The 143,595-nt window shown below is 39.4% G+C and overlaps 9 protein-coding genes across 16 annotated transcripts in view; 6 read left to right on the top strand and 3 right to left on the bottom strand.

Annotated features, from left to right (window-relative positions):
• Positions 1-17,489, top strand: part of rapgef5a (Rap guanine nucleotide exchange factor (GEF) 5a) — an 81,913-nt gene extending 64,424 nt beyond the window's left edge. For both annotated transcript variants that reach the window (XM_056232732.1, XM_056232731.1), the window contains exons 17-26: positions 1-116; positions 1,207-1,304; positions 1,974-2,096; positions 3,462-3,640; positions 14,024-14,114; positions 14,699-14,749; positions 14,845-14,932; positions 15,013-15,077; positions 15,151-15,205; positions 17,335-17,489. The exon at positions 1-116 is cut by the window's left edge and continues 34 nt beyond it. In XM_056232732.1, coding sequence (XP_056088707.1) covers positions 1-116; positions 1,207-1,304; positions 1,974-2,096; positions 3,462-3,640; positions 14,024-14,114; positions 14,699-14,749; positions 14,845-14,932; positions 15,013-15,077; positions 15,151-15,205; positions 17,335-17,453 — 985 coding nt within the window. In that variant the 3' untranslated portion in view covers positions 17,454-17,489. The remainder of the gene's footprint in view (positions 117-1,206; positions 1,305-1,973; positions 2,097-3,461; positions 3,641-14,023; positions 14,115-14,698; positions 14,750-14,844; positions 14,933-15,012; positions 15,078-15,150; positions 15,206-17,334) is intronic.
• An 11,202-nt stretch (positions 17,490-28,691) lies between these two features.
• Positions 28,692-29,669, top strand: LOC130069082 (gastrula zinc finger protein XlCGF8.2DB-like). The gene is made up of 2 exons (XM_056232771.1): positions 28,692-29,135; positions 29,220-29,669. Exons 1-2 carry the CDS (start codon positions 28,692-28,694, stop codon positions 29,667-29,669), a joined length of 894 nt encoding a protein of 297 aa, XP_056088746.1.
• Positions 29,670-37,867: 8,198 nt separating this feature from the next.
• Positions 37,868-42,711, top strand: LOC130069081 (zinc-alpha-2-glycoprotein-like). The gene is made up of 7 exons (XM_056232770.1): positions 37,868-38,021; positions 39,925-40,218; positions 40,330-40,584; positions 40,805-41,083; positions 41,638-41,772; positions 42,178-42,280; positions 42,419-42,711. Exons 1-7 carry the CDS (start codon positions 37,868-37,870, stop codon positions 42,552-42,554), a joined length of 1,356 nt encoding a protein of 451 aa, XP_056088745.1. The 3' UTR covers positions 42,555-42,711.
• A 3,625-nt stretch (positions 42,712-46,336) lies between these two features.
• On the top strand, positions 46,337-71,731 carry LOC130069033 (zinc transporter ZIP4-like). 2 transcript variants are annotated; one of them, XM_056232724.1, is made up of 12 exons: positions 46,337-46,719; positions 49,393-49,689; positions 50,093-50,282; positions 51,373-51,485; positions 62,248-62,419; positions 64,791-64,963; positions 65,031-65,189; positions 68,569-68,661; positions 69,201-69,255; positions 70,048-70,200; positions 71,144-71,331; positions 71,577-71,731. In XM_056232724.1, exons 1-12 carry the CDS (start codon positions 46,519-46,521, stop codon positions 71,703-71,705), a joined length of 1,923 nt encoding a protein of 640 aa, XP_056088699.1. In that variant the 5' UTR covers positions 46,337-46,518; the 3' UTR covers positions 71,706-71,731. The 2 variants fall into 2 exon arrangements, with proteins under 2 accessions (XP_056088699.1, XP_056088700.1); XM_056232725.1 differs by having other exon boundaries at positions 46,578-46,774; positions 71,577-71,728.
• A 2,603-nt stretch (positions 71,732-74,334) lies between these two features.
• On the bottom strand, positions 74,335-85,756 carry LOC130069035 (zinc-binding protein A33-like). 3 transcript variants are annotated; one of them, XM_056232726.1, is made up of 8 exons: positions 85,639-85,740; positions 83,369-83,452; positions 76,943-77,514; positions 76,733-76,828; positions 76,072-76,305; positions 75,842-75,980; positions 75,038-75,073; positions 74,335-74,886 (listed from the first exon to the last, which is right to left on the bottom strand). In XM_056232726.1, the coding sequence occupies exons 2-8, from the start codon at positions 83,439-83,441 to the stop codon at positions 74,339-74,341; spliced, it is 1,698 nt and encodes a 565-aa protein (XP_056088701.1). In that variant the 5' UTR covers positions 83,442-83,452; positions 85,639-85,740; the 3' UTR covers positions 74,335-74,338. The 3 variants fall into 3 exon arrangements, with proteins under 3 accessions (XP_056088701.1, XP_056088702.1, XP_056088703.1); XM_056232727.1 differs by having other exon boundaries at positions 75,038-75,064; XM_056232728.1 differs by lacking the exon at positions 83,369-83,452 and having other exon boundaries at positions 85,639-85,756.
• A 14,925-nt stretch (positions 85,757-100,681) lies between these two features.
• On the bottom strand, positions 100,682-107,341 carry LOC130069044 (ATP-dependent DNA helicase Q4-like). Its single transcript, XM_056232740.1, has 5 exons — positions 107,156-107,341; positions 106,115-106,304; positions 101,517-101,682; positions 101,322-101,430; positions 100,682-100,917 (listed from the first exon to the last, which is right to left on the bottom strand). The coding sequence occupies exons 1-5, from the start codon at positions 107,277-107,279 to the stop codon at positions 100,796-100,798; spliced, it is 711 nt and encodes a 236-aa protein (XP_056088715.1). The 5' UTR covers positions 107,280-107,341; the 3' UTR covers positions 100,682-100,795.
• Positions 107,342-114,298: 6,957 nt separating this feature from the next.
• On the top strand, positions 114,299-118,222 carry LOC130069080 (zinc-alpha-2-glycoprotein-like). Its single transcript, XM_056232769.1, has 7 exons — positions 114,299-114,401; positions 115,977-116,225; positions 116,349-116,603; positions 116,837-117,115; positions 117,286-117,420; positions 117,826-117,928; positions 118,068-118,222. The coding sequence occupies exons 1-7, from the start codon at positions 114,299-114,301 to the stop codon at positions 118,201-118,203; spliced, it is 1,260 nt and encodes a 419-aa protein (XP_056088744.1). The 3' UTR covers positions 118,204-118,222.
• Positions 118,223-121,848: 3,626 nt separating this feature from the next.
• LOC130069020 (zinc transporter ZIP4-like) lies at positions 121,849-134,402 on the top strand. Of its 2 annotated transcripts, none has more exons than XM_056232701.1 (12): positions 121,849-122,116; positions 124,788-125,084; positions 125,488-125,677; positions 126,747-126,859; positions 127,309-127,480; positions 128,845-129,017; positions 129,085-129,243; positions 131,015-131,107; positions 131,643-131,697; positions 132,499-132,651; positions 133,585-133,772; positions 134,033-134,402. In XM_056232701.1, the coding sequence occupies exons 1-12, from the start codon at positions 121,916-121,918 to the stop codon at positions 134,159-134,161; spliced, it is 1,923 nt and encodes a 640-aa protein (XP_056088676.1). In that variant the 5' UTR covers positions 121,849-121,915; the 3' UTR covers positions 134,162-134,402. The 2 variants fall into 2 exon arrangements, with proteins under 2 accessions (XP_056088676.1, XP_056088677.1); XM_056232702.1 differs by having other exon boundaries at positions 121,975-122,171.
• A 2,618-nt stretch (positions 134,403-137,020) lies between these two features.
• On the bottom strand, positions 137,021-143,247 carry LOC130069023 (E3 ubiquitin-protein ligase TRIM39-like). Of its 3 annotated transcripts, XM_056232712.1 has the most exons (9): positions 143,148-143,247; positions 142,665-142,687; positions 142,377-142,460; positions 140,997-141,550; positions 140,787-140,882; positions 138,802-139,035; positions 138,572-138,710; positions 137,774-137,809; positions 137,021-137,622 (listed from the first exon to the last, which is right to left on the bottom strand). In XM_056232712.1, the coding sequence occupies exons 3-9, from the start codon at positions 142,447-142,449 to the stop codon at positions 137,075-137,077; spliced, it is 1,680 nt and encodes a 559-aa protein (XP_056088687.1). In that variant the 5' UTR covers positions 142,450-142,460; positions 142,665-142,687; positions 143,148-143,247; the 3' UTR covers positions 137,021-137,074. The 3 variants fall into 3 exon arrangements, with proteins under 3 accessions (XP_056088687.1, XP_056088686.1, XP_056088688.1); XM_056232711.1 differs by lacking the exon at positions 142,665-142,687; XM_056232713.1 differs by lacking the exon at positions 142,665-142,687 and having other exon boundaries at positions 137,774-137,800.
• Between the last annotated feature and the right edge of the window lie 348 nt (positions 143,248-143,595).

The raw sequence follows: 143,595 nt of genomic DNA, 5'->3' as shown, positions 1-143,595 counted from the left end.
TCTCAGTATGCGTGTGAAGCCTTCAGTCGTGGCTCAGGAGCTTCTGCACATCGTGTCTCAGCGGATGGACAGATCTGAAGACGACATGATGCTGACGGTCCAGACGTACAGCGGAGGTTCATACACACACACACACACACACACTCTCGACAGAACCACACACCCTGCAGTTTCTACACACACACACACACACACACACACACACACACACACACACACACACACACACACACACACACACACACACACTCGACAGAACCACACACCCTGCAGTTTCTACACACACACACACACACACACACACATTCACTCTCGACAGAACCACAAACCCTGCTGTTTCTACACACACACACACACACACACACACATTCACTCTCGACAGAACCACAAACCCTGCAGTTTCTACACACACACACACACACACACACAAACACACACACATTCACTCTCGACAGAACCACATACCCTGCTGTTTCTACACACACACACATTCACTCTCGACAGAACCACAAACCTAGCTGTTTCTACACACACACACACACACACACACACACATTCACTCTCGACAGAACCACAAACCTTGCTGTTTCTACACACACACACACACACACACACATTCACTCTCGACAGAACCACAAACCCTGCAGTTTCTACACACACACACACACACACACACACACACACACACACACACACACACACACACACATTCACTCTCGACAGAACCACAAACCTTGCTGTTTCTACACACACACACACACACAAACACACACATTCACTCTCGACAGAACCACAAACCCTGCTGTTTCTACACACACACATTCACTCTCGACAGAACCACAAATCCTGCTGTTTCTACACACACACACACACACACACACACACACACACACACACACACACACACATTCACTCTAGACAGAACCACAACCCTGCTGTTTCTACACACACACACATTCACTCTCGACAGAACCACAAACCCTGCAGTTTCTACACACACACACATTCACTCTCGACAGAACCACAAACCCTGCAGTTTCTACACACACACACACAAACACACACACATTCACTCTCGACAGAACCACAAACCCTGCTGTTTCTACACACACACACACACACATTCACTCTCGACAGAACCACAAACCCTGCTGTTTCTACACACACACACACACACACTCACTCTCTCTCTCTCTCCTGTCACAGAGCAGCGTGTCCTCCAGCCGCACGACAGTATTTATCCGGAGTCTCTGGTGGCGCCGGGCCGACTGATCGCCTGTCGAAGAGACCTCAGCGAGATCCTGGTAGCAGCAACTGACAACTTTACCTTCTATTTGTGTTCGCCATGTTTTTATTTTTAATTATTTTAATTCACAAGATTAACAATGAAAGTAAAACCAATATTAACAGAAGGGAGGGGGAAAATTATGCATATATACATATCAAATATATGCTATAGGGTACACAGCTGTATACTCATACATATCAGCGCATATTCTTACATATCAATGAACATACACATATATACCTATAAATATATGCACTGACCCCCCAATTAAAACAAAAAAAAAGAACAACAAAGCCAAACAGGCGAGGTTAACCATTCCTATAACAATTACTGTTTACTTAGCGGAGGATATCTTTACAGTTTTCATATATCAACCACTTTTCCCAGTCCATTTTGAAAGCACGTCTTTAGAGCAAGTTCTTCCATAACCAGGATTTCTTCAATGACTCCAAACCATTGTTTACACTCCAAAGCAGTATTTCCAAGACAATTCCTAGTCAAGCCACAAGAAGAATCTTACATAAATATTAGGAACTTTAATATTTCTTCATAAGTAAAAACAAAGAGTTTCTAGAGCTGTGGGGTTTAAAGCCTGAACCCGTGTGTGTGTGTGTGTGTGTGTGTGTGTGTGTGTGTGTGTGTGTGTGTGTGTGTGTGTGTGTGTGTGTGTGTGTGTGTGTCTCAGCCGCCCCTGACTGAGTGTCCTGAGCTGGGACAGAAGCCGGTCAGACTGCTGGGCATCAACACGTGGGACGTCGCCGTGGCTCTCACCAACTTCGAGTGGAGTCTCTTCAACTCCATCCATGAGGTGAAGCTTCTGACTGATAACAATAATAATACATTCTATTTGTAATAATAAATGAGACTCAAGACTCTCAGACTCAAAGCGCTACAGCATGTACAGAACAAGATAATCAAACATGGAAGTAAAAATATATATAAAGTATCAAAAATTACAGAAAAATAATACAATTATAAATTAAAACTTTGGGGTCGATGGGATTTTTTTATGTTTTTGAAAGAGTCTCCTCTGCTCACCAAAGCTGCGTTTATTTGATCAAAAATACAGGAAAAACAGTCAAATTGAGAAATATTATTACAATTTCAAAATGACTGTTTTCTATTTGAATATATGTTAAAATGTAATTTATTCCTGTGATCAAAGCTGAATTTTCAGCATCATTACTCCAGTCTTCAGTGTCACATGATCCTTCATAAATCATTCTAATATGCTTACAATTATTATTATCAATGGTGAAAACTGGTCAATGGTGGTCGACACATTTTTAAATCAATGGTTGTGCAGCTTCATATTTTTTTGAAAACCATGATAAACATTTTTCAGGATTCTTTGATGAATAAAAAGTTCAAAAGCACAGCATTTACTTAAAATAGAAATCTTTTGTGACATTATAAAAGTCTTTACTGTCACTTTTGATCAATGTAATGCATCCTTGCTGAATAAACGTATTCATTTCTTTAAAAAAAATCGTACTGACCCCAAACTTTTGAAAGATATTACAATTATAAATTAAAACTTTTTTTGGGGTCGATGGGAATTTTTTATGTTTTTGAAAGAGTCTCCTCTGCTCACCAAAGCTACATTTATTTGATCAAAAATACAGGAAAAACAGTCAATTTGAGAAATATTATTACAATTTCAAAATGAATGTTAAAATGTAATTTATTCCTGTGATGTTAAAGCTGTATTTTCAGCATCATTACTCCAGTCTTCAGTGTCACATGATCCTTCATAAATCATTCTAATATGCTTACATTTATTATTATCAATGGTGAAAATTGGTCAATGGTGGTCGACACATTTTTAAATCAATGGTTGTGCAGCTTCATATTTTTTTTGAAAACCATGATAAACATTTTTCAGGATTCTTTAATGAATAAAAAGTTCAAAAGCACAGCATTTACTTAAAATAGAAATCTTTTGTAACATTATAAAAGTCTTTACTGTCACTTTTGATCAATGTAATGCATCCTTGCTGAATAAACGTATTCATTTCTTTAAAAAAAATCGTACTGACCCCAAACTTTTGAAAGATATTGCACATTTGCTCTTTTAAAACACATATGGAAACACATGAAAAGCCTGTGTGATGATGTCTCTCTCTCTCTCTCTCTCTCTCTCTCTCTCTCTCTCTCTCTCTCTCTCTCTCAGCAAGAGCTGATCTTCTACACGTTCAGTCGCCAGGCCAGCACTGGCCACACGGTGGCGCTAGAGTTCCTGCTGCAGCGCTGTAATGAGGTCCAGCAGTGGGTGATGTCAGAGGTGCTGCTGTGCCCGTCGCCCGGGAAACGAGTCCAGCTGCTCAAGAAGTTCATCAAGATCGCCGCTCAGTGAGTCTCCATGCTCAACACAGCGTTCACATCTGAGTGTTGAACATCTCACATCTGACTCGCATCTGAGTGTTGAACATCTCGCATCTGACTCACATCTGAGTGTTGAACATCTCACATCTGACTCGCATCTGAGTGTTGAACATCTCACATCTGACTCACATCTGAGTGTTGAACATCTCACATCTGACTCACATCTGAGTGTTGAACATCTCACATCTGACTCGCATCTGAGTGTTGAACATCTCACATCTGACTCGCATCTGAGTGTTGAACATCTCACATCTGACTCGCATCTGAGTGTTGAACATCTCACATCTGACTCGCATCTGAGTGTTGAACATCTCACATCGACTCACATCTGAGTGTTGAACATCTCACATCTGACTCGCATCTGAGTGTTGAACATCTCACATCTGACTCACATCTGAGTGTTGAACATCTCACATCTGACTCGCATCTGAGTGTTGAACATCTCACATCTGACTCGCATCTGAGTGTTGAACATCTCACATCTGACTCGCATCTGAGTGTTGAACATCTCACATCTGACTCACATCTGAGTGTTGAACATCTCACATCTGACTCGCATCTGAGTGTTGAACATCTCACATCTGACTCGCATCTGAGTGTTGAACATCTCACATCTGACTCGCATCTGAGTGTTGAACATCTCGCATCTGAGTGTTGAACATCTCACATCTGACTCGCATCTGAGTGTTGAACATCTCACATCTGACTCGCATCTGAGTGTTGAACATCTCACATCTGACTCGCATCTGAGTGTTGAACATCTCACATCTGACTCACATCTGAGTGTTGAACATCTCACATCTGACTCACATCTGAGTGTTGAACATCTCACATCTGACTCGCATCTGAGTGTTGAACATCTCACATCTGACTCACATCTGAGTGTTGAACATCTCACATCTGACTCGCATCTGAGTGTTGAACATCTCACATCTGACTCACATCTGAGTGTTGAACATCTCACATCTGACTCGCATCTGAGTGTTGAACATCTCACATCTGACTCGCATCTGAGTGTTGAACATCTCACATCTGACTCGCATCTGAGTGTTGAACATCTCACATCTGACTCACATCTGAGTGTTGAACATCTCACATCTGACTCACATCTGAGTGTTGAACATCTCACATCTGACTCACATCTGAGTGTTGAACATCTCACATCTGACTCGCATCTGAGTGTTGAACATCTCACATCTGACTCACATCTGAGTGTTGAACATCTCACATCTGACTCACATCTGAGTGTTGAACATCTCACATCTGACTCACATCTGAGTGTTGAACATCTCACATCTGACTCACATCTGAGTGTTGAACATCTCACATCTGACTCGCATCTGAGTGTTGAACATCTCACATCTGACTCGCATCTGAGTGTTGAACATCTCACATCTGACTCGCATCTGAGTGTTGAACATCTCACATCTGACTCGCATCTGAGTGTTGAACATCTCACATCTGACTCGCATCTGAGTGTTGAACATCTCACATCTGACTCGCATCTGAGTGTTGAACATCTCACATCTGACTCACATCTGAGTGTTGAACATCTCACATCTGACTCGCATCTGAGTGTTGAACATCTCACATCTGACTCACATCTGAGTGTTGAACATCTCACATCTGACTCGCATCTGAGTGTTGAACATCTCACATCTGACTCGCATCTGAGTGTTGAACATCTCACATCTGACTCGCATCTGAGTGTTGAACATCTCACATCTGACTCGCATCTGAGTGTTGAACATCTCACATCTGACTCGCATCTGAGTGTTGAACATCTCGCATCTGACTCACATCTGAGTGTTGAACATCTCACATCTGACTCGCATCTGAGTGTTGAACATCTCACATCTGACTCACATCTGAGTGTTGAACATCTCACATCTGACTCGCATCTGAGTGTTGAACATCTCATATCTGACTCGCATCTGAGTGTTGAACATCTCACATCTGACTCACATCTGAGTGTTGAACATCTCACATCTGACTCACATCTGAGTGTTGAACATCTCACATCTGACTCGCATCTGAGTGTTGAACATCTCACATCTGACTCACATCTGAGTGTTGAACATCTCACATCTGACTCGCATCTGAGTGTTGAACATCTCACATCTGACTCGCATCTGAGTGTTGAACATCTCACATCTGACTCGCATCTGAGTGTTGAACATCTCACATCTGACTCGCATCTGAGTGTTGAACATCTCACATCTGACTCGCATCTGAGTGTTGAACATCTCACATCTGACTCACATCTGAGTGTTGAACATCTCACATCTGACTCGCATCTGAGTGTTGAACATCTCACATCTGACTCACATCTGAGTGTTGAACATCTCACATCTGACTCGCATCTGAGTGTTGAACATCTCACATCTGACTCGCATCTGAGTGTTGAACATCTCACATCTGACTCGCATCTGAGTGTTGAACATCTCACATCTGACTCACATCTGAGTGTTGAACATCTCACATCTGACTCACATCTGAGTGTTGAACATCTCACATCTGACTCGCATCTGAGTGTTGAACATCTCACATCTGACTCGCATCTGAGTGTTGAACATCTCACATCTGACTTACATCTGAGTGTTGAACATCTCACATCTGACTCACATCTGAGTGTTGAACATCTCACATCTGACTCGCATCTGAGTGTTGAACATCTCACATCTGACTCGCATCTGAGTGTTGAACATCTCACATCTGACTCACATCTGAGTGTTGAACATCTCACATCTGACTCACATCTGAGTGTTGAACATCTCACATCTGACTCACATCTGAGTGTTGAACATCTCACATCTGACTCCCATCTGAGTGTTGAACATCTCACATCTGACTCGCATCTGAGTGTTGAACATCTCACATCTGACTCACATCTGAGTGTTGAACACAGGTTATTCCTCAGACATAAACCAGAACGCAAACTGGAAATTGCAGCTTTGCTTTGATCAACCAGTCCTGCTTTTTATGACTGATACTGATTATTTCTATCTTTATTAAAAATAATATATTAAAAATGTAAAACATTGGATTAGTTTAGTTATATTTTAAAATTAAAACAATATAATACTGTTTTATGACATATAGTGATTGTTTTTAAATTTAATAAAATAATATTAAAATATTAAAGATTATTTTAGTTCCCTATCGGTCAGTCACTACAACGTAGGTCAGACTGACCAATAGGAATCTCGCTAGAGAGGCCAATCTACTTCGAGTGAAACTAAAACAAGCCAATGCACATTGGCATGCAATCATTTGCATCAGCTGCGCGTCCTCGTCAGCGCGGGTATTTAACAGCAGCTGTTATGATTGCACACTAGCTTTTTGCTTCGGAGCCAAACGCTTCATGGTAATCCTACAGAGTGTGAAACTTGGCAAGCCTTCGTTGGATCTCTCCTTGTTCGGTGCGGGCGTTACAGCACGGCAGCGCGAGCAGTCTTGTGTCCTCTCTCTTCTGTCTGTCTTTTTTGTTTTGTTTTTTTGAGCAAATTCAAAAAAGCTGTTTTAACAGCTGGTAAGGTGCGCAGTTCAGCGCTCAAAGGCTGTTCTCACAGCCGGTAAGACCTGCCAGCGAGAGAGAGAGACAGCGCGCAGACGGGTGCACATTCCCGTCTGTGTTCGCAGTGGCTGTTCCCCTGCGTGCTTCAGCACCAGTGAGAGTAGTCCCTAAAAGAGCTTACACAGATAGACAGCGTCTTTAAAAAAAAAAAAAAAAAGATGACTTTCTATCTGTGTGTTTCTGGATGCGGTCGTTACCTGGGCTCACAGGATGGTCACAAGCGCTGCCTCGTGTGTCTGGGCATTGAACACGCTGAGGCAGCGTTTGTGGATGAGTCATGTACCCATTGTGGGAAGATGACCATCGCGGAGCTACGGTCGAGACTCCTGTTCCTGCAAAGGGGCGGAGTCCCCGTGCCTCTGCCTCGTTCCAATCCTCCTCGGAGGGTTGCTTCGGGCGGGGGCACGGGTGACCTGAGGATCACGGTGAGCGCGTCTCCTTCGGGGAACCAACCCCCTAGGAGCCCTCACCCCTCTCATGCTCCGCAGCCAGTTGAGCTTCCATTGGAGAAAGCTGGACCATCCTCGAGGTGTGTACCGGTTGTCTCCTTTGGGGCTCCCAGTGACCAGATGTCGATCGCTGCATCGGAGGGTGGGTCAGACTTCTCTGCGGACGACGACTCGGCACCGCTGCCTCCTTCGGGGGTGCCAGCGGTGCCTGAGACGGACCCGGAGATGATGGCCATGCTCTCCCGGGCCGCCAACGGGGTCGGGCTCGTGTGGAATCCTCCACCGTGTCCCGAACCCTCGAGGTTGGATGATTGGTATCTCGGGGTGGCGCGTGCTGGTTCTCAGCAACCCACCCCAGTGCCTTTCTTCCCGGAAGTGCATGAGGAGCTTACGGGAATGTGGACGGCACCTTTTACTGCCAGAAACCGTTCCGGTGGCTCCTCCTCCCTCACCACCCTTGATGGCGGGGCAGCTAAGGGATACACGCGCATCCCGCCAGTGGAGCGGGCCGCTGCAATGCAGCTGTGCCCTAACTCCACTCGGCGCGGAGAACCGTGTCTTCCTTCCCGGGCCTGTAGGTACTCGTCGGACCTATTCGACGAGGCTTACAAGGCCTGTGGGGAAGCTGCCTCTGCCATGCACGCCATGGCGTTGCTGCAGGTCCATCAGGCCAAGGCACTGAAGGACCTGCACGAGGGTGGTCATCATCCACAAGTTCTCCAGGAACTTCGTGCCGCAACGGACCTCGCGCTTCGTGCGACGAAGGTCACCGCGCGGTCAGTGGGTCATGCGATGTCCACCTTGGTGGTCCAGGAGCGCCATCTCTGGCTGTGTCTGGCAGACATGAGTGAGGCTGAGAAGCTCCGGTTCCTCAACTCCCCCGTGTCCCAGACCGGCCTCTTCGGCGACGCGGTCGAGAACTTCGCCCAGCAGTTCTCGGCTGTACAAAAGCAGACTGAGGCCATCAAGCATATCCTGCCGCGGCGGTCAGCTGCTGCCTCCAACCCACCGCCTGCGGCTCCTCAGTCTGCTCGTCGCCGGGGGCGTCCTCCTGCGTCTGCCCCTGCTCCCGCGCTGCAGCAGCAGCCTCCACCTAAACGGCGCCGTGGAGCCAGTCGCAGGCAGGCCGCCCCGCCCGTCCAGGCCCCCGCCAAGAAGGGTGGCAAAGCCAGAGGTAAGCGGCCCCAGGACGGGCGACCCGGAGATGGAAGGGACTGCTCTCCAGGAGACTTTCCCCCGGAAGAGGGCCGGGTGGAAAATCCTGTGTTTCGTTTTGTTCCGCCGCTGGCCTTAAAACCAGCGGTCCCCAAATTTTCAATAAAAGAGCAGTTTCTACCATCTCTGGGTCCGAAGAGGACCCGGAGAGCAGTGGGGGGACAGAATCCTCACCACTCTCATCCGCCTCCTCTGTCGCCAGTGAGCAGCAGTGTGCAGTTCGAGAACGCCACCGAGCCGCCTCCTGCACCTCCTGCCCCGTGGAACCAGGTAAGTGCTGCACAGCACACACAGACCCTGCTACGGGCCGCCTCCCAGAGAGAGCCTCCCGAGCCACGTCCCTGTGTTCCACCTCGCTGCCCCACTCCGGGTACGCCTACAGTCCCTTTGGTCCCGCTTGCACGGTCTCTGAGAGCCTGGTTAGCGCTCCCCAGTCCGTCTCGCTGGCTCATTCGGACCATCAGGCTCGGCTATGCGATTCAGTTCGCCCGGCGTCCCCCCAAGTTTCGGGCCATCCACTCCACTACAGTGAGAGCAGCCGATGCCCATGTCTTGCGTGCGGAGATCGCAGTCCTACTGGCGAAGGACGCGATAGAGCCGGTCCCTCCAGCCGATATGAGGTCAGGGCACTACAGTCCCTACTTCATTGTACCCAAGAAAGGTGGTGGGTTACGACCGATCTTGGATCTGCGAGTTTTGAATCGGAGCCTCCACAAGCTACCGTTCAAAATGCTCACGCAGAGACGCATTTTCGGATGCATCCGTCCCCAAGATTGGTTTGCAGCGATCGACCTGAAGGACGCGTACTTTCATGTCTCGATTCTTCCTCGACACAGGCCGTTTCTGCGCTTTGCGTTCGAGGGTCGAGCATATCAGTACAAGGTCCTGCCCTTCGGGCTGTCCCTGTCTCCCCGTGTCTTCACGAAAGTCACGGAGGGGGCCCTTGTTCCCATGAGAGAACAGGGCGTTCGCCTCCTCAACTATCTCGACGACTGGCTTATACTAGCACACTCTCGAGATCAGTTATGCGAACACAGGGACCTCGTGCTCACGCACCTCAGCCAGTTGGGCCTTCAGGTCAACTGGGAAAAGAGCAAACTCGCCCCTGTGCAGAGGATCTCTTTTCTCGGTATGGAGTTGGATTCGGTCGCACAGACAGCGCGCCTCACAGAGCAGCGCGCTCAGTCGGTGCTGAACTGCTTGAACACGTTCAAAGGCAGGACAGCGGTCCCACTGAAATTTTTTCAGAGGCTCCTGGGGCATATGGCAGCGGCAGCAGCGGTAACTCCGCTCGGCTTGCTTCATATGAGACCGCTTCAGCACTGGCTTCACGGCCGAGTCCCGAGATGGGCGTGGCATCATGGCACTCACCGGGTGGCAATCACACCGGCCTGCCGCCAGACCTTCAGCCCGTGGTCAGACCTCTCGTTCCTTCGGGCAGGAGTCCCCTTGGAACAGGTCTCCAGGCATGCTGTGGTTTTCACAGATGCCTCTGCCACCGGCTGGGGTGCCACGTACAACGGGCATGCAGTGTCAGGGGTGTGGACGGCTCCCCAACTGCATTGGCACATCAATTGCCTCGAGTTGCTAGCAGTACATCTCGCTCTGAGCCGCCTGAAAAGGCCGCTACGGGGCAGGGACGTGCTGGTCCGTACGGACAACACTGCGACCGTGGCGTACATCAACCGACAAGGTGGTCTACGCTCCCGTCGCATGTCGCAACTCGCCCGCCATCTCCTCCTCTGGAGTCAGAAGCATCTGAGGTCGCTTCGAGCCATGTATGTCCCTGGCGTGCTCAACCGTGTGGCCGACGAGCTATCACGAGCTGTGCTTCCGGGAGAATGGCGACTCCACCCCCAGGTGGTTCAGCTGATCTGGAGAGAGTTCGGAGAGGCTCAGGTAGACCTGTTTGCCTCTTCAGAGACCTCCCATTGCCAGCTGTTTTACTCCCTGACCGAGGGAACACTCGGCTCGGACGCACTGGCACACAGCTGGCCCCGGGGCCTCCGCAAATATGCGTTTCCCCCAGTGAGCCTACTTGCACAGACACTGTGCAAAGTCAGGGAGGACGAGGAGCAGGTCCTTCTGGTGGCTCCCTATTGGCCCACCCGGACTTGGTTCCCAGAACTCATGCTCCTTGGGACAGTCCCTCCCTGGCCCATTCCTCTGAGGAAGGATCTTCTGACTCAGAGACGGGGCACCCTATGGCACCCGCGTCCAGACCTCTGGAAACTCCATGTCTGGTCCCTGGACGGGACGCGGAGGTTCTAGGTGACTTACCCCCTGAGGTACTTAACACCATCACTTCAGCACGGGCGCCGTCCACGAGACGTGTTTACGCCCTGAAGTGGAACCTGTTCGTCGAGTGGTGTTCTTCTCGCCGAGAAGACCCCCGGAGATGTTCGATAGGGTCTGTGCTTTCCTTCTTGCAGCAAGGGTTGGAGCGAAGGCTGTCTCCCTCCACCCTCAAAGTACATGCTGCCGCTATTTCAGCTTATCACGACCACATAGATGGCAAAACAGTGGGGAAGCACGACCTGGTCGTCAGGTTTCTTAGGGGGGCGAGACGATTAAATCCTCCTCGACCCCCCTCCATACCCTCTTGGGATCTTTCCCTGGTGCTTCGAGCACTTCAGGATGTTCCCTTTGAGCCTCTGCAGTCAGTAGACTTAAAGCTTCTTTCCATGAAGACTTTGCTACTGGTTGCACTGGCCTCTGTCAAGAGGGTAGGAGACCTGCACGCATTTTCGGTCGACGAATCGTGCCTAGAGTTCGGGCCGGGTGACAACCATGTGGTACTAAGACCCCGGCCTGGCTATGTGCCCAAGGTTCCTACCACTCCCTTCAAAGACCAGGTAGTGAACCTGCAAGCGCTGCCTTTGGAGGAGGCAGACCCAGCCCTGGCTTTGCTCTGTCCCGTTCGCGCTCTGCGTATGTACGTGGACAGAACTCAAAGCATCAGGACCTCAGACCAGCTCTTTGTCTGTTACGGAGGCCAGCAGAGGGGAAAGGCTGTCTCCAAGCAGAGGATGGCCCACTGGATAGTGGATGCCATCGCCTTGGCTTACCAAGCTCAAGGCGTGCCCTGCCCGCTCAGGTTGCATGCACACTCCACGAGAGGCGTTGCATCCTCCTGGGCGCTGGCACGTGGCTCCTCGCTAACAGATATCTGTAGAGCTGCGGGCTGGGCGACACCTAACACGTTCGCTAGATATTATAGCCTACGTGTAGAGCCGGTCTCCTCCCGTGTTCTCACCCTAAACGGGTAGAAGCACCGAGAGGCCCGGCTCTGTCGGCTTGCTGCACCCTACTGTGCACCCTTATTGCTCCAGAGTGAAAAACCTGTTGAGTCCTCCAAAAACCCCTCGGCCCGGACATGGCGGAGCGTCCAGGTGCCAGGCCTTTATCCGCTGAATCCTTGAGAACCGGATCTGGGCTGGGTTCCATATGTGTGACCCTACGGGGATCCCATATGTGTATATTTTCCACGGCTGCTCCTAACGGAAGCCCGTGTCTTTCCCTTGGGCTAAGTCACCCACTATCTCATATGTAGTACAGCCTTCGGGCTAGTCCATATGTATTCCCCACATAACTCCTTGAAGTAAGTGGCTTCCGCAGCGTCCTCCTTCCTAACTGAAGGGCACGCTTTCCCAGTGTTATCCAATAATCTCACTGTATGGGTTATTACGGAACAACAGTGACAGATACACTCTGTGTGTAGCCTCCTCCTATCGTCCTTCTAGGCAAGAAGGTGTAGAGGCTTGCATGGGGCGCTGGATGGGGTGCAGCAGCTGTGGCGCTTTGGTAGGGATTCCTATTGGTCAGTCTGACCTACGTTGTAGTGACTGACCGATAGGGAACGTCTCGGTTACATATGGTAACCCTCGTTCCCTGAGGGAGGGAACGGAGACGTAGGTCCCGTCGCCACATCTGCTGCCGCCCGCTGGGGCGGCCAGCTTTTTCAGGTTTGGCTCCTCAGCAAAAAACTAGTGTGCAATCATAACAGCTGCTGTTAAATACCCGCGCTGACGAGGACGCGCAGCTGATGCAAATGATTGCATGCCAATGTGCATTGGCTTGTTTTAGTTTCACTCGAAGTAGATTGGCCTCTCTAGCGAGATTCCTATTGGTCAGTCTGACCTACGTCTCCGTTCCCTCCCTCAGGGAACGAGGGTTACCATATGTAACCGAGACGTTTCTATTTTATTATTAAAAATAATATATTATTTTATGACAGATAGTTAGATACTGATTGTTTTTGTTTAATAAAATAATATTAATATATTTAGTATATTATATCTTTTATTATTTTAGTTTATGTTATCATTACAACAATAATTCTACCTTTTCTGACAGAAACTGATTAATCATATGTTTAATAAAAAAATTGTGAGATATTAAAATATACATTTTTATTTTAATATTTATTTTTTTAATATACAATACTGCTTTTTGAGGCATATATGGGTTATTGTTGTGTATAGTAAAATGATATATTACAAATATATAATATTTTATTTAGTTTTTTTTTATTAAAATATAATAATGCTGCTTTTTATGATAGACAGATTATTATTGTTTAATAAACTAATATTAAATATAAATATATATATCATTTTTTCATATTTTAGTTTATGCTGTTTTTTAACTACAAGAATACAATATTTATTATTATCATTTCCAATATTTTTTGTTGTTGTAATTGCCGTTTGCTGTTATTTTTGCATATTTATTTGTTTGCAAATTTATATAGTATATATAGTTTTCTAATTGTTTCTGACTTGAGAATGAATTAATGGTATTTAAGTTATAAAGAGCAATTATCAAACCAATATATCATAACCAAAAATACTTTACCTGCTGTTTGTCAGACTCAATTTTTATTTTATTTTTATTAATAATTTTTGATTCTATAAAGCAAAATTTGTCAGTGTAAGTTTTCCCCGTCAGTGTTTGTGTGTCGCATGTGTGAACAGATCATGAGCGGTTCATATCTTTATTAGTGTCAGAGAGGTTCTGGTGTGATGTTTTATTCTGTGTGGGTGTTTAAACTCTGTGTCTGGAAGGCAGCGACTGACGTGTGTGTGTGTGTGTGTGTGTGTGTTTCAGCTGTAAAGCGCACAGGAACCTGAACTCCTCGTTTGCCATCATCATGGGTTTGAACACCGCCGCCGTCAGCCGGCTCAACCAGACATGGGAGGTAAAACACTGACTCACACACATGCTCACCCTGTACTCTACTAATAATGTGTTTCTCCATGCTGAAGGTGAACAAAGGCAAAATCACACAATATACAATGATGTTTAATATACAGTTTGAACCAACCAGCACATAGTGAGAAAAATAGAAACCAATTGAGGCTTTATTGCTTGTTGCTCGCTTGTTGAGTTAACGATACAAAAGTCAGCATGAAACCGAAGCTGTGAAAGTGTTTTCTTCCCTATTGGAACAAGAACAAATGTGGGCGGGGCTTGATTTTGTCCGTGAGGAATTGATTGGATGGTTGTGGTTTGCTATTGGTGGATCTCATGTGAGTGACAGGTGGCCCCGCCCACATCATCAGAGAAGAGATGGGAAGTGATTCTGATTAAAAATCACGAGGCACATTCATTTTAAAAAAAAAGAGATGTGCACGGATGAATAATTTATAATAGGGCCTACATATTGCAATACTCCATTAAAAAATAAGAATTACCAATTTTGATTTCATGGTGACTTTAAACGAGGACTTTAAACTTTATTCAGTTCCTGTTCACCAGTTTCTGTCGCTCTCTGTCCTGCAGAAAGTTCCTGGAAAATTCAAGAAGCTTTTCTCTGAACTCGAGCTGTTGACGGTAAGTCAAACCCAGATACATAAACATAAAACAAACATAAATATGGTTGATTTTGATTTGATGTCAACTTTATGATCATCTGCCTTCCTCCTCAGGATCCATCCATGAATCACAAAGCCTACAGAGACGCTTTCAAGAAAATGAAGCCGCCCAAAATCCCCTTCATGCCTCTGCTGCTGAAAGGTGAAGCACAGGAAGTGATGTCACCAATACTCAAATGTGTTTCTCGGTCTCGTAATGTCGTGATCTCTGTTGGTTTTCAGATATCACCTTCATCCATGAGGGAAACAAAACATTTCATGATAATCTGGTGAATTTTGAGAAGCTGGTGAGTGTCAGTGATAGACAGATGTGTTATCTTCATTGAGACGTGTTGTTGATGTGTGTGTGTGTGTTTTCAGCACATGATAGCCGACACCGTCCGACTCATTCGCCACTGTCAGACGGATCAGACAGGTCAGTCCCTCCTGTTGAGATCATTTACATATGGCATGGCTTTTTACAAATCAAAACGAAAGCATCACATGGTCGATATTCCATAAGGTGTGATTAATATAAACACACATTATGCCATAATATCAAGTGAATTTTTTAATTTCAGAAACTGTATTTTTATACAGATGTTTTGCTCTAAGTGTTGTAATTCTGAGTAATTGTGGGAAAAAAACTTGTGTATTTGGTTTAGTGAAACATTATTATCAAAATAACATTATTAACCAGTTACCAGCATTTAAAAATAACGTTTTAATGTTTTCACTCTGAAACAATTTTAAAGCATTTTGGCTGCTGGTTTTGTTTCTTGAACTATTTCTAATCTCTGGTTATAAACTATAATACCGATACTGGACTGCAATAGTATCCGCCAATCTTAGTGTTTTATATCATTATTATTTTATTATGATTATTAAAACAGTACAAATTTATCAGCTATCATATTAGTGATCAGCCATAAAATACACATTTACATTTTATATTAAATAAAAGGTATAAATAAAAATAAATAATTATTATAAATATAATAATACATGTATTTATTATCATAAGCTGCTAATTATCAGCTATCTGTATATCTGTAATTATTTAGTTACTTTAGTTTGATTTTATTTTTAAAATATAATAATGCTGTTTTTATGACAGACGCAGGTTATTTTTGTTTAATAAAGTAATATTAAATATATTATAAATATATATCATATTTTTTGCATATTTTCGTTTATATGCTGTTATTTAACTACAAGAATGCAATATTTAATATTTTTATTATTTCCAAATAATAAAAGTTTTAGAAAGTTTTCTCATTGTTTCTGACTTCTGAGAATAAATTTATGTTATTTAAAAGTTATAAAGAGCAATTATCAAACATCAACCAAATCATAACCAAAAATACTTTACATTTCTAATCTCTAGTTATAAACTATATTAATAAATATATACAATATTCATCAGCTATCATATTAGTGTTCAGCCGTAAAAATATGCATTTGCATTTGAAATTAAATAAAAGGTAATAAATAAAAATGATTATAAATATATAAATAATAATAAATAAAAATTATTATAAATATAAATATATAAATAATAATAAATAAAAATGATTATAAATATAAATATACCATTATTATTCTGATTATTAAAACAGTACAAATTCATCAGCTATCATATTAGTGATCAGCCATAAAATATACATTTACATTTTAAATTAAATAAAAGGTAATAAATAAAAATAAATAATTATTAAAAATATAATAATACATGTATTTATTATCATAAGCTGCTAATTATCAGCTATGTGTATATCTGTAATTATTTAGTTATTTTAGTTTTTTTATTTTTAAAATATAATAATGCTGTTTTTATGACAGACGCAGGTTATTTTTGTTTTATAAAGTAATATTAAATATATTATAAATATATATATATATATAATATTTTTTGCATTTTTTCGTTTATATGCTGTTATTTAACTACAAGAATGCAATATTTCATATTTTTATTATTTCCAATATTCTTTGTTTTTGTAATTGCTATGTCTGCGGTGTTTTTAAATTTAAATCTAATCAAAATTTATTTTCAAATTCGTTTTAGAAAGTTTTCTCATTGTTTCTGACTTCTGAGAATAAATTTATGTTCTTTAAAAGTGCAATTATCAAACCAAAATATCAACCAAATAGAAACAAAAAATACTTTACATTTCTAATCTCTAGTTATAAACTGTATGTTAATAAATATATAAAATATTTCAGTTATCATAATAGTATCGGCCAATCTTAGTGTTTTATATGATTATTATTCTGATTATTAAAACAGTACAAATTCATCAGCTATCATATTAGTGTTCAGCCATAAAAATATGAATTTACATTTTAAAATAAATAAAAGGTTTTATTATATATATATATATAAATAATGAGCAGACACTACTAATTATCCGTATCAGGAAAAATGTCTGTATTGATGCATTGATAATTAAGTTCTAGTTAATATCTCAGGTCTAGCTCTATGAAACGCAGCAGTGTAGCATCTCTGTCTTCATTAGAGCGGAGGAGAATAACTCTATTAACTCCATTGATTTCTCCACTTCCCAGGAAACGAGCTTTCCCCGTGTGACAGTGCCGAGGTGCGCTCGAGCGTCCATTACCTGCACATCATTGACAATCAGCAGACTCTGTTTGAGCTGTCCCACAGACTGGAGCCGCGAGTCTGAGAGAGAGAGCGCCGCCTGCTGGACGGTCACACACTCCTCGCGTACAGGTGGAGTCTTCAGCGGACACACACACACACACACACCGATTCCAGCTCCCAGCACTGACTGAACGGACACTATAGTGGACAGAGTGTGTTTACTCCACCGTCACAGTACATCAGTCTGACTGAGCACACGGGTTGTGTTCTCTTGATGTGAATAAATGTTTATTTCTTAATGTCAAAAATAGATCATCGAAAAGTCGATAAAAGCTTTTTTTTTTCTGTGCACAGGAAAAGTGTCAACCTTTCAGCAATGTTTTGTTGTACTGGACCATATTTATAGGCTATGTGAATTTATTACTTAGTCAAGTTAGGGCTGGGCGATATTATAATTCATATTTTAATTAAAAAATATATATATTTAAAAAAAAATCATATTTATATATTTGCTCTGAAATAGATTTGAAGGCTGATTTCTTTTTAGTAATTCCAACCAAATAGAAATTGTTGCCAGTTAGATTGCCAATTATATGAGACATGATGCAAACGAATCAGAGATGTGAATCACTTCAATTGATTCGTGGAAAAGAATCAAACTTTTCACTGCTACTGAAGTCAAGATCAGAAACTCAATGGCCAAATAAAATCATCACAATGTTGCTTCATTTTATAAATTTGTGATATTTTATAAACAAAAACCATATCGCCCGGCCCTACAGTGCAAACTCAGACTGAACGAACAAACACAACTGGTGTCAAAGGTCATGATGATGTCATGTAGAGCCAAGTACTCACTTTATACTGAATCTTGTTATGATGTTGAGTTTTTTCATTGAATTGTTTCATATTATTTAATGTTTCCAGTGTGAGCTGGATCCAGATGTGTCTTTCCCACGACACGCCAGTGACTGAAGCTTCTCGTAAGAGTCGTTTTTACCGTGACCTGACAGTATTATTTCACAGTCATTATGGAGGCTCTTGAAGATGTTCGTTCTGTGCAGTTTTTGCCCTTCACTCGCTCTCTGCCGTTGCGTTTGGATACCGTTGTTTATATCCGCACTTCTCAAGCTCTTGTGTGAAACTCATTTCCGTTTTAAAGAGGTTTTAAAGTGACATGCATGCATATTGTATTTGCACTTACATCTTTGTTTGTACATTATCGTGTAAGAATGTATATACGTTTGTAAATGTAAAGAAAAATAAGTTGAGTCGTTTGCAAACACACGTTTCTGTGCCAAGCACTATTATGGGAGAGCAATGCAATATGAGGAGATTTTAATATTGTGAAATGTTTTATAAAAGCCTTGAACCCCCGATCTGTTCTGACGGTGCGATCCAGCGCACATAACTAAACTTCTTCAATGTGATTCGATGTAAAAATCTACGGAAGCGTATTGCATTCACTTGAGGGAAATAAATCTACTCTGTTTTTCTGAATTAACGAGTTAATATCTCAGAATTACGAGATAATCTTTCATGGAAAAAGTTTTTGCTCTGTTGTTCTGAATTAACGAGTTAATATCTCAGAATTACGAGATAATTTTTCATGGAAAAAAGTTTTTGCGCTGTTTTTCTGAATTAACAAGTTAATTATCTCAGAATTACGAGATATTTTTCATGGAAAAAAGTTTTTGCTCTGTTTTTCTGAATTAACGAGTTAATTATCTCAGAATTACGAGATATTTTTTCATGGAAAAAAGTTTTTGCTCTGTTTTTCTGAATTAACGAGTTAATTATCTCAGAATTATGAGATAATTTTTTATGGAAAAAAGTTTTTGCGCTGTTTTTCTGAATTAACGAGTTAATATCTCAGAATTACGAGATAATTTTTCATGGAAAAAAGTTTTTGCGCTGTTTTTCTGAATTAACGAGTTAATATATCAGAATTACGAGATAATTTTTTATGGAAAAAAGTTTTTGCGCTGTTTTTCTGAATTAACGAGTTAATTATCTCAGAATTACGAGATCATTTTTCATGGAAAAAAGTTTTTGCGCTGTTTTTCTGAATTAACGAGTTAATAATCTCAGAATTACGAGATAATTTTTCATGGAAAAAAGTTTTTGCTCTGTTTTTCTGAATTAACGAGTTAATATCTCAGAATTACGAGATAATTTTTCATGGAAAAAAGTTTTTGCGCTGTTTTTCTGAATTAACGAGTTAATAATCTCAGAATTACGAGATATTTTTTCATGGAAAAAAGTTTTTGCTCTGTTTTTCTGAATTAACGAGTTAATATCTCAGAATTACGAGATAATTTTTCATGGAAAAAAGTTTTTGCGCTGTTTTTCTGAATTAACGAGTGAATTCAGTAAAATTATCTCGTAATTCTGAGATAATTAACTTGTTAATTCAGAAAAACAGAGTCGATTTTTTTCCTCAAGTGAATGCAATACGCCTCCGTAAAAATCTGAGTGGATTACATCGCTTGATTTCCTTTGATTTCTCGATTTGTTCAATTAAAGGGAATTCTAGATTTGTAAATGAGCAGCTCAGGAAAGAGTCCGAGTTTTTCGGCCACAGACGTCTGATTTTCTACAGTGTTTGTAGAATCTGAACCTCATGTTTCCACACTGCCACACAGACACAGAAGAGCGAACATCTCACCTGAATGTCCTGTGATAGACCACACTGAGCTTTTGTTCATATATATCTCTATAGCACTTGTGTTCTTCTGTGTTTGAAGGGATGTTTCCAGCAGAACAGAGAGAGTCGATGATAAAACACTGGCTGTCCCATGATTCGGTGAATCTCACAAAAAATGTCTTGGGTTTCGCATTTCACCCCGAGGAGTAATACATAACAAATGAAAAACATCCATTATTTTATTTATTGTTTACATTTTATTTATTTTATCCAATTAAATTCAGTACAACAAATACTACCATGATGTATGCTTCAAAATTTTAATACGTTTTAGTTATTATTTTTATTATTTGCAGTAAGCGAACTGCACGGTGTGTTTAAATGTGCTTAATTGGCATGAAAATAATGTCACTATGCGAGGAAAAAGTTTAATTAGGTACTTAAAAACCTATTTAATATTTATGTGATTATAAAATAGTATGAATCATATTTATTCAGTTTTGATTTTTTTTATAAAAAAAGTTTTTCTGAATTAACGAGTTAATTAGCTCAGAATTACGAGATAATTTTTCATGGAAAAAAAGTTTTTGCTCTGTTTTTCTGAATTAACGAGTGAATTATCTCAGAATTACGAGATTTTTCATGAAAAAAAAGTTTTTGCTCTGTTTTTCTGAATTAACGAGTTAATTATCTCAAAATTATGAGAGCAAAAACTTTTTTTCCATGAAAAATTATCTTGTAATTCTGAGATAATTAACTTGTTAATTCAGAAAAACAGAGTATATTTTTTTTCCTCAAGTGAATGCAATACGCTTCCGTATATATATATATTTTTTTATTATTATTGGGGGGTGAAATATGACCCACAAGTTTATCATCTCATTTTTTTACCTAAGACTGGTCATAACTTTAAGGAAGATAAGAAAGTAGATTGGACTAGCCCTAACTAATTGCTATTTGGTCAGACTAGATCTTAAGATAGAGTCTTAACTTGGTCCCTTATGACAGTTTTTGTGAGATTCTCTCGGCTAAATGAATTATTTCGAGGTTTGCTGTTCTCCTAAAGCTTGTGGATAGTGGCTGATCTTGTGTTGAAACTGGACTGTCCTGCCGTTGCCAAAAGCAGGACAGAAAGCCACTGAGATTATGGACATTTATGGGGTGTTGTTGTAATCTGCAAATGTAAATATAGATATGCTCTGAATATAAGACTTAATGTTAAAAAAACACAGAGATTCAAAGCAATATATTTACAGTCTGTTGCTATAGAAACCACACACGTCTTTTCTATAACCTGCATTTTTACAATAATGTTTAAAGGCAAATGTCAATAAAAGATTTATGTAACATTACATGCTGTCTTAAATGAATTATTGTAATTATTTTTTTCTATTTTGTGAATTCTGTCATTAATTCCTCTCTCTTTTGTTTGCATAATCCAGCTTTATTTATGTTTAAGAATAATGCTTCTGGGTCCTTTATTAATCACTAGTTCGTAAAAGGGGTAAAGGACGGAGCATGTTTTAGTCTGAAAACAGCAATGAACACTTTAAGTATTGAGCAAAAATGTTTTATCCTTATCACAGCACAACCTTCAGAGCTCCATCCATCTATACACACACACACACACACACAGTACATTAAACACTTAAACACAGATCATCAACTTTGTTTTCTTGAGATTAGGAATAACTATGGAGCACATGCCCATGAAAGTGTGACATCAGTAGCGAACAGCCAATCACATGCTGTGAAACAGGGAAAGTGCAAATCACTTCTCTCTTCTGCAGAATATTATAGGATTGAAAAATATTACGAATTTAAATGCATTTACACGGCAAGAAGAAAAGAGTCGTCTTTTAAAGAGGATATCTTGTTATATCAGTGCAAGTAAAAGTGGTGAAGTTAGTTTATATAGTTGGTAATTGATGAGATAGAAAAAGTTTTTTATTTCTCTTGTTTGTTTCATCATCTAAAAAAAAAAAATCACACCGTTTTGTGTCTGTTCCTTTAAATGCAAATGAGCTGCTGCTCCCGGCACTGGGGGCGGAGCTTCAAGAGCTTGTGTCCTTTTATCCTTTTATGTTCAAACCGGAGTTGGACAATGGTGGAAAGACCATAGACAGTATAAGAAGTGGACAGAGCCATCTCATTGGAACTCAGTTGAGACAGTTGAAGCCCATTTTTAGCGATTTTTGAGCACTTCCGTCCCTGACGCGCAGACTCAAACCGACTCAAACTAAGCTTGATGACGTGAGCAACCTGTCTGACAGACGTGAATCTTCTAGTGACTGTGCCAAGAGGAATCTGAATCATTCCCTTCCGAAACGTGCAGAGCCGGAGATCGTGAGTATTAGCTGTCCATGAGCTCGCAGCAGGAGCAACTTTACAACTCTCTATGGGCTTCTCCCTTGACTTTATGTCTCCACGTCCCCCCGATTGCGCGCGAGCTTCTACTTCTGTCTATACGGTAATTTTCTCTAGTGTGCGCCAGAGAGTCGCGTGTTATGACGCAATCGTTAGCCTATTTAAAAAAAAAACGGCTTCTACGGGGCCATAACGTAAGATACAAAGTAATGGAGCCTTTTATACATTGTCGTGTTTCTTTAGAAATAAATAATGGACAAATGGAGTCTTTAAACGCCTCAGATGTAAAGTTATTCGCTGTCAAAGTGACGCCAAAATGAATGGGAGTCAATGGAAATGCTAACGCAAGTGAAGTTCTGCTACAAGATGGCGGCACCCGGCCGGCTTCAACTTCCGGTCGATGGATTACCCAATTGGTTCAAACCGGAGTCGGACAATGGTGGAGAGACTCAAGAAGAAGTGACAACATGTAGAAGCAACAGGACATTTCTGTATGGTTAGTTGATGAATTTATGTAGCTTATGTGTAGTTATCTTCTAGTCGTAGTTATCTACCAGCCGTTTGTTGTAGTCCTTAAAAAGGAATTTCTTTAAAAGCAAATATCTTCCTTTGAACTTTGAGCGTTGTAACTTTGCAGATGTTGTTTATGCTCAAACAGCAACATTACACACTAACTAAAGTTAGAAAAGTGAAATCATAATCAACCACCCTTTAAGATGAATGTATAGGAGTTGACTTCATCTGGGAGGAGCCATATGGACAACAACTGTAGAAAAGAATGTGCAGGATCTAATTCAGCAGTTGCTCTGCGGACCAACTGGCTTTGTTACTCTATTCCAAGACCCTCAGAGTATTTTTAAACACAAGTGGGAGGCTCTACGACATCTGTTATACACTTTGTAGAATGTAACTGCTCAGACGGAGTTTGTACATACAGTAGTAAGGAGGACACAGCTTTTATTCATTAAAGCTGCACTGATTTTAAATCAAATACAATGTTTGTGAATCTCTGATTGGAGAATAGAGTGAATCAAAACTGACTGATGGAGTGATCTTTGGCATAAGCTGGATCGAACACTTCCTGGTGATAAAGACGGACAAGCATGAAAACAACCAGACGACAAAGACACCAGATGTGAAGACGAATCCTGCCAGTCTTCACCTAGACAAGATCGGATGAATAAAAGACTGCGTAAGTTGGTTACCTACACTTACAAAGAATCAAATAAGTTTAAAGAATCACTTTTGTTAATTGATTACCATGACTAATGAAAAGCCACGTGCATGAAATTATTTATTCATAAAACAGAGAGGTGGTTAAGGAGACTTTTCCTTCCATTGACTTCCATTCATACACATGTGAATGCTGGAGACCAAAAGCACAAGCTCATGTGAATAAATTTAGATTGGTGAACTCTGACCTGTGAATTCGTGTGACGTGAAGACGTGCGGCCAATACAAGATCGATACGGCATGATCTCTTAGCTGAATTAAAAGAACACTGCATTGAGGGAAAGTGGAGTAGATTGTATTTCTTTACATTTTGAATTTATTGCTACATGTTATGTGTTTAATTTATGTTTTAAAAAAAGATGGCGCCAAGCATTATGTCATATCTTGTCCGTTGCAATGTCGATAGAAATTTTGCGTGCTCAACATCAAGTTTGATCGCAGATGTTCAAATGTCTGCAATAGTTGGGGATTTGTCAGACCTGCTATACTTTAAATCTAACTAGAGTTCCGTTCCCTTGGAAAAGGTGATTTTTAGATTATTTCCTAACTGAAATAATTCATTATTTTTGTTAAAGCTGCTGTCCGTAACTTTTTAACAAGTTAAAAATAATCCAAAATAATTATTTAAAAAAAAACATATTCAGCCAGTGTTCAAAACTATCTGCTTGCCGTAGCTCGATTCAAAACGGTTAGCTTGTAATAATGATTTTATTTCCAGTGGTACTGGTGGATTTCCGCGGGAAATTCGAGCATGTCTTTGCGTCATTACGTCACATCTGTACACATAAAGAAGGAGTTTCGGCTATCCGGCTATACTGCGCGTGACGATGTTGACGGTGGGGAGAGTAGAGATGCCTTTTCTCGCAGCACTTTACATAATTGAACTTATGGCGGATCCAGAAAGATCCAAACGACAATCCTCAGTGTCAACTGGAGATTCACCAGTTATAAAACCCAAAAGACTTCGTACTTTGGATTTAAAGTGGCTAGAGAAAGACAGCAACCGTCTCATGTGAACACAAGGAACATAGGCAGGGCGTTTGGTGCGTGAACTCCGTGTTTTGAAGGGGTTCAAAACGGAAGAAGAGACGCTTTTTTCTGCTGGACAAGTAAGACATTTCAATAGTTCAATCGTGTAACAGTACCACAATTGTTTGCTTAATTCACACAGTTATGGAGTTTCCTTTGTTGTGCCTTTCTCGTTTAGCTATTATGGAGAATATGAATTCTGAACTACAGGTAACCATAAAACACATTAAATGTAGTCACGCAAAGCTGATGTTGTTAACATTAACAATTTGAGCACAAAGTATAATTTGCACGGTTCGACATAAGCGATCGTTAGATTTAATCAGCGCGATTTACTGCAGTGCAATCAATGCATTTTCCCCGTAGTTGATCTGAACAAAAGTGAATGTTACTTACTTGTTCAGAGTACATTTTCCAGTGAAAATTCTTATGTTGGTCATCCTGTACTTCCAAAAAGTAGAATGTGTGATTCTGAATGCCAGTATCCACACCGGCGCTGTGACCGACAGCCGCGACGCGCACTCTCCTCACAACATTGTGTTCATCCGCGCTGTTTCATGCCGATGTACAACTCACGTAAAATTAATAATTCCGCGAATGACTGCAATTGTAGACTTCAAACAGAGATGGCGACAAAGAGGAAAAGCTACGGACTGCAGCTTTAAAATGAATAATTTACTGAAATTGGATTGAACTCAAGTAAATTGGGCCCCTTTTTGACAAATCAACAAGGTGTTCTCATTGGAAAAAGTGCTCCCAAAAATAGGTATTAAAGTCTTGGTTTTGATGGCAGAATATAGACTTTATTAACAAAAGTTAATAAACCTTGTTGGTCTGCAATTTCTGCACCTTCTTTTATACAGTGTTCCACGTGGATTTTCCCCATACATTAACTCTATGACCTGAGTCCAGCCTGGTGGAGTCCCACCATTTAGGACACTACCACCATGTTGTACACAAATACCTTACCATCCACGCCCGCACTTAGCCATCAAATCTAGTCCCCACACCGCACACTGTTGCAGTGCAGGTCTCTAACCTGGGGTTTCAGCCAGTACTGGAGGGGGCGCATGTGTATCAGGCCCAACGTACGTACTGGCGATGCAGAAGCCATGAGGCCTAGCATCCTCTGAAAAGTTAAAAAGACGTGGCGAGCCGCTGAACTGTCTAAGCTCACTCGTGGGTTAGCATTTGGGCTGAGTCTAGAACTGCTCCCAGGAAAAGAGATTTTCTGGCTGGGAGTAGAGGTCTTCTCGGGTCCTAAAAACTGTACCCGACCCGAATCACTACTTACCCGAACCCGACGTGCATAAATTATTTTTTTTTAAAGAAAAACCCGACCCGAGACAGACCCGATAAAATTAGACCCGACCTGACGCCATTTCCTTTAGAACCCGACTGGACCCGAACGTAAACGGCATTTACATTGTGCACAGCCTGCAGCCCTGCGTTTCTCAAAAATGCACTTAACATAGACGCGCAAGTGTAAGCGCGCTGAAGTGCTAAAATGTCAATCACACATCACTGTAACCCATTACGTCCTATAAAATTGGGCATAATGTTATTTACCGGACCATACGATGATTAGAACCACCATTCGTTTTCCCTCACATTTTTCGCAATGTCTGTTATCACCTCCATGCTTTTCTGACAGTGTCGCGTATTTTTAAAATTGATTGACAGGCCTGGCTTAACGACAATTCAAATACTTGCATTTTGTCAAACATCCATCCACATGATGGCGCACTAGTTCTTCTTGGCAAAGGGAGGGGTTGGTTTATGTGGAGCGAGCAACTGAGTAAATAAATGCATGCGGAGGCAACCGTGCTTATGCTTATAGCCCATTTGCACGTAGAAGCGCGGATTCGCTTTCTCACTTAGAAAAAGTGAGAGAACGATGTCATAGAGTTGTTTTAAATACTGCAATTTTGTTAAATGCCCAACATAGTTTAAAAGAATTCGGGTCTTCTCGGGTCCATTTGGAAAAGGCATATTTATTTTAAATTACCCGAGACCCGAGGCCACTAATACCGAACCCGACCCGTGTCCGAGACACTCGTCGGAGTTTTGGACCCGAACCTGCTCGGGTCTCGGGTCGGACCTCGGGTTTTCGGATCCAAGTGGACCCGTGAAGACCTCTAGCTGGGAGCTCTTGGCTGAATTTAATCTGAGTCATAGTATTTCAAATGGCTGAGAAGCACAGATCTGTGTGAAATTAATTCTTCCTCCAACTGGGCCAAGAGGAGCCAGACGTTGAGGTACAGTAGTTCAGGAGACCCATCCCCTTCTGTCTCAGGGGGAAAGTGCTGCATACATGCACTTCGTAAAAGTGCGTTGGGCCAGGAACAGTCCGAACGGCAGGACCGTATACTGGTAGGCCACCCCTTCGAACACAAACCTTAAGAACGGTCTGTGATGGGGGGCTATCTGCATATGAAAGTATGCATCTTTCAGATCCACTGAGAACAACCAAACCAGTTCAGATGTCTGAGATCTAGGATGGACCTTAGGCCACCATCCTTCTTGGGAACGTGGAAGTAACGGCTGTAGAAGCCTGACTCGCTGTGGGGTGGAGGAACTGTGCCTTGTTGCTCTTCACTGGAGTATTGACTTTGACCGCGAAGCGGGACAGTCAGCGAGCGAATTGGAGCGAGTAACCTTGTGTCACCGTGCTTAGTACCCATTTTAAAACACCCGGGATGGCTTTCCAAGCCTCGGTCTGGGTGGCTGGGGGCTGAATCATTTCGGGAGACAGCTCGCTGCATTTGGGCCACTGCTCCTAGCCTTTTCCCACGGCGCCGTCAATGGTAGTGAGAGCGGTGAATGTAGAAATGCGTAGGCGGGACGAGTAGGGGGCGTGCCGCGACATGGTGAGTTTGTTGTGAACCTCAGGGAAGAACGGTGCTGCTCGCTGGCGAAGGGCCTGTTGGGGTCCCGGTCCCCAACCCAACTTTATTTTGTTTTTTGTTAAATCAAGTCTTCAAAATTCTGAGAAAAGGAGTTTTCTCCATAGCGTCTAGCAACGCAAGTAAACGTTTCGCATTACATAGTTGAAATTACAGAATTTACATTAACAGTTTGTTCAGTTCGGTGCTGTTTTTTTATTGTCAAAACCAGAAATAAAACAATAAATAAATATCGGTTCTGTATATCGGGTATTGGGGACATAAACATGTAAATAATCGGTATTGGTTATGAAAATCAATATCAGTCGATCTCTAATTGTTTTTTATGGGAATGACGTTGCGTTAGGCGTCCGCGAACAACAACAACAGCAACTTAGAGGGGGTTGCAATACAAATGTTGTCTTATTTAAAACACTGCTTTATTCCATGCTGTCGTCTCCGCTGGTCTCAAAACATGTATATATTATGTTGTAATTTTCTGCTCCTCCGGAACTTTGCAACAACACAACTTTGTTTCTTCAGCAGCATTCAGCAAGTTTCCTATACTATACGTCGTCTTACATATTTACATTGTGTGTGTGTGAGAAAGTGACATAAACCATGCGAGTACGATCGGAGCGAGCAGTCAGACTGAAACGGATATGCAGAAATGCGATCTGAATAGGATTTCAAACCACATATAATTGTAGCTCAAAACAGATTCGTAAGAATTCGTTTTTTGTTTGTTTTTTGACGTTCACACTTGTTAAATATGATCGGATATACACAAAAAGGGGCCTGTAAGTTTGAACGAGGCTTAAAAGGTATACCAGATTTGATGGCAGTAACATGAGAATGTTACTATATTGAGATTTAATATAGTATTAATCTAGATTTAATTTAGTATGGCAAAGATTGCAGTCTGTCATTGGGGTGCATAAACAAATTTGGCTATCTCACCTTTATTGTCTTTGAATTGATTTTTGACATTGGTCTTTTGATGTTCATTTTAGATGGGAAGGAACTGAAAGAAGATTGTCACTTGCCATCAACGGGGGATGTTTAATTGAACAAGCTAACCTTAAGCAGCACATGAGAATTAACTCTGAAGAAAAGCCTTTCACCTGCTCTAAAAGTAATTCAAAAAAAGAGTTTCACAATGAAACAAAACCTTAAGAAACACATGACAATTCACACTGGAGAGAAGCCTTTTGCTTGCTCTCAGTGTGTAAAGAGTTTTACGGAGAAAAAAGGACTGAAGAGGCACATGAAAATGCACACTGGAGAGAAGCCTTTCACCTGTTCTCAGTGTGGAAACGGTTTCGTTGAGAAAAGAAACCTTAAGATTCACATGAAAATGCACACTGGAGAGAAGCCTTTCACCTGTTCTCAGTGTGGAAACAGTTTCAGAGACAAAGCAAGCCTTGAGAGCCACATGAGAATTCACACTGGAGAGAAACCTTTCGCCTGCTCTCAGTGTGGAAAGAGTTTCAGACACCAAGCAAACCTTAAGAGACACATGAGAATTCACACTGGAGAGAAGCCTTTCACCTGCTCTCAGTGTGGAAAGAGTTTCACACAACAAGGACAGCTTAAAACTCACATGAGAATTCACACTGGAGAGAAGCCTTTTTACTGCTTTCACTGTGGAATGAGTTTTACACAGAAAATAACCCTTGAGAATCACATGAGAATTCACACTGGAGAGAAGCCTTTCACCTGCTCTGAGTGTGAGAAGTGTTTTACCCAACAAGAAAACCTTAAAAATCACATGAGAACTCACTCTGGAGAGAAGCCTTTCACCTGCTCTGAGTGTGAGAAGGGTTTTACAAAACAAGAAAACTTTAAAAATCACATGAGAACTCACTCTGGAGAGAAGCCTTTCTTCTGCCTTCATTGTGTAAAGAGTTTCACAACGAAAAAAGGCCTTGAGAGTCACATGAGAATTCACACTGGAGAGAAGCCTTTCACCTGCTCTGAGTGTGAGAAGGGTTTTACACAAAAACAAAACCTTAAATATCACATGAGAACTCACTCTGGAGAGAAGCCTTTCTTCTGCCTTCATTGTATAAAGAGTTTCACAACGAAAAAAGGCCTTGAGAGTCACATGAGAATTCACACTGGAGGGAAGCCTTAAACCTGCTCTGAGTGTGGGAAAAATTTCACAACAAACAAAAGCTTAAACTTCACATGAGAATTCACACTGGAGAGAAGGATGTCCTCAGTTTCGGATTAGTTTTTCCCAGCCATACTGTTTAAAATGGCACCATAAAACAGTGTGCAAGACATAGATTTTATTGTCCTAGTGGTCCCGTCCAGTTCCATGGCCCCTTTCCTTTGCTGGTTCTGTCCAGCCTAAAGTCCTTACTGGTTTCATCCAGTTCTCTGGATATACCTCCTCTGCTGGTTTCAATCAATTATTTTTTGGATATGTCCGGTTCCCTGGATCTGACCAGTTCCCTGGATCCTCCTCTTCCACTGGTTTTGCCCAATATCAACTTTTTTCTAGATTCCATCCAGTGTCCTGGTCCCTCCTCCTCAAATGACTAGTCCAGGGTCTTCCTCAGTTTTCCTGACGTTTCCTCATACTTATGCTCCTCGTGCTTTTCTCAGCCCTTCAGCTCCACTGGCATGACCACATTCTCCTGCCCAATCAGTTCTACAGTGTTCTTCGGAGATAGCGCTTCAATGGTCCGACCCTACCTCAGCCTTCCGACCCCATGACTCTGCCTCGGTTCCACCGTGGACTTCCGGGCCTTCAGCTTCGCCTCGGCCCTTCACCCCTGTGTTTCCCTCTTGCTCCACCATCAACCTCAGTCCTACCGGCTCCACCTCAGTCACAAGATCCCCCAGCTCCACCTTGGAGTAACGTCGCGGTTTTTCTGTGTTTTCTGTTCTAAGAACTCTTATTTTAAAGTTTCCATTGTTTCTGTCTTCACCTCCTGAGCTTACTTCCTGTGTTTTGAGTTAGTTTCCATGGTTTTTGATGTCCCTCACCTGTGTATTTATAGCCCTCTTTTCAGTCTGATGATGTATACTGTAGATCAGGGATAGGCAACGTCGATCCTGGAGTGCCGCTGTCCTGCAGAGTTTAGCCCCAACCCTAATCAAACACACCTGAGCAAGCTAATCAATGTCTTCAGGACTACTAATGCTAAAGGCAGGCGAGTTTATATCAGGGTTGGAGCTAAACTCTGCAGGACAGCGGCACTCCAGGATCAACGTTGCCTATTCCTGCTGTAGATCATTGTCTAAGCTCAGTGGCGTAACAAGCCAACACCGGGCCCTTATGCAGGATTATCAAGGCGGGCCCCCCTACTACTGCACGTGATGACGCATATTAGAGATGAGATGACTGACAAAGGGCCTGTTCACATATCGCGTCTTTTGCGCACTCAAGTTTGTTATTTCAAATGTAGGCGTGCGGTATGCGCGCTCATAATGGAAGAGACGCGGTCGCGGTGCGACGTGCTCGTTTTTTCCAAGCGCGTCCGCGCCGCATCGAGATAAAAACATCTCAACTTTTCAGAATGCCGCAAGTGCACCGTAGGTCACGTAGCTGATGTTTGCTTAGCGACGACAGACGCCTCCGGAGCGCAACCGCCCTAGCGCTTTGGAAAAAGGAGAATGAGGCGCGCCTAGCGTTTTCTACGCGTTTTTAGGCGCTATATGTGAATGGCGCCAATATCAGGAGTAGCCTACGCGATGACTGACAAAATCAGGAGTAGCCTACGCGATGACTGACAAAATCAGGAGTAGCCTACGCGATGACTGACAAAATCAGGAGTAGCCTACGCGATGACTGACAAAATCAGGAGTAGCCTACGCGATGACTGACAAAATCAGGAGTAGCCTACGCGCACCACAACAAAATAAAAAACACTGGTGACGGCACACCATAACACATTACTCACTGCTATGACTACACACACATAGGCTTAGGTCCAAAGACATAACAAAGATGCTCACTTGCATTGCTTACCTCTGTGCAAAGTTGTCGATTAAATCCTTAAGATCCAGATGGTGCGCACGGGCATTCTCAATTGACAGTATGGCAAATTGAGTGACGCAATACGCATGTTCACCCGGGGATTCCCCAGTCTCAATTCGAAACAAATTACACCAAAATCCATCATTGTTCGTTGTATTTAATGACCAGTAAAATACGTTTTTGTCATTATTTATTCAAATAATTTCGAGATAAAGTAAAATGCGATCAGAATAAAAGTAGTAAAATGCGATAGGGGGCCCCGGCTGTCAATCAATATCTTCCAGTCACGCGGGCCCCTGATTGGTCCGGGCCCATAAGCAACCGCGTACCCTGCTTACCGATAGTTACGCCACTGTCTAAGCTCACCTTTGTGTTTTATGCTTAGCTGTCTTTGTGAATATTTTAATTTGATTTATTTAGCCGAGGCCACACCCCACTGCAATACCTCTGCGGCTCACCAGTACCGCTTTGGGAAGCACTGTTCTAGATTAATTGTTGCTTGATACTCTAACCCCCCCGTTTCACATACAAGGCTTAAACCTAGTCCCAGATCTTTGAGCTGTTTTAATTGAAGAATTATGGCTTTTTTTATTGCATTTAAATTTTACTTCCTAAATCCTCTAGGCCTCTATGATTTCCTCAAGGATTTTTAGGCCCCCATACGCTACAGATAAGAATCAGCTGTGAGGTGAATGCAGTGATGAATGTGAAGGCATTTGATGAGTACTGATATGATGGAGAGGATTTCATTGCTTTTAATTTCAGCAAAGTGCAGTGGTTGGAAAAAATTTAAAGGCAAAAGAAACCAAAAAAAAAAGTGGAACAATCAAGTTTTCGCAGACTGATCCTCCAGTCATACCTCAAGAAGTCCATGAACTGGATCTCCATGTTTAATGTATCGATAAACAGTATGTTGTTCTAATAAATTCAGTGTTTTGAAATCAATGTTTTATGTTTTTAATGTGTTCGAAATCAAGTGTCTTTGAGTTGTAGCTATATTCTTTACTCTCTGTGGTTCTTATTGCACTCTCAGAAAAAAAAGGTGCATAGCTTTCACTGGGGCAGTACCCTAAGGTACAAAAGCGAAAAGGTACACCATTGTACCTTACTTAGATCAAGCAACCATCGAAACGATGTTAAATCTGTGACTACGTTTACATGCAGCCAATTTTCGGGTTATGGTCGGGTTAAGGTCACTGTTCGGGTTTCTGAAACATTAGGAATAACCCGTTTACATGCGTGAGCAGAGAGAGTTACTCCTGTATACATGGAATTGCAATATCCTGATGTAAACGGCGACGCACGGACAACCTTATGCGTCATTTCCAATTCTTCTTCCTGTATCCAAAGACAACAACAACAGCAGCACGCGGATAATGAATAGTTCGGGGTAGATAGTGATCGCCTTTGTTTGCGCTTTGATGCTGGTAACGTTACTGACCTCGCTCCAAAAGTGCTGCGTAGACAGAGAATGTAGACGGGCTCTGGTCTCGCCATGTTTTGAAGTTTCTCTACTCAAAAGACCAATGCTGCGTCCCAATTCGCCTACTTATACTACGCCCTAAAAGTATGTACTCTTTTTGTGAAGAAAAAGTACATACTTTTGAGTGTGTAGCAAAAGAGTAGGCAAGCTTTGGGACATACTAGGCTACTTCGTCATCTTTAATGGACAGATCTGTCGCGTGCATCCTATCACCGTAAACTGCCCTGTCAATCATCTCGTCACAGTTAAAATCCTCCATTCAATCTAATATAACTTCTTACCATTTCGGAGAGAATTGTTGTCGCACATTCATCTGCCAGTCATGGGTCTTTCATGCGGAGACTCTCCTCATGTGTTTGGAATTTGAATATAATAATGCATTTAAAAGTTAATGGCTAAACGTATCTTTGCAAAAGTTCACAATGCTGCTGCAGATGCAATATAATGTGGACAACATTGAATAAATACATTTTCGTCAGGTTAGATACTGATAATTAATCACTCAAACCCCTTTATCTAAACCTCTCTACATAACCGTCGGACTCGCGCGTCCTCCATGTCTGTAGTTTTTGAACACTTTTCATTCGTGTTTGTAGTTCTAACCGAATCCTCGTCCAACGCGCGATGGGTTGTGGGCAATATCAGCCGTTAGAGTGCGCATCGATCTGCACTTCGGATTCTGACCGGATATAGTAGACCATCCGGGTCTCTTTGTCTTTGGGACACTCATTTCAACATACTATACGATTTGGGATTCCTTGCGAATAGAACATGCGCAGTTCCACAAATCACTATGGGGATATGCCGATACGCGTTTACATGACCAAAAATTCGGGTTAGAAAAGGGTACCCCAGGTATAATATCCCGGTTTTTAAAATCCGGGATATGAGCATATTCTGGTTTTTGCCGGTGTTTACATGGTCGTTCGCGACCGGGTTATTGCTAATATCCCGGTTTTGAACGGGTTATTGGCTGCATGTATATGGAGGGATTATTGGGTCAGATGGAAAACTAAAAGTCTAAAACTAAAAGTCTTAAACGAAAACCAAAAGTCTAAGTTTGAAACTAAAAGTCTAAGTCGAAAACTAAAAGTCTAAGTCAAAGATGAATTTGGTATTTAGGATTGGGCATTTTGTATTTAGGATTGGGCATTTTGTATTTAGGATTGGGCATTTGGTATTTAGGATAGGGCATTTGGTATTTAGGATTGGGCATTTGGTCATTTAGCCATTTAGGATTTAGGATTGGGCATTTAGGGATTTAGGATTGGGCATTTAATAATTTAGCCATTTAGGATTGGGCATTTGAGGATTGAGGATTGAGGAGTGTATGCAAATAAGGAGGCGTGGCCCAAATACTGGAGGCTGGGTTTGAAATGGCTGGTGCAGATGCACCTTATGGACAGCAGAGGGAGCTCCAGTGCTAAGGAGCACACTGTAATGAAACCAAACAGAGCGAGTGAGCAGGTCTGGAGCGAGGACTGTACTTTATAATGTGATAACTTCAACTTAATGACAGCGTTGTATAGGGGTACTGGAACGGTACATGTATTCCTATTGAACCGAAACGTTAGCCTACGGGCGTCACGGTTCGGTGCACGAATTTACACGGAGAATACACGGTATAAAAATAAATAAAACTCTAAATAGCGTTACATTTCGCTCTACTCGCGTTTGGTGTGAACGCAGCATAATAAACAGGCTGCGATATCAAGATTGCAATGCTGGAGTGTGTGTGTGCGCGCGAGAGAGAGAGGGGGAGGCGTGGGCGCGAACGAACTAGGTGTGTGTGTGTGTGTGTGTGTGAGAGAGAGAGAGAGAGTGTGTGTGTGTGTGTGTGTGTGTGTGTGTGTGATTTTGGTTGGGTGACAGTTGTAGGTTACAGTTTGACAAGATTTTAGAGTGTGACAAAAGCACAATGTTGTATTTTATTGCGAGTGTACACAAATATACACACTTTGCAGTTTGAACTTTGCAGCACACACTCCAACATTGCAACCTTGACGTCGCAGCCTGTTTATTATGCTGCGTTCACACCAAACGCGAATAGAGCGAAATGTATCGCTATTTAGAGTTTTATTTATTTTTATACCGTGTATTCTCCGTGTAAATTCGTGCACCGAACCGTGACGCCCGTAGGCTACCGTTTCGGTTCAATAGGAATACATGTACCGTTCCAGTACCCCTATACAACGCTGTCATTAAGTTGAAGTTATCACATTATAAAGTACAGTCCTCGCTCCATACCTGCTCACTCGCTTTGTTTGGTTTCATTACAGTGTGCTCCTTAGCACTGGACTGACTGGAGCTCCCTCTGCTGTCCATAAGGTGCATCTGCACCAGCCATTTCAAACCCAGCCTCCAGTATTTGGGCCACGCCTCCTTATTTGCATACACTCCTCAATCCTCAATCCTCAAATGCCCAATCCTAAATGGCTAAATGATTAAATGCCCAATCCTAAATCCCTAAATGCCCAATCCTAAATCCTAAATGGCTAAATGACCAAATCCCCAATCCTAAATACCAAATGCCCTATCCTAAATACCAAATGCCCAATCCTAAATACCAAATTCATTTTCGACTTAGACTTTTAGTTTCAAACTTAGACTTTTGGTTTTCGTTTAAGACTTTTAGTTTTAGACTTTTAGTTTTCAATCTGACCCAATAATCCCTCCATACATGTAAACGTGTTAACCACATTGAATCAATCACTTGTGCACCTGCAATTAATGTTGAATTTTGACTTAAAGCCACACAGCCTGAAATCAAAATAAAAGACAATAACTCTTTCAAGATCTCAGCAGAAGTTCTTTTTGAGAATTAACAGAGGTTTAGATGTTGACGTTTTATTGAAAATGATTGTGTCTCTGATAATTGTTACTTTGTTAAATTGAAGTTAAAATGTTGCAGCTCTCTAGCTTTTGGATGTTCTTCTACATGTCTTTGTGATGGCAGCTCAGTCAGATTGTCAGTTCTGTTGCATGTTACTATGTATGAATGTATAAAATGGTTAAAAATATTTGTTATTTGTAATGGTTAGGTTTATTGGTTCATTGTGCTTCTACAGATGGAAAATGCACTATTTGTAGTACAGAAACTAAGTTTCAGGTGCTTTTGCAGTTACAGTTGAAGTTCTATCCATCATGTTTTTAGTCTACAAATGGAGAAAGTTAAATGGTGAGTTTAAAGGAATAATCCACCCAAAATTTAAAAAAGTCATGTACTCACCCTCATGTTGTTCCAAACATGTTTGATGCTCCATTGAAAACACAAAGAAAGACATTTCTGTTTAGTTATTTTTCATTTAACAATAGTTCATTGTTGCCACATCTGTCAAGCTTCAAACAGGACAAAAAAAGCTCTTCAAATGTGGTGCATCAAGATGCATGCATCACTCCAGTTTGATGTGGTGTAAATGATGCTAACCAAACCAAACGATGCTTCTCCTAACCAAACCTGTTGTGTTTAAATGTGTAATGAGATTTGAGAGCTGTAATAGGCAGAACGAGAAGTCGCATAGTGGACTACAGGTACATAATGATACAACCAATCCATGTGTCAACGTCATATATGTATTGTCAACAAAAGCAGAATCCTGAATTGGTATTTTTCAAAGTTCATCTCAAGAGTCATTGTCATACAGTAGAAACAGATTTGTTAGCTCGTTGATGACTCGCCGCCATCTAATCGCTGCATTACATCTAGACTCTGTTACAGTTATCTCAGATTACTTAATCCACACTTTTCCTTGTAACAAAAATGATATCATTGGGTTCAATAACAACCAATTGCATGCTAATTAGTAATAAATAGTCAAATCTTCAACCCAATCAAAAGCCAGAATGTGTTAACCCAACGTATCAAGACATTAAACAATATAAAGACTCCCTCTTTTATCATCTTGCACAAAACCACTTAAAATAAAACTTAATTTCTGCATTTACAACATCAATCTAATGGAAAAAAATAATAATGCAAAATTGCATAACTTTTTTAGTGTAAAAGGTCAGCTTGTAACCTCTGAGTCTTCTTTTTTTGTGTGTGTTAAATCAGAAATCATGTAAAAGCAACATCCCAAAGTTGATAAACCTGAGAGTCGTGTTGTGAATGAGCTTTCCTCTTCAAGCCTTGAATTTGCATTTGGTGTCATTTTACGTGTGCGTTCAAATCAAATCATTTAAAATTATTTTGTTTAGTGTGACAAAGTGCAAGTTGACAAAGGTGACATGTCTTTTGGTTTTTCTTCCAAAAAGGCATATGCAAACAAATCTGATAATTTGATTAAATGGTGGCCCCAAAAGAATGCACACATAGTTATTCCCTGATATGTATATGATTACTCTCAGTACTGTCAGAACAATTAACCTTCATCACAACAGACTTTAATGTCTACTATTAATGCTTACCATTCTGCATTTGGATATCAGATTCCCAATGTTTATTTTTATGGATAAACATTGGGAATATGAAACGTATCATTAAAAATACAATAAAAATTATTTTAATTTCATTCCATCTTAATTCTATTTCGAGTTGTAATTCTGCCACTATTTTGTCATCTCAACTCACTGTCAGATACTTCCACAGCCTACAGTGGGCGACATTTACATGTACATTAGATGTTGAACGGTGAGCGAAAGGTTTTGAAAGGACTATTCAAATATTAGGATGAATTTTTGCTAAAGTGGGACAGATGAAGTGAGAAAAATATGTTTAATGCTCATCTGCCCTTTATATGCTATCGTACACTTTTACTGATGATCTGTTCTACTAAAACATAGGCCTACATAAACAAACAAAAAGCATCAGATCATTATCGCATAAAAATACATTTAAAAAAAAGGTTGTTTTGGTATATTTATGGCAGGAAAGCACTGTCTGACTCTGAAGCCCTTTGTGCAGGTGAAGGGAAGAGTTTCTCTTGACCAATCAGCGTTCAGTGTGGAGGACAACAGGAGCTTCTACCTGAGCAGGGACATGATCACGTGTGCGAGGGTTGGCCAAGATCACGTGTGTGAGTAACAGCTGATGCTGAAACATCCACAGTCCAGTCCTCTGTCTGGACACTCCAGTCCAGTTAGTGGCGGTAATAATGCATTATTAAACTGGCAAAATCCCAGAAGAAGAATGAGATTCTGGCTCTGCGTTTCAAACGAAAGGAACTCACTGATGATCCTGTCATCGCTGTGTCTGAGCTCGCGAGGCAGCGGCGCGACGGGCGCGTTCACAGGTGCTTTATGGCTCTAGAACATGATGCTGATGCTTTTACTTTTCCTGGGGAAACAAAATGGAATCAATACGACTTTTTGTCTCTGTTACATTTCTTTGCGCATAACCAATGTTCAGTGCGGTAAGCAAAGTAAATATTTATTTTAATATATATATTAATGTAGGCCTAGGCCTATATTGTATATTTTGTAATTTTTGTTTTTGGCGGTTGAATTTGTATTAAAGTTCGTGTTAAATTAAGTTACGTTTTAAAGTGATGCGACAGGGAGAGTTATTTTAGATTAAAGGGAGATGTGAGAGAATATTTTAGCCTAATCCTGAGTTCAGCGAGGTTTTTTGTTTGTTTGTTTTTTGCATAATAGTTAAGTTTTGTGCATTTGCAGCTTTCCTTCTCTCTTGTCTGCACGTGATGCCAAAATAATGTGTCTCCTCATCAATGTCTGAAACTCTAGCACGAGCGCTAAAAGCTGATGTCATAATGGCATTAAAACATGGACATCATCAGCACAGAATTAACATGAGGTCAGAGGTGTTATTAGATTGATATCCTGCCTTCAAAATAAGATTGCAAAGATTCCTTCTTCTATCGGGGTCACTGCCCTTGCCGCCCACACTTTGAAGAACTTGAAGTTAGGCGTGTGTGTGTGTGTGTGTGTGTGTGCTTCTCCCGTTATTTCAATTGGGTGGTTATTTAAAGCTGCATGTAATTCCGGTTGTCCTGGCGCAGTTACTGCTGGTCCCCCTCCTGCGGAATGCGATCGTAACAGAGGGGATCCCATGGCCTTCTCGGTGTATCAGTGGATCGACTGTCCCGGGACAAATATGCGGCGACATTATATGGGCGACGTGGGAATTCTAAAAACTCGATGGCATTTGCATCAATGCATCATGTTTCCGCGACCTATGCGTGGGACAGTTCAGCTTGTGGAAGCGGGCACCCACAAACCATTGACAAAACTGTGAATCTAAAGTTTCACAGAAATGCTATTGCATTTTCCACGATTTGTGCAGTTTTGTATTAAGAAATGTGGAAGTTTATATAGTTGATTTATATAGTTATTCAGAACCATCTCGTGTATTTTTCATTAATAACATTAGACAGGTTGACTAGGGGTTTTCAAACTGGGGGCCACAAGAGAGCGCTAGGAGATCTGTGGAAAAGCAATGAGAAAAACTGTGTAAAAAATGAAAAAATAAATATTAATAAAAACAAGATAAACTACAAAAAACTACATTTGAAAAAAAGATTAAAAATAAACAAATTGAATTAAATAATTAGCAGATTTGATTAAAATAAAATATAGGCTATTAAAATAAACAAATACACTTTGATTTAAATAACTAATAAATACATTTGATTAAAATAGATAAATACATCTAAAAAATAAAAATGGATTTAAATACATAGATTAAAATAGGCCTACATAAATTTGATTTAAATAAATATAATATATATATTTCAATAAATCTTACAGTACAGTAGGCTACTATAGTGAGTAGGGAAAAAAACCACAATGATCTAACAATAGAAACTAAATATTTTCCAAACAACATTTTACAACATATAATATTATTTGGGTCTTATTACATGAAATGATATAGCTGCATTGTAGATTTTAGGATGGGGGTTTGGGGATAATCAGATTTGGGGGTCCGTGGTGTGTGAAAGACTGCACTGTGATCACTTTGCTGTGTTTCCACAGTATTCTTGTCTTGCATTTATTTTCCTTCAGAGAGACATGTTCTCCAGTACGTTTACAGCGCTCTCTCCAAACCTGCGGGATTCTCCGGGCCTCAGTTCAGTGCCGTGGGTCTGTATGATGACCGACGCATCTCTCACTACAGTAATGAAGAACAAACCTGGAAAAGAGACCGTCAGAAGTCAGAGATCTGGAGAGACACTGAAGAACCAGATGATCCTAAAGACTGGTTTATGCATGTAGTTTATACTCTGTCAAACTGCACAAGATCCAAATGTGACGGTGAGTCTGCTGAGTTCAGTAAAAACATATACACATTCATTTTCGAAGAGTTATTTATTAAAATAAATATTGATTGTTTCGTTTATCACCAATGTTATCATATATTTGTAGGCCTCCATACACTGCAGAGGAGAGTCGGCTGTGAGGTGGACGCAGGGATGAATGTAAAAGCGTTTGATGAGTACAGATATGATGGAGAGGATTTTATTGCCTTTAATTCTGACACAATGCAGTGGATGGAGAAAAATCCAAAGGCAATAGAAACCAAAAGGAAGTGGGACTCTAACAAATTACATAATCAGTATCTCCAGTCATTCCTCAAGACCTGCATGGACTGGATCTCCACATTTAATGATTCGATAAGCAGTATGTGTTGTTCTCATGACTTCAGTGTTTTTCTTTTTCATTTTCAAACATTTAAAATGTCTCTTGATTAGACAGCAAATGGAATTAGTGAATTAAAAATATAACTTTCTCACATAAAGTGCATGAGTTATATGGACTACTTTTATAGTGGTTTGTGTTTGATTTTTCTTGTGTGTAGAAATAATATGGATTATTTTATTCCTGGTGTTTGTTATTGCAGATGCACCAGATGTTCACATGTTTGCCTCTGAAGCTCCTCATGACCGAAGCAAGCTGAATCTGAGCTGTCTGGCCACTGGCTTCTACCCCAAACACATCGAGATGAAGATCACACTGAACGACAGAAACCTCGAGGCCTTCAGCTCTACTGGAGTCCGACCGAATGATGACGAGAGCTTCCAGATGAGAATCAGTGTGGAGATTCACAGAGATGAAGAAGAGAGTTATGAGTGTTACGTCTCTCACAGCAGTCAGACACAGACACTTATAATACAATGGGGTAAATATGTGTCACATGTCTGTCCGGTCTTGTGTTGCACATGGGTGTTTGTTGTGTTGAGCCATGTGCTCTCGTCATTGTTGACCCCTCCCTCTTGTTATCTGATTATTGGTTTATTTGCTCCACCTGTCTGTCTCGTTACCCTCCTTGTTTGACTCCCTATTTAGTCTTCCTGTGTTTGCTGTCCTGTGCTCGTTCGTTGTTTATTGTTTTGGTGTTAGTTGGGTGGAGTTCTGTACCGGTCCTGTTTTGCCATGTCTGTGTTGGATTTAGTTCGGAAATCATTGGATTCTTTTGTTGGTTTGTTTATTTCATGTTTTCTTTATTAAAACCTCATCATTCACTCTGCGCTTGAATCCTCTCTTCCATTCTCCACAACCCACCGTGACAATATGATAGTGTATAACTTGCAGATGTATCATTTTGACCTCTTCTCCTGTATTTGTGATTGTAGCTCAGTCAGATTTTCTCAAATTAAATTTGGAGATTTGTTTTGTCATTGCATGTTGTTATGAATTCATAAAAACTGTAAAAAGACTGATGTTTTCCTACAGATGAAAAAGGCGCTAATAGCAGTGACGAATCTAGACGGCATGATTTGGCAGTAACTGCAGCTGTATTTGCGCTGATAGTTTTTAATGTGTTTCTATGGTGTATCTGCTCAGGAACGGCACACAAAGAGTTAAATGGTAAGTTAAAAATGTTTAAAACTACTGTATTTTCACCTAAAAATTACAATTCTATCATCGTTTACTCACCCTCATGTTGTTTCAAAACTTTCCTTTTTTCTACAGAACTGAATTATTAGTTTGTCCCTGCAATGAAGTCAATGGGCTGCAAAATAAAATTGGACCCCATTGACTTTCATTGTGTGGACTAAGTAAAAACACATTCTTCAAAATAACACATTTTCCTTTAATAAACGTTTTAATACATTTTTGAAGCTACATTTGTAATGCAGATAAACTGCTTTAAAATTCAGTGCCATAAAAGCTTATGAATTGTGAAACATAAAACGGTGAATAATCACGAAGTCAGCACGAGCTCAGCTTAATGCTAAAGGTTTCTAAAGTCTTGTATTTTATAATCTCTAGGTCAGATGAACTATAATGGCTCTAGCAGAAGAGAGAACGTCATCTCAGGGTCACCGGAACTACCGGAGCCTGTTGAACCAAACCGGTTTCAGTGGCTCCTCGGGTAAGCTTGGGCTTCGTTTGAGTAAACTCAGTTTTTTCAGGCTCAATAAAGTGGATCACCTTTTAGTGGTGTTCATCAAAATTTGATCCAGGAGTTTAAGTCCGAGAAGATATTAATGCAGGTTTTTTTTTTCTGCAGGCCGAAGATTGTGTGCTCATGTACAGCAGTGAAGCCAGAAGAGGATCTTCCGACATTCATGAGGTTCTTTCATGAAAACACATCTCAGGGTTTCAAAATTAGAATTTCGTTTCACCGCTCTGATCAGGACAAATAATTTGTAAGCTTTAGTGGTCAATATAGATGACAATTAGTTTTCTGTTGTTTTATATGGAGCCGGTTGCACCAGTGCCATTGAAATATTTACAAAAGCCTCCGACCAGGACCATGTATGATATTTCTGTTTGCATGCATTTACATTTTAAGAAAGAACATGTGAATAACTGGCTCTTCAGCACAAAAGCGATCCTTACGTATGCATGCCAAATTTCAACACTAAAAACGATAGTGTTGTTCCAGGTACAGCAGGAATACCACTTTAATGGTGCAGCCAATTCAGTACAAACCTAGTTACAAACGTACCAGATCTGTTCTGTTCTATGCACTTTAAGCCGTGTTTCCCAACTCTGGTCCTGTTTGATCCTTGCTGCAAATTTGGAGTTGGTAAACACTGATTTAATCGTCACGAAGAGCTATCTACTGGTGAAACTCGAAAAATTAATATCATGCAAAAGTTCATTTATTTCAGTAATTCAACTTAAAAGGTGAAACTAATATAGACTCATTACATGCAAAGTGAGATATTTCAAGCCTAATGTGTTATAATTGTGATGATTATGGCTTACAGCTTATGAAAACCCTAAAAGAAAAGGTTTTCATAAGCTATAAGCCATAATCATCAAAATTATAACAAATAAAGGCTTGAAATATCTCACTTTGCATGTAATGAGTCTATATTAGTTTCGCCTTTTAAGTTGAATTACTGAAATAAATGAACTTTTGCACGATATTCAAATTTTTCGAGTTTCCCCTGTATCTGTCTACTTTGAGACTTAGTGTTTTTGCTCTAATTCATCTTTTGACATATGTATGAGTTAAGATGTATAAAGAGTTACATAAATTACTATATCCTTCTTTACACTGAATAATACATGTGATTCACTCGGACTGATAAATAATATTATGGATGAATGGTGTTTAAATTGCCCCTATTATGCTATTTTTAAGGTTCCTAATTTAGTTTTAGAGGTGTCCTCCTACAATAGGTTTACAGGCATCAAAGGTAAAAAAAATGCATCAAAGGTTTAATTTCCTCATAAAATAGATGGCACATCACCTCATTTCTCGAAGAGTCTGAAAACGGTTCGTTTGAAGATTCGGTCTCTCTAAACCCCTCCTTGCTGCGAGCTACTCTGCTCTGATTGGTCAGACGGCCCAGTCTGTTGTGATTGGTCGACCGCTTACAGTGTGTATCAGAAACAAAACGCTCATTACCATATCTGAGTCTGGATCTTCCTCAGCACTTGATACACAGTGATGCGAACAGTAACGATGGCGTCGGTTTGTCCGCATCATTTCCAGCACGAGTCTCATGCTTTTGAAGAGCAGTTAAGTGGATTCCCAGCACAGAAAACAGCGTCTTCTCAACATGCCGACAACACGAACCAAACTCTTCCAGTCTCAGCTGCAACTACAGTGTTTGAGGGTCAAAGTAGACGTTGATCGCCGGCAGCCAACGAAGATCACAGGCTGGCATTATGCTAATGTGTTACGCATGTAACAGGAAGTGAGACTGGAATTACTGACGACTCGTTTCATCGATTCAGAATCAACTCTTTCTTTAGGAGACGATACGTTTATTTGTCGTGCACTTTGATCTTTAAAACTTTGCAGATATTTTACATTCACAAACATCTCTATTATTACGCGCTGCATGAAAGGTAATATCCCAAAAAAGCATATAGGGGCACTTTAACATGCACCATTCATCTTTACTGAGGAAAAGTCATAGCTCAAATGAATCACCAATGCTGTATATGTAAGATTAGGGAGGTTAATGAATTATTGTTGATTGATCAAAAATGTCATTGAATAAGCTAACCCAGATATGTAATAATTTGTGTCATTTCCTGTACCGTACCGAACGCCCTGTATCCGTTCATGTACTGTTGCTAATATATGGATGTGTGTGTTTTGAGGTATTAACGTTAATGATTTGAATGAAAATCGGTTATTAATATTCCGGAGAATTCCTTACAGTATTTAAGTAGCAAAAACGTAACTTTTATTTAATCTTTACAGACATATTACATGTACAATATCTTCAGAAAAACTGGACCTTACATTTTTAGTAATTTAGTAAAATAAATTGAATGGGTTCATTTCATTTGCATCCAGAAGACCTCATTGTTAAAAAGTGTCAAATGTTTTTGTCTTTTATATTGCCATACACTGTTGTACTGTCTGTTTAGTGTTTATTTGTCATCTTTGTTTTGAACTATTTTCTTTGTTCGCCATGAAGCTGCAACTTGTTTGCAAATATATAATTATTTTTAATACCAATAAACCACTTTAAACCTGAAACTTCTCCTTTGTCAGTGTGTTTTTACAGGTGAGGGTTGCTTTATTTTAGGAAACAGGCTTATAAAATAAGTTGTTCAATAAATGAATTAAATTACAGCAATACACTGCTTTTCTAAAACTAAACAAAAGTTAAATATTTTATTTTGATATCGCCACAGACAGTCTGTGTCTGTCTTTATTCCAAGAGCCTCAGCATCCGCGTCTCACAGGATCCTATCAAGTCTGACTTCCGTCTTATAGCTGTCCTATAGATGAGTGTTTTTAACTTTGTTGGTATGACGTATTAACTCTGGTCAGCTCCCTCCTGCTTATTCTCAACTCTACCTCTTTCCCGCAGCCTCCATCTTGGTGGATGGTGGTTCCCAGGTATTTGAAGGCTATTTGTTGGAGATTTGTGTGCTTTGTGCCGTCATACTATCTCAATCTTATACTCTCTTCTCTTCCAGTAGGTTTAGTCTTGCTTCAGTCCAGCTCCTTCTAGTTTTCACTCCATATATCCAGCCTCCTCTCTATCCTCATAACTTATAACAACGTCATCCGCAAACAGCATTGCCCAGGGTGTCTCCTCTATATCTTCCGTGATCACATCCATAATTATTATGAATAGTAAGCTGAGTGTTGAACCTTGGTGTAGTCCAACCTCAATCTCCATCTCCTCTGTCTCTCCAACATTGGTAATAACCATAACCTGCGTTGTACATATCTTTGATGATATCAATGTATATCTCTGGGACTGTCTTAACCTGATGCAGTGTCTCTTGGTATAGTCGTATGCTTTTTCCAGGTCTATGAACACCATGTGTATAGCTTCTTGTTAAATTCTCTATATTTCTTCTGTAGCATCCTCAGGCAGAACATGGGCTCGATGGTTGATTTATATATATATTTTTTAAAATATTTTGTTAGGTGACAGGGGACACTGGCACATTAATTTCGGATGTGCCCTACACGATTTTTCATCCAAAGTTTTTGAACGATTAAAAAAAAAAGCATACAACATAAACATCCAGTTGAATCAAAATAAGGCTTTTTAATTCTACTTCCTCTTTTACTTCGAATTACAATTCTGCATCCTGCTTTCCATCTCAATTCATTGTCAGATGCTTCCTACAGGAGGCGACATTTACAATAGATGTTGAACAGACGATCAGATCCACTGGCATTAATACAACAAACCAGCAATCCGTGTCCCAAAAACACATCGTAACGTAAGTTATAGCAGAGACAACGAAATTTATCAATTTTAGCTTTTTTACTTTTCATAGAGGAAAGTTGCTCTGAAGTGTTTAGTATAATTGCAGCAAACATATTTGCTATAGGCTAAATTGGTTAAAATCACTTTTCTTAAAAGCACTGTGGTCATTAGCTAGCTGTTCCATAACATTTTGTTTAAAAAAATGTATAATAATACAGTTAATTTATTTTATCATCCTATTATTATTTTATATCAAATATTAGTCCTGTCTGAATCATTTTGCGCAAGTGAAGGGAAGAGTTTCTCTTGACCAATCAGCGTTCAGAGCGGAGCTTCTACCTGAGCAGGGACATGAGCACCTGTGTGAAGATCTCTGAAGCTAGTATGTGTGTGTGTGTGTGTGTGTGTGAGGACACTCAGGACAGTCGTGCACCACAATAGGTTTCGGGAAAACACACAGATAATGGAGACTAGCGGTGTTGTGCTTGTCTGTGTGACCTGCCTCAGTCTGTGTACAGGAGCGCGTGGCGGTAAATATGATATTTTCGCGCGCGTTGTGGATCTGGTGTCTCCGGGCGAAGAGTTCCTCACAGAAGACGCGCTTCTCTCGGTGTTCGAGCGGCTGGAGAGCCGCGTGCACTGCTCCGGTGTGTCCTGTGGGAAGGTGAGACGGATTTCAGGAATTTTTGGGGAAATCGAGGTCCAGCTGAGAGACTCTGGTAAATGATAATTAATGGGACATAGTAGCCTACAGTAAACAAAAATAATAATATTAATGATACAAATACTGTGTTTCCCATGATCTAAGCTATAGCCTAGTTATATAGGCTACAGTATTTCTATATTAATTTTATACGTTTGGGGTGATCATAAAAATACACTAATTTTGATATTTCTCTGGTGCTTGTTTTTTCTGCAATTTTTACACAAAAGTTGGTAACGCTTTATTTTACGACCCGCAAACAACTGCGTAAGTAAACCGAAATTACGGTGTACATTTCTGTAATTATAGCGTACTTCCGTGTAGGTATAGGGGAACAATATGTTAAGTTTGGGGTAATAAAGGGGTAACAAGCAGATAGTATACAACCTGCAAATAACTTCGTAAGTAAACTGAAATTACGGTGTACGTTTCTGTAATTATAGTGTAGCCTACCTTCGTGTAGGTATAAGGTAATAAAGGGGTAACAAGCTATGCAAGCAAATTATTTATAATGTAATTATTTTAACAGGTACCTATTATGTTAATATATTCCAGGCAAAAATTGTACGTCTGTTGTATATAAAAGTTATCATCACATTTCTGGCAAAATATGTTCTTGTGCAATTTTACATTTAATTTTGGCATCTGTGTTGATTTAACATTAATTAATCTAGTAAGAAAAGCCAATAAATTCATTTTTTATCATACTGTGCTTACATACAGCCAGACACGTTTCATTTTCAACCCACAGATGTCAAAATTACCCTGTAAAATTGCACAAGAACATATTTTGCCAGAAATGTGATGATAACTTTTATATAGCCTACAACAGACGTACAATTTTTGCCTGGAATATATTAACATAATAGGTACCTGTTAGTTTTAAAATAATTACATTATAAATAATTTGCTTGTATATCTGCTTGTTACCCCTTTATTAGCCTACCCAAAACTTAACATATTGTTCCCTTATACCTACACGGAGGTAGCCTACACTATAATTACAGAAACGTACACCGTAATTTCGATTTACTTACGAAGTTATTTACAGGTTGTATATCTGCTTGTTACCCCTTTATTACCCAAAACTTAACATATTGTTCCCCTATACCTACACGGAAGTACGTTATAATTACAGAAGCGTACACCGTAATTTCGGTGTACTTACGCAGTTGTTTGCGGGTCGTAAAATAAAGTGTTACCCAAAAGTTTTCCGAATAATAATTTAAAACGTTAAAAATAATAACTTTTTTTTTATTTTATTTTTTACTTTTTATACTAACATATCCTTTTTCCAGATTTTTTTTTTTACAGTTTCCAGACAGTTACGCCAACTAGATTTCTTTTTTTTTTTGGCGAGAGAAAGAAAGAACATTGACACTGTAGCCTATGCATGACATAATGATTGATATAATCGGTGTTATAGATCTGTTTTGCACAAGAGACAAGGAAGCATCTCATATGCCAAGAACAGGTCATATTTGACCCTAAAATGAAAATAAATTTGGCTCATACTTTAGACCAGGGTCCAATTCTCACTATTAACACCGACTTTTGCCTCAAACTCCAAATTCCTAGTTATTAATAGTTAGTAAGGTAGTTGTTAAGTTTAGGTATTGGGTGAATTAAAGGGATAGTTCACTTTGAAAGACATTTTTGGTATGTTTTAGCTTACCTCAAGGGCATCCAAGATGTCGGTGTCTTTGTTTCCGCAGTAGTTTCAATTTTGATATTTTTAGGTCAAAGCGTTCTTGTCTGTCAGTCATATAATGCAGGTCTATGGTCACCACCTCAAAGAGCATGCACAGAGAAGTCCAAATTAAACATGATTTAATGACTCGTAAATGTAAGTACACATTGATGGCCTAAGACACGAAACGAGCGGTTTGTGTGAGAAAACGAACAGTATTTCTATCGTTTTTACCTCTTGTAACGCACAGACCGAAGCGCCCGCGCCCTCAGATCACTTGGAGGTGGCTGTGGTTACAAGAGGTAAAAACGATATAAATACTGTTCGTTTTCTCACACAAACCGCTCGTTTCGTGTCTTAGGCCATCAATGTGTACTTACATTTACGAGTCATGAAATCATGTTTAATTTGGACTTCTCTGTGCATGCTCTTTGAGGTGGTGACCATAGACCTGCATTATATGACTGACAGACAAGAACGGTTTGACCTAAAAATATCAAAATTGAAACTACTGCGGAAACAAAGACACAAGACACCTACATCTTGGATGCCCTTGAGGTAAGCTAAAACATACCAAAAATTTATTTCGAAGTGAACTATCCCTTTAAGGGATGTAGAATATGGCAATGTAGAATAAGGTATTAATATGTGCTTTATAAGTACTAATAAACAGCCAATCAATATCCTAGTAATATGCATACTAATAAGACACTAGTTAATAATAAGAACTGGGCCCTAAACTAAAGTGTTACCTAAAAAAATTAAGAAAATAAGGCCTATTTAAGGATCAGATTTGTGACATCATTTTCATGACAACCAAGCACATTTTATGTAACGGATGTCAGAAATCACATGAGTATGTTTACATTTATTGAAGGCAAACTTAAACTGCACACACACACACTGTAACCTTTCACACATCTCAGTGTCTCTCTGCTGTATAGTGTCTGTCTGTTGAGCATCTGCAGCAGCTGTTGAGGAACTACAGCAGATCTCAGGAGCTTCAGATGCAGGACTTCTTCACGGTGGCTCCTGCGTTGTGTCTGTTCCTGAGCGCTCCGATGGAGACCTGCAGGGCCGTACGAGAGGGACGCTGGGACACAGAGACACACCAGTTCATCCAAACCATCTCAGACCTCAACCACACCGGCCGGCCTCCTCACCAGGGCATCCCAGAACATCAGGGTTTGGAGAAGCTGTTCGATGAGATGGAGATACACTATCAGCCCGACACACATGAGGTCAGTAACTGCAGAACAGCTTCAGGATCATTCAGTATCATAGTATACTGGTGAAACTAATATATTATATAGACTCATTACATGCAAAGTGAGATATTTCAAGCCTTTATTTGTTATAATTTTGATGATTATGGCTTATGAAAACCCTAAATTAAAAATTATAATATTGTGAAAAGGTTTTCATAAGCTGTAATCCATAATCATCAAAATGATAACAAATAAAGGCTTGAAATATCTCACTTTGCATGTAATGAGTCTATATAATATATTAGTTTCACCTTTTAAGTTGAATTACTGAAATAAATGAACTTTTGCACGATATTCTAATTTTTCGAGTTTCACCTGTATATCAAAGTTACATGGTCTTGATACACATCTATTATTTGTCTGTCCACATTTCTAGTCGTGTCTCTCTCTGAATGCCGTCCTGGACGAGAGCGGAGGTCCTCCCGTAGAGCTGGACGCTGTGTTGGGGAACGTCCTCTATCATGTCCTGCGTGGAGACTGTCTCAGAGCTCGTGATCTTCCTCAGAACGGATACTTTCTGGATTACATCTTCAGCCATTTTGGCTCTGATAACCTCACGCTTCATGGTATGACGGACTAATAATCCTGATCATGTTGCACTAACCTGGAAATGTTTCATGTGGGAACATTCGGTTTTATTTAAGTAAAAAAAAAATCGATCATTGTTATTTTAGTATCATTAATATACTATTAAAGTTTTTATAAATATGTTGAATGTTTTTATATTTTCTATTTTCATTTTAGTTAAAGTTTTAGTAATTTTGTTGTGTTTTTATCATTTTTATTAGTTTAAAAAAATATGTCTATATAGTTTTTATTCTTTTATATTTCAGTTTTAGTACTTCAAGTTAAACCAGAGATATTTTAGCATCTTTGAGATACTATTATATTTATTGTTATTATTTTTGAAATAGATGTTATATTTATATTTTCCATGTTTATTTTAGTTGAAATGTTAGTAATTTTGTTAGTAATTTAAAAAAAAGTCAATTTAAATGAAAATGAGAAATTCTGTCTTGGCAACCAACTGAAATAAAATATAAAGCAAATTAAACATTTTATTTTATTTCAAGTAAAATGTATTTTTTATGGTTTTAGTTTCAGTTATAATAAAAGCCATATTATCATATAGCAAAGAGTTATGCTAAATGAAGATAAGAAATATTGCCTTGGCTGAATTAAAAATAAATTTAAAGTTGTTTTTAAGTTAACATTTATTTTGTATCAAATGACAAAAATGTGTTTTTTTTGCGGTTTTAGTTTTCTTTTTCTTGTTAACTATAATAACCCTGCTCAGTTCAGGTACAAATGGCACTTTTCACTTAAAAAAAAAAATAGTATATCTAATAAAAGCACATTATAGTTTCCTCAGATCAGTGTTTAGGTTTCTGTGTTCTATATTTATATTAATGCATTTGGCAGACACTTTTATTAAAAGCACAATTTTTACCAGTTCATGCATTCCCTGCCGAACCCATAACCTTGGCTATAGCAAAAACATTAATATGGAACGTAAAAATGTTCTCCTGGGTGGAGTATAAGTATGTTTAAATACATATTCATGTTCTTTAACATTTCTGAAGTACTTTGATGTACAATAGTTGGTTTGAAGCTGGACGTTTGTGCTCTATTTTTAATGATGCTATTGTTACTCAGATTTTGAGGAGCTTCTGAAGACACTAAATCTGGGTGGAGGAGAAGACCATCACGATGATGTCCACCTCGAGCCTCATCAGGAGGATCACCATAATAACAGCAGCTGGGATACAGTAAGACACAGCCGTGTTTGTGTGGGGCATCATGGGAAATCTTTGCATGCTGTAGGACTCTGATCATTTAGATTTAGATGAGGAGAGAGCAATCATTCAGCTGAGCAAGTTCTGTAACATGACATATCAACATGAATAATTGATGTTTAGATTGATGTTGTGACATAATGTGCAATCTGAGACCGTGCAATCTGTCCGTAATGATAATCATTGAAATTAAGCCGTTACAAGTGCTAATTTTTCACATTTTTTGAGTGAAAACAGAAAAAACACAACATTTGAAACTTCAAATAGAATGAAAACATGCTTATAAAATCTATATAAATATATAAATATATATAGCCTGTCATTTGACATCCATGCAACTAATAAATCAGGGAGTTGTACACACTAAAGCATGCATGCTTACCAGGGGCCGTATTCACAAATAATTTTATCTTACCACTAGGAGTACTCCTAAGTTGCACTAAAATATTTTAGCTAGGAGTTTTCTCTTAAAGGGTTAGTTCGCCCATTTAAGACATGAAGTTGTATGCGATCCTTACCAGCACTATAGTGCATACACACTGACCCACTCTGTTGTCACCTCCCTGGTCAGAGTTCTGGCCGCTGGAAGTTTTTCAATAAAGTACTCCCGGTTATTTTCCGGTGCCACAAAACTGTGCGTTTTTACGTGAAAAAATTATTTGCGTTTCAAAGCTTGATTAATTTACCACACAAAAAACACGCCGGTCAAAATTCATACCTCAGTTTTAATCGGCACTATTTTCTATCCATTTCTATCAATCCGCGCTGCTGTCAACGTCAACAGTGCGCACGTTGCGATCAGCTGTTGATAGCGCGACTCGCTGATAACATGTCTGACTGCGAAACTTCTGATGATGAAACCAATTTTAGCACAATGCCAGACGGATCAGATGATGAAAGTAATTTTAGCACAACGACAATGTTATTGATTGCAACACAAAACCTCAATTGTGTGTGTGTTCAATCAAATAGTTTTCTCAGCAAATTGTACCAATATCCCTATAGCTGTTTTTATTAGACATCTTTTCACGTGTTTTATAATGGAGTCTAAACATCAGCTTGTTTACCGTACAGTTTAGACATGGGATCATAAAGTTAGTAAATAGAGCTTACACGTGGTACTGGTAGACAGCAAAACTCTTTAATTTTCCTTTTTCCTCCTTGGTTGGGGATGTAATCGTCTTCGCTGAAGTGAGCACTACACACACGAAAATCCTTTATTTTGGATATTTTAGCTCCCGCAGAGTAGCCGATGGCAACCAGCCAAATCAACAACACGCGCTTGCACCCCCTGCTGGTGAGGTCGACTAACAGCAGATGGAGATTATGCTCGGTAAGCTGTCTCATAGTTATATTCGAAACAGGAAAACGATGGAATCTGAACTTTGATCCCGGCACATCCTTGTGGTCACAGCCTGGGAATTTACAAGTTCGCACCATTGTTAATTTAATACTTTTTACGTCGTTGTCAATCGATTGTGTAAACACTATGGAACAGCTGATCGGAACGTGCGCACTGTTGACGTTGACAGCAGCGCGGATTGATAGAAAATAGTGCCGATTAAAACTGAGGTATGAATTTTGACCGGCGTGTTTTTTGTGTGGTAAATTAATCAAGCTTTGAAACGCAAATAATTTTTTCACGTAAAAACGCACAGTTTTGTGGCACCGGAAAATAACCGGGAGTACTTTATTGAAAAACTTCCAGCGGCCAGAACTCTGACCAGGGAGGTGACAACAGAGTGGGTCAGTGTGTATGCATGCACTATTCGGTTGTTAAGTCTGACGTCACGCGTGACGTTTAGCCTCTTCCGGGCCCAAGCGCTCCGCTCGTCCACTCCAGATCCTAGACTAAATAAACCCTTTTCTTAAGGGCTTTTTTCGCTTCAGTGCCAGTGGGTGTTACTAGGGATTAAGGGATAGCACCCACTGGCGCCAAAGTTTCTTCATTCGTTTAAGATTTGTAACTTACCTTATCAACTGCAGCCATTTTCTCTTATCTTTCTCGTCACAGGGAAAGCGGTAGAAAGCGGTTGTTTTTTAACTCCGATCTATTTAAACAACACGGGAACACGTTAAAACTCGGGCGAAAGCGGTAGGTAGGTAGAGAGGACCCGGCCTTTGGACCCGGAAACAGTATTATCGGAGAGTGGTTACGTCACGACTTAACAACCGGATAGTGCTGGTAAGGATTGCATACAACTTCATGTCTTAAATGGGCGAACTAACCCTTTAAAAGTTTTTCACAACGCCTTTCAGACCTACTCTTAGTAAGGAAAAATGACAACTCCTAAACTAAGAGTGAGTCTTTGTTGCTATGGATGACGTCAGTTCTCATGCACGAGCTTCCTCGCAATGATCACGGTGATTGGTTGTTAGATGACAGCCATCATGCGGAAAATAACACAGACGCAACAAATCATGGAATTACGACATCTAAATATGTCTGTGTCCAACACAAAATAATAATAGTAATGTAATCGAAATGCATATCATGTTTGTGCATGCCCCAGTGAAGTAATTCTAAAAAGGCAGAGAGAGAGAGAAAAGTCGTAAATTAAATTAAATTAAATCAAGGTAGCCTAATACCCAGGGGCGGACTGGCCATCTGTGTGATCTGGAGAATCACAGAACGGCCGGCACTCCAGGACGGCCGGCGGGCCGGCGGGCCGGCCCACCACCCGCCACACACGCAGTCACAGACATCCCAAGTCTCCCAGAAGTTCCGCGAGTCTCCCGCATATTGATAGATGCTCCCTGATGCCCGCAAATTAGTTAAAATCTCCCGGAATCTAGAGCGAGCAAGAGTGCGCATGCGTAGCGTGTGCATGGCAGAGAGAGGGAGCGAGCTAGCGACCTTGCGTGTGCGTGGCGTGCTAGTGTGCGCGTGTGCCTCACGAAGCGCATGTAAGGACCCAACCAATCAATTGTCAGTGCGGGAGGGCTTTTATCTCTACTACTCCCGAACCGAATTAATCAGAAATTACTTTGCAAGTTACTTGCTAGGGATGATGTTAGGAAGTTATATTCAGCTTGCTACATTTTTAATGATTACAGTAGTTAAAACAGCTAAACTTCAACATTTTGGCTGTAAAATGCCTGTATGCAGGAGGTAATATTAAAAAATATGTTGTGCTTTTACTTTTAAAAATGTTGGTAACGTTACAGTTAATGCTTACAAACTTTGAAGATTTTGAATACAGAATTACATTTGTAATGGTGTATTTTCATTTAGATGTGGTATTATTATTTGTGCAGTAGATTAATTACTGCATAAATTAATTAAGATTATTAAGTAATAAATTCATTTTAAGACAGCATGGAATTGTATAATACACTCAAGGGTACAATATTGTACCTTAACCTTTAAAAGAAACGGTACATATATGTACATTTTAATGCTTTTTGACCCTCAAAAAGGTACATGTATGCACCTTGAGGTCCAACAGCAAAAACTCCAGTGTTAATTGAACTCTCCTGGGAGTTTATATGACTCCAGACTCAAGAATGTTAAAGTTAATGAGATAATTACGTGATTCATTGAGTGATGATTGACCATTATTGAAGACACCTGATGTTAACAAGCAGAATCACTGAAGGAGAAAATATAATTTTTTAAGACACCTTTATGGTGATCAGTGTTTGCTTTAGTTGGGCTCTTGACCCTTAAACCATTAATTTTAGATTTTGTTTGGCTGTTGTATCTGAGCTATAACTGCCAGATGAACAAAGCGAAAAGGTGATCAGGTGGGGTTGGTTTTGTTTTGACATAATCATAATTTGCCTGAATCACTGAACTCATTCTTTTTCTCAATCTCAGTCTTAAATGTATATTGTTGATTACAGCAGCCTGTGATTCTACAGCAAATGATTTCCAGCAATTTCCATATAATCCAAAATATTTCTTAAAAGTTGTTCTGATCAAAATACTTTTTTAAAAATTATTTTATGTTGACACACTGACATCAATAATCTGCCTGTGAATCTCAACAATGGTGACAATAATAAAGCATGTTGCAGTGCATTCTGGGTGACACCAATCAAAACTCATTCATGGCTCCCATCATGCATTGCGGTATGAATAAATTATGATCCAAATTGTTTTACTAATTTCCTTTCCCTAATTGAATATTCTTTTTGTCACCATTGTTGAGATTCATACACTGATTCTTGATGTCTGTGTGTGCCTAAAAGAAAGATTTGTTTTATCAGATAAACTTTTAAGAAACCCTTTAGATTAGAAAATGATGGATCTTATTCTGTTGAATCACAGGCTGCTTTAATCAAAAATATACATTTAAGTCAGAGATTAGACTTCAAATGAGTTCAATGATTCAGGTCAAATTATGATTGTCAAAACATAACCAACACCACCTGATCAACTTTTCTCTTTGTTCATCTGGCAGTTGTAACTCAGACACAACAGAGAAACAAAATCTAATGTTATCAGTTTAAGGGTCAAGAGCCCAACTAAAGCAAACACTGATCACCATAGCGGTGTCTTAATTTTATTTTATTTTCTACTTCAGTGATTCTGCTTGTTAACATCAGGTGTCTTCAATAATGGTCAATCATCACTCAATGAATCACTTAATTAGCTCATTAACTTTTGTTAATTTAACAGTCATATTTTAACACTTTAACACTCTTGAGTCTGGAGCCATATAAACTCCCAGGAGAGTTAATTTAACACTGGAGTTTTTGCTGTTTTATAATGATTTAATATCAGTAAATTGACTTACAAAACTTTTATTTCCTCTATTTCAAGGCTAGTCAAATATAGTGATAAGTTAAAATCTACCTTAAAGGGATACTCCACTTTTTTTGGAAATAGGCTCATTTTACAACTCCCCCAGAGTTAAACTGTTCAGTTCTACCGTTTTTGAATCCATTCAGCCGATCTCCGGTTCTGGCGGTACCACTTTTAGCATAGCTTAGCATACATCATTGGAGTGGACAAGACCATTAGCATTTCTAAAAAAAAAATGACCAAAGAGTTTCGATATTTTTCCTATTTAAAACTTGACTCTTCTGTAGTTACATCGTGCACTAAGACCGACGGAAAATGTAAAGTTGCGATTTTCTAGGCTGATATGGCTAGGAACTATACTCTCATTCCTGCGTAATAATCAAGAAACTTCACTGCCGTACCATGAGAGCAGCAGGCGTAATGATATGACGCAGCGCCTGAAAATAGGCCACCTTCCGTCAACACAACGGAACTATTTTCAGGCGCTGCGTCATATCATAAGGTACAGTATATATATGTACCTTTTAATGCTTGGGGACATATATGTACCTTTTTGACCCTCAAAAAGGTACATATATGTACCTTGGGGGACAGAAATGGACTCCTACTGTACCCCTATTTCTGACAGTGTATGCTGTTAGCTATAATTTGGATGGTATAGTATCATGAGCCACAATTAAAATCTTGTGACACTCATTTGTGCAGGCGTTATTGTTGTTGTTGTCGAGTTTCCGCACGCCGATTGCTTTGGGCCGGGCCTAGTCAAAGTCCAGGGCCGTTTTTTAGTCCCAGTCCGTCCCTGCTAATACCCCAATGAAAACCGCCACTTGCCAAATAATGAAAAACGACACTTGCATTAACACTTTGCATTAACACATTAATTGACATCCTATTAGCCTAAATAGACTACTTAAAGCAAGGAAATGTTGCTCCTATTGAAGTAATGTAATAGTTGAATGACGGTGGATTATGAACTCGCCAGCAGGATCAGTTCTCTTACGAGAGGTTCTCTCGTATTGCGTAAGCTAGCTTACGCTACGGGAAAGATTAATCTTTTCTGAAATATTGAAGTCAAAAATTATCCTTAATTTTGTATCCATTGTCAACGCAGTGCAGCAGCTGCAGACCTTGAGCGGGCTAGCTAGCGAGCTCATTGGTTGCTCTGCAGCAACTGCTGCAGCCTATAGACGAACTGAATGAACTCGCGTCCAATGAGAGGCGCTCGCGCCTTCATCGCGTCACAGCCCGCCAAACTGGGCGTGGCTAGAGTGTATATTAGCGAGGTTCGAAGGCTGCATCCCTGATTTTCATCTCTTCAGCGAAGCTCTTCGCATCTGATACACAGAAGCCGCGTCGCCGTCTGAGGGGCATTTTAGCGAGCTTGGACAGCGCTTGAAGAAGCAGGCCGTCTTCGTCACCTTCAGCCATCCGGCAAGCTACGCCATCCGGTGACGTATCCTTTTTAGAGCTAAGCTAGTTCCTCAGTGAACTTCACAAAAGAGCACGAGCGTCTTTTGTAAAGATGCCTCGCACCACCTGCGGCTCATGCCGCGCCCCTCTCAGCGCCGGAGACCGTCACCTCATCTGCGCTCTCTGCCTGGGACTGGAGCACGCAGAGCTCGCTCTCGCTGACGGCGGATGCGACCTCTGCGAGGAGCTTCCGATGTCGACCCTGCGGGCTCGACTCGAAGCATTCAAAGCCGAAGTAACCGCGCCGCCTTTCGTCTCGCCGCGCAAGAAAAAGCGCCGCTCCCAAAGGCCGCCGGAACCGGTGCTGGAAGCGACTGTCTCGCCGGAGCCTCTCCCTCGAGCCTCGCTTTCACCCCCCCCCCCGCCCTCCCCGGACGCGCAGTTGCCGCCGAGCGTCCGCACTGCGGCCATCTCGGATGACGAGGGGGAGGTAAAAGACTGCTGTTCCGTCATGGTTTCGGACAGCGAGGAGTGGTCAGGCTCCCTTGCCTCCTCCTCGGCCCACGAATCCAGCAGGACCCGCGCCGGAGTCGAAGAGGAATTAATGCGCCTCCTCACACAGGCCGTCGACCGCCTCGGGCTCGAGTGGTCACCGCCCCCTGAGCAGGCCCCCAACAGACTCGACGGCTGCTTTCTACAGAGGCCCGGGCCGCCCCCTTCCTGCCGGAACTCCACGCCGAGCTCACTAAGTCATGGAGCGCGCCACTCTCGGCCAGGGCCCGCTCCCATGCCTCCACCTCTCTCTCTTCGGTGGATGGCGCCGCCGAGAAGGGCTATTCTTCCATCCCCCCGGTCGAGGATTCGGTCGCAGCGCACCTTTGCCCGCCCTCTGCGAGATGGCGGTCTAAGCCCAAGCGAGTCGGGGTTTTACAGCCGTTATTTTCTTGTTCCCAAGAAAGACGGCGGCCTCAGACCGATTTTGGATCTCAGATTTTTGAACAGGGTGCTTGTGAAAAGACCGTTCAAAATGCTTACAGTCAGGAAACTCCTCGCGCACGTGCGCCAGGGGGACTGGTTTATTTCTCTCGATCTGAAAGATGCCTATTTTCAGATTCAGATAAATCCCCGTCACAGGCCATTCTTGAGATTCGCCTTCGACGGTCAGGTTTATCAATACACCGTCCTTCCGTTCGGCCTGTCCCTAGCACCCCGTACTTTCACGAAGTGCATGGATGCTGCGCTCGCACCCCTGCGGAGCCAGGGCTTGCGAATATTGAACTATTTGGACGATTAACTGATTTTGGCACAATTACACACGGAGCTGTCACAGGACAGTTCTCCTCAGTCATCTGAACAGCTTGGGTCTCACAATCAATTGAACCAAGAGCTCACTTCAGCCCAGTCGAGCGATTTCCTTCCTTGGAATAGAGCTAGACTCCGTGGCTATGACGGCTCGCTTATCAACACAGCGCGTGCGCCGTGTTCAGCGACTAGCCGCATCTTTTCAGATGAACAACCTCACGCCTCTGAAACAATTTCAGAAAATGCTAGGTTACATGGCCTCAGCCTCAGCAGTACTCCAGCTGGGTTTACTGCGCATGCGCCCACTTCAACATTGGCTAAACACCCGCGCGTTTCGCCGGGCTTGGGCCACAGGCCGCCAGCCGATCAGAGTGACTCAGACTTGTATCTCAGCTCTGCAGCCCTGGACAGTGGCCGAATGGTATCAGCGGGGAGTGATGATGGGAGCTGTATCTTGCCGAAGAGTCATCTCGACAGACGCGTCCAACACGGGTTGGGGCGCGGTCTGCGAGGGCTCACCGGTGTTTGGCCTATGGTCAGTGCAGGAAAAGCTCCTTCACATAAATTGTCTGGAAATGATAACGGTCGAGTACGCGCTCGTGCGCTTCCTCCCGATCATTCAGGGTCACCACGTCCTGGTCCGTTCGGGCAACAGATCTGTGGTTTCCTATCTAAACCGTCAAGGCGGTGTCAGGTCCAGGAACCTTTTCCATCTGACAGAACGTTTACTGAGTTGGTCCCAGTGCCATCTGCGCTCGCCGAGAGCGACGCATGTGCCAGGCCACCTGAACGACGGCCCAGACAGACTGTCCAGAGACAATATTCCCCCAGGGGAATGGTCTCTGCACGCTCTAACAGTCCAGATGTTATCTCGCCTATTCGGCAGAGCAGAGATAGACCTCTTTGCGTCAGAGGAGAACTCTCACTGCCCAGTATTTTTCTCGAAAAGCGAGGACGCGCTGGCCCAGGACTGGCCCAACCGCCCGCTTTACGCCTTCCCTCCCGTCTCGCTATTGCCACAGGTAATGCAGAGGATCAGGGAAAAGCGCTGCTCGGTGCTCCTCATAGCCCCGCGCTGGGAGAATCAGACATGGTTTCCGGAGCTTACGCAGCTGTCACTGACAGCCCCGTGGCCCATTCCAGTGAGAACAGATCTCCTCTCTCAAGCTCGCGGCACGATCTGGCATCCCCACCCAGAGCGCTGGGCGCTGCACGCGTGGGTGATCAACGACTATCCGTCGCTTTGCCAGAGGAAGTTATGAACACTATCATACACGCTAGAGCTCCTTCCACAAGAAGACTCTACGCGTCCAAATGGTCTGTGTTTTTAAAATGGTGCACCGACAGAGATCTGGACCCATGGACATGTGGGGTTTCGCCGCTGCTCGTGTTTCTACAAGAGCTATTGGATAAGGGCAGGTCCCCATCCACGCTCAAAGTATACGTGGCTGCCGTCGCGGCGTTCGCTGAACCCCTGCACGCCCAGTCACTGGGAAAAAACGAGCTGGTCATCCGCTTCCTCAGGGGAGCTAGAAGGATGAACCCCCCGCGCCCCCCATCGGTTCCTATCTGGGATCTTTCTATAGTTCTCGAAGCTATGAAAGCCCCTCCTTTCGAACCGCTTCAATCCGTGGATGTGAAATACCTTTCACTCAAAACCGTTTTTCTGACTGCCTTGTCATCAGTTAAACGTGTGGGAGACCTTCATGCGCTGTCTGTCAGCACCGCGTGTCTTGAGTTTGGACCAAATGACTCCAAGGTCATTTTAAAGCCTAGACACGGCTATGTCCCCAAGTCGCCGCCTCGAAACAGACACTGTCTAGATGGATAGTGGACGCTATTGCTGCTGCGTACGCTTCAAAAGACCTGCTATGCCCGTTAGGCATTAGGGCTCACTCCACTAGAGGCATGGCCTCCTCGTGGGCGTGGTCCAGCGGGATTTCCATTCACGACATATGTGTGGCAGCGGGCTGGGCTTCCCCCTCCACCTTTGTCAGATTTTACAATCTGGAAGTACCCGCCCTGCAGGCAAAATTACTAGCGGTCTAATACGCTACAGCTCTCCTGGTGAGCTGCACTGATGGGAAACTTTCCACAGACCGACACTGCCGCTCTGTCTCTCTTCCCACTATGTGCTTATGTTTTACATACACACTGGCCCGCACTCTTGCTGGCCAAAATGCTTTCCCCACTCATAGGGCTCCCCGGGGTTTTCTCCCCCTGGGCTCATGGTGTGGATGCTTGGCGCGCACGGCGTTGACAATCGGTTCCCGTAGTGTAAGCTAGCTTACGCAATACGAGAGAACCTCTCATAAGAGAACGAATCGGTTACCTAACATAACCTCGGTTCTCTCTAGATGAGGGAACGAGTATTGCGTAGGCTGCCGTGCTCGCGCCACGAGTGATTTTCGCTTCATTCTATGAAAATCAGGGATGCAGCCTTCGAACCTCGCTAATATACACTCTAGCCACGCCCAGTTTGGCGGGCTGTGACGCGATGAAGGCGCGAGCGCCTCTTATTGGACGCGAGTTCATTCAGTTTGTCTATAGGCTGCAGCAGTTGCCGCAGAGCAACCAATGAGCTCGCTAGCTAGCCCGCTCAAGGTCTGCAGCTGCTGCACTGCGTTGACAATGGATACAAAATTAAGGATAATTTTTGGCTTCATTATTTCAGAAAAGATGAATCTTTCCCGTAGCGTAAGCTAGCTTACGCAATACTTGTTCCCTCATCTAGAGAGAACCGAGGTTACGTTAGGTAACCGATTCGTTACTGCTGCTGGCCCAGTTGGTGCTAGAAAAAAACCCATAATAAAAGGGAAATTCGGCACTGGAATATCAAGCAAAACTAAGCGTGAGAATGGGAGAGGATTTGTTTGCAGAATGCAGCATTCCCGCTTGTGTCGCGGACCCCGGACGACTGCGAGAGGCGGTGGGATGCGCTATAATCCTTTGTGAATAGGTCTTAGTGAGTTAGGAGTCCTCTCGACTTCTTTTAAGCTGTCCCAGACTTAGGTGCTACTTTTAGGGCTAAAATACTTCGTGAATTACTCTTAGTGAAAAAAATTAGGAGTTCTAAAGTTAGGAGTGACACGCCCATTATTTTTAGGAGTTGCTCCTAAATTCGCCAGTTAGGAGCTACTTTTAGCCTTAAAATTTTTTGTGAATACGGCCCCAGAACGATGAAAGTAACTGAAGCCAAATTATATATGTTAATGATATGCATACAAAATGTGCATGTCTCAAATTGTGTCTGGTTGTTTTGCCGGATTGCAGATGTGTTTCAGCGCTGAAGACCTGCTGAGGATCTACCAGCTGAACTCTTCATTGCTGACCAGAGATCAGTTCACACAGCTCAGTCCTGCTCTGATCCAGCAGATCCTCAGCGGAGGCTGTTCTGAGATCAGTGTCGCACACGTGACCGCTGATTCTCTGAGCACAGCCGAGAGTGAGTGACAGATCAGCACTGAACAGTTAGTCTGAGCTGCATAGCATCAGGCTTTTGACTATTGATATAAACTCCAGAAACATATTCTAAACAATATGTAGTAACAAATCTTAGTTCTCAAGCTTCCTTCAAATGTCTGTGCATTCATACTGTAGTCTCACTATTCAGGCAGCTGCTATAAACGCGTCATTTTAACTAACTTTAACTACAGCATTGAGATTCTCTTTAAATTGTTTGTCTGCCATGAAGGCGAATGTTATGAACTGCATTATGAATTATGTCAAAAATTATGTAAGCCAATTTGATTGGGAGTGACAAACATCAATATAGTTGACCATATGTTTGACATTTTAAATAAGACATTTAAATGATTGCAAATAAACTAAAAAAATACAGAAATTAAATTAAGATTCATTATTTAATCAACATCTGAAAAGAGAAAATGTGCATTAAAATCTAGGTTTTTAATTAAATATGACTTTGAAATTGAACTAAGACTTCAGTGCAAGGCTATAATAACTGGTCAATGCCATGCTATTTGAAAATAGCCAAATATTAATCTGTCTGTCTGTATGATATTTATATTGGTGTCACTACTATGTACATATTTTTAATTTGACAAAATTATTTTTATTTACGCATTAAATTGATCAAAAACAACAGTGAAGACATTTATGTTAGAAAAGATATCAAATTTAAATAAATCCAAAAAAAAATATGAAGCAGCAAAACTGTTTTCAACATTGATAATAATCATAAATGTTTCTTGAACATCAAATCATCATATTAGAATGATTTCTGAAGGATCATGTGACACTGAAGACTGGAGTAATGATGCTGAAAATACAGCTTTGATCACAGGAATAAATCACATTTTACAACATATTCACATAGAAAAAAGCTATTTTAAATTGTAATAATATTTCACTGTTTTTACTGTTTCTAATTAAAAAATGCAGCCTTGGTGAGCAGAAGAGACTTCTTTCAAATACATTTTTAAAAATCTCACCGACCCCAAACTTTTGAGTGTAATATCTAATGGCAACAATTTAAATGTGAAAAATGTATAGTTTAGTTTGTCAGAAAGTAAAGATTGTTTATTATACAGTGTAAGGCCGTCTAATTCGATCCAATGGCGGTACTCGATTAAAGGTGAAGGTCTCACGCGCGTTACGTCTCTTCCCATGGCAAAGGGATTTTTAATTAAATGCAATACATTTTATCTTATGTATTAACTCGTTTCATCTGACTCCATAAAATGAAAAGGTTTTTTCAATGATATCTGTGCATCGTTAAATATACGTTAATGTTTGACTATTCCTTTTAACTCCAATGAAAATAAAGTCAAAGTCTGTTAGAATAATCAAATATAACAATTTATTATGTCAGGTAAATGTATTATTAAAGTTCCATAATCAATTGAAAGATAATCAATGTAAACCATCAAATATTCTAGAACAAAGAGGAAAATCCTTTACCCGACATTGTATGGCTACGTGAGCTGAGAGTCGCGAGACCCACACCCACACGGGCTAATCTGAATACAGAAAAACAGCCCTGAGCTCTCCGTTGCATTTCATTATATATCCAGACCTCCTTTAATATGTAATTTACTGTGGTCCCCTCCCCAGACTTACTGAGGATAGAAGTTTGACCATTTGCTAGGAACAGTGAAAATTAGCTTTCAGAGAAATGATCAGAAGGTGTTAACTCAAAGACACACCCTTCTGTGTGCAAGATATTTCTATATTCTTAAGAACTTTATTACCCTTTGATTTACTTCTTTGGGAATGAGACATTTGTACCAGTCACCCTGAGACCTTTAAAATGATACTAAACAATCCTTAAAGATAATCACATTCACATTAAAACCATATATATTCTTGTGTGAGTTTTTAGTGTTACTGACTGAGAGAGAGAGAAAATGTAGATAAGGTGCTCAGAAGAAGGAGGGTGCGGGGGTGTGTGTGTGTGTGAGATGTTCAAATGTTAATGTGCAAGCAAGGTCCTTTGTCAAATAGACCTGTGGTGAGGTTGATTCCATCAACCAGTTCTTCCAGTCTTACATACAGTATGTTATGAATGTTTAGATGATCACTTACATTCAGTTTCTGTATCAGAAACCTGACACATGACCGCTTGCTTTTCTGGTTCTACTAAAATATTAAGTTATTGTTGGCATCGTTCTCTTGACAAGAACAAGGACAACCAGAATCATTCCTGAATGCTGTGACTTATTATTTTAGTGACCATCTCTTCCTGGAGAAGAACAATCCCTCCACTGTCTGAATGTTTACAAAAAGCAGTCTGAAGACGGCACACCTGTGAATGATCTCTTTATATGATCCCTCAATGAGCGCTTTGTGTCCAGGATATGGATATGCCACCCTCGCCAACATCGTCATCTGCCTGATGGCCATGTTTGGGATCGTGGTGCTGCTGTTCTCCAGGTGTACGCAGGTGTTCCAGATGTGCATCCAGTTCTGCATCAGCCTGGCTGTGGGATCCCTCACAGGAGACGCTCTTCTGCATCTGCTTCCCTCGGTAGGCGGACTCACACGCGTCTGAATAGGATGGGGTTCGTATTGTTCTCATTGCTTTGTGCCTGTAGTTTTTAGGTCTTCATGCACATAAAGATGGACACGGTCATAAGGAGGAGAACCTCGACTACGTTTATAAACTCCTGGTGGTCCTTGGCGGCATCTATGTCTTCTATCTGATGGAAGCCGTATTCTCCATCATCACTCGACACGGTCGTCATCATGATGGAGTGAGTGACTGAGTGCAGCTTTAGAAGAAAAGGCTCTATAGAAGCTTAAAGGGTTCTTTCAGGCGCTTCATAGAATCTTTTAGGGGTTCCAATCATTTTGATGATTTTTAGTTTAATTAATTTAATGAATTAAACCGCACATTAACATACTTCATCACTAGAAAAAATGAAATGACCCATTAAACATGAAAGTACTATGCAATCTTTTCTCCTTATATAGAACCTTTTTGCCATGAAGGGTTCTTTAAAAATTGAGTCTAGAACCCTAGGATTCTATATAGAACCCCAGTGCACACTGCAAATGAAATAATCCAATTCTTACTGAGTATTTTTGTCTAATTTTCCAGTTAAAATTTCTTAAAACGAGATAAATAAAGCATGAAATTCAGAAGCAACATAGCAAAAGATAAGACAAAAGATTAAGACTGGCTGACTTTTTAATAAACGCACATACCATTAAAAAGTCTGGATTACATTTTTTGAATTAAATAAAATTATTTTATTCAGCATGGATGCATTACATTGACCAAAAGTAACAGTAAATACATTTTATAATGTTACAAAAATTTCAAATTAACGCTATTCTTTTGAACTTTCAATATCAAAGAATCCTAAAAATATGCATCACAGGTTCCACACAATATAAAGCAGAACACCTTTTTTTAAATTTAATTTTTTTTAAAACACTTATTTTATATTGTAATAATATTTCACTGTTTTTACTGTATTTTTAATTAAATAAATGCAGCCTTGGTGAGCAGAAGAAACTTTCAAAGACATAAAGAAATCCTACCGACCGCAAACTTGTGAATGGTGGCATAAATGTATTTCGATTTTTACTGCACTGGTGCTTTTTCACTTGTTTGCAGCTTGTTTATACTTTAAACAGCATAAAAAGCTCAGTGCAGTTAGACAACAACGCACTTAAAGACACACTGTATGAAAAGTCTTATTATCATATTCAACTTGACTTCACAAGTAAATCTCTTATTTCAAGGATTTTTAGACATTAAAGAATCGTTCACACCAAAGGACCATAACTATAACGATATAGTTTCTAAATGTAAAAAAAATAGTCCAGACCACAACTATAACAATAACGGCACAGAGGAACGATATCATCGGAATCACTTTCACAACGATTTTTTGACGAGCGATATGAATGCGAAATGGCATTTTAAGCTTGACTAATAAAAATAGGTTAAGCAGCAGGGAAATTATTGGTGTAGATATATATAAATATATAGATATATTATATATATACTGTTATATAATTATGTTTATGACCTGAAAGCTCAGGTCATCCTTTGTACTGATGACCACCCATTATGAACTGAGTTTCAGGCCGTTGTTTTAGAGAACAAAAAATAAAGGACAAAAAATTAAAGATTCATTTATGTCTGTGGCTATTAAGATACTAAACTGCCCTGGCCCTGATGAGAGTTTACTTAGCACACAAAATTAATGAATTTATTAAGAATAGAGCCTGGTATTTTATGTATGCATCCTGTATAATTGTATTGTTTATTTAGGAACTTTTGTATGTAATAGTTTATCTAATATGTATTACATGGATGTGGTTAGTGTTTCTGGCACCTTGCTGCAGTCTTAGTTTCCATAAGTGGGACAATAAAGTGGTGTCTGAGTCTGATAAAAATGTCTCCAAGAGCCAGTAAATAAAAAATAAAAAATAAATAAAAGAGGGCCCAAGTCTGAGCCTTGGGGAACACCAGTGGTAAATTGCAATGGATATAAACATTGACAGCCAATCAGAATCCATCGTGCTTGAGCATTTAAAGGGTTAGTTCCCCCAAAAATGAAAATGATGTCATTAATGACTCTCCCTCATGTCGTCCCAAGCCCGTAAGACCTCCGTTCATCTTCAGAACACAGTTTAAGATATTTTAGATTTAGTCCGAGAGCTTTCTTTCCCTCCATTGGAAATGTATGTACGGTATACTGTCCTTGTCCAGAAAGGAAATAAAGACATCATCAAAGTAGTCCATGTGACATCAGTGGGTTAGTTAGAGTGTGTTGAAGCATCGGAAATACATTTTGCTCCAAAATAACAAAAACTAGGACTTTATTCTGCATTGTATTGTCTTCCGGTTCTGTCGTGGATCCACGTTCAGTGCCGCTGCTGACGTGTGTCTGGTGTGTGTGTGTGTGTGTGTATTGTCTTCCGGTTCTGTTGTGGATCCGCGTTCAGTGCCGCCGCTGACGTAAGACGCTGCTGACGTGTGTGTGTGTGTGTGTGTGTGTATTGTCTTGCGGTTCTGTTGTGGATCCGCGTTCAGTGACGCCGCTGACGTAAGACGCTGCTGACGTGTGTCTGGTGTGTGTGTGTGTATTCTGGTTCTGTTGTGGATCCGCGTTCAGTGCCGCCGCTGACGTGAGACGCTGCTGACGTGTGTGTGTGTGTGTGTGTGTGTATTGTCTTGCGGTTCTGTTGTGGATCCGCGTTCAGTGACGCCGCTGACGTAAGACGCTGCTGACGTGTGTCTGGTGTGTGTGTGTGTATTCTGGTTCTGTTGTGGATCCGCGTTCAGTGCCGCCGCTGACGTGAGACGCTGCTGACGTGTGTCTGGTGTGTGTGTGTGTGTGTGTCTGGTGCGCCCGAGCTTCGTTTACAGTCTGAGGGAGACGCACGCTGGAAACAAAACAATCTTCGCAAACATGTCTAAGGATTTCCACACAGAGGAAGACTCGCATTTTTTTGCCCAGCCATATTTATTTGAACCCGAATACACGGACGCACCAGACACACGTCAGCAGCGTCTTACGTCAGCGGCGTCACTGAACACACACACATACACACACACACACACACACCAGACACACGTCAGCAGCGTCTTACGTCAGCGGCGGCACTGAACGCGGATCCACAACAGAACCGGAAGACAATACAATGCTGAATAAAGTCCTAGTTTTTGTTATTTTTGGACCAAAATGTATTTTCGATGCTTCAAAACATTCTAACTAACCCACTGATGTCACATGGACTACTTTGATGACGTCTTTATTTCCTTTCTGGACAAGGACAGTATACCGTACATACATTTTCAATGGAGGGACAGAAAGCTCTCGGACTAAATCTAAAATATCTTAAACTGTGTTCTGAAGATGACGACATGAGAGTCATTAATGACATAATTTTTATTATTGGGTGAACTAACCCTTTAAAGAGACAGACGACAAAACTGCAGCTTGCTGTAATAAACAGAATGATGTCGTCTGGTGTGGATGTTGTTATAGTTATCATTATATTTATCTTTTGATTGTATTTTTTTGCTGTGTGCACTGTTATGACTGGAAAATGTTAGTAAGGTGGCCACCACATGAGCCGACTTGCCTTAGGGTCTCTGTTGTCCTGTTGCAGGAGTCCGACCCTCATCACTGCGATCACAGTAAAGTTCTGCAGATGTTCCAGAGCAGCAGACGCAACAACAGCTCCACCTCACAGGACGAGCTGGTGAGACCGTGTTTCTGTGCGAACGTGGACCAAATAAACAAGCTATCATGTTACAAATCACTACACAGACACTACAGACAATACTAGTTTTCCCTGAGGAGGTCAGGTGTCATCATATTTCACAAACCCAGACAGTAATTGTAAAAAAACAGGAGGTCATTTTAGGATTTACAGATTTTATTATCATCTGAATCAGGAATGTTGGTGTTCATTGGTGGCGTTTTTGATTGTTTGTTTGATTAATGAATGGATATTTAACTAATTTTCTAGATTAGCTTTAGTCAGATTTAGACAGGAAAATTTGGGCATCAGAGGTGGATTGTTTTTATTTATATATATATATATATATATACAATATCTCTAAAAATTAGACAAAATCCTGTCTCGACATTCAGGAACATCTGTGATTTGGGCGTATAATTTTTTTTCCATAACATGTCTGCTTTATTTTGAGCATCAAATACAGTGTATCAGTGCAGAAACATCACAGTCTTCCTCTGTAAGACTCAGTTAATACTGTGAGTTCTCATTGATTTCAGGTGAACGAGCAAAACAACGAGAAGTCCTTCCTGGAGCCGTTCAGCAGCGCACGAGGTCAGTTCATGCCTAACACTCAGTTAATAATCAACGCTCGCTTATTAAACACATCTGGGCTGTAAATAATTACACCACAATTAGAGTTAATCACATGTTTGTGCATTAAGGGAGTAAAATGACCTGTTATTAAAGTGACCAGCACCATCCTATGAGGTCACTTGTAAAAAAGGTTCTGCTATAAACTTTTCATGAACATTTCTATTTTCTACACCTCATTTCAAAAGCTTAGATTCAGTACGATTTTTTTCTCTTCTGCTCAACAAACGGTGCATTTACTTGACCAAAAATACAGTAAAAAATACACATTTTTTCTATTTGAATATATTTAAAAATGTAATTTATTCCTGTGTTTATTCCAAAAGTGACTGAATCTTTTGTAACATTATAAATGTCTTTACTATTTCAAATAAATGATGTTCTCTTTTGAACTTTCTATTCATCAAAGAATCCTGAAAAAAAATGTACCACGGTTTTCACAGAAATATGAAGCTGCAACACAACTGTTTTCAACATTGATAATAATCATAAATGTTTCTATTAGAGTGATTTCTGAAGGATCATGGGACACTGAAGACTGGAGTAATGATGCTGAAAATTCAGCTTTGATCACATCTTACAATATATTCACATAGAAAACAGTTATTTTAAACTGTAATAATATTTCACAATTTTACACTTTTTACTGTATTTTTGATCAAATAAATGCAGCCTTGGCGAGCAGAAGAGACTTTCAAAACATAATAAACCCGTAGCGAGACCCGTAGTGAGCCTCTGTCTCGTGTCCCTCAGAGAAGCGTCTGCTGCCGTTTATGATCACCATTGGTGACGGCATCCATAACTTCACGGACGGTCTGGCCATGGGCGCTGCGTTCTCCGTGTCGTGGCGCTCGGGACTGGCGACGTCACTGGCCGTCCTGTGCCACGAGCTTCCACACGAGTTAGGTGAGATCTCAGGAGGTTCATTTGAGAAGAGAAACTAATCTAGCTACTGAAAATGCATTGAAACCAACTAGAAAAAGTAAGTTTGTCAAGACAGACTATGAATGTTGTGTGAATGTTGTTTGAAGGTTACAGAAACATGTAGTTTGAATACTAAGGCGTTCTATGTACTCTTGAAATAACTCTTGTACACAATGTACAGTAACATTACTGTAAAGCGCAGTCAAACAGGTTTTTCTGTTTTCCTGCACACACACGTTTCCTTTCAGGAACATAAAATGAGATTTCTCATAACTTATAGTCATGTTCATAGAGTCTTTATACAGCAAAAAATCATTTCAACCGGTTTAATGTTAAATCCGCATTAGTAGATTTTGTGTGAAACTCTGTCACATTAAAATCATAAGAAAACAAAAGTATTATATTTTGCATAAAGTAAATGAAGCCTGCCTTTATTTATAATTACATTTAAATAGTGAATTTTTAAAAGTTATTAAATATAAATAATATAAATAAAATATATAACATATATATATACACACACACATTAATTTGAATACATATTAAATATAATAATATAAATAAAATATGTATTACCAAAAAAAATTCACACACATTTTTAAATTAATTTGTTTCAATATTTCAATATTCCTTTATATTATATTATGTTTTTAACTATTAATTTCTTTTTACATTTTCAGTTTTCATATATATATATATTTTTTCATTATTTTTATGCAAAGTGTATATATACACGCACACATTTTTAAATTAATTTATTTGTTTCAATATTTAAATATTCCTTTATATTATATTAGTATTATATTATGTTTATAACTATTACATTTTTTTTTACATTTTCAGTTTTCATATATATATTAATTTTTATGATGCAAAATATAGTTGTATGTTTATGTGTGTGTTTGATCTGTGCTGTTGTGTGCAGGTGATTTTGCGATCCTGCTTCACTGCGGTCTGTCTGTGAAGCGCGCTCTCCTGCTGAACGTGTGCAGCGCTCTCTCCTCCTTCATCGGCCTGTACATCGCTCTGTCCATCTCCACACACACACTCGCTCAGGAGTGGATCTCTGCCGTCACCGCCGGGCTCTTCCTGTACATCGCCCTCGCAGACATGGTGCGTTTGCTGCTTTCAGAGCGCAATAACTGAGCAAAATAGCCAACATATATTGTGTAAAATGAAAATGACGTGCTATATGGGCTTATATCAGATTCAATTCTGAAGAGTCAATGTTTTTTGAGGGAAAAAATCAATACATTGTAGTTTCCTGCATTTCTCCTGTAAAACAAACATCTAAAATATGTGTGTCATCAGATCATCATAAAAAACAGACTTAATTTCTCTGTTTTATTCTCGTCCAGCTTCCCTCCATGCTTCACGTGGACAGTAAATGGCCGTGGCTGGTTTTTCTCCTGCAGAATCTGGGTCTGATGACCGGATGGGGGATCTTATTACTCCTGTCTTTATATGAAGATCAGATTGGAATCTAAAGTATGAGGCCGCTTTGTACTAGTGTATTATCATATTCCCTTCCTCGAGCATGTTTGTGTGATCGTCACTTAAAAGAATGGAAATTTGTGCCATTTTATAGTGCGGCCATGTTTTAATATGGGATATTATTCATTTTAAAACCTATTATTTTTTAATAATATTATTGTATTTTTAGAACACCATTTACAATATCTTCAGAAAATGTTAGTCTAATATAAGTTTAAAGTTTGAAACGGATAAATCAGCTGTGGGAATCACTTTAAATCATCAGCACTTTAGATATAACATTGTATGTGTTGTTTCTATGAAGATGTAACTGGATTGAAAATATTGCACTTGATATATGAAAGTGATTTTACATCATGAAATTCTGGTAATATATGAAGTATGAACTGTGTAGCCATAAACTCTGTGAATAAATGAACTAAGGGTGACCTGTAGATCCTGTGCAAGTCAGAGAATATTCACTCACAGTCTCTGTGTGCTTCCATAAATGTTATGTAAAGCCTGTCTTCAGCATTATGGTGTCATGTACTGTATGTCAGTGTGTTATTAGTCATGTTAGAGACTGCTGTGGTGAAGCCACTTCAAGCCAGTGATTTTATCCGAGTGTGAAAGATGAAATGCTGAGGTTTCGTTGAGACCTGCGTGACTCAGAAGTGTTCATTAGACAATGAAGGAAAATGACAGCTGTCTCTGATATATAACACACACACACCCAATTTAAATACAGTGCAGTGACTGCAAACCTTGGAAAAACATTTAAAATGAATGCCACTTAAAAAATGAGACATTACTCATAGAAAAGCTCTCTGTACCAGGGTCGGAAATTAACCAGGGTGAGAGACAAAAATACCCTAATCTAACATTGACTTCGTAATAAAAGAAAATAAATGAACTTAGATCAATGTTTGACTCTTTGAAATGATTTTCAGTGCATTTTTTTTCCTAGTCATAAAAACTCGGCACTGATCCATTTCTTTGAGTAAATAACAGAATTAAATGTTTCTATGAAGTTTAAAGCATTTAAGAGTATGTTCAGAAACAGGTGAGTTTGAATCAGGGGCGGAGTGGGACCCAAAAATCTACCGGGACATTTCGTAGACCACCGGCCCTCGTCGCCGGCAGGGCCGGATTAAGAGTTCAGAGGCCCCTGGGCACAATGTCTTGTAGGCCCCCTCTTAGGCAGGCCAAATGTATATTTTGTCAAAGGACGTTTTAATATGGCATTTACAGTTTTAATGACTTAAAACGAACTTGGTTGTATTATGCTGGATTAAAGTTCATTAATGGTTGTTCTTTCACAGGATTTAGTAAAGCTATGTTGGGTGGACCTCTGTCCCTCTAGGAGGGTTCGGGGGCATGCTCCCCCGCAAGAAAATGTTGTACATTTTAAGGTTAAATGCATCAATCTGGTGCTCTCTGAGAGCTCAACATTAAGAGCTTCAACCCATGAACTGCTCATTGAACAAAGAAAAAGCATTGATTTGTACCAGGACAATAAAGAGGGCTCAAACATCTTTTTAGTTATGAGAGTCTCAGTCTAAATTACATTATCACTGGTGTTTTAGGATGCCAAACAATTATTATAATAATGTAATAATGATTTATATAATTATTCATATGATGTAAAATCCATATAGCCTATAAATGTACTGTAGAAATGAAAATGAATATTTCAAAAGTATATTTTAGCCTATTACACAGTATAGGAAAATTAAAATACATTTGTCCTAATTTCTTCACTTGCAAGAAATAAACCCTTGAGCTTTTATTTTGGAGAAAACACCAGATCACCATGCTGATCGCGTGAGCAAAGAGCGCACTTTTCTTTCAATTTTTTTTATTGGACAACTTTACTCCCACCCAACATATCACATCCACACATCCGCACACCCCCGGAAAGTAAGTGAATAAAAATAAATAGGATGAATTCAGGTTGATTGGGACACTTACATTTCCTCAATTCATCTCAATGGCAAAAAGTCTCAATCACCACTAAATAAATAAATGAATATCAAGCGACTTTCATTAAAGTATTAAATATTTAGATTTTTCACTTCTTTATAAACAGATCGATGATATATAGAACCAGAGAATTTCTCATTAAAGTAATTTTGTCATGTTACGTTGGTAATGGGACTACAATGTTTTCTTCTCCTTTTTTTTGTTATTACCATGATCATAATATCATGGTGATTTTTAGGTATACTTTGAAGATCCATAATGTTGTGTATGAATATGGTAATCATACAATTATACATATATTGAGGTATTACAGTCTGGTTTAACACAGTATTATCACAGATCATTTTGTAATTGAAATGGTAGAAACAGCTTTGATATAATTTATCATGTTATCATAGTTTGGTTTATTTTGATGTAAAAAAAAAACAAATTACAGACACTTTTACTTTGTCAGGTTGAGATGGGAGAAAACAATGGCATGAATAATTATGAAAAGTTGAAAATAAATTTGTTAAACAAGCATTATAATTGTACATTATCATTTGCAATTAAAGCTAGTAATTATGGATTTTAACAATGAAAAATAAATGATGAAAAAATAGCAAAACAAGATTTTCAATTACATAAATAATATTCATTATTTGTATTTCAAAAGGCTGTAATTTCATCGATTGTGTTTGACAGGTGTGATGATCAGTGGAGTTGAGTTTTTACCTCCATCATTAAAGCACGGGCTAAAATATGGATAGAGTTTCCCAGTGAAAGACTGATCAGTGAAAGAGTAGAGAAGAGAGCTGGACTCCACATCATGAAAGGAGACCAGACCCTCCTCATAATCCACAAACACACCGACCCGCTGCGGCTTCACTCTCACACACAGAGAGACAGGAGGATCAGCACAGGCTTTATATTCATTCCCATTCCTCAGCCACACAGTCCAGTATCCATTACTGGGAGTCTCTGTGATCACTCCCTTCCTGTTAATGGATTCTCTGGCCACTCCTAAATCCCATTTAGTCTTTCCCTTCACCTGCACCTCAAAATAAAATCTCCCTGAGGAGAATCTCTCCTTTCCCAGGACACATGCAGATGTATCAAATCTCTGTGGATTGTCTGGGAGTTTCTGTGTAATGTCTCCATCTCTCACTTGTTTTCCATCATCAGACAGGATGAGATTAGGATGAGCTGTATCAGGATCCAGAGTCACATCCACTGAGAAAACAGACAATATGAATCACAACTTAATACAGACTTTTAGTGATGATGTCTGTAATATGTAATGAGTGTGTAATCATACTGTGTGTCAGTGATGAAGCTGTGAGTATGTGAATGTAATCTAGTGTAGGTCAGACACACACTGTACCTGCATACTGCTGTCTCCTCTTCAGTTCTGCAGAGACTAATGACAATAACACATCAGCAGATCTTTCACATGTTTATGTGTGCAATTATAAAACTTAAAGATTTAAGAATATATTTAAAGAATTGTGTACAACATCATGTTTTATCTGATCAATGTCTCTCTGCTGATATTTAGAGAGTCCCTGAACTCCTATTGTGTTTGAGCTCTAAATATTCCTCCTTTTTAGAACATCTTTGGGAATGTTTTGAGAAACATTTTATGACATTTTTTAATTCAGATATTTTTATGCCTAATGTTATTAGTCTCAGTTTTGGAGTGGATTAATGTTGTGGTTATTCAGCAAAGACAAGTTGAAAACACTAAAAAAAAATCTTTAAGAAAATTAAAATAAATCCCAGCACTGCAAAGCTGTTTGAATCTATCGATTAGATTTTCTTCTGCTAAACTGATTTTATCTGAAACATAATCACAACATTTAGAGAAACAGCTGAAAAGACCAACAGAAAATGGCAGAAAATGAATGTTTCTTTCTGTTGTTTCTCATGTAAAAGTGTTCACAGATGCACTAAAGCCTCGAGGTTCTGGTTACAGTGATGAAGCTTCTAGTACAAGATGAATTTACTGCATGTTTTCTGAGATTAGAGATGAATATGACCTGCTCTCTTCAAGAAGAACTGTGATGATAATGAGACAAACACATGATCACACACTTCCCTTATTTCAGCTTGACCAGACTCATTCTATATTACTGATATTAAAAGATGATAAATATATGTATCTGTAGTGTGTTTGATATTGCTGTACCAGTGTGTGTGAGTTTCTCCTGTAGAGAGTCCTGCAGTTTAGTCAGAGCTCTCCTCAGAGTCTCCAGACTCTCATCAGTCTTCACACTGATCTCAGACCAGTTCCTGGTGTTTCTAGAGCTGCACAGGGACGAGTAAATCTACAGCAGGAGAGAGGAGAAACCCTTCAGCATGGGGAGTGTTCTGGTGTCATACACTGCATTATCATTGATCAGAGAGATGTTGACTGACCTGTAGGAGGTGGAGGTGATCTTCAGTGTGTGAGAGCTGCTCCAGCTCAGTGTTTCTCATCTTTAGCTCAGTGATCTCCTGCTCCAGCTCTTCAATGAGCTCTTCCTCCTGTTTCTCTGCTGCTTTCTGCTGCTCCTCCATCATCTCCAGCTGTTCAGTCTGACATCTCTCAATGGAGCGGATGAGATCAGTGAAGAGCTCCACACGGGCTGCTTTCTCCTTCTCTGTGTTTCTCTGATCAACCAGGACAATCAACACATTATTAGTGGTGTTTGTTAAGAGAAGAATCACTGTTATCATTTATCATACTTCAGGAGGAGGAAGAGAAGGGGAGGAGGGAGAGGAGAAGGGGAGGAGGAAGAAGAGGAGGAAGAGGATGAGGAGAAGGAAGGAGAGGAGGAAGAGGAAAAGTAGAGGAGGAGTAGAAGGGGAGGAGGAAGAAGAGGGGAAGGGAAGGGGAGGAGGAAGAGGAAAAGTAGAGGAGGAGTAGAAGGGGAGGAAGAGGAGGAGGAGGAGGAGGAGGAGGAAGAGGGCTGCAGGAAGAATTTGTCAATGAGATGTCGTGTCTGCTGCTTATATAATATGCTCATAATGATGATTGACAGGACTGAATGTTTAGGCTCCTCACGAACCTTCGTTTTGTAGTGAAATTTAAACTCACTTTTCTGACTTCTGCTGAGTGTTTGACATCTTGAATCTTCTTGATTCTGTCCTGGATCTTCTGCTGTGTGTCTTTCTGGGTCTTCATCAGTTGAGTCTATAGACAGAGAACAACACACAATATGTTTTCATAATTGATTCATTTATATAAAAGAACATGTGATTCCTCATGATAAGAGCCATTTAAAATCAGTTTGTCAGGAACTTCTACCTTCTTCTCTTCACTCTCCTCTTCTATAGGAACAGTGTTGTGGTTCTTGTGGTCTCCTTCAGTGCAGAACAGACACACACACGTCTGATCATCTCTACAGAACAGCTCCAGAGGTCTCTCATGTTTCTGACATATATAGTCCTCCAGATTACTCACAGGATTGATCAGTTTGTGTTTCTTTAAACCTGCCACTCTCAGATGAGTCTCCAGGTGAGTTTCACAGTAAGAGCTCTGACACACCAGACACGACTTCAGGGCTTTCTGCTTTCTTTCCTCACAGACGTCACACAGAACTGCAGCTTTTTTCAGAACTGCTGCTTTTTTCTCAGGACTTTTCTTTTTATAGTGATCTACAAGCTCTCGGAGTGTGGTGTTAATCTTGAGATCAGGTCTGTGCTTGAATGTCTCTTTACAATATGGACAGTTGCAGGTCTGGCTGTTGTCCCAGCACTTATTCAGACAGGTCTTGCAGAAGTTGTGTCCACATGGAGTGGTGACTGGATCAGTGAACACGTCCAGACATATAGAGCACTGAAGCTCCTCAGTCAGTGGACCGCTGGAGGAAGACATCGCTGGAGAGAGAAATGATGAAGATAAATCACCTAGTCTAAAGTTTGGACACACATTTGACTTTCTGATCGAATGGGTTTGGCTTGAAGGACTAAAATAATAATAATTTTTATTATTATTATTAGCCTATTATTATAAATGGATGAGTGAAGGAAAAGACTCAACAACCCTCCTGTGAACTCATTTAATGATGTTTCACTAAACAAAGTTCGGGAGGAGCACGTTCAAATAATCAGTCCAATTAACTTGTCATCAACAATCATGATGACTATCCCATCAGAATGAGAGTAAGCATAAGTATATATAAAGGCACTCAGTCAACATTCCTTGATAGTTTTCAGCATCCCTCCACCACCCCGACACCTCACTCTTGGCTTGTTCCTTCCACAATATGGGGCCAAATACCGAGCCCGGGGCCCTCTCCTCGGACAGCACGCCAAATATGCATCTATTCTATCTGACTTATTTGTAAGTGTGAACTCGTGAAATACTGTTTATAAAGAATCTCATGAAGTTGGTTGAATGTAAAGAATGTCTAGAGATAAAGAGTGGCGTCTCTGAAGAAACTCAAATATATGAGAGATCATGTACAGTCAGCTGGTCATTACTGTAAAATGAACCCAGACAAGCTGATCAGACCCTAATGTGAAGCTCAATACACGAACACTTACTGTACCAAATAAATATGTAAGGATTCAGGGCGGATCTAATCCGTGGGGAATTTGCATATCATAATTAATAATTGGTAATTAATAATTATTCATACATGTTTGGATTAGATCGGTCTTACATGTTAATAAATCTCCCGATAAGGGAGGATCTGTCATTCTACCTGCATGCGTGCATGTGAATCCCGGAAATTAACCACAAGTTGATTGCAGTTAATTACACGGACCATGTTTCACAAACAGGTAAAATGAATTAGCTCAATTGTCAGGATAATATTTGTGGGATCCACAATATCATCTTTCTTTATAGGATTTCAGGAAACGCAATTCTCTGGCCAGAAGAATTGGGTTTCCCGCCCTATCAACACATACTTTTTAAAGTATCTTTAAAGGGACACTGTGTAGGTTTTTAGGTATTTTATTATCTGAAATCAATATTTTTATTCTTAAATATGTCCTCAATGGTGTACAAATACCTCTGCAAATTATCTGACTTATCCTCGTAAATTAAGAATTTATTATCTTTATGTACATGGGACGGGTAGGTTCACGGAGGCTTCCATGTCGTTCCGCCATCTTGAAAAACTATAATAGCAGAGAGGGTCAAAAAGTACCAACCAAACGCGTTTCCACAACGCGTTTTCGTTCAGAGCCAGCGTCATGTAACTGAAAGCAGCAGAACCGGAGGAGCAGAGCTGAGAGGCGCTGGTCACTGCCCCGGCAAGTTTAAAAGGCTGCATTGCTTCTCTTCTCTGCCTTGGAAACTTTCAATTCTATCAAGATCGTCTCTTGTAGCTGCCGCGGGCATCTTTGTCGTCGTGGTATTGACTCTCGCTCTCCTCCTCTTCCTCGTCGTCCACCTCTACTAGACGACAGCGCCGGGTGATTCTGTCAGCAGTAAATAGGCTACTTTTAAAATAATGTAACTCACGTTTGAATGCCTTTTGTTTGTGATCCGATGTGGATTCTGATCACCATATAAGGTAGAAATATTTATACGCGAGTAAAAGACTATATTGCACGCTAACCATTAACGTTACCATAGTAAACAAAATAAACGCTTGAAGATACGCATAGTAAAAAAAACATAGTGAACGTTTGAAGAAATCAGACCAATCATAAAGGTTATCACAATAATGTTTTTATTTTATCTGTCAGATAGCCTACGTCTCGTCTCTTTATACCGGACTATCATAAAATAAAGCACATTTTTTTTCCCGGGAGCTTCCTCTGTTTCTCTGACGGAAAATATCTGTAACGTTAGCCTACTGGGAGTCGAGAGAGTGCTAAAGCTCCTCAGGTCCAAGGCCGTAACCAGGGTTTGAAAATTAGTGAGGTCCGGGGTGTTGTGTAAAGAATTTTGCTATAATAATGGTTTGGCCATTGGACCCACATTTCCCAATGGACATTAAGCTGTGACCCTTTTTTTTAATGGAATTTGGCATATATATATATATATATATATATATACAGGGGTTAAATTTGGATTTAATTATGTGTGGGGTAGTCTCTCACTAGGGGGGTCCGAGGGTTTGCCCCCCCGGGATTTTTTGTGTGAAAAATAAACCAAAATGGCACTTTCTGGAGAGTTTTGTGCAAAGAAAAAGTAGGTCTAGCAAGTGCAACGCAATCTCACGACCAATTCGTCCGAATTTGACGAGTGATTAAAAGATGGCTAATTCGTACGAATTCGTACGACCTCATTCGTACGAATTTGTACGATTTGTCTAAACCCACGTGATGGGTAGGTTTAGGGGCGGGGTCAGGGTCATTCGTACGAATTCATACGAATTGGGCAACTCGTCAAATATGTACGTTTTAGCAAAAATCGTACTAATTCGTACGAGTGAGGTCGTACGAACTGTTACGAATTAGCCATCTTTTAATCACTCGTCAAATTCGGACGAAATTCACACAGATCAAACACAAATATGCTGACTGAATAAATTGCTAGTTGAGAAACACTGCTTTAATTAATGTTTTTATGATGGCTTTGTGAAAGGTTAACTAAAAAGCATGAGCCGTCTTCCAGCTGGCCAGTAAGTTATTTGGCAAATTTCATTCTGTAGGCTAACATACAGATCTGTTTTATGCTATTGTTTTTGATAGTGTTATACATTTCTTACAGATAATCGATTGTCATTGCGTTTGTCTTACCGAATGTGGTAGCTTTATGCAATTACAGTTTGTCTATAAGCTTCTTTTTTTTTAAATGTATTAATGCCGACAGTTAAATGTTGCCAGATATTGCTACGAAAAACAAGCAAAACAAAATAATAATAATAATCCGAAATAAGTTCAAAGCTTGTGTTTTGGAAATAAGGTTAATATATCACTAAACCTTTCCACTTTAATAACTTCCTAAAGTGTCACATTAAATCAGAAAAACAGGTGACTACTGCCACCTTTCTATTAGGTGGATCTGGCAACACGGAGGCTGCACCCGCGTTCACAACGCGCTCTCAAGCCCCGTTCAGTTCACTGCGCCAGCTTCTCGCAGCAACATGAATTGCAAACACTCATATGAGGTGGTTTAAACACTGCTAATTAATCATTCAGAGAGCTTGACATTTTATTTTTGAATGTAAAAAAAATGACCGAGGTCCGGACCTCGGTGACCTCATAGCTGGCTACGGCCATGCTCAGGTCGTATTATTGGTGGCATATATTTGTAGAAATTATCATTCTTTTTAAATGTGATATATGTCCTGTTACTACCAAATAAACAGAAACAGACGCGATTGAAGTAAGTGTGTCCTATTTCTTTTGTGAAACCTAACGGTAATTTATTTCTGTGTGACTAATGTGCAATTTTGACATACATTAATTCATGATCAATGTATCGCCTTTTATTGTAGACCTGGTAAAACATCGATGCTTGGGTTTTAAATAGTCAAGTAAACAACAAAAATGCCAGCAAACGGTCGCTTTTATCATATTTGTTTTGCAATGCTGTTTCCATTTCTTTCTGATTAGTTTTCTGATAACACGGGCGTGTTTTATTGAAGCACCGCGGAGCTTCTGGCCTGACAGTGGAAACGTTCTTCTGATCCACTGCCTCTCTGTCCTCTCCCTCTACTGTTGAATCATCTGATGATGATGATGATGATGATGATATCTAATCTAACAATGCACGTACTTAAGAAAATATAACGAATAAATAAGCATAAATACTAATTACAATGGTTCATGTTTTTCACAGTCAGTAATTCATACTGTAAAGTTGCAGTTTGTTTGAAATAACAAACCTGTTCACCCAAAGGAAAACTCGACGAAGTGCTATTAGAAGACGTCCTGTCAATAGCTTTTTGGTACATAACGGCTACCGTAGATGCAATACACATTTGAAAAAGCGAGGCGCTGGAGAGCACAATTCGTTTGAATGCAAAATACAATTTCACCGCTAGATGGGAGTAATTCCTACACAATGTCCCTTTAATACGTAAAGCTTGTAGCATAAGTTAGACCTTTGGCACTTAAGAGACTTGAAATTGAGCAAAGAGACAGCACATCAATCTAATGAATATATAATTAATTTAATAGAGGCATGACTACTTATGTATTTACTACGGTTACATGGGATATATGTATTTACAAACACATAGACAACAATGAACAATACAATAAGACATCAATGAACGAGAAATGCATAAAGTTTGGACAATGGATAACGTACACGCGTGAGCGAGTAAGAGAGGGAGGAAAAGGGGAGGAATTGGGAGAGAAATCGGGAGAAATTCATTGGCAGGAAGACATTCACCTCTCCGATTACAACACGAAACATCATCTTAAAACTTCTTAGAAGCTCTATAAAGAGATTATACTTGCAATCAACTTATGTTATGGTCTCTCTCTGTGCCGAGGCATTCCTGTACGGCCCTGTCTGGCCGCGTGAGCTGAGTCCTTTGTGTGTGAGGAAGCGTCACGTGGGCTGCTTGGCGCGCGTGTTGAACGGAGGTTACTTTAAAGTCTTTGGTGTAACATTTCCAAAGGGAAATAGTTCGGCTGAGTTCGTTTCACTTCGTGGACTAACAAAAAGGAAATAAAGATCTCTACGGGGAAATCACGCGGAGTTAACGTTACATCCTTGCATGGCTGGTGAAGAAGCGCGTGCGTCGCTCGGTCCGGCGCGTCACGTGCGCGTGTTTCTCCTTCAAAGCGAGCGCGCGCTCGTTTAAAGGTCCCTTGTAGATGGATTTACTGAAGAGATATGTCACGGGGTTTTCTTTTCAATCGTCGATTGGAATTAAACACAGAGACTTATCTACAACTGAAAAACACAAACTAAACTAGAAACAAATAAAAGAAAGGCGAAGAGCTCGCCCGGAGGCGAGACGTTACATCATGACACGAGGACACGGGAGGAAGAGAGAGTCCAGAGGGAGGTTCAGTCCTCTTTAGAGGAACTGGAGTCCACACCCCTGAGGTGCGAACTGGCCAATGACATTCAACGAAACTTTTGGCGGCCAAATTCTCTTTGTCTTGTCAAAGTTAAACTATGGCCGTGTCCGCCTCTTTTATGACCAGTCAGAATTTGTCAGAATCATTCCACAAGATGATAAAAACATAGAAAACATACATTTTACTGTAATCTTCTGTATCTGACCAAATCAGTTGGAACGAGATAATTAAAACGGTACCAAACACAACATTTACACATAATTGGAATACGAAGATACATCTTAATACATAATACACACTCTCAAGAGTTTCACTGATACGCTAGGAGATCATTTCTAAACTACCATGGACTGGGAAACACACAGACATACAGGAATATATCGTATACAATTGGTAATGGCTCGTTTTATGCGTGTAATGTAAAGGTCCATTATGTGTGTGTGTGTTAGAGTTCTGTTATCTCTCTTGCAGAGATGGGGGAGGGCATGGAATGTTTCAAGCATTTTATGACTCTGGCCATTCCTGAGAGAGAGAGTGTGTGTGTGTGTGTTGCATTCAGTCTTTTTGGGTCTTTAGCAGGATGTATTTAGTTTTTCAGATTCACCCTTTTAGCCCAGTCCTTACACATACATACATGGAGTAATATTCATTTGAAATATTGATTTTAAATGATTTTATTATCTGCTACTGTTCAGTCCTGAACTGTACATATTATATGAGAAGACTGAGTTATTCATGCACTAATTCATTGTTCAGTTTTTTTTAAATATTATTTGTATTTACTTACATGGACGTATATCCTCAATACTCTGTCTCCTGTTTTTTCTTGCTTTTGTTGATGTTGGTGAAGATTCTGCCATTGTTATTTCCTCTTCATTTTAAAGAATAGAAATGTTATTGAATGATCAAAGAACAATAAGAAACATCTACTGTGTAATTTGTCACTGAGGTTTAAATGAAATCTTACCTCGAGTCTGATTTTATTTTACTTATTCATAATAATATTATTTCAAGTAAATGTATAATTTATATCAAATTGGTTAAAATTAAGAAAGAAACTAATAAACTTACACAACAATCTGAACTTTGACCTGCTGTTTAGATTAAAGAAAGTACAAAGTACAAGTGATATATTTTTCAACAAAACTATATCTATCTATATATATATATATCTACCAAATACATTATATAGTCAAGTGTATTGATCTAGTTTATTATAAATGTGATTTTCTTCTGCAGTTTAGCAGGTTTGTGTTCAGTGAATCTGCAGCTCATTCACTTCCTGTTTCTTTAGTCGTTATGTTTTGAGACAAAATGACAGAAACACCAAACTTTGCTTTACAACACATCAAAATGACACACTTTTAATACACATCTGATACCATTTCAGTGCAGTAAACAACTAAAGTAGTTGAGTATTTGACATGCTTAAACCTGATTCTGTTCAACTTATTCCAGTTGTTTGACATAAACCTACTAAACCAGATCACTTCCTTTAGAAACCTGTTCAGCACAATCTCTCTTATATTCAGGGGCGTCATGCAAGCCAAAATTCTGGGGGGGCACAATCTGAGACGTTGCAATTGTTTTCTGACGGGTGATATGGATCATGTTAGGAGGGGTCAGGGGGTTTCTCCCCCTGAATTTTTTTAAATTCTGGCTGCTAAACATACCATTTCAATGCAGTTTGGGAGGGACAGAAATACCTTAACGGAGCTAGCAGCAACACTCCTCTATCTGATTCTGAGGACTAAGTTAAAGTATCTATTTTGTAAGTTTTTGTAAAGACAGGTTGATGAAAGAACTGTAAGCTCAAATTCAAAAGCTTTTGAAGTCTACTTCATTAAAGCATGTTTACACACACACTTACTGTACACTTAGGCCTACATGATTTTAAAAACAGTACCATTGCAGTTTTTATGTTATGATTTTAAATTGGTATGTGACCTAAGAACGATCTTACATTAAAGGTAGCCTACATTAAGGTGCTGAGGTCTGACTTTGTGGTGCTCGGAAATTAAGTTATTTTAATATTAATATGCATGTGATGAAGGACTTTGAAAGAAGTTTGACAGATTTCAGTGCTGAATAAGGTTAACATTACCCCGTTTATTTGAAAATGGTTAATATTTGACAGAAATGTAAAAAGTAATCAAATTAAATGCAATATGTATAGCGATCTGTATAACAATGCTGTAGGGATTTGGGGGGTAGTCCTATTATGATATTAGACTACATTAAAAGATAATGAATTTCAAACCTGAACCAAACATATTTTTTTATTCAAAAATCAAAGTCTTACCCCTACTGCATTAGTCTTTAGTCTGCCAAAAAAAAAAAAAACATTAAAATCATGAACTCAAATGTCATTGTGAAAAATTTTTTTTTTTACTGTTGTAACAGTGTGTAGGCTAAATCAGACCTTTCAGGCTATAGCCTATAACGCTGATAAGCCTTATGGCAAAATTATTATTACAACTAAATTGTCGGTCATTAAATAGGACAACTAAATAATTTTGTAGATGATTTGCTTTGTGTAGGCCTAACCCGACATCAGACATTATAAGGCCCGGACGAAGTTTTTTTTTTGCACACAGTGACGCGACCAATCAATCACTCCTTTAATGCTGCGTTCACACCAGACGCGAATAGCGCGTCAAATTCGCGCCTACCGCGTCGCGTGAACACTTAATCCATTCGCGCGTCAAGAGCAAATCCATTCGCGCGTCAAGAGCAAATGACGCGCGTAAAAAAAAACTAAAGTTTAGACTGGCTGCCTGCACATTCACTGTCCTCGCGGCTGCTGCGATTGGAAGGGGCTGGCTGCAGGACGACTCAACTTCCACGGACAGTTTTTAATATGATATATCAAGATTTTGCTTTAGTATAATTTTCGGGACAATTAAGGTCGGTTTCGGGATTCGGGACAACAGCTTAGATTTCGGGACTGTCCCGAATTTTTCGGGACTTCTGGTCACCCTAGGGAGGAAAAATCTGAGGGGGCGCCCCCTCACTTTGAATGGGCATGACGCCACTGCTTATATTTATATCTCTTACCTGTGATTATCAGATGTGTCCACAACACTCTTTGAACGGATCAGTAAATATTCTGTTGTTTAAAGAGGTTGATAGTTTCAGGCGTCCATTTTGCTGTTGATCAAGTAGTTTCACTTTCTCTGAATGAACTAGTGACGTCAGAGCTCCTCCTGTATTCACACATTTACATTTGTCCCTGTATTTGGTGGCAAAAAAATGTCTCTTGTGTTCGGGTTGTAAAGTCCAGCTGGCCGGACAGATTTTCACAACGCAGGGTGAAGACCCGTTCTGTGTGAAGAAGTGCTTCAGTAACCTGTCCTGGACGCCCAAAAGTGTGTCGCCTGCGACAAACCCATCACAGGTCAGTGTGTGTTAATGTGTGCTTATAACAAGAGCGCTCTTCATTAGCAGTTCATTCGGCTGATAACAGAAACACTGGCAGAAACAAGAGACCGTTGTCACATAAACAGGGTCATGTGTGTGTTTGAGGCTGTTGAGTGTGTTTGAATAAAGTTCTGCTTGAGCATCGGGACTCAAGAGTCTCTCATCCACCGGCTCTTGCACTATGACAATATAATATCTAACTCAAATATCAATATCAATGATCTAACTGTTTATATGTTTCTTTTAACCCTAAATCATAGCCTACTGTAGGCTATCATACGCACATTTCTAAAACATTATCAAAACTTTGCTGTACACAATCTAGGCTAGGCTATGCCTACTACATGCCATATGAGTGATAGTTTATAGTGTAAATTTAACTAAACCCCCTTCAGCTCGTGGTTAACATGTCTTTTTGCTGTGAAATCTTGATTTTTTTATTTTAAGTAAATGTAACAATAATATTTATGTTGTTAGTAATATTTCAAGATGAACACTTTTTAAACAACTTAGGTTTTCTTAATTTTCCATACATCTTTTTTTTTGCTGAAAAAATAATGTTCAAATTTAAGTATTAAATAGGCTATGATACATTTATTTATACATCTCTGTCACCTTTTGTTTTGCCTCCCACAATAAAACTACAGAGATTTTATTATAAAACTAAGCCTTTAAATTAGATATAACTAAGACATTATTGGGATATATAGGCTAGTGACAACAACTGATTTTACATGCATTTTATGCTCAGTATTCAGATTCTGCACGATTGTGTGACGCACAACCCCAGAAAAAAACATAGGCTACATCGCGCGCTAAATAATAAAATTTATCGTTTCTTTTTGGATATAAAATTGAACATATTCATACAATAAGATTTGCTGTAATAACTGGCAAGGGATATCGGACATGAGTCACATGACCATCACAACCTCGAACTTCATTCTAAAAGTCAACACAATCTCATGAAAGTGCGTATCTATACCACGAATGTTATTTCTCGTGCCAATTATACGCCAAAAATGTTTTTTTTGCGTGCATATGCTATATGCACTGAAACCCCCTTGGGTTAGGATTAGGGGTGGGGAGCGTGTGCGTAGGCTTTTACACGCCGTAACTGCGTATCATATGCACGCAAAAACTATTTTTTTGCCTTGTATAAATGCCAATGGCACGAGGAATAACATTCGATGTATAGATTTACGCACTTGTTGGATTCTGACTCCAAAGAGTAAGCAATGTCTTGTTTAACCTGCTTTTTATAGTTAATTTGACTAACGTTAAATCTAGAGAGAATAGTGATTATACATTTGTTACGATCTTACTCAATTAACCCTCTGGGGTTCTTCGGTCCAAATGGACCCGAAGCATTTAAATAAATAAAGTAAAAAATCATAGCTTCATCGGAATGGTCCGAAATTTGGTGACTTTGTTGACTTGGTAGGCTATATGAACACCCCAAAAAATTGGGGACGGGATTTGAATAGTCTAAGTGGTTGTAAAAAAAATAGTCACACAGGACCTTCGGGTCCAAATGGACCCCCATAGGAAATGAATGGGAAATTGTCAAAAATATGAAAACACAGGGGTTTTTTTGTGCGTACAATCTACAAATCAGCCATGATCCAGAAAAAAAGCACACAACAGTGAAGGGGTGAATCTATAAAACATCAAGAGTGCAAAACAGACAGACACACACACACACACACACAATTCGCAAGCCTTTCTACAGAGAGCTGGTAAATCCACTAGTGGTAAAAATGTGCTATTGCGTGATAAAAATGCTCAGTGTGTCCACCAGATGGCATCCATCTTATTTAAAAAATTGCTTTCATGAGGCCTAGGCTTGACTCTAAAATGAAATACAGCTTTAATAATAATAATTAAAAAAAAAGATAGAAAATATAAAAATATTCTATTATGTTCAATGGGGAAAAAATGGGTCATAATTATTGCATAAATATTAATTATAAATCATAAAATTATCTCAAAATACCAAAAAAGAAAATATATTTAAAAAAAACAAGTAAAAAAATAAAATTATGATTTTTTTTTATATTAATCCCGCCCTCCGTATCCATTTGGACCCGAAGGTCCTGACTGTGACTGTTAAATGAAGGACCCCAGAGGGTTAAAAGTTTAACCAGTGTTTGTTTAGTGAAAGTAAGTTAATAAAAATAAATAGGATGAATTCAGTTTGATTGGGACACATTTCCCCAATTCATCTCAATGGCAAAAAGTCTCAATCACCACTAAATAAATAAGTGAATATCAAGCGACTTTCATTAAAGTATTAAATATTTATATTTTTCACTTCTTTATAAACGATGATTTATAGAATCAGAGAATTTCTCATTAAAGTAGTCTAAATTTGATGCTCAATCTTTTCAATCAGTTTTCTTGTGTACTGTGTGGGATGGTTTGGCAATGGTACTTTGGTACTGAAATTCATGAACCATGTTTTTTTGTTTTTTCTTAAATCATGTAAGGAATTTCCCCTTCTTTGACTGTGTTTACATGCAAAACTTTAATTTCGGATGAATTGATTAATCTGAATGTTCTGTGTGTTGTCTGCCGCCTGCAGGTAAGTGTGCAAAGTGCACAGGAGGCATTTCTGGTGCTGATCGGGCCTGCCAAGCCATGGGACAAGTGTACCACGCCAGCTGCTTCTCCTGCTGTGTCTGCGGTGAGACTCTCAGCTCATGTGACAGTTCAGATGCAGAGGAATATTACACAGGGAAGATGACATGAGTATACACACAAAAACATATCAGTTCAAAGTACTTTTTAATGTCATATAGTGTACACAGAGCCCCTAAACAGAGTCACTAAAGGGACATGGTAATGATATGTTACTCATGTGAACCCAATATTTTTACGACAGAGCAAAACATTTATGGTAGAACGAGAGAATGCAGAGTTTCCCTGGGGACAACAATACTTTTACAAATCAGTTTTGTAAATACTAGAACCTCCTTGTGTAAGAAACACGGGGGGAACAGAATCAGCATGTAAGACACACACAACACTTTATTTTGTCATTCTCACCTTTCCAGGAAGAATGTTATGTTCTCCGCTGGCTTGTAGACCCACATGGTGAAATTACCCTTTGGTTTATTTCTTTTAGAAGCAGTCCATTTTACTGACAATGAATTTTGGGGGATTTTTTAAATTATACACAAACAGATGTTAAGCATAATATATATATATATATATATATATATATATATATATATATATATATATATATATATATATGTTTTAAACCTGCTATATAAAGTCAAGAACTTTTTGTGGAATGGTGAGGTTTCATGGATGTTGAAGGTTCTTCATGTAACCAACGATGCCTGTATACATTTTATAAAGTGTCGATTTGTTTCCTAAAAGATTTACTGATGCGAAAAAAACTGATCATTATCAAAAAAAAAATTATAAAAGATTCCAGCACACTTTTTTTTAACGAATTCGGAGTCTGTTTATATTCATATGTAATGAGTGTAAGTAAAGGCTAACTGTAGGAGAGACCACATAAAACATACAGCGGAAGATGTGTCTGTGATGAATTTAGATTATAAATATTAATACCTGTTGGGGAATTATTAATGTTGGGGAAATATTAATACCTGTCATGTTGAGTATAAATGTGTCAATTGACTCGAAGAAAACAGCACAATAGCGCTTCCTACAGGACAGACTGAGCAAATACAACTGATGTTATTACAGATCTCACTCTGATTCACCACAAAACAGTCTTTATTAAAGGGATAGTTCGGCCAAAAATGATATTTAACACATGCATTACTCACCCTCAAGCCGTTCGAGATGCATATGTCAATCTTGTTTCAGACGAACACATTTTCAGTTATTTTAGAAAATGTCTTAGACCCTTCAGTGGATATAATGTGAAGCAATGGGGTCCACCTCCTTCAAGTCCCAAAATGTGCTGAAGGGTTGGGGTCAGAATCCCTTGCCTCTTCAATTTAACTATATGTATATCCTTTTTTATGATTACATTATTACTATAATAAGCACTAATCAAGTTATATAATCATTCCTATACGCAATAAATGATTCACATATAGTTTTTATTCATACTTCTGTTGAATGCACCTCTTTCCTGAATGTTGGGTGAAGGCCTATCTTTCATGAATGTCTTATGATGTCTGGGACTAATCTTCTGTGGCCCTGAGCAAGAACATTAAATACAGGCTTTTTGTCCGTATGTATACTAATGAGTTAAACTTAAAGAAAACCCTCATCATATGATCATGTTTCTCTGCTGACCCTATTAATGGGCAGGGGTCAATTTCTGTATGATTCTATGATTTGTTTTACTTCTTTCATACATATATTTCTCAAGAAGTAAAGTAATTGTTATTTCTTCTCTCTGAGGATGGAAGGTTTTATCAGTATGTTGCAGGTCTCATGACATGGGGTAGCTGGTCTCATGACGCTTTTCGATGGGCCCTCCGAGGTCATTACTGGATCTTCGTGACTTGGATGACAGCTATCTTGATTGATGTCAACGTACCCTTCTATCTATGTGTAATTGTTTAGGCTTTATGTCTTCTGAGCCAATCAGAAGTGAATGTTTATGTAATGTATGCCCTTGAAAACAGTATAACTGGTGTACGATTTTCATGTAAGGTAGAGTTAGCTTGCGACCTCCTCGTGAGACTTTGACGCTGACTCTGCCAATTAAACTGCAAACTATTCTTCAGTAAATTTTACTCTTTGATTGAACATCACGACTCCTGGTCTTCTTTCATCATCTCTGGTCCTGGGTCTGAAACTGTTACCCCCCCTAACAGTTTGGTGGCGGATGCGCGGGCAATCATTCTGAGGTGACACCCCTGGCAAACCAACAAACAAGGTAGGAAGATTTATTATATTATAGGCTATAGGTCTGTCTGAATGGAAGAGATTTGAAGGGGAACGGAAGAGCTTCACTCCGATGAGGAGAGTGAAGATTAATTATACTGAAGGTTAAAGTATAAAAGGAAGTCGCTGATAGCATTGTTTAAAAATTTAACAAGAGCAGACAGCGCAAGCGAAGCGTGCTCTGTGGGGGCCCCACTGGGCATTGTTGATATAGCAACACCCCAGCAGAGTACGTCCCTGGATTGAAGGTCCAGGGCGCCGTGATCCTACTATATCTCTTCCATCTCAGAAAGGGGATCCCCGAATTTAGTGGATTAGGCAGTTAGGGACTGAGAAATTAGTTAGAAAAAAAAAATATATATATATATATAGTAACAGAGACAGGGTTGTTTGCCAGGGATGCATCAAGAACGATCCCCTTAAATAAATTATGACCCAAATTGGCATGGATCAGAATATATGATCGGGAGTCGTGAGTGAAAAATACTTTGTGGTTTCTTTGTGTAGAAGTCCAGACTTGTCATTTAAAACATATTTTTCAATTCGCTGCTAAAACATTTTTGCTGCTAAGAACATTCTCTGTGGTGAGTTTCACCTGTGACCAACAATGACAGATAAAAAGGTTATCTCAATTTGTTCTGACCCAAGTGATGAGGCTGAAGAGAGTGCATGCTGTAAACAGCTCTTCTCTGATGCGCTCAAATCAAAAAAATACGCAGAACTGATTAAGAAAATGGTCAGCCAGGGTTTTGATGCTAATTGGGGAGTCACAGAACAGATTGACTGGCTGCAAAAAAAGAAAGAGGCTGACAGAGTGAAGTTTTTGTCCGTGTTTGCCTATTCATGGATTTGTAAAATGGGTGGAATTCCCTTAACCCCTGAAAAGGCAATCCCGAACATGATTAATGGTTGGAAGAGTTTAATTGCCCAACGTGACAGGATGGCTAAAATCCTTGGGAATGAAATAGGCAGTGATCTGTGTAGTTTGAGCAAAGGGCTTGAGGCATTGTGTGAAATGGCAGAAAAGGCTGTAAAAAAGGAGGAAGTTCCTACTCCCTCCGCCCCCTCTTTCCCTTCTCACTCTGTTCAGGCGGCTGCCGCTTCAGGCTCTGCCAGACAGACTGATAACCAAAATAGTGGGCCCTACGCTGAGGTACGCGGGCTGTTGAATGTGGCTGTTGCAACTCCCCCTCCCTACAGTTCAGAGATTCCTTCTGTGCAAGCAAAACAAACTAAATATAACTCTGGGGTCAAAAATCTTAATCTGACTCCCATGGAGGCATTTAAACCTAATGTTACTGCATCCGCCGCCCCGATTCGACACACGAACTGGGCCGGGTTGAATATTGAAATGGGTGCAGGATGTGAGGATGGTCAATGGGTCAGACTCACACCCACTGAGAAAAACAGTTTGCTTGCAGGGTTGGAACCTTTTAAGTTGTATAACCCAAACAAAAGTCTATGGGACAAGCTAGAGGCTGTTGCTAGGCAACAAAATCTAGGCATTGCTGATATCCAGTCGCTGGTCGAAGGGTTAGTTCCTTCTTCCAAATTAAGGGCTGTCCAGGGTGTGAACTTTTTCCCTCGGGTCCCTGCAAATTGGGGTGAGTTTTGTGTGGCTTATTCTGATTATAAAACAGCTGTGAAAGAATTGCTGGGTCGGGGTTCTTTTCCGTGGAGTAGTGTGACCCAGATTAAACAGAGAACCGGTGAAAGCCCGATAGAATATGTGGACCGGTTCCGTATTGCATATGAGACCTACTGTGCTGCTAATAACAATGATGAAGATTTTGATTCTGCTATAGTAATCGAATCAGCCACAGGCGGTCTGAATAAGCAATACAAAGATATGTTGATGAACAGTGCTGTTGATATCCAAATGTGGGCAGATTTGCTCCGTTGGTGCTCTGTGAGCTGGAGCCGTATGCAAGCATGCGATGCTGATACTGTGAGCACTGTGAAAGCGGCTGCTGTTTCAGTTGAAGGGGAGGCCCCTCCCCGCAATGATGTGACATGCTATAACTGTGATGAGTTAGGCCACACTTCCCGAACCTGTCCCAAGTCAGTTGCTAAATGTAGAAATTGTGGAAGGGAAGGTCACATTGCGAAACATTGCCGTAGACCCAAGAATAAAGGAAACGGGAAAAAGGGAGGTAACAAAAATAATGCTTCAAATGATAAAAAAGAAGCTTCCCCATCTGTCACTCTGTCTCAAGCTGATCTTGCAAAGCTGAAACAGCTGATAGGTGGGGACTAGGGGTCAGCGGCCTCCGGTAATAGTAATTATGCTGACACCCGTCCATTCATAAACGCGTTGTTAGGAGGCCGGCAATGCATTGCTTTAATTGACACGGGTGCTACAGTATCGATTACTGATCTCGATCTTGAGATCACTTCTGAAACTTTGTATATAGAAGGCCTAAATGGCAAAAAGGTGTTTCACAAATCTGTTTCTGTTCCTCTAACCCTTTCTGATTCTGACAAAGTGTTCTGGACTGAGTTTTGGGTGGGGAAGAATACTGTGGGGACTATTATCGGTGTTGACATTCTAAAAGAACTCGAAGCTGATGTTTTGCTTTCAAAAGATAAGCTCGTGCTCGGCTGCAATGAAACAATTCGCTTATCTCACTCTGGCCCCCACCATGAGAGATGTGCAGTGGCTGAACCTGTTGGTTTCACTGAAACTCGTCCTGAGTGGAAGTTCATAATTTCAAAATTCCCAAAGGTATGGGCCAAAGACAAATATGATTGTGGTCTTGCACAGATCCAGCCACTGAGCATCCCAGGTCCTATGCATGTAGCCAAACGACAATATCCTTTGAAAAATGAAGCTAGGGAAGGAGCTGACATTGTTGTGGATGAGTTAAGTGAGCGGGGAATAATTATTCCATGTTCCTCTCCCACTAATTCTCCAATGTGGCCTGTCAGAAAAGCGGACGGATCTTGGCGTTTGACGATTGACTATACTTCTTTAAATTCAATTTCTGAGAAAGTACACCCTCTGGTGGCCAACCCCGCAACTATCCTTCATGAAATAGGAGCTGAACATTGTTATTTTACTGCTCTTGATATTTCTAACGGTTTTTGGACTTGTCCCTTAGCCAAGGAGGACCAAGGGAAATTTGCTTTTACCAGCAGGGGTCGCCAATGGACCTGGAGTCGGCTTCCACAAGGCTTCTGCAACAGCCCCACCTTGTTTCATCAGGTACTAGCATCCTTCATCGATCCGGTAAGAAAACAAATTGAAAATGACGGATCGGTTGTCCTGCAATATGTGGATGACATACTGATTGCTAGTCCAACTAAGTTCAAACATTTGACTGCTGTCCAAACTGTTTTGAATGCCCTCCAAAACGGGGGATTCAAAGTGAATTTGAAGAAAGCACAGCTAGCTTTGCCTGAAGTGACTTATCTTGGACAGATTGTTGGGGTGCATGGCAGACGCATCACCCCTGAACGAGTTAAAGCTATCATTGAACTTCCAAAGCCACATACTGTCACTGGTCTAAGGCAAGTAATGGGTCTTTTGAATTACTGCCGCCAGTATGTCTGTGAATACACTGAACTTTCTAAACCACTCACAGAGGCACTGAAAGGAGGAAAACCTGGAGCAGATCTGATCGAGTGGACCGAGGAGATGGAGGAGGCTTTTGTGAGTATCAAAGAAACTCTTGCTTCCTCCCCAGCACTGCGACATGCTGATGCAACCAGACCGTTCCATCTGTGGACCTGGGTGGGAAACAGATCCTACTCTGCTGCCCTGGGTCAAAAGGTTCCAGGAAGAAGTTCGTATGGAATGGTAGGCTACTATTCTACTCCTATTCCTGTTTCCATGGCAGGACAACATCCATGTCTGCTGATATGTGATTGTGCCGAGTGGGCAGTGAAAACCACAGAGAACATTGTGACACATCAAAAGGTGATTCTGCACTCCAGACACCAGATTTTGAAACTGCTAACAAACACTCGTTTAGGATCTATTTCTAACCAAAGAAGAGCTAAATGGGAAGCCACTCTTTTGAGTAAAAATGTGGAGATACAAATTGACATTGAGACTGCTATAAACCCTGCCTCCTTGCTTCCAGACGAAGGAACTGTCCATAACTGCGCACGGCTGATTGACACAGACAGCCAAAGCCCACTCCAGTCTGAGCCCCTTTCCGATGCCATGAGTTTGTTTGTGGATGGTTCCAGCTTTCATGAACAGGGGAAACGATTCACAGGCTGGGCTGTCGTAAATGAACATGGTGAAACTGTTGACTGTGGTTCTCTTTCAGGGGGAGGGGCTCAAGTGGCAGAGCTGGTTGCTTTAACCCGAGCATTACAGCACAGCAAAGGGAGACGCGTCAATATCTACACGGACAGTCGTTATGCCTTCGGTACGGTTCATGACTTCGGCCCGGTTTGGAGACGCAGGGGATTTCTAACCACGGCTGGTCTCCCCATCTCTCATCAGCACCAGGTAAAAGAATTGATGGCTGCATGTGATCTCCCTGCAGCAGGAGCTGTTATCAAAATCACGGGACACTCCACTGACAGTTCTCCAGAGGCCAAAGGGAATCAAGCGGCTGATACTGCTGCCAGAGAGGCTGCAAAATTGACTGAGACATGCGTGAGTGTGCTGGCTTTTGCTCCCCAGGAGAGTGAACCCTCTAGAGACATTTTTGAACTTTATTCAGAGGATGACCCTGAAGAGATAGAGCAATGGACAAAATTAGGTGCAAAGAAAAATACAGAAGGATTATGGAAATTCAATGACCGTTTTGTTTGTCCTGTTTCTGCTCGAACTGAACTAATGTCTCTGTATCATGGTTTGGCACATGCTGGTCCTGAGAATTTACATGCAATGATTTCAAAAACCTGGTGGTGGCCAAAGCTGAGAGCTTCTTGCAATGACTTTTGTAAAAGATGCTTAGTATGTCTTAAAGTGAATTCCCCAGCAAAGCTAAAGATTCCTTTAGGACATGCCCCTCGACCTCAGGGGCCATGGACCCACCTTCAAATTGATTTCATAGGTCCCCTGCCCCCTAGTGGAGGCTTTTCATACATTCTGATGATTGTTGATTTGTTTTCCAGATGGGTGGAGGCGTTTCCTCTGAAAAACTGCACCGCAGACGCAACTGCAAAAATTCTGTTGAATGAAGTTTTCCCCAGATGGGGTTTACCATTGCACATTGACTCAGATCAGGGCACACACTTCACGGGGAAGGTAATGAAGAATGTGATGAAATTGATGGGAGTGAAACAACACTTCCACATACCGTTTCGTCCTCAGTCTAGTGGTTCTGTCGAGCGTTCTAATCGGACGATTAAAACTTCATTGAGAAAGAGATTGTTGGAGTGGGGGAAGGGATGGCACTCTGCTATCCCAACCATTCTTTTAAGTATGAGAGCCAGCCCGAACAAAACTACTCAGATCAGTCCCTTTGAGATAATGACAGGTCGCTACATGCGACTGCCCTGGGACGCTCCTCTGCAACATGAGGGACCGTCAGGGCCTTTGAAAGATGCTCTGCAAAATTATCTGAAGGCTTTGGATAACTGTTTAAAAGACACCAGGGTTAGTGTCAGTATCCGACAAGCAGAGAAAGATAACACTGAGCAAAAAGACATGCCTGCGTTGCCTGAGATAGGTGACAGTGTAATGTTGCAAAGGGAGATAATCTCTCCTCTGGGTCCGAAATTTGATGGACCTTACCAAGTTCTGTTGACTACTAATACATCTGTTTTACTCGACAGAGGTGTGTTGGGTACAGTATGGAGACATTGGTCACAGGTGAAACCACTTGAGAGGTGTTGCAACCAGAATACCACCACATAATAACATGATAAATCGTACCTCTTCAATATCTGTCGTATATGATTTTTCTAAATTCTGGCATTACTGTTTTATCATTTACAGATGGCTGAGCCAGACGACTTATTGAAGCTGCTAATTCTGCAAGAAGAAGTGCGTAAGGAGAAGCGACGGAAAATGAGACGGGCTTTTGTTAGATTAGTACTCCCGCTCTCTTTTGTATGTTTAATCCTAATCGCTTTGTCATTTCTACTGTGGATACAGATTTCCATTTGGACCGGTCGATTCCATGCTTTTGCGACTAATTGGGATTGTGAAGAAACTGACAACCGTCCATCCTGGGTACAATACCCATGCCTAAATTCAACTGAGGGTCTAAATTTGATTTCGACTATGTATCAGAAGGTAAACGATAGATGCTATCGGTTGGACGGAAATGAGTCAGTGACCTATTGGCTTGGTCACTCCCCAAATTATCCCGGTAATACCCTCATTATGCAAAAAGGTCGTTGGGTGAGAGATGGAGGTGTTTATGTTTATGAACCGCATTTTAGCTCCATGAGTTGGATTCCAGACAGCATAGCCCATGAAAACCACACTGCCTGCTCCAAACGGATGAATATGGCTAATAGTTATCTGTTGAAACCCATGAAGAATGAGAATAGAGCAGGGCGGAAGAAGCGTCAGACCGTAGCATTAGGGGATTCCCACATGATTTTAGGAGGGAAACCAGTGAAACTTCCCCTTTATCCTAGTGCACCTGACCCTCGACACATAATGTCATATTACCTGCCCAAAGCTAAAGCTGAATTAGGTTCTAATCAGGTTGTCAAAGATGTGGTCCAAAGTTACATACATAGCAACATTGTTGTGAGAGAAGAACCAGGTTCAGACTTGTATCAACAGATCCTGAAGGATAAGGATTCGATGAGATGGAAAGTGTTAGTTCCCACGAGGGTTCACATGGTCCGATGGGACGTAGACAGGTCTTATGGTGCTGTTTGTGATCGATTCGGACGAATCGATAAGACTGATAAAAAGAATTTCGACCTTAATGGCAGTAAAAATGGTTTGCCTTTTGTCAATGCTTTTTCTCTCTCTTGGCCCAAGTATACTAGGTTTGATGATCCGTGGAAGGAGACAGTACAGGTGGAACGTTGTTTAGGTGAAAACATTCAACAATGGTTTGTTAAAACCTTTCCTCCAGGTGATGTTAAGAAATGTAAAACGATGTCGGAAAAACTCACAGGTGTAAAGGTGATGGAAGTGCCTATGGAAGTATGTAATTCCTCTTTTGTTAAGACAGGATACACTTGGACTAGTTTGTATGACGTGTTGCATCAGTACGAGCTCGTTAGGAGCTTTGCTAATAAAACGGCTCTTAAAATGGATCAATTGCATGATTATTTAGAAGGGAAATGTTACAGCCCTACCTCCATGGCTTATAATGTGACTGCCTGGATGCACCTTCATGTGCTTAAATTGACGATTGAATTGATGTATACTAGAATAAAGACTCGTCTGGTACCAGTGAAATATGAGGAGTTATTGTGGGATAATTATCAACCATTCCAGGTGAGGATGTGGCCTCAGTTAAAGGATGTAGCCATAGGGGATGAGTGGTTTGATAGGGAAAAACAATTTCGGCAGTTTTTGGGTCCGATCCAGTTGCATGACGAGTATAACATTTCTCCCAAGAACTGTGCTAGACATAGGTGGACGCATCCCTTGGGTCCCACGTGGCGTCCAGTGGATCAGAGTCAAGATGGTAATGGAGCGGAGGGTTCCCTTTGTGTTACTGAATTGAAGCAAGAAACTGAATATTTTCCCCAGGTAAAGGCCCAGGAAGCTCAGCAGAAATACATTACAGCTTTCCTTGAGCAGGTAAAGACGACTGATCCATTTGCAGGTTATGAGTATTTGAATTCTGCCTGGTTTAAGTCCAAGGGAACTTCTCTTATGTCGGACTCTGAAGCACCATCTGCTATTGCGGTGGCTTTTGTTTTGGCTTTTTCGGTTGGTGCTATATTCACAGATATGGCAGAAACTGTAGAAGAATATGTGGAAGAAGCTTGGGATGATTTGGTGACAGCATCGGAAGATATAGTCATGGGATTTGTGCACTACGTGCTGTATGCTGTGGGAGCCCTTGTGGGGGTGATGTTCCTCTGTTTGTGTATTTGGTTGTGTGTTCGTTTTTGTTTCTCCTATCTGTGCAGGACTGCATGCAGAAATCTGAATCCTGCTGAGGAGGAAAAGAGACTGCTGATGCTCACGACCCACCTGAGGGACAAATTGGATCAAAACAACATTGAAGCCCTGATGTGAGTGGAAGGTGGGAGAGCCTCTTAACGGGGACTGGACTTTTTAGTATCCAGCATGTCCGTGACGAGGTGAAGAGACAAGTGTGACCCGTCAGGGAAGCATGCGTCACCACTCCCCCTCTCCGTAGTGGCCTCACTTGATAGACCAGACGTGGCGGTATTGGACCACACATCGGTCTAAAACGGGGGACTGAAGGGTTGGGGTCAGAATCCCTTGCCTCTTCAATTTAACTATATGTATATCCTTTTTTATGATTACATTATTACTATAATAAGCACTAATCAAGTTATATAATCATTCCTATACGCAATAAATGATTCACATATAGTTTTTATTCATACTTCTGTTGAATGCACCTCTTTCCTGAATGTTGGGTGAAGGCCTATCTTTCATGAATGTCTTATGATGTCTGGGACTAATCTTCTGTGGCCCTGAGCAAGAACATTAAATACAGGCTTTTTGTCCGTATGTATACTAATGAGTTAAACTTAAAGAAAACCCTCATCATATGATCATGTTTCTCTGCTGACCCTATTAATGGGCAGGGGTCAATTTCTGTATGATTCTATGATTTGTTTTACTTCTTTCATACATATATTTCTCAAGAAGTAAAGTAATTGTTATTTCTTCTCTCTGAGGATGGAAGGTTTTATCAGTATGTTGCAGGTCTCATGACATGGGGTAGCTGGTCTCATGACGCTTTTCGATGGGCCCTCCGAGGTCATTACTGGATCTTCGTGACTTGGATGACAGCTATCTTGATTGATGTCAACGTACCCTTCTATCTATGTGTAATTGTTTAGGCTTTATGTCTTCTGAGCCAATCAGAAGTGAATGTTTATGTAATGTATGCCCTTGAAAACAGTATAACTGGTGTACGATTTTCATGTAAGGTAGAGTTAGCTTGCGACCTCCTCGTGAGACTTTGACGCTGACTCTGCCAATTAAACTGCAAACTATTCTTCAGTAAATTTTACTCTTTGATTGAACATCACGACTCCTGGTCTTCTTTCATCATCTCTGGTCCTGGGTCTGAAACTGTTACCCCCCCTAACAGTGCATACATCCTTCACAAAAGTAATCCATCCGGCTCCAGGGGGATAAACAAAGGCCTTCTGAGGGTAATCCGTGCGGTTTTGTCGTAAAAATATACATATTTAAAACTTTATAAATGAAAATATCTGACTTCCGGCAACGATCGACGCGCGTTCACGGGTGAACTGAGTGTAGTTTTGTTTTGCTCTGCACTCTGGCTGCGCAGGCGCGTTTGTTCTACGTCACGACGGTTCCTACGCTACGTCATACCTCGTACGCCGACTTCCATCACCCGTGAACGCGCGTCGATCGTTGCCGGAAGTCAGATATTTTCATTTATAAAGTTTTAAATATGTATATTTTTACGACAAAACCGCACGGATTACCCCCATAAGGCCTTTGTTTATCCCCCTGGAGCCGGATGGATTACTTCTGTGAAGGATATATGCACATTTTGGGACTTGAAGGAGGTGGACCCCATTGCTTCACATTATATCCACTGAAGGGTCTAAGACATTTTCTAAAATAACTGAAAATGTGTTCGTCTGAAACAAGATTGACATATGCATCTCGAACGGCTTGAGGGTGAGTAATGCATGTGTTAAATATCATTTTTGGCCGAACTATCCCTTTAAGTAAAAAAATCATCAAACACAACATGTGAACATTTAGAAAATAATGAAAAACTGCACAAATAAATAACCTCAGATTGTAGTTTGAGTGTGACACAGATGATCATGTGATCAGGGCGTCTTGTTACCTCGTTCTAATGATCTCCTGAGTGGCTAAACGAATGATCTCATTGAAATCAAACTGAATGTATTTCCTCCAGTATCTGCGGTCGCGTCCGTACACCTGCGCTGGGAAACACGGACTTCCTGCAGGAGGAGACGAGCACACGCTGAATTACTCGCAAATAAAACTATGTGCGATATTGACAATATTATGGGATATATCTGGACATAAAAAGTCTACACACACCTGTTTTGTTTTTGTGACGTTAAAAATTAAACAAAAATCATATTAGAACTTTTGCACCTTTAAATGTAAAAATTACAACCTATGTATGCAATGCCACTGAAAAACAAAGTGACATATTTCAGAGAAAAAAAGACTTTTTCACTGCAGAAGTGGCATTTATATTCATTTACACTTCATCTTTTAACGATTAATCATGCAGCTCTAGTTTTCTACATACTTTTAAAACAACAATTACGATATTATCATTGACAACATATATCACACACCCCTAGTTGAGAAAAATATCGGAAGAAAAACCCACCGATGCCGTGTAATATTCTGGCCACGGCTCGACCGGAGAACTTCTCATCGCTGCGACTGCACAGGAAACCTCTGATGTCAGCACAGATCTGCCCTTCCCAGTCCCTCATCTGAGGACACAACACAACCAATCAGCATTCACACCTGAGGATTCAGATATAACACATCATAAACATCTGCTCGAGATGAAACACACCTTGCATTTGTTGAGCTCTTCCTCCTCATCCTCTTCCTCCTGATAGTGTTTGCTCAGGTCCAGGTTTCTCCTCTTGTCAAAGTAATCGCGCAGAAGCTCTTTGAGATCGTGACTCCTGCTCTCCTCCAGATCATCCATACACAGACTGCAGTTACGGTACGCAACACTACACTGTCAGGGTCTTGCCCTGGCAGCTTTGTCTGTGTTGTCTTTGTTTAATGTCTCTATGTTTGTGTTGTGCTTGAACATATGGTTGTGTTTGTGTTGGCCATGTGCTCCTCTGTTCCTGCCTCCTTGTTTCCCTGTACCACGCCCTCTTGTCTAGTTGAGTCCTCGTTTGTCTGAGTGTTGTCACCTGTTCCTCATGTTCTCTGCTCCCTTGTTTCAGTCCTCGTTTACGTGAGTGTGTTCACCTGTTCCTTGTCTAAGTGTTCTCACCTGTTACTCTTGTTAACTCCCTTTATGTGTGTGCTCTTTCCCTCATGTGTTGCCAGTTCGTTAGATGTTGTACTACTGTGCTACATAGTTTGTTTCTTGTGACTAAAGTCTACAGTGTTTTATTTGTAGAAGTATTTTGTTCTTTAGTTCTGCCATCGGTCCTGTCTGTCTTGTCTTCTGTGTCTCTAGTTCCAGTCCTGCTAGCAGAGTGTCCCTGACTGCTTACACTCTTGGCTTTGGAGGAAGCCTGGTGCTGAGCCTGAGATCCCTGAGTGCCTTGCTGGAGTACTTACAAGTTCCTGTCTGGCTACTGCTAGTATTCTGAGGTCTCATTCTGCTCTGCCATTTCTACTCTCCAGCTTCCAGTCATCTTGCTAGTTACAAGTGCTGCTCGGCTAGTTACTACGGCTGTCATTATGTCTCATCCCTGCCTATTGTTTGGACTGTTCACCTCTCCCAACACATCCTGTCTTCTGTCTACTGTTTGTCAATAAAACCTGTTAACACTCGTTCTGCATTTGAGTCCTCCATCATAGACCCGTGACAGAACGAACTGGCCAGTTCAGGACTCAGCAGAATGAGCATCAAGATCCTGCCACCTGCTAACATCCAGGAGAGAATGTCTCGTCATCGTGGTCTCACTGCTCTTCGCCAGGATGGCTTTGAGGTGGGGGGTTTTGCCCAATTCTTTTGGACCATGTCTGTGGGGCTAGATTATAATGACGCTGCTCTCAAGGACATTTTTAACTCCTGCTTGGATGACCCCCTGCCTGCATGGGAGATGGATTCTCTCAGGATTCTGGATTTCTGGGGTTTCTCTAGGTACCTTGGTAATCGCAGTAAGTGGGGAATGCCGCCCAGTCCACCGGAATCTGCTTTCAACAACCACCCTGCTCTTCCTCGCCTGTCTCGTCACATTTATGATCCTCCTCTGGCTTCCACTAAAGAACTAAGATTCAGATGGAATAGGGCAGTCCAATCCACCACAGCTACACCAGAGTCAGTCAAACAAACCGCCATCTCTCAGGGATCCAGGTCAGTCCCAGTCACTTCAATATCTGTTATTCAAGACCCAGTCAAGTCAACCGCTGTCATCTCTCAGACTATTAAGGCAGTTCCAGCCACCTCTGAGTCTGCTGACTTAACCTCTGTTTTCCCAGTAACTACCCAGAGTGTTCCTGTTACTTCAGAGTCTGCTAGGTCTGTTTCAGTCACTGCTGAGTCGACGGTCACTGCTATTCTGCCTGGTTTGGCTGAGTTAGCTGTAGATACTACAGAGGCTGTCCAGCACACAGTATCAGCCCGTCGAAGGAGGAAGAAGAGAAAGGCCTGTGCAGAACAGTCTACAATTCTCCATTCTCAAGCTCCAGGTCCAGTGGTTCCTGAGGTATCAATTCCAGTAGAACCATTTTCTAAGCCTTTGACTAGTAATGTCATTCCCTCAGAGACAATTTCTCCCAGTCCTGTCATGTTCACAGAGGTCATTCCCAAGCTGCCTGTTGTCATTGCCGCAGAGGCCTTCTCTGAATGTCTTACAAGTCTTGTCAAGTCCCTAGACATTTCTGCCAAGCCTGTCAAGACTGCAGAATGCGAGCCCGCTGCTGTGAAGGCGGTCCCCGAGCCCGCTGCTGTGAAGGCGGTCCCCGAGCCCGCTGCTGAGAGGGCGGTCCCCGAGCCCGCTGCTGAGAGGGCGGTCCCCGAGCCCGCTGCTGAGAGGGCGGTCCCCGAGCCCGCTGCTGAGAGGGCGGTCCCCGAGCCCGCTGCTGAGAGGGCGGTCCCCGAGCCCGCTGCTGAGAGGGCGGTCCCAGAGCCCGCTGAGGTGAGCGTTGCTCCAGAGAGCGCAGTCCCTGTGCACGCCAGCGCAGCCCAGGAGGGCGCTCACGAGTCAGTCCCCGAGCATGCCAGCGCTGCCCAGGAGGGCGCTCACGAGTCAGTCCCCGAGCATGCCAGCGCAGCCCAGGAGGGCGCTAATGAGTCAATCCCAGAGCAAGCCAGCGCGGCCCAGGAGGGCACTCCTGAGTCAGTCCCTGTACCTGATTCCAAGACCTTCACCAATCCTGCTAGTCATGTCTTTGCCCCCAAGTCTGTCAAGCCCAGTTGGAAGTCCAGACCAGTTAGGCCAGTTCCTGTGTCCAAGAGTACCTCCTATCAAGTTCCCATTCCTCCCGTCTCACCCTCTGCGTTTCCTGGTTATGGTTCCCCTAAGCCGGCACCTCCTTTGTCAGCCTTGAACTTTTTACCCGGTTCTGTTCCCACCCGCCCCATCCCTCCCTCTGTGTTTCCTGGTCTTCTATGTTCTATGTTTACGCCCCACCCGCCTCCCCAGTTGTTGCCTCCTTGGACTTCTATGCCTGTTTTGGACGCCTGGAGGCGTCCATTAGATGGGGGGTACTGTCAGGGTCTTGCTCTGGCAGCTTTGTCTGTGTTGTCTTTGTTTAATGTCTCTATGTTTGTGTTGTGCTTGAACATATGGTTGTGTTTGTGTTGGCCATGTGCTCCTCTGTTCCTGCCTCCTTGTTTCCCTGTACCACGCCCTCTTGTCTAGTTGAGTCCTCGTTTGTCTGAGTGTTGTCACCTGTTCCTCATGTTCTCTGCTCCCTTGTTTCAGTCCTCGTTTACGTGAGTGTTCACCTGTTCCTTGTCTAAGTGTTCTCACCTGTTACTCTTGTTAACTCCCTTTATGTGTGTGCTCTTTCCCTCATGTGTTGCCAGTTCGTTAGATGTTGTACTTCTGTGCTACATAGTTTGTTTCTTGTGACTAAAGTCTACAGTGTTTTATTTGTAGAAGTATTTTGTTCTTTAGTTCTGCCATCGGTCTTGTCTTCTGTGTCTCTAGTTCCAGTCCTGCTAGCAGAGTGTCCCTGACTGCTTACACTCTTGGCTTTGGAGGAAGCCTGGTGCTGAGCCTGAGATCCCTGAGTGCCTTGCTGGAGTACTTACAAGTTCCTGTCTGGCTACTGCTAGTATTCTGAGGTCTCATTCTGCTCTGCCATTTCTACTCTCCAGCTTCCAGTCATCTTGCTAGTTACAAGTGCTGCTCGGCTAGTTATGTTGTGGCAAATTCTCGATCTTTGGTTCAATTCTTCAAAGTCTGGTTCAGGTCTCAGAAGAAATCTTTCAGAGTCGAAGTTTCAGGTCTCAGAAGAATAACTTTATTGAGTAGTTCAACAAAGTGAGATGGTAGCTAGTCATCTGACTTCACAAGGGCCAGTGCTCAGGTCTTATACCGTTTTCTTATCGTTAAGTGTCCAATTAGCGCTCATACAGTTATCTTTTTCTACTTGCTCCTCCTTGGCCTGTCGCCACGATTAGAAACACCTGCATCGTTATTTTATTTTTAATTGGGGCAACCTTCTTTGCGCATGCGTATCTTTTAAAAATGGCTTTATACATGATTTTCAGGTACTTTTCCATGCCCTTTCACCCAGTTTCTTCTCCTGTCCTTAACCAACCTGCCTTTTTCATGTCCTTTCACCCAGTTTCTTCTCCTGTCCTTATCTAACCTCCCCTCAGGCCTAATTTTCTGTTCATCTCATATCCTTAGGCCTGGTTTTCTCCAATATTACAGCATTTAGACCTGGTTTTCTCTAGCATTACAGCATCTTATATTCAGACCCATGTATGAGACATGTATGAGACAAATGAAATTCCCCAACACAAGTTACTACGGCTGTCATTGTGTCTCATCCCTGCCTATTGTTTGGACTGTTCACCTCTCCCAACACATCCTGTCTTCTGTCTACTGTTTGTCAATAAAACCTGTTAACACTCGTTCTGCATTTGAGTCCTCCATCATAGACCCAAAAACACACACACAAAAACACATACAGGAGGAGATATTAAAGATGATGCCATTCCCTCAAGTCAAATGTCAGTGCATGTAAAAGACCAATCACATGTGCGTATGCAAATCTTGCAATGACTTTTGAATGCTAAATACTCTATCAGTGAAAGACAACAAGATTTTCAAAATACACTATTGTTCAAAAGTTTAGGTTCTGCTGTTCTTATAAACTGTGGCACTTTAAAACTGCTATAATTCAGCTGGATAAATGATCACTTTTTCATTTATTAGATGCTTTTATCCGAAGTGACTTCCGATAAAGAAGTCTGAGTGATGAGGTCAGCGGTGTGGAGTGTGTGTGTGTGACGGGTCGGACCTGCGGAAGGCTTTGAAGCAGGTTTTGAGCTGGTACAGCTGCGTCCTCTCCTGCGCCATCACTCTCCCGTGCAGAAACGCCCCGACCGCGTCCAGCTCATCCGGCGTCAGGTCACAGTACGAGCGGAAGTAGAAGGACAGCGCTGAGAACTCCACGTGAACTCCACTCCTGCCTGTGCCTCCGTACGAACCTGAGGAGAACACGGGACACAACGTCAGACAATACAACATGATAGAACAGAACGGAACAAAACAGAATAAAATAAAACAGAACAAAAAAGAATAGAATAGAGCTAAATAGAATAAAACCGAAAGGCAGAATCGTGCCTTTAGAGCGATTCAAAAATAGAATCACTCTATAGAAATAACAATTTCAATAGAATATAAAAAAATAGAACAGGATAGAGCAAAATTAAATTGAACAGAAAAGGGTAACTTAATAGAACAGAACAAATATAACAGAGTAAAATAAAATGGAACAGAAAAGCAAGCACACAACAATAGAATAGTAGAATAATAGAATATAATAGAATACAAGATAATAAAGTAGAACACAACATAATAGAATAGAACATAATAGAGTGCAAAATACAGATTAGAACAGATTAGAGTCAAATAAAATTGTCATAACAATAGAATAGACAATACAACAACATTAATATAATAGAATAAAACAATTAAAATAGAAGAGAAGAGTAAAATAGAATGGAGAAGGGCAACATAATATAATAGAGTAAAATAAAATAAAACAAAAACACACAACATAATAGAATAGTATAGAATAAAACAGAACACAACATAATAAAATAGAAATAGAATATAATAGCCTATAGGAAAAAAGGAATAGAGCATAATAGAATATAAAAAAACAGAATAGAGTGCAAAATAATACAATTAAACAATAGAATAGAACCACATGATTCCAGCCCACATGTTTAATTATGTATTATTTGTTTAATAATCTTCTGATCAAATATTTTTCATGACAATTAAGGGAAGGTAACTAGATTTTGTATGATAGAGGTCAGACTGTTCCTCTCACCGCAGCCCCACTGCAGCTGTCTCAGGCCTCTCTTCACCAGAGGAAGCTGCCAGCCCATAGTGTCCGCCAGCTCCACCACGTCCAACTCCAGCGCGTCACATGACTCCACACGCTCGCCCGCCATGCGCTTCCTCGCCAGCGTCACAGCGACCGGAGGACACCTGAGCACACGCAGATTCACCACACACGCCTCTGAAGAGCTCTTATAAAGCTTATAATGCTGTGTGTGAGAGTGTGACGTACAGTTTGGTGATCTTGCGCAGCTGTTGTGGCCCGCCGTAACACTGCAGCTTGCAGACGGAGAGAGTCGGGTGGAGGAGCTCCACCCACTGCTGAGGATGAAGCTCCAGGTAACACAACAGAGTCTCCAGACCTAAACACACACACACACACACACACTGAGCCATATAGATCTTAACTGAAGAAGATAAATAGTTCACCCAAAAAATCACATTGACATTGTTTAATCACCCATTCCAAATAAATGCTGTTCTTTTGATCTTTCCATTAATAAAAGAATCCTAGAGTATGTTTATGCAATTTTTTGGCAAAATCAGAATAAATTACAGTGGTCAACATTTGAAGTGGATCAAAACCTTTTATCAGAGTTAAACATGAATTTTGAACAATACCCGTTCTTGTCTTAGGAGAACTTTGATGACCTTTTTTGATCCACTTCAAATGTTGACTACTGTATATTGCAATAACTTGTGAGGTGGATAAATATTTTAATCAATTTTTAATCGTTTTTGCGCTGTTTTTCTGAATTAACGAGTTAATTATCTCAGAATTACGAGATCATTTTTCATGGAAAAAAGTTTTTGCGCTGTTTTTCTGAATTAACGAGTTAATTATCTCAGAATTATGAGATATTTTTTCATGGAAAAAAGTTTTTGCTCTGTTTTTCTGAATTAACGAGTTAATTATCTCAGAATTATGAGATATTTTTCATGGAAAAAAGTTTTTGCTCTGTTTTTCTGAATTAACGAGTTAATTATCTCAGAATTACGAGATATTTTTCATGGAAAAAAGTTTTTGCTCTGTTTTTCTGAATTAACGAGTTAATTATCTCAGAATTACGAGATATTTTTCATGGAAAAAAGTTTTTGCTCTGTTTTTCTGAATTAACGAGTTAATTATCTCAGAATTACGAGATATTTTTCATGGAAAAAAGTTTTTGCTCTGTTTTTCTGAATTAACAAGTTAATATTTCAGAATTACGAGATCATTTTTCATGAAAAAAAGTTTTTGCGCTGTTTTTCTGAATTAACGAGTTAATTATCTCAGAATTATGAGATACATTTTTTTATGGAAAAAAGTTTTTGCGCTGTTTTTCTGAATTAACGAGTTAATTATCTCAGAATTACGAGATAATTTTTCATGGAAAAAAGTGTTTGCTCTGTTTTTCTGAATTAACGAGTTAATTATCTCAGAATTACGAGATAATTTTTCATGGAAAAAAGTTTTGCGCTGTTTTTCTGAATTAAGGAGTTAATATCTCAGAATTATGAGATACATTTTTCTTTAAAAAAAAAATTTCACTCTGTTTTTATGAATTAATGAGTTAATTATCTCAGAATTACGAGATATTTTTTCATGGAAAAAAGTTTTTGCGCTGTTTTTCTGAATTAATGAGTTAATTATCTCAGAATTATGAGATACATTTTTTTATGGAAAAAAGTTTTTGCGCTGTTTTTCTGAATTAACAAGTTAATATCTCAGAATTCCGAGATCATTTTTCATGGAAAAAAGTTTTTGCGCTGTTTTTCTGAATTAACGAGTTAATTATCTCAGAATTACGAGATATTTTTTCATGGAAAAAAGTTTTTGCTCTGTTTTTCTGAATTAACGAGTTAATTATCTCAGAATTACGAGATATTTTTCATGGAAAAAAGTTTTTGCTCTGTTTTTCTGAATTAACGAGTTAAATATCTCAGAATTACGAGATATTTTTCATGGAAAAAAGTTTTTGCGCTGTTTTTCTGAATTAACGAGTTAATTATCTCAGAATTACGAGATATTTTTCATGGAAAAAAGTTTTTGCGCTGTTTTTCTGAATTAACGAGTTAATTATCTCAGAATTATGAGATATTTTTCATGGAAAAAAGTTTTTGCTCTGTGTTTCTGAATTAACGAGTTAATTATCTCAGAATTACGAGATATTTTTCATGGAAAAACAGTTTTTGCTCTGTTTTTCTGAATTAACGAGTTAAATATCTCAGAATTACGAGATATTTTTCATGGAAAAAAGTTTTTGCGCTGTTTTTCTGAATTAACGAGTTAATTATCTCAGAATTACGAGATATTTTTCATGGAAAAAAGTTTTTGCGCTGTTTTTCTGAATTAACGAGTTAATTATCTCAGAATTACGAGATATTTTTCATGGAAAAAAGTTTTTGCTCTGTTTTTCTGAATTAACAAGTTAATATCTCAGAATTACGAGATAATTTTTCATGGAAAAAAGTTTTTGCTCTGTTTTTCTGAATTAACAAGTTAATATCTCAGAATTACGAGATAATGTTTCATGGAAAAAGTTTTGCGCTGTTTTTCTGAATTAACGAGTTAATTATCTCAGAATTACGAGATAATTTTTCATGGAAAAAAGTTTTTGCGCTGTTTTTCTGAATTAACGAGTTAATTATCTCAGAATTATGAGATACATTTTTTTATGGAAAAAAGTTTTTGCGCTGTTTTTCTGAATTAACGAGTTAATTATCTCAGAATTACGAGATAATTTTTCATGGAAAAAAGTTTTTGCGCTGTTTTTCTGAATTAACGAGTTAATTATCTCAGAATTATGAGATACATTTTTTTATGGAAAAAAGTTTTTGCGCTGTTTTTCTGAATTAACGAGTTAATTATCTCAGAATTACGAGATAATTTTTCATGGAAAAAAGTGTTTGCTCTGTTTTTCTGAATTAACGAGTTAATTATCTCAGAATTACGAGATATTTTTTCATGGAAAAAAGTTTTGCGCTGTTTTTCTGAATTAAGGAGTTAATATCTCAGAATTATGAGATACATTTTTCTTTAAAAAAAAAATTTCACTCTGTTTTTATGAATTAATGAGTTAATTATCTCAGAATTACGAGATATTTTTTCATGGAAAAAAGTTTTTGCGCTGTTTTTCTGAATTAATGAGTTAATTATCTCAGAATTATGAGATACATTTTTTTATGGAAAAAAGTTTTTGCGCTGTTTTTCTGAATTAACAAGTTAATATCTCAGAATTCCGAGATCATTTTTCATGGAAAAAAGTTTTTGCGCTGTTTTTCTGAATTAACGAGTTAATTATCTCAGAATTACGAGATATTTTTTCATGGAAAAAAGTTTTTGCTCTGTTTTTCTGAATTAACGAGTTAATTATCTCAGAATTACGAGATATTTTTCATGGAAAAAAGTTTTTGCTCTGTTTTTCTGAATTAACGAGTTAAATATCTCAGAATTACGAGATATTTTTCATGGAAAAAAGTTTTTGCGCTGTTTTTCTGAATTAACGAGTTAATTATCTCAGAATTACGAGATATTTTTCATGGAAAAAAGTTTTTGCGCTGTTTTTCTGAATTAACGAGTTAATTATCTCAGAATTATGAGATATTTTTCATGGAAAAAAGTTTTTGCTCTGTGTTTCTGAATTAACGAGTTAATTATCTCAGAATTACGAGATATTTTTCATGGAAAAACAGTTTTTGCTCTGTTTTTCTGAATTAACGAGTTAAATATCTCAGAATTACGAGATATTTTTCATGGAAAAAAGTTTTTGCGCTGTTTTTCTGAATTAACGAGTTAATTATCTCAGAATTACGAGATATTTTTCATGGAAAAAAGTTTTTGCGCTGTTTTTCTGAATTAACGAGTTAATTATCTCAGAATTACGAGATATTTTTCATGGAAAAAAGTTTTTGCTCTGTTTTTCTGAATTAACAAGTTAATATCTCAGAATTACGAGATAATTTTTCATGGAAAAAAGTTTTTGCTCTGTTTTTCTGAATTAACAAGTTAATATCTCAGAATTACGAGATATTTTTCATGGAAAAAAGTTTTTGCGCTGTTTTTCTGAATTAACGAGTTAATTATCTCAGAATTACGAGATATTTTTCATGGAAAAACAGTTTTTGCTCTGTTTTTCTGAATTAACGAGTTAAATATCTCAGAATTACGAGATATTTTTCATGGAAAAAAGTTTTTGCGCTGTTTTTCTGAATTAACGAGTTAATTATCTCAGAATTATGAGATACATTTTTTTATGGAAAAAAGTTTTTGCGCTGTTTTTCTGAATTAACGAGTTAATTATCTCAGAATTACGAGATAATTTTTCATGGAAAAAAGTTTTTGCGCTGTTTTTCTGAATTAACGAGTTAATTATCTCAGAATTACGAGATACATTTTTCATGGAAAAAAGTTTTTGCGCTGTTTTTCTGAATTAATGAGTTAATATCTCAAAATTATGAGATACATTTTTCTTAAAAAAAAAAATTTTCACTCTGTTTTTATGAATTAATGAGTTACTCATTACAGATAATTAAGTCATTAAATCAGAAAAACAGAGCAAAAACTTTTTTCCATGAAAAATTATCTCGTAATTCTGAGATACCCGGTAATTAACTCGTTAATTCAGAAAAACAGAGTAGATTTTTTCCCTCAAGTGAATGCGATACGCTTCCGTAAAAATCTGAGTGGATTACATCGCTTGATTTCCTTTGATTTCTCGATTTGTTTAATTAAAGGGAATTCTAGATTTGTAAATGAGCAGCTCAGGAAAGAGTCCGAGTTTTTCGGCCACAGACGTCTGATCTTCTACAGTGTTTGTAGAATCTGAACCTCATGTTTCCACACTGCCACACAGACACAGAAGAGCGAACATCTCACCTGAATGTCCTGTGATAGACCACACAGAGCTTTTGTTCATATATATCTCTATAGCACTTGTGTTCTTCTGTGTTTGAAGGGATGTTTCCAGCAGAACAGAGAGAGACGATGATAACACATGATTCGGTGAATCTCACAAAAAATGTCTGGGTCTCGCATTTCACCCCGAGGAGTAATACATAAGAAATGAAAAACATCCTTTATTTTATTTATTGTTTACATCCAATTAAATTCAGTACAACAAATACTACCATGATGTATGCTTCAAAATTTAAATACGTTTTAGTTATTATTTGTGTTATTTGCAGTAAGCGAACTGCACGGTGTGTTTAAATGTGCTTATTTGGCATGAAAATAATGTCACAATGCGAGGAAAAATTTAAATTAGGTACTTAAAACCTATTTAATTTTATTTATGTGATTATAAAATAGTATGAATCATATTTATTCAGTTGTGATTTTTTTTTGTAAAAATTTCAACAACAAAAATGTTTTTTTATTTTTTATTTGGGGGTGAAATATGACCTACAAGTTAATCATCTAATTTTTTACCTCAAGACTGGTCATAACTTTAAGTATAATATAATAAAGTAGATTGGACTAGCCCTAACTAATTGCTATTTGGTCAGACTAGATCTTAAGAATGAGTCTTAACTTGGTCCCCTATGACAGTTTTTGTGAGATTCTCTCGGTAAATGAATTATTTCGAGGTTTGCTGTTCTCCTAAAGCTTGTGGATAGTGGCTGATCTTGTGCTGAAACTGGACTGTCCTGCCGTTGCCAAAAGCAGGACAGAAAGCCACTGAGATTATGGACAGTTATGGGGTGTTGTTGTAATCTGCAAATGTAAATATAGATATGCTCTGAATATAAGACTTAATGTTAAAAAAACACAGATTCAAAGCAATATATTTACAGTCTGTTGCTATAGAAACCACACACGTCTTTTCTATAACCTGCATTTTTACAATAATGTTTAAAGGCAAATGTCAATAAAAGATTTATGTAACATTACATGCTGTCTTAAATGAATTATTGTAATTTTTATTTATTTTTTTGTGAATTTTGTCATTAATTCCTCTCTCTTGCATATCTCTTGCATAATCCAGCTTTATTTATGTTTAAGAATAATGCTTCTGGCCTTTATTAATTACTAGTTCATACAAGGGGTAAAAGAGCATGTTTTTAGTCTGAAAACAGCAATGGACACTTTAAGTATTGAGAAAAAATGTTTAATCCTTATTATCACAGCACCTTCAGAGTTTCATCCATCCACACACACACACACACACACACACACACACACGGCGGTAACTGAGAAAAATCCAGGATCGTTTTTCTCCTGGGACTTGATTCGGCAAGTAAACTCTCCACAGTTAGCATCCAGGCTAAGAGACGCATACTAACATCGAGGTTATGACAATAGCCTTAGCTGTGTATGAAATGTTAATATTGGTCAAATCTGTGAAACGATACGTGAAACGATAAAGAAGGATAATCTTCCTTGAGGAATAAGAATAATACAAAGCTTAGCTTTTAACTCCCCAATCAAGTCTGCTTCTCATCCAGCGCCGACTTTCGACAAAAAGGGAAAATGCAGACAAAGGCCAACGCTTAGCATCACAATCCACTGGCCTATATTTAATTTAGTAAAGAATTGGTCAAACTGATCATATAAAATGTTAGTAAAGGTGTTTAATATATTAGTCAATAAAACAGGACATTTGTAATAATTTTAAGATATCTAAATGTCAACATTTTTATCTTAATAAAAGATTTTATCTCTGAAGTGTTTAGTAGCTATAATAATTGCAGCAAACATATTTCAATTTGCTATAGGCTAAATTGGTTAAAATCGCTCTCCCACTTTTCTTAAAAGCTCATTATTCCATAAAATTTCATGATATAATCAAATCAAGATATATCAAATATTAGTCCTGTCTGAATCCTTTTGCGCAAGTGAAGGGAAGAGTTTCTCTTGACCAATCAGCGTTCAGTGAGGAGAGGACGACAGGAGCTTCTACCTGAACAGGAACATGATCACGTGTGTGAGGGTTGGACATGATCACGTGTGTGAGGAACACACTCCAGTCCAGTTAGTGGCGGTAATGCATTATTAAACTGCCGAAACCCCAGAAGAAGAATACGATTCTGGCTCTCGTTTCAAACGAAACGAAAGGAACTCACTCTGATGATCCTGTCATCGCTGTGTATGAGATCGCGAGGCAGCGGCGCGTTCACAGGCGCGTGCACAGGTGCTTTATGGCTCTTGAACATGATGCTGATTTTATTACTTTTCCTGGGGAAACTGGAAAATGGAATCAATACGACTTTTTGTCTCTGTTACATTTCTTTGCGCATAACCAATGTCCAGTGCGGTAAGTCAATATCTATTTTAATATAGTTTTTAAAAAATATATTACGCAGGTGTATAATGGAATTTTTATTAAAGTTCGTGTTAAATTAAGTTTAAGTTTTAAAGTGAAGCGACGACAGGGAGACTTATTTTTGATTGAAGGAGATGTGAGAGAATATTTTAGCCTAATCAAGTTCAGCGAGTTTTTTTTTTTTTTTTTTTTTTTTTTTTATATTAGTTAGGTTTTGTGCATTTGTAGCTTTCCTTCTCTCTTGTCTGCAGTGATGCCATTATAATGTGTCTCTTCATCATTGTCTGAAACTCTAGCACGAGCGGTATAAAAGCTGATGTCATAATGGCATTAAAACGGACATCATCAGCACAGAATTAACATGAGGTCAGAGGTGTTATTAGATTGATCCTGCCTTCAAAATAAGATTGCAAAGATTCCTTCTTCTACCGGGGTCACTGCCCTTGCCCGCCCACACTTTGAAGAACTTGAAGTTAGGCGCGTGTGTGTGTGTGTGTGTGCGCGCGCTTCTCCCGTTATTTCAATTGGGTGGTTATTTAAAGCTGCATGTTTGGCGCAGTTGCTGCTGTCCCCCTCCTGCGGAATGCGATCGTAACAGAGGGGGAACCCATGGCCTTCTCGGGGTATTAGTGGATCGTCTGTCCCGGGACAAATATGCGGCGACATTATATGGGCGACGTGGGAATTCGAAAAACTCGATGGCATTTGCATGTCAATACATCATGTTTCCGCGACCTATGCGTGACACTTCAGCTTGTGGAAGCGGACGCCCACAGTTCATTGACAAAACTGTGAATCTAAGTTTCACAGAAATGCTATTGCATTTTCCACGGTTTGTGCAGTTTTGTATTAAGAAATATGGAAGTTTATATGGCTAGTAGAGAGTAGAACCGCTTCTGATCACAGGTTACTTATTCAGAACCATCTCGTGTATTTTTCATTAATAACATTAGACAGGTTTATTAGGGGTTTTCAAACTGGGGCCCACAAGAGAAAGAGCTAGGAGATCTGTGGAAAAGCAACGAGAAAAACTGTGGAAGTAATAATAAAAACAAGATCGAACTAACCAAAAATAAATAAATATGCCAACATTTGATTAAAATAAAATAAAAAGATTAAAAATAAACAATTATGATTTGATTAAAATAAAATATAGGCTATTAAAATAAACAAAATACACTTTGATTTAAATTACTAATAAATACATTTGATTAAAAATAAAATAGATAAATACATATACAAAATAAAAATTGATTTAAATACATAGATTAAAATTGGCCTACATAAATTTGATTAGTAGCCTAGCCTATAATATATAGATTTCAATAAATCTTACTGTACAGTAAAGGCTACTATAGTGAGTAGGAAAAAAACACACAATGATCTAACAATAGAAACTAAATATTTTCCAAACAACATTTTACGCATGTACCTATAATAATAACTGGGTCTTTTGGGGGGTTTGGGGATAATCAGATTTGGGGGTCTGTGGTGTGTGAAAGACTGCACTGTGATCACTTTGCTGTGTTTCCACAGTATTCTTGTCTTGCATTTATTTTCCTTCAGAGAAACATCTTCTCCAGTACGTTTACAGCGCTCTCTCCAAACCTGCGGGATTCTCCGGGCCTCAGTTCAGTGCCGTGGGTCTGTATGATGACCGACGCATCTCTCACTACAGGAATGAAGAACAAACCTGGAAAAGAGACCGTCAGAAGTCAGAGATCTGGAGAGACACTGAAGAACCAGATGATCCTAAAGACTGGTTTATGCATCTGGTTTATACTCTGTCAAACTGCACCAGATCCAAATGTGACGGTGAGTCTGCTGAGTTGAGTAAAAAAAAAAAAAAAAAGTTTTTTATTTAGAGTTATATAGAGTTATTTATTAAAATAAATATTGATTGTTTTGTTTATCAACAATGTTATCATATATGTTTAGGCCTCCATACACTACAGAGGAGAATCGGCTGTGAGGTTGATGCAGGGATGAATGTAAAAGCGTTTGATGAGTACAGATATGATGGAGAGGATTTTATTGCCTTTCATTCTGACACAATGCAGTGGATGGAGAAAAATCCAAAGGCAATAGAAACCAAAATGAAGTGGGACGCTGACAAACTACATAATCAGTATCTCCAGTCATTCCTCAAGACCTGCATGGACTGGATCTCCACATTTAATGATTCGATAAGCAGTATGTGTTGTTCTCATGACTTCAGTGTTTTTCTTTATCATTTTCAAACATTTAAAATGTCTCTTGATTAGACAGCAAATGGAATTAGAGAATTAAAAATATAACTTTCTCACATAAAGTGCATGAGTTATATTGACTACTTTTATAGTGGTTTGGTTTGTGTTTGATTTTTTTCTTGAAATAATATGGATTATTGTTGCAGTTTGATTTATTCCTGGTGTTTGTTGTTGCAGATGCACCAGATGTTCACATGTTTGCCTCTGAAGCTCCTCGTGACCGAAGCAAGCTGAATCTGAGCTGTCTGGCCACTGGCTTCTACCCCAAACACATCGAGATGAAGATCACACTGAACGACAGAAACCTCGAGGCCTTCAGCTCTACTGGAGTCCGACCGAATGATGACGAGAGCTTCCAGATGAGAATCAGTGTGGAGATTCACAGAGATGAAGAAGAGAGTTATGAGTGTCACGTCTCTCACAGCAGTCACACACAGACACTTATAATAAAATGGGGTAAATATAAGTATAACTTGCAGATTTATCATTTTGACCTCTTCTCCTGTATTTGTGATTGTACCTTAGTCAGATTTTCTCAAATTAAATTTGGAGATTTGTTTTGTCATTGCATGATGTTATGAATTCATAAAAACTGTAAAACGACTGTTGTTGTTGTTTTCCTACAGATGAAAAAGGCGCTAATAGCAGTGACGAATCTAGACGGCATGATTTGGCAGTAACTGCAGCTGTATTTGCGCTGATAGTTTTTAATGTGTTTCTATGGTGTATCTGCTCAGGAACGGCACACAAAGAGTTAAATGGTAAGTTCAAAATGTTTAAAACTTCTGTATTTTCACCTAAAAATTACAATTCTATCATCGTTTACTCACGCTCATGTTGTTTCAAAACTTTGCATTTTTCTACAGAACTGAATTATTCTTTTGTCCCTGCAATGAAGTCAATGGGGTGCAAAATAATATTGGACCCCATTGACTTTCATTGTGTGGACTAAATAAAAACACATTCTTCAAAATAACACATTTTCCTTTAATAAACGTTTTAATACATTTTTGAAGCTACATTTGTAATGCAGATAAACTGCTTTAAAATTCAGTGCCATAAAAGCTTATGAATTGTGAAACATAAAACGGTGAATAATCACGAAGTCAGCATGAGCTCAGCTTAATGCTAAAGGTTTCTAAAGTCTTGTATTTTATAATCTCTAGGTCAGATGAACTATAATGGCTCTAGCAGAAGAGAGAACGTCATCTCAGGGTCACCAGAACTACCGGAGCCTGTTGAACCAAACCGGTTTCAGTGGCTCCTCGGGTAAGCTTGGGCTTCGTTTGAGTAAACTCAGTTTTTTCAGGCTCAATAAAGTGGATCACCTTTTAGTGGTGTTCATCAAAATTTGATACTGGAGTTTAAGTCCGAGAAGATATTAATGCAGGGTTTTTTTTTTCTGCAGGCCGAAGATTGTGTGCTCATGTACAGCAGTGAAGCCAGAAGAGGATCTTCCGACATTCATGAGGTTCTTTCATGAAAACACATCTCAGGGTTTCAAAATTAGAATTTCGTTTCACCGCTCTGATCAGGACAAATAATTTGTAAGCTTTAGTGGTCAATATAGATGACAATTAGTTTTCTGTTTTATATGGAGCCGGTTGCACCAGTGCCTTTGAAATATTTACAAAAGCCTCCGACCAGGACCATGTATGATATTTCTGTTTGCATGCATTTACATTTTAAGAAAGAACATGTGAATAAGCGGCTCTTCAGCACAAAAGCGATCCTTACGTATGCATGCCAAATTTCAACACTAAAAACGATAGTGTTGTTCCAGGTACAGCAGGAATACCACTTTAATGGTGCAGCCAATTCAGTACAAAACTAGTTACAAACGTACCAGATCTGTTCTGTTCGATGCACTTTAAGCCATGATTCCCAACTCTGGTCCTGTTTGATCCCTGCTGCAAATTTGGAGTTGGTAAACACTGATTTAATCGTCACGAAGAGCTATCTACTGGTGAAACTCGAAAAATTAATATCATGCAAAAGTTCATTTATTTCAGTAATTCAACTTAAAAGGTGAAACTAATATAGACTCATTACATGCAAAGTGAGATATTTCAAGCCTAATGTGTTATAATTGTGATGATTATGGCTTACAGCTTATGAAAACCCTAAAAGAAAAGGTTTTCATAAGCTATAAGCCATAATCATCAAAACTATAACAAATAAAGGCTTGAAATATCTCACTTTGCATGTAATGAGTCTATATTAGTTTAACCTTTTAAGTTGAATTACTGAAATAAATGAACTTTTGCACGATATTCAAATTTTTCGAGTTTCACCTGTATCTGTCTACTTTGAGACTTAGTGTTTTTGCTCTAATTCATCTTTTGACATATGTATGAGTTAAGATGTATAAAGAGTTACATAAATTACTATATCCTTCTTTACACTGAATAATACATGTGATTCACTCGGACTGATAAATAATATTATGGATGAATGGTGTTTAAATTGCCCCTATTATGCTATTTTTAAGGTTCCTAATTTAGTTTTAGAGGTGTCCTCCTACAATAGGTTTGATGCGATACATGCAATACACAGTGATGCGAACAGTAACGATGGCGTCGGTTTTTCCGCATCATTTCCAGCACGAGTCTCATGCTTTTGAAGAGCAGTTAAGTGGATTCCCAGCTCAGAAAACAGCGTCTTCTCAACATGTCGACAACACGAACCAAACTCTTCCAGTCTCAGCTGCAACTACAGTGTTTGAGAGTCAAAGTAGACGTTGATCGCCGTCAGCCAATGAAGATCACAGGCTGGCATTATGCTAATGTGTTACACATGTAACAGGAAGTGAGACTGGAATTACTGACGACTCGTTTCATCGATTCAGAATCAACTCTTTCTTTAGGAGACGATACGTTTATTTGTCGTGCACTTTGATCTTTAAAACTTTGCAGATATTTTACATTCACAAACAGCTCTATTATTACACTCTACATGAAAGGTAATATCCCAAAAAAGCATATAGGGGCTCTTTAACATGCACCATTCATCTTTACTGAGGAAAAGTCATAGGTCAAATGAATCACCAATGCTGTATATGTAAAATTAGGGAGGTTAATGAATTATTGTTGATTGATCAGAAATTTCATTGAATAAGCTAACCCAGATATGTAATAATTTGTGTCATTTCCTGTACCGTACCGAACGCCCTGTATCCGTTCATGTTGCTAATATATGGATGTGTGTTTTGAGGTATTAACGTTAATGATTTGAATGAAAATCGGTTATTAATATTCCGGAGAATTCCTTACAGTATTTAAGTAGCAAAAACGTAACTTTTATTTAATCTTTACAGACATATTACATGTACAATATCTTCAGAAACACTGGACCTTACATTTTTAGTATAAAATATATTGAATGCGTTCATTTCATTTGCATCCAGAAGACCTCATTGTTAAAAAGTGTCAAATGTTTTTGTCTTTTATATTGCCATACACTGTTGTACTGTCTGTTTAGTGTTTATTTGTCATCTTTGTTTTGAACTATTTTCTTTGTTCACCATGAAGCTGCAACTTGTTTGCAAATATATAATTATTTTTAATACCAATAAACCACTTTAAACCTGAAACTTCTCCTTTGTCAGTGTGTTTTTACAGGTGAGGGTTGCTTTATTTTAGGAAACAGGCTTATAAAATAAGTTGTTCAATAAATGAATTAAATTACAGCAATACACTGCTTTTCTAAAACTAAACAAAAGTTAAATATTTTATTTTGATATCGCCACAGACAGTCTGTGTCTGTCTTTATTCCAAGAGCCTCAGCATCCGCGTCTCACAGGATCCTATCAAGTCTGACTTCCGTCTTATAGCTGTCCTAGATGAGTGTTTTTAACTTTGTTGGTATGACGTATTAACTCTGGTCAGCTCCCTCCTGCTTATTCTCAACTCTACCTCTTTCCCGCAGCCTCCATCTTGGTGGATGGTGGTTCCCAGGTATTTGAAGGCTATTTGTTGGAGATTTGTGTGCTTTGTGCCGTCATACTATCTCAATCTTATACTTTCTTCTCTTCCAGTAGGTTTAGTCTTGCTTCAGTCCAGCTCCTTCTAGTTTTTCCCTCCATATCTCCAGTCTCCTCTCTATCCTCATAACTTATAACAACGTCATCCGCAAACAGCATTGCCCAGGGTGTCTCCTCTATATCTTCCGTGATCACATCCATAATTATTATGAATAGCAGTGAGCTGAGTGTTGAACCTTGGTGTAGTCCAACCTCAATCTCCATCTCCTCTGTCTCTCCAACATTGGTAATAACCATAACCTGCGTTGTACATATCTTTGATGATATCAATGTATATCTCTGGGACTGTCTTAACCTGATGCAGTGTCTCTTGGTATAGTCGTATGCTTTTTCCAGGTCTATGAACACCATGTGTATAGCTTCTTGTTAAATTCTCTATATTTCTTCTGTAGCATCCTCAGGCAGAACATGGGCTCGATGGTTGATTTATATATATATTTTTTAAAATATTTTGTTAGGTGACAGGGGACACTGGCACATTAATTTCGGATGTGCCCTACACGATTTTTCATCCAAAGTTTTTGAACGATTAAAAAAAAAAGCATACAACATAAACATCCAGTTGAATCAAAATAAGGCTTTTTAATTCTACTTCCTCTTTTACTTCGAATTACAATTCTGCATCCTGCTTTCCATCTCAATTCATTGTCAGATGCTTCCTACAGGAGGCGACATTTACAATAGATGTTGAACAGACGATCAGATCCACTGGCATTAATACAACAAACCAGCAATCCGTGTCCCAAAAACACATCGTAACGTAAGTTAGCAGAGACAACGAAATTTATCAATTTTAGCTTTTTTACTTTTCATAGAGGAAAGCTGCTCTGAAGTGTTTAGTATAATTGCAGCAAACATATTTGCTATAGGCTAAATTGGTTAAAATCACTTTTCTTAAAAGCACTGTGGTCATTAGCTAGCTGTTCCATAACATTTTGTTTAAAAAAATGTATAATAATACAGTTAATTTATTTTATCATCCTATTATTATTTTATATCAAATATTAGTCCTGTCTGAATCATTTTGCGCAAGTGAAGGGAAGAGTTTCTCTTGACCAATCAGCGTTCAGAGCGGAGCTTCTACCTGAGCAGGGACATGAGCACCTGTGTGAAGATCTCTGAAGCTAGTATGTGTGTGTGTGTGTGTGTGTGTGTGTGTGAGGACACTCAGGACAGTCGTGCACCACAATAGGTTTCGGGAAAACACACAGATAATGGAGACTAGCGGTGTTGTGCTTGTCTGTGTGACCTGCCTCAGTCTGTGTACAGGAGCGCGTGGCGGTAAATATGATATTTTCGCGCGCGTTGTGGATCTGGTGTCTCCGGGCGAAGAGTTCCTCACAGAAGACGCGCTTCTCTCGGTGTTCGAGCGGCTGGAGAGCCGCGTGCACTGCTCCGGTGTGTCCTGTGGGAAGGTGAGACGGATTTCAGGAATTTTTGGGGAAATCGAGGTCCAGCTGAGAGACTCTGGTAAATGATAATTAATGGGACATAGTAGCCTACAGTAAACAAAAATAATAATATTAATGATACAAATACTGTGTTTCCCATGATCTAAGCTATAGCCTAGTTATATAGGCTACAGTATTTCTATATTAATTTTATACGTTTGGGGTGATCATAAAAATACACTAATTTTGATATTTCTCTGGTGCTTGTTTTTTCTGCAATTTTTACACAAAAGTTGGTAACGCTTTATTTTACGACCCGCAAACAACTGCGTAAGTAAACCGAAATTACGGTGTACATTTCTGTAATTATAGCGTACTTCCGTGTAGGTATAGGGGAACAATATGTTAAGTTTGGGGTAATAAAGGGGTAACAAGCAGATAGTATACAACCTGCAAATAACTTCGTAAGTAAACTGAAATTACGGTGTACGTTTCTGTAATTATAGTGTAGCCTACCTTCGTGTAGGTATAAGGTAATAAAGGGGTAACAAGCTATGCAAGCAAATTATTTATAATGTAATTATTTTAACAGGTACCTATTATGTTAATATATTCCAGGCAAAAATTGTACGTCTGTTGTATATAAAAGTTATCATCACATTTCTGGCAAAATATGTTCTTGTGCAATTTTACATTTAATTTTGGCATCTGTGTTGATTTAACATTAATTAATCTAGTAAGAAAAGCCAATAAATTCATTTTTTATCATACTGTGCTTACATACAGCCAGACACGTTTCATTTTCAACCCACAGATGTCAAAATTACCCTGTAAAATTGCACAAGAACATATTTTGCCAGAAATGTGATGATAACTTTTATATAGCCTACAACAGACGTACAATTTTTGCCTGGAATATATTAACATAATAGGTACCTGTTAGTTTTAAAATAATTACATTATAAATAATTTGCTTGTATATCTGCTTGTTACCCCTTTATTAGCCTACCCAAAACTTAACATATTGTTCCCTTATACCTACACGGAGGTAGCCTACACTATAATTACAGAAACGTACACCGTAATTTCGATTTACTTACGAAGTTATTTACAGGTTGTATATCTGCTTGTTACCCCTTTATTACCCAAAACTTAACATATTGTTCCCCTATACCTACACGGAAGTACGTTATAATTACAGAAGCGTACACCGTAATTTCGGTGTACTTACGCAGTTGTTTGCGGGTCGTAAAATAAAGTGTTACCCAAAAGTTTTCCGAATAATAAATTTAAAACGTTAAAAATAATAACTTTTTTTTTATTTTATTTTTTACTTTTTATACTAACATATCCTTTTTCCAGATTTTTTTTTTTACAGTTTCCAGACAGTTACGCCAACTAGATTTCTTTTTTTTTTGGCGAGAGAAAGAAAGAACATTGACACTGTAGCCTATGCATGACATAATGATTGATATAATCGGTGTTATAGATCTGTTTTGCACAAGAGACAAGGAAGCATCTCATATGCCAAGAACAGGTCATATTTGACCCTAAAATGAAAATAAATTTGGCTCATACTTTAGACCAGGGTCCAATTCTCACTATTAACACCGACTTTTGCCTCAAACTCCAAATTCCTAGTTATTAATAGTTAGTAAGGTAGTTGTTAAGTTTAGGTATTGGGTGAATTAAAGGGATAGTTCACTTTGAAAGAAATTTTTGGTATGTTTTAGTATGCTTACCTCAAGGGCATCCAAGATGTAGGTGTCTTTGTTTCCGCAGTAGTTTCAATTTTGATATTTTTAGGTCAAAGCGTTCTTGTCTGTCAGTCATATAATGCAGGTCTATGGTCACCACCTCAAAGAGCATGCACAGAGAAGTCCAAATTAAACATGATTTAATGACTCGTAAATGTAAGTATTGATGGCCTAAGACACGAAACGAGCGGTTTGTGTGAGAAAACGAACAGTATTTCTATCGTTTTTACCTCTTGTAACGCACAGACCGAAGCGCCCGCGCCCTCAGATCACTTGGACGTGGCTGTGGTTACAAGAGGTAAAAACGATATAAATACTGTTCGTTTTCTCACACAAACCGCTCGTTTCGTGTCTTAGGCCATCAATGTGTACTTACATTTACGAGTCATGAAATCATGTTTAATTTGGACTTCTCTGTGCATGCTCTTTGAGGTGGTGACCATAGACCTGCATTATATGACTGACAGACAAGAACGGTTTGACCTAAAAATATCAAAATTGAAACTACTGCGGAAACAAAGACACAAGACACCTACATCTTGGATGCCCTTGAGGTAAGCTAAAACATACCAAAAATTTATTTCGAAGTGAACTATCCCTTTAAGGGATGTAGAATATGGCAATGTAGAATAAGGTATTAATATGTGCTTTATAAGTACTAATAAACAGCCAATCAATATCCTAGTAATATGCATACTAATAAGACACTAGTTAATAATAAGAACTGGGCCCTAAACTAAAGTGTTACCTAAAAAAATTAAGAAAATAAGGCCTATTTAAGGATCAGATTTGTGACATCATTTTCATGACAACTAAGCACATTTTATGTAACGGATGTCAGAAATCACATGAGTATGTTTACATTTATTGAAGGCAAACTTAAACTGCATACACACACTGTAACCTTTCACACATCTCAGTGTCTCTCTGCTGTATAGTGTCTGTCTGTTGAGCATCTGCAGCAGCTGTTGAGGAACTACAGCAGATCTCAGGAGCTTCAGATGCAGGACTTCTTCACGGTGGCTCCTGCGTTGTGTCTGTTCCTGAGCGCCCCGATGGAGACCTGCAGGGCCGTACGAGAGGGACGCTGGGACACAGAGACACACCAGTTCATCCAAACCATCTCAGACCTCAACCACACCGGCCGGCCTCCTCACCAGGGCTTCCCAGAACATCAGGGTTTGGAGAAGCTGTTCGATGAGATGGAGATACACTATCAGCCCGACACACATGAGGTCAGTAACTGCAGAACAGCTTCAGGATCATTCAGTATCATAGTATACTGGTGAAACTAATATATTATATAGACTCATTACATGCAAAGTGAGATATTTCAAGCCTTTATTTGTTATAATTTTGATGATTATGGCTTATGAAAACCCTAAATTAAAAATTATAATATTGTGAAAAGGTTTTCATAAGCTGTAATCCATAATCATCAAAATGATAACAAATAAAGGCTTGAAATATCTCACTTTGCATGTAATGAGTCTATATAATATATTAGTTTCACCTTTTAAGTTGAATTACTGAAATAAATGAACTTTTGCACGATATTCTAATTTTTCGAGTTTCACCTGTATATCAAAGTTACATGGTCTTGATACACATCTATTATTTGTCTGTCCACATTTCTAGTCGTGTCTCTCTCTGAATGCCGTCCTGGACGAGAGCGGAGGTCCTCCCGTAGAGCTGGACGCTGTGTTGGGGAACGTCCTCTATCATGTCCTGCGTGGAGACTGTCTCAGAGCTCGTGATCTTCCTCAGAACGGATACTTTCTGGATTACATCTTCAGCCATTTTGGCTCTGATAACCTCACGCTTCATGGTATGACGGACTAATAATCCTGATGATGTTGCACTAACCTGGAAATGTTCATGTGGGAACATTCGGTTTTATTTAAGTAAAAAAAAATTCGGATCATTGTTATTTTAGTATCTTTAATATACTATTAAAGTTCTTAGAAAATATAAAAACATTCAACATATTTATATTTTCATTTTAGTTAAAGTTTTAGTAATTTTGCTGTGTTTTTATCATTTTTATTAGTTTAAAAAAATATGTCTATATGGTTTTTATTCTTTTATATTTCAGTTTTAGTATTTCAAGTTAAACCAGAGATATTTTAGCATCTTTGAGATACTATTATATTTATTGTTATTATTTTTGAAATAAATGTTATAAATATATATTCCATTTTCATCTTAGTTAAAATGCTAGTAATTTTGTTAGTAATTAAAATAAAAGTCAATTTAAATGAAAATGAGAAATTCTGTCTCGGCAACCAACTGAAATAAAATATAAAGCAAATTAAACATTTTATTTTATTTCAAGTAAAATGTATTTTTTATGGTTTTAGTTTCAGTTATAATAAAAGCCATATTACCATATAGCAAAGACTTATGCTAAATGAAAATGAGAAATTTTACCTTGGCTGAATTAAAAATAAATTTAAAGTTGTTTTTAAGTTAACATTTATTTTATATCAAATGACGAAAATGTTTTTTTTTGCGGTTTTAGTTTTCTTTTTCTTGCTAACTATAATAACCCTGCTCAGGTCAGGTACAAATGGCACTTTTCACTCACATTATGGCACATTATAGTTTCCTCAGATCAGTGTTTAGGTTTCTGTGTTCTACATTTATGTTTATGCATTTGGCAGACACTTTTATTCAAAGCACAATTTTTACCAGTTCATGCATTCCCTGCCGAACCCATAACCTTGGCTATAGCAAAAACATTAATATGGAACGTAAAAATGTCCTCCTGGGTGGAGTATAAGTATGTTTAAATACATATTCATGTTCTTTAACATTTCTGAAGTACTTTGATGTACAATAGTTGGTTTGAAGCTGGACGTTTGTGCTCTATTTTTAATGATGCTATTGTTACTCAGATTTTGAGGAGCTTCTGAAGACACTAAATCTGGGTGGAGGAGAAGACCATCACGATGATGTCCACCTCGAGCCTCATCAGGAGGATCACCATAATAACAGCAGCTGGGATACAGTAAGACACAGCCGTGTTTGTGTGGGGCATCATGGGAAATCTTTGCATGCTGTAGGACTGAGCAAGTTCTGTAACATGACATATCAACATGAATAATTGATGTTTAGCTCTCTTGATTGATGTTGTGACATAATGTGTAATCTGAGACCGTGCAATCTGTCCGTAATGATAATCATTGAAATTGATTACAAGTCGTTACAAGTGCTAATTTTTCACATTTTTTTGAGTGAAAACAGAAAAAACACAACATTTGAAACATCAAACAGAATGAAAACATGCATATAAAATCTATATAAATATATATATAGCCTGTCATTTGACATCCATGCAACTAATAAATCAGGGAATTGTACACACTAAACATGCATGTTTATCAGAAAAATGAAAGTAACTGAAGCCAAATTATATATGTTAATGATATGCATAAAAAATGTGCATTGTGTCTACAGATGTGTTTCAGCGCTAAAGACCTGCTGAGGATCTACCAGCTGAACTCTTCATTGCTGACCAGAGATCAGTTCACACAGCTCAGTCCTGCTCTGATCCAGCAGATCCTCAGCGGAGGCTGTTCTGAGATCAGTGTCACACACGTGACCGCTGATTCTCTGAGCACAGCCGAGAGTGAGTGACAGATCAGCACTGAACAGTTAGTCTGAGCTGCATAGCATCAGGCTTTTGACTATTGATATAAACTCCAGAAACATATTCTAAACAATATGTAGTAACAAACCTTAGTTCTCAAGCTTCCTTCAAATGTCTGTGCATTCATACTGTAGTCTCACTATTCAGGCAGCTGCTATAAACGCGTCATTTTAACTAACTTTAACTACAGCATTGAGATTCTCTTTAAATTGTTTGTCTGCCATGAAGGCGAATGTTATGAACTGCATTATGAATTATGTCAAAAATTATGTAAGCCAATTTGATTGGGAGTGACAAACATCAATATAGTTGACCATATGTTTGACATTTAAATGATTGCAAATTAACAAAAAAATTACAGAAATTAAATTAAGATTCATTATTTAATCAACATCTGAAAACAGAAAATCTAGGTTTTTAATTCAATTGACTTTGAAATTGAACTAAGACTTCTGTGCAAGGCTATAATAACTGGTCAATGCCATGCTATTTGAAAATAGCCAAATATTAATCTGTCTGTATGATATTTATTTTGGTGTCACTACTATGTACATATTTTTAATTTGACAAAATAATTTTTATTTACGCATTAAATTGATCAAAAACAACAGTGAAGACATTTATGTTAGAAAAGATATCAAATTTAAATAAATCCTAAAAAATATGAAGCAGCAAAACTGTTTTCAACATTGATAATAATCATAAATGTTTCTCGAGCAGCGAATCATCATATTAGAATGATTTCTGAAGGATCATGTGACACTGAAGACTGGAGTAATGATGCTGAAAATTCAGAGGAATAAATCACATTTTACAACATATTCTAATAGAAAAAAGCTATTTTAAATTGTAATAATATTTCACTGTTTTTACTGCTTCTAATAAAAAAATGCAGCCTTGGTGAGCAGAAGAGACTTCTTTCAAATACATTTTTTAAAATCTCTCTGACCCCAAACTTTTGAGTGTAATATCTAATGGCAACAATTTAAATGTGAAAAATGTATAGTTAAGTTTGTCAGAAAGTAAAGATTGTTTGTTATACAGTATGTTATGAATGTTTAGATGATCACTTACATTCAGTTTCTGTATCAGAAACATGACACATGACCGCTTGCTTTTCTGGTTCTACTAAAATATTAAGTTATTGTTGGCATCGTTCTCTTGACAAGAACAAGGACAACCAGAATCATTCCTGAATGCTGTGACTTATTATTTTAGTGACCATCTCTTCCTGGAGAAGAACAATCCCTCCACTGTCTGAATGTTTACAAAAAGCAGTCTGAAGACGGCACACCTGTGAATGATCTCTTTATATGATCCCTCAATGAGCGCTTTGTGTCCAGGATATGGATATGCCACCCTCGCCAACATCGTCATCTGCCTGATGGCCATGTTTGGGATCGTGGTGCTGCTGTTCTCCAGGTGTACGCAGGTGTTCCAGATGTGCATCCAGTTCTGCATCAGCCTGGCTGTGGGATCCCTCACAGGAGACGCTCTTCTGCATCTGCTTCCCTCGGTAGGCGGACTCACACGCGTCTGAATAGGATGGGGTTCGTATTGTTCTCATTGCTTTGTGCCTGTAGTTTTTAGGTCTTCATGCACATAAAGATGGACACGGTCATGAGGAGGAGAACCTCGACTACGTTTATAAACTCCTGGTGGTCCTTGGCGGCATCTATGTCTTCTATCTGATGGAAGCCGTATTCTCCATCATCACTCGACATGGTCGTCATCATGATGGAGTGAGTGACTGAGTCTGCAGAAGAAAAGGCTCTATATAGAAGCTTAAAGGGTTCTTTCAGGCGCTTCATAGAATCTTTTAGGGGTTCCAATCATTTTGATGATTTTTAGTTTAATTAATTTAATTAATTAAACCGCACATTAACATACTTCATCACTAGAAAAAATGAAATGACCCATTAAACATGAAAGTATTATGCAATTCCAGGTGAAAAAGACGTACTATTAAATGTATTAAAAATGTACTTCAGTATGTATTTAGTACAATACAAATATACTTAAATGCATTTAACAGTACATCTTTTTCACATTTCTCCTTTTATAGAACCTTCTTGGCATAAAGGGTTCTTTAAAGTTGAGTCTCAAACCCTAGGATTCAGTTAAAATGTCTTAAAACCCTTAAAACGAGATAAATTTAGCATGACATTCAGAAGCAACATAGCAAAAGATATTAAGACTTTTTGATAAACGCACATACCATTAAAAAGAATAAAAGAAAGAATTAAAAAAAGAAGATATTAATATTTTATTTCAGCATTAAATTGACCAAAAGTAACAGTAAATACATTTATAATGTTACAAAGATTTTAAATAAACGCTGTTCTTTTGAACTTTTAATATCAAAGAATCCTGAAAATATGCATCACGGGTTCCACACAATATAAAGCAGAACACCTTTTTTAAAATTAATAGAAAACACTTATTTATATTGTAATAATATTTCACTGTTTTTACTGTATTTTGTAATTAAATAAATGCAGCCTTGGTGAGCAGAAGAAACTTTCAAAAACATTAAGAAATCCAACCGACCGCTAACTTGTGAATGGTGGCATAAATGTGTTTTGATTTTTACTGCACTGGTGCTTTTTCACTTGTTTGCAGCTTGTTTATTCTTTAAACAACAGGAAAAAAAATAGTCCACACCACAACTATAACAATAACGGCACAGAGGAACGATATCATCGGAATCACTTTCACAAAGATTTTTTGATGAGCGATATGAATGCGAAATGGCATTTTAAGCTTGACTAATAAAAATTGGTGTAGAGCAGACTGGTCCCACTGAAAAGTTTTATAATTATGTTATTAAGAAGGCTCAGGTCATTCTTTGTACTGATGACCACCCATTATGAACTGAGTTTCAGGCCGTTGTTTTAGAGAACAAAAAATTTAAGATTAATTTATGTCTGTGGCTATTAAGATACTAAACTGCCCTGGCCCTAACGAGAGTTTACTTAGCACACAAAAATAATCAATTTATTAAGAATAGAGCCTGGTATTTTTATGTATGTATCCTGTATAATTTTTTTTATTTAGGAACTTTTGTATGTAATAGTTTATCTAATATGTATTACATGGATGTGGTTAGTGTTTCTGGCACTTTGTTGCAGTCTTCGATTCCCTAAGTGAGACAATAAAGCGAGTCTGATAAAAATGTGTGCAAGTTTATAAATAATAAATAAAAGAGTGCCTAAGACTGAGTCTTGGGGAACGCCAGCGGTAAATTGCAATGGATAAAAACATTGACAGCCAATCAGAATCCATCGTGCTTTAAAAAGCTTGAGCATTTAAAGAGACAGACGACAAAACTGCAGCTTACTGTAATAAACAGAATGATATCGTCCGCTGGTGTGGATGTTGTTACAGTTATCATTATATTTATCTTTTAATTGTATTTTTTTGCTGTGTGCACTGGTATGACTGGATAACATTAGTAAGGTGGCCGCCACATGAGCTGACTTGCCTTAAAGGGTCTCTGTTGTCCTGTTGCAGGAGTCCGACCCTCATCACTGCGATCACAGTAAAGTTCTGCAGATGTTCCAGAGCAGCAGACGCAACAACAGCTCCACCTCACAGGACGAGCTGGTGAGACCGTGTTTCTGTGCGAACGTGGACCAAATAAACAAGCTATCATGTTACAAATCACTACACAGACACTACAGACAATACTAGTTTTCCCTGAGGAGGTCAGGTGTCATCATATTACACAAACCCAGACAGTAATTGTAAAAAAACAGGAGGTCATTTTAGGATTTACAGATTTTATTATCATCTGAATCAGGAATGTTGGTGTTCATTGGTGGCGTTTTTGATTGTTTGTTTGATTAATGAATGGATATTTAACTAATTTTCTAGATTAGCTTTAGTCAGTTTTAGACAGGAAAATTTGGGCATCAGAGGTGGATTGTTTTTATTTATATATATATATATATACAATGTCTCTAAAAATTAGACAAAATCCTGTCTCGACATTCAGGAACATCTGTGATTTGGGCGTATAATTTTTTTTCCATAACATGTCTGCTTTATTTTGAGCATCAAATACAGTGTATCAGTGCAGAAACATCACAGTCTTCCTCTGTAATCATCAGTTAATACTGTGAGTTCTCATTGATTTCAGGTGAACGAGCAAAACAATGAGAAGTCCTTCCTGGAGCCGTTCAGCAGCGCACGAGGTCAGTTCATGCCTAACACTCAGTTAATAATCAACGCTCGCTTATTAAACACAACTAGGCTGTAAATAATTACACCACAATTAGAGTTAATCACATGTTTGTGCATTAAGGGAGTAAAATGACCTGTTATTAAAGTGACCTTTACCAGCACCATCCTATGAGGTCACTTGTAAAAAAGGTTCTGCTATAAACTTTTCATGAACATTTCTATTTTCTACACCTCATTTCAAAAGCTTAGATTCAGTACGATTTTTTTCTCTTCTGCTCAACAAACGGTGCATTTACTTGACCAAAAATACAGTAAAAAATACACATTTTTTCTATTTGAATATATTTAAAAATGTAATTTATTCCTGTGTTTATTCCAAAAGTGACTGAATCTTTTGTAACATTATAAATGTCTTTACTATTTCAAATAAATGATGTTCTCTTTTGAACTTTCTATTCATCAAAGAATCCTGAAAAAAAATGTACCACGGTTTTCACAGAAATATGAAGCTGCAACACAACTGTTTTCAACATTGATAATAATCATAAATGTTTCTATTAGAGTGATTTCTGAAGGATCATGTGACACTGAAGACTGGAGTAATGATGCTGAAAATTCAGCTTTGATCACATCTTACAATATATTCACATAGAAAACAGTTATTTTAAACTGTAATAATATTTCACAATTTTACACTTTTTACTGTATTTTTGATCAAATAAATGCAGCCTTGGCGAGCAGAAGAGACTTTCATAACATGATAAACCCGTAGCGATGTGACCCGTAGTGAGCCTCTGTCTCGTGTCCCTCAGAGAAGCGTCTGCTGCCGTTTATGATCACCATTGGTGACGGCATCCATAACTTCACGGACGGTCTGGCCATGGGCGCTGCGTTCTCCGTGTCGTGGCGCTCGGGACTGGCGACGTCACTGGCCGTCCTGTGCCACGAGCTTCCACACGAGTTAGGTGAGATCTCAGGAGGTTCATTTGAGAAGATAAACTAATCTAGCTACTGAAAATGCATTGAAACCAACTAGAAAAAGTAAGTTTGTCAAGACAGACTATGAATGTTGTTTGAAGGTTACAGAAACATGTAGTTTGAATACTAAGGCTTTCTATGTACTCTTGAAATAACTCTTGTACACAATGTACAGTAACATTACTGTAAAGCGCAGTCAAACAGGTTTTTCTGTTTTCCTGCACACACGTTTCCTTTCAGGAACATAAAATGAGATTTCTCATAACTTATAGTCATGTTCATAGAGTCTTTATGCAGCAAAAAATCATTTCAACCGGTTTAATGTTAAATCCGCATTAGTAGATTTTGTGTGAAACTCTGTCACATTAAAATCATAAGATAACAAAAGTATTATATTTTGCATAAAGTAAATGAAGCCTGCCTTTATTTATAATTACATTTAAATAGTGAATTTTTAAAAGTTATTAAATATAAATAATATAAATAAAATATATAACATATATATACACACACACATTAATTTGAATACATATTAAATATAATAATATAAATAAAATATGTATTACCAAAAAAAATTCACACACATTTTTAAATTAATTTGTTTCAATATTTCAATATTACTTTATATTATATTATTTTTTTAACTATTAATTTCTTTTTACATTTTCAGTTTTCATATATATATATATATTTTTTTTTCATTTTTTTGATGCAAAGTGTATATATACACGCACACATTTTTAAATTAATTTATTTGTTTCAATATTTAAATATTCCTTTATATTATATTAGTATTATATTATGTTTATAACTATTACATTTTTTTTTACATTTTCAGTTTTCATATATATATTAATTTTTATGATGCAAAATATAGTTGTATGTTTATGTGTGTGTTTGATCTGTGCTGTTGTGTGCAGGTGATTTTGCGATCCTGCTTCACTGCGGTCTGTCTGTGAAGCGCGCTCTCCTGCTGAACGTGTGCAGCGCTCTCTCCTCCTTCATCGGCCTGTACATCGCTCTGTCCATCTCCACACACACACTCGCTCAGGAGTGGATCTCTGCCGTCACCGCCGGGCTCTTCCTGTACATCGCCCTCGCAGACATGGTGCGTTTGCTGCTTTCAGAGCGCAATAACTGAGCAAAATAGCCAACATATATTGTGTAAAATGAAAATGACGTGCTATGTGGGCTTATGCTAAAAGCAGAAATATCAGATTCAATTCTGAAGAGTCGATGTTTTTTGAGGGGAAAAATCAATATATTGTAGTTTCCTGCATTTCTCAAGTAAAACAAACATCTAAAATATGTGTGTCATCAGATCATCATAAAAACCAGGCTTAATTTCTCTGTTTTATTCTCGTCCAGCTTCCCTCCATGCTTCATGTGGACAGTAAATGGCCGTGGCTGGTTTTTCTCCTGCAGAATCTGGGTCTGATGACCGGATGGGGGATCTTATTACTCCTGTCTTTATATGAAGATCAGATTGGAATCTAAAATATGAGGCCGCTTTGTACTAGTGTATTATCATATTCCCTTCCTCGAGCATGTTTGTGTGATCGTCACTTAAAAGAATGGAAATTTGTGCCATTTATAGTGCGGCCATGTTTTAATATGGGATATTATTCATTTTAAAACCTATTATTTTTTAATAATATTATTGTATTTTTAGAACACCTTTTACAATATCTTCAGAAAATGTAAGTCTAATATAAGTTTAACGTTTGAAACGGATAAATCAGCTTTAAATCATCAGCACTTTAGATATAACATTCTATGTGTTGTTTCTATGAAGATGTAACTGGATTGAAAATATTGCACTTGATATATGAAAGTGATTTTACATCATGAAATTCTGGTGATATATGAAGTATGAACTGTGTAGCCATAAACTCTGTGAATAAATGAACTAAGGGTGACCTGTAGATCCTGTGCAAGTCTGAGAATATTCACTCATAGTCTCTGTGTGCTTTCATAAATGTTGTGTAAAGCCTGTCTTCAGCATTATGGTGTCATGTACTGTATGTCAGTGTGTTATTAGTCATGTTAGAGACTGCTGTGGTGAAGCCACTTCAAGCCAGTGATTTGATCCGAGTGTGAAAGCTGAAATGCTGAGGTTTCGTTGAGACCTGCGTGACTCAGAAGTGTTCAGTAGACAATGAAGGGAAATGACAGGTGTCTCTGATATATAACACACACACACCCAATTTAAATACAGTGCAGTGACTGCAAATCTTAAACATTTAAAATGAATGCCACTTAAAAAATGAGACATTACTCATAGAAAAGCTTTCTGTACCAGGGTTGGAAATTAACCAAGGTGTGAGACAAAAATACCCTAATCTAACATTGACGTTGTAATAAAATAAAATAAATGAACTTAGATCAGTGTTTGACTCTTTGAAATGATTTTCAGTGGATTTTTTTCCTAGTCATAAAACTTCGGCACTGATCCATTTCTTTGAGTAAATAACAGAATGAAATGTTTCTATGAAGTGTAAAGCATTTAAGAGTATGTTCAGAAACAGGTGAGTTTGAATCAGGGGCGGAGTGGGACCCAAAAATCTACCGGGACATTTCGTAGACCTCCGGCCCTCGTCGCCGGCAGGGCCGGATTAAGAGTTCAGAGGCCCCTGGGCACAATGTCTTGTAGGCCCCCTTTAGGCAGGCCAAATGTATATTTTGTCCAAGGACATTTTAATTTGGCATTTACAGTTTTACTGACTTAAAAGGAACTTTGTTGTACTATGCTGGAGTTAAGTTTATAAATGGTTGTTCTTTCACATAGGATTTTGTAAACTATGTTGGGTGGACCTCTGTGCCTCTAGGGGGGTTCGGGGAAATGTTGTACATTTTAAGGTTAAAAGCATCAATCTGGTGCACTCTGAGAGCTCAAAATTAAGAGCTTCAACCCATGAACTGCTCATTGAACAAAGAAAAAGCATTGATTTGAACCAGGACATTGAAGAGGGCTCAAACATCTTTTTAGTTATGAGAGTCTCAGTCTACATTACATTATCACTGGTGTTTTAGGGTGCCAAACAATTATTATAATTATGTAATAATGATTTATATAATTATTCATATGATGTAAAATCCATATAGCCTATAAATGTACTGTAGAAATGAAAATGAATATTTCAAAAGTATATTTTAGCCTACATTACACTATAGTATAGGACAATTAAAATACTTTTGTCCTAATTTCTTCACTTGCAAGAAATAAACCCTTGAGCTTTTATTTTGGAGAAAACACCAGATCACCATGCTGATCGCGTGAGCAAAGAGCGCACTTTTCTTTCAATTTTTTATTGGACAACTTTACTCCCACCCAACATATCACACACACATATCACACACACATAACACACACACACACACACACATCCCCCCCCCCCCCCACACACACACACACATCCCCATTACCTACATACTAATCTGTGCAGTGATTGGAAAATGTTTGCATGGGTATAAACTGGTGCCTAATGTTTATAGTTCAGTTTATCAAGCTGAAGAATTGTTCGTTTAAGAGATGTTTGAACTTTCAAAATATGTCATGATGTTTTCAGAATTTGATGCAGAGATTAGTTCGATAGTTTGATTTCAGTTCAGAGGTGTAAAACTACACATTTGTTACAATCTTACTCAATTAAAAGTTTAACCAGTGTTTGTTTAGTGAAAGTAAGTGAATAAAAATAAATAGGATGAATTCAGGTTGATTGGGACACATTTCCCCAATTCATCTCAATGGCAAAAAGTGTCTCAATCACCACTAAATAAATAAGTGAATATCAAGCGACACTCATTAAAGTATTAAATAAATATTTATATTTTTCACTTCTTTATAAACAGATCGATGATATATAGAATCAGAGAATTTCCTATTAAAGTAAATTTTGACATGTTACGTTGGTAATGGGACTATGATGTTTTCTTCTTTTCCTTTTTTTGTTGTTGTTGTTGTTATTACCATGATTATAATATCATGGTGTTTTTAGGTATACTTTGAAGATCCATAATGTTGTGTATGAATATGGTAATCATACAATTATACATATATTGAGGTATTACCGTCTGGTTTAATACAGTATTATCACAGATCATTTTGAAATTGAAATGGTTGAAACAGCTTTGATATAATTTATCATGTTATCATAGTTTGGTTTATTTTGATGTAAAAAAAAAAATTTCAGACACTTTTACTTTGTCAGGTTGAGATGGGAGAAAACAATGGCATGAATAATTATGAAAAGTTAAAAATAAATTTGTTAAACAAGCATTATAATTTGCAATTATAGCTAGAAATGATAGATTTTAACAATGAAAATTAAATGATGAAAAAATAGCAAAACAAGATTTTCAATTATATAAATAATATTCATTGTGTATTTCAAAATTAGGGCTGTAATTTCATTGATTGTGTTTGACAGGTGTGATGATCAGTGGAGTTGAGTTTTTACCTCCATCATTATTGCACGGGCTAAAAAATGGATAGAGTTTCCCAGTGAAAGACTGATCAGTGAAAGAGTAGAGATGAGAGCTGGACTCCACATCATAAAAGGAGACCAGACCCTCCTCATAATCCACAAACACACCGACCCGCTGCGGCTTCACTCTCACACACAGAGAGACAGGGGGACCAGCACAGGCTTTATATTCATTCCCATTCCTCAGCCACACAGTCCAGTATCCATTACTGGGACTCAGTGGGATCATTCCCTTCCTGTCAATGGATTCTCTGGCCACTCCTAAATCCCATTTAGTCTTTCCCTTCACCTGCACCTCAAAATAAAATCTCCCTGAGGAGAATCCCTCCTTTCCCAGGACAGAGGGACATGTATCAAATCTCTGTGGATTGTCTGGGAGTTTCTGTTTAATGTCTCCATCTCTCACTTGTTTTCCATCATCAGACAGGATGAGATATGGATTAGCTGTATCAGGATCCAGAGTCACATCCACTGAGAAAACAGACAATATGAAACACAACTTAATACAGACTTTTAGTGATGATGTCTGTAATATGTAATGAGTGTGTAATCATACTGTGTGTCAGTGATGAAGCTGTGAGTATGTGAATGTAATCTAGTGTAGGTCAGACACACACTGTACCTGCATACTGCTGTATCCTCTTCAGTTCTGTAGAGACTAATGACAATAACACATCAGCAGATCTTTCACATGTTTATGTGTGCAATTATAAAACTTAAAGATTTAAGAATATATTTAAAGAATTGTGTACAACATCATGTTTTATCTGATCAATGTCTCTCTGCTGATATTTAGAGAGTCCCTGAACTCCTATTGTGTTTGAGCTCTAAATATTCCTCCTTTTAGATCATCTTTGGGACTGTTTTGTGAAACATTTTATGACATTTTTTAATTCAGATATTTTTATGCCTAATGTTATTAGTCTCAGTTTTGGAGTGGATTAATGTTGTGGTTATTCAGCAAAGACAAGTTGAAAACACTAAAAAAAAAATCTTTGAGAAAATTAAAATAAATCCCAGCACTGCAAAGCTGTTTGAATCTATCGATTAGATTTTCTTCTGCTAAACTGATTTTATCTGACACATAATCACAACATTTAGAGAAACAGCTGAAAAGACCAACAGAAAATGGCAGAAAATGAATGTTTCTTTCTGTTGTTTCTCATGTAAAAGTGTTCACTGATGCACTAAAGCCTCGAGGTTCTGGTTACAGTGATGAAGCTTCTAGTACAAGATGAATTTACTGCATGTTTTCTGAGATTAGAGATGAATATGACCTGCTCTCTTCAAGAAGAACTGTGATCACACAAACACATGATCACACACTTCTCTTATTTCAGCTTGACCAGACTCATTCTATATTACTGATATTAAAAGATGATAAATATATGTATCTGTAGTGTGTTTGATATTGCTGTACCAGTGTGTGTGAGTTTCTCCAGTAGAGCGTCCTGCAGTTTAGTCAGAGCTCTCCTCAGAGTCTCCTGACTCTCATCAGTCTTCACACTGATCTCAGACCAGTTCCTGGTGTTTCTAGAGCTGCACAGGGACGAGTAAATCTACAGCAGGAGAGAGGAGAAACCCTTCAGCATGGGGAGTGTTCTGGTGTCATACACTGCATTATCATTGATCAGAGAGATGTTGACTGACCTGTAGGAGGTGGAGGTGATCTTCAGTGTGTGAGAGCTGCTCCAGCTCAGTGTTTCTCATCTTTAGCTCAGTGATCTCCTGCTCCAGCTCTTCAATGAGCTCTTCCTCCTGTTTCTCTGCTGCTTTCTGCTGCTCCTCCATCATCTCCAGCAGTTCAGTCTGACATCTCTCAATGGAGCGGATGAGATCAGTGAAGAGCTCCACACGGGCTGCTTTCTCCTTCTCTGTGTTTCTCTGATCAACCAGGACAATCAACACATTATTAGTGGTGTTTGTTAAGAGAAGAATCAGTGTTATTATTTCTCATACTTCAGTGTTTTTAGGCAGTTTCAAAACCCCTCATTCTACACCGTTTGCACTGAATGATTCCTCAAATCATGTGTGTTGTTGAGGAGAGATGTGTTATTACTTTATTACTTTACTAATGGCGCTTTTCCACTGCATGCCATGGTACGGTACGGTTCGCTTTAAATGGTACCACCTCTGTTGAGGATCCAAGCGTACCGTACCGATACTAAAATGTGACGTGAACACACTGCAGATCACTGATTGGTCAGACAGTCTATGCATCAAACCCGCTAGATTTAAATAGCCAGTAACAGCCACCGCTGTAGCACCTGTTTTAAAACTACTTGCTTGAAGAAAAAAGAAAGAAAAAAACTTCCAAAAAAGAAATGGCTGAATTGTGTTCAGTGGACGAAGTGCAGACGTTCCTCTCGTTGCCGAGGAGCGGACAAACTATAACGATCAGTCTATAATCCCACCCACTTGGAAGCGGTACTAACTGCAGTTGGAAGAGAAAGAGCAGGAAGAGGAGAAGGGGAGGAGGAGGAGAAGGTGAGGAGAGGGGCGGAGGAAGAGGAGAAGGGGAGGAGGAGGAGAAGGGGAGGAGAAGGAAGTGGAGAAGGGGAGGAGAAGGGTAGGAAAAGGAGGAGGAAGAGGAGAAGGGGAGGAGGAGGAAGAGGAGAAGGGGAGGAGGAGGAATATGAAAAGTAGAGAAGGGGAGGAGAAGAGGAGGAAGAGGATGAGGAAGAGGATGATGAAGAGGAGAAGGGCAGGAGGAGGAAGAGAAGGGGAGGAGGAAGAAGAGGAGGAAGAGGAGAAGAGGAGGAAGAGGAGAAGAGGAGGAGGAAGAGGAGAAGGGGGAGGAGGAGGAGGAGGAGAAGGGGAGGAGGAAGAGGAGAAGGGGAGGAAGAAGAGAAGGAAAGGAGGAGGAAGAGGAGAGGAGGAAGAGGAGAAGGGGAGGAGGAAGAGGAGAAGGAAGAGAAGAAGGGGAGGAGGAAGAGGAGAAGGGGAGGAGGAAGAGGAGAAGGGGGAGGAGGAGGAGGAGGAGAAGGGGAGGAGGAAGAGGAGAAGGGGAGGAAGAAGAGAAGGGAAGGAGGAGGAAGAGGAGAGGAGGAAGAGGAGAAGGGGAGGAGGAAGAGGAGAAGGAAGAGAAGAAGGGGAGGAGGAAGAGGAGAAGGGGAGGAGGAAGAGGAGAAGGGGAGGAGGAAGAGGAGAAGGGGGAGGAGGAGGAGGAGGAGAAGGGGAGGAGGAAGAGGAGAAGGGGAGGAAGAAGAGAAGGGAAGGAGGAGGAAGAGGAGAGGAGGAAGAGGAGAAGGGGAGGAGGAAGAGGAGAAGGAAGAGAAGAAGGGGAGGAGGAAGAGGAGAAGGGGAGGAGGAAGAGGAGAAGGGGAGGAGGAAGAGGAGAAGGGGAAGAGTAGGAGGAGAAAGAGGAGAAGGGGAGGAGGAGGAGGAAAAGTAGAGGAGGAGGAAGAAGAGAAGGGGAGGAGGAGGAAAAGTAGAGGAGGAGGAAGAAGAGAAGGGGAGGAGGAGGAGAAGAGGTGGAGGAAGAGGAAAAGTAGAGGAGGAGGAGGGCTGTCGGAAGAATTTGTCAATGAGATGTCGTGTCTGCTGCTTATATAATATGCTCATAATGATGATTGACAGGACTGAATGTTTAGGCTCCTCCCGAACCTTCGTTTTGTAGTGAAATTTTAACTCACTTTTCTGACTTCTGCTGAGTGTTTGACATCTTGAATCTTCTTGATTCTGTCCTGGATCTTCTGCTGTGTGTCTTTCTGGGTCTTCATCAGTTGAGTCTATAGACAGAGAACAACACACAATATGTTTTCATAATTGATTCATTTATATAAAAGAACATGTGATTCCTCAGGATAAGAGCCATTTAAAATCAGTTTGTCAGGAACTTCTACCTTCTTCTCTTCACTCTCCTCTTCTATAGGAACAGTGTTGTGGTTCTTGTGGTCTGTCACGTCACACATCGGACACACACACGTCTGATCATCTCTACAGAACAGCTCCAGAGGTCTCTCATGTTTCTGACATATATAGTCCTCCAGATTACTCACAGGATTGATCAGTTTGTGTTTCTTTAAACCTGCCACTCTCAGATGAGTCTCCAGGTGAGTTTCACAGTAAGAGCTCTGACACACCAGACACGACTTCAGGGCTTTCTGCTTTCTTTCCTCACAGACGTCACACAGAACTGCAGCTTTTTTCTCAGGACTTTTCTTTTTATAGTGATCTGCGATCTCTCGGAGTGTGGTGTTAATCTTGAGAACAGGTCTGTGCTTGAATGTTTCTTTACAATGTGGACAGTTGCAGGTCCGGCTGTTGTCCCAGCACTTATTCAGACAGGTCTTGCAGAAGTTGTGTCCACATGGAGTGCTGACTGGATCAGTGAACACGTCCAGACATATAGAGCACTGAAGCTCCTCAGTCAGTGGACCGCTGGAGGAAGACAACGCTGGAGAGAGAAATGATGAAGATAAATCACCTAGTCTAAAGTTTGGACACACATTTGACTTTCTGATCTAATGGGTTTGGCTTGAAGGACTAAAATAATAATAATTTTTATTATTATTATTAGCCTATTATTATAAATGGATGAGTGAAGGAAAAGACTCAACAACCCTCCTGTGAACTCATTTAATGATATTTCACTAAACAAAGTTCGGGAGGAGCACGTTCAAATAATCAATCCAATTAACTTGTCATCAACAATCATGATGACTATCCCATCAGAATGAGAGGAAGCATAAAGGCACTCAGTCGACATTCCTTGACAGTTTTCAGCATCCCTCCTCCACCCCGACACCTCACTCTTGGCTTGTTCCTTCCACAATACGGGGCCAAATACCGAGCCCGGGGCCCTCTCCTCGGACAGCACGCCAAATATGCATCTATTCTATCTGACTTATTTGTAAGTGTGAACTCGTGAAATACTGTTCATGAATCTCATGAAGTTTGTTGAATGTAAAGAATGTCTAGAGATAAAGAGTGGCGTCTTTGAAGAAACTCAAATATATGAGAGATCATGTACAGTCAGCTGGTCATTACTGTAAAATGAACCCAGACAAGCTGATCAGACCCTAATGTGAAGCTCAATACACGAACACTTACTGTACCAAATAAATACATACATGGAGTAATATTGATTTTAAATGATTTTATTATCTGCTACTGTTCAGTCCTGAACTGTACATATTAAATATTATATGAGAAGACGGAGTTATTCATGCACTAATTCATTCTTCTGTTTTTTTTTTTAAATATTATTTGTATTTACTTACATGGAGGTGTTTTCTCAATACTCCGTCTCCTGTTTTTTCTTGCTTTTGTTGATGTTGGTGAAGATTCTGCCATTGTTCTTTCCTCTTCATATTCAAGAATAGAAATGTTATTGAATGATCAAAGAACAATAAGAAACATCTACTGTAATGTGTATTTGTCACTGAGGTTTAAATGAAATCTTACCTCGAGTCTGATTTAGTTTTAATTATTCATAATAATATTATTTCAAGTAAATTTATAATTTATATCAAATTGGTTAAAATGAAGAAAGAAACTAATAAACTTACACAACAATCTGAACTTTGACCTGCTGTTTAGATTAAAGAAAGTGCAAAGTACAAGTGATATATTTTTCAACAAAACTATATATATATATATATATATATATATATATATATCCACCAAATACATTATATAGTCAAGTGTAGTTTTGATGTAGTTTATTATAAATGTGATTTTCTTCTGCAGTTTAGCAGGTTTGTGTTCAGTGAATCTGCAGCTCATTCACTTCCTGTTTCTTCAGTCGTTATGTTTTGAGACAAAATGACAGAAACACCAAACTTTGCTTTACAACACATCAAAATGACACACTTTTAATACACATCTGACACCATTTCAGTGCAGTAAACAACTAAAGTAGTTGAGTATTTGACATGCTTAAACCTGATTCTGTTCAACTTATTCCAGTTGTTTGACATAAACCTACTAAACCAGATCACTTCCATTAGAAACCTGTTCAGCACAATCTCTCTTATATTTCTATCTCTTACCTGTGAGTATCAGATGTGTCCACAACACTCTTTGAACGGATCAGTAAATATTCAGTTGTTTAAAGAGGTTGATAGTTTCAGGCGTCCATTTTGCTGTTGATCAAGTAGTTTGACTTTCTCTGAATGAACTATGTCAGAGCTCCTCCTGTATTCACACATTTACATTTGTCCCTGTATTCGGTGGCAAAAAAATGTCTCTTGTGTTCGGGTTGTAATTAAAGTCCAGCTGGCCGGACAGCCTTTCACAACACACGGTGAAGACCCGTTCTGTGTGAAGTGCTTCAGTAACCTGTCCTGTACGCCAAAGTGTGTCGCCTGCGACAAACCCATCACAGAGGTCAGTCAGTGTGTGTTAATGTGTCCTTATAACAAGAGCGCTCTTCATTAGCAGTTCCTTCAGCTGATAACAGAAACACTGTCAGAGACAAGAGACCGTTGTCACATAAAC

This window comes from Rhinichthys klamathensis, unplaced genomic scaffold (genome assembly GCF_029890125.1).
Source record: "Rhinichthys klamathensis goyatoka isolate OS25496 unplaced genomic scaffold, OSU_Roscu_1.1 h1tg000354l_1, whole genome shotgun sequence".
In the NCBI taxonomy this organism is placed as follows: Eukaryota; Metazoa; Chordata; class Actinopteri; order Cypriniformes; family Leuciscidae; genus Rhinichthys; species Rhinichthys klamathensis.
This window is presented reverse-complemented; position numbering and strand designations above follow the sequence as displayed.

Coding starts and splice junctions, on each gene's coding strand:
- LOC130069020 (XM_056232701.1), top strand. CDS start 121,916: ATGGAGACTAGCGGTGTTGTGCTTGTCTGTGTGACCTGCCTCAGTCTG. Junction 126,860..127,308: donor ATAACAGCAGCTGGGATACA/GTAAGACACAGC, acceptor TTGTGTCTACAG/ATGTGTTTCAGCGCTAAAGA. Junction 133,773..134,032: donor ACATCGCCCTCGCAGACATG/GTGCGTTTGCTG, acceptor ATTCTCGTCCAG/CTTCCCTCCATGCTTCATGT.
- LOC130069081 (XM_056232770.1), top strand. CDS start 37,868: ATGGCAGGAAAGCACTGTCTGACTCTGAAGCCCTTTGTGCAGGTGAAG. Junction 38,022..39,924: donor GGTTGGCCAAGATCACGTGT/GTGAGTAACAGC, acceptor TGTGATCACTTT/GCTGTGTTTCCACAGTATTC. Junction 40,585..40,804: donor ATTTAATGATTCGATAAGCA/GTATGTGTTGTT, acceptor TTGTTATTGCAG/ATGCACCAGATGTTCACATG.
- LOC130069082 (XM_056232771.1), top strand. CDS start 28,692: ATGAAACAAAACCTTAAGAAACACATGACAATTCACACTGGAGAGAAG. Junction 29,136..29,219: donor AAGGACAGCTTAAAACTCAC/ATGAGAATTCAC, acceptor CTTGAGAATCAC/ATGAGAATTCACACTGGAGA.
- LOC130069035 (XM_056232726.1), bottom strand. CDS start 83,441: ATGGCAGAATCTTCACCAACATCAACAAAAGCAAGAAAAAACAGGAGA. Junction 77,515..83,368: donor TATTGAGGATATACGTCCAT/GTAAGTAAATAC, acceptor TTCTCTCTCCAG/CGATGTCTTCCTCCAGCGGT. Junction 74,887..75,037: donor GAGGAGACAGCAGTATGCAG/GTACAGTGTGTG, acceptor CTGTTTTCTCAG/TGGATGTGACTCTGGATCCT.
- LOC130069080 (XM_056232769.1), top strand. CDS start 114,299: ATGATGCTGATTTTATTACTTTTCCTGGGGAAACTGGAAAATGGAATC. Junction 116,604..116,836: donor ATTTAATGATTCGATAAGCA/GTATGTGTTGTT, acceptor TTGTTGTTGCAG/ATGCACCAGATGTTCACATG. Junction 117,929..118,067: donor CGGTTTCAGTGGCTCCTCGG/GTAAGCTTGGGC, acceptor TTTTTTCTGCAG/GCCGAAGATTGTGTGCTCAT.
- LOC130069033 (XM_056232724.1), top strand. CDS start 46,519: ATGGAGACTAGCGGTGTTGTGCTTGTCTGTGTGACCTGCCTCAGTCTG. Junction 50,283..51,372: donor TGATAACCTCACGCTTCATG/GTATGACGGACT, acceptor ATTGTTACTCAG/ATTTTGAGGAGCTTCTGAAG. Junction 51,486..62,247: donor ATAACAGCAGCTGGGATACA/GTAAGACACAGC, acceptor GCCGGATTGCAG/ATGTGTTTCAGCGCTGAAGA.
- LOC130069023 (XM_056232712.1), bottom strand. CDS start 142,449: ATGGCAGAATCTTCACCAACATCAACAAAAGCAAGAAAAAACAGGAGA. Junction 141,551..142,376: donor TATTGAGAAAACACCTCCAT/GTAAGTAAATAC, acceptor TTCTCTCTCCAG/CGTTGTCTTCCTCCAGCGGT. Junction 138,711..138,801: donor ATCACCTCCACCTCCTACAG/GTCAGTCAACAT, acceptor CTCCTGCTGTAG/ATTTACTCGTCCCTGTGCAG.
- LOC130069044 (XM_056232740.1), bottom strand. CDS start 107,279: ATGGCGGGCGAGCGTGTGGAGTCATGTGACGCGCTGGAGTTGGACGTG. Junction 106,305..107,155: donor ACAGCTGCAGTGGGGCTGCG/GTGAGAGGAACA, acceptor TGTTCTCCTCAG/GTTCGTACGGAGGCACAGGC. Junction 101,683..106,114: donor TGCTTCAAAGCCTTCCGCAG/GTCCGACCCGTC, acceptor CTGACAGTGTAG/TGTTGCGTACCGTAACTGCA.